This window comes from Dermacentor silvarum, chromosome 7 (genome assembly GCF_013339745.2).
Source record: "Dermacentor silvarum isolate Dsil-2018 chromosome 7, BIME_Dsil_1.4, whole genome shotgun sequence".
Taxonomy (NCBI): Eukaryota; Metazoa; Arthropoda; class Arachnida; order Ixodida; family Ixodidae; genus Dermacentor; species Dermacentor silvarum.
This window is the reverse complement of record NC_051160.1, coordinates 61,174,906-61,291,437: the sequence shown is the minus strand read 5'-3', so window position 1 is coordinate 61,291,437 and position 116,532 is coordinate 61,174,906. Positions and strand designations below refer to the sequence as shown.

At 46.0% G+C, this 116,532-nt stretch overlaps 3 protein-coding genes, 1 long non-coding RNA gene and 2 other non-coding genes across 6 annotated transcripts; 1 reads left to right on the top strand and 5 right to left on the bottom strand.

The window, feature by feature from the left end:
* Window positions 1-1,179: 1,179 nt before the first annotated feature.
* Window positions 1,180-36,593, bottom strand: LOC119458105 (protein phosphatase 1A-like). Its single transcript, XM_049670756.1, is given in 9 exon segments — window positions 1,180-1,719; window positions 5,008-5,068; window positions 8,032-8,134; window positions 9,156-9,273; window positions 13,420-13,641; window positions 14,026-14,184; window positions 14,186-14,374; window positions 15,444-15,774; window positions 35,892-36,593. Coding segments are annotated over 8 exon segments (1,197 nt in total). The 5' UTR covers window positions 15,735-15,774; window positions 35,892-36,593; the 3' UTR covers window positions 1,180-1,665.
* A 179-nt stretch (window positions 36,594-36,772) lies between these two features.
* LOC125946772 (uncharacterized) lies at window positions 36,773-50,674 on the top strand. Its single transcript, XR_007467861.1, has 3 exons — window positions 36,773-37,008; window positions 45,623-45,897; window positions 50,574-50,674. It is a non-coding gene; the product is annotated as an uncharacterized LOC125946772 (long non-coding RNA).
* Window positions 37,358-76,968, bottom strand: LOC119458104 (N-acetylgalactosaminyltransferase 7-like). The gene is given in 13 exon segments (XM_037719921.2): window positions 37,358-43,116; window positions 45,607-45,732; window positions 48,582-48,680; window positions 53,368-53,586; window positions 55,874-55,999; window positions 59,136-59,253; window positions 60,285-60,461; window positions 63,264-63,477; window positions 72,044-72,146; window positions 72,148-72,211; window positions 75,746-75,987; window positions 76,072-76,220; window positions 76,878-76,968. Coding segments are annotated over 13 exon segments (1,809 nt in total). The 5' UTR covers window positions 76,912-76,968; the 3' UTR covers window positions 37,358-42,978.
* A 7,735-nt stretch (window positions 76,969-84,703) lies between these two features.
* Window positions 84,704-89,411, bottom strand: LOC119458906 (uncharacterized). The gene is made up of 3 exons (XM_037720765.2): window positions 89,287-89,411; window positions 86,220-86,469; window positions 84,704-85,090 (listed from the first exon to the last, which is right to left on the bottom strand). The coding sequence occupies exons 1-3, from the start codon at window positions 89,376-89,378 to the stop codon at window positions 84,767-84,769; spliced, it is 666 nt and encodes a 221-aa protein (XP_037576693.2). The 5' UTR covers window positions 89,379-89,411; the 3' UTR covers window positions 84,704-84,766.
* Window positions 89,412-96,825: 7,414 nt separating this feature from the next.
* Trnaq-cug (transfer RNA glutamine (anticodon CUG)) lies at window positions 96,826-96,897 on the bottom strand. The gene has a single exon. It is a non-coding gene; the product is annotated as a tRNA-Gln (tRNA).
* An 11-nt stretch (window positions 96,898-96,908) lies between these two features.
* Window positions 96,909-96,980, bottom strand: Trnae-cuc (transfer RNA glutamic acid (anticodon CUC)). Its single transcript has one exon. It is a non-coding gene; the product is annotated as a tRNA-Glu (tRNA).
* Between the last annotated feature and the right edge of the window lie 19,552 nt (window positions 96,981-116,532).

Below are 116,532 nucleotides of genomic sequence, written 5' to 3'. Positions count from 1 at the left end.
AGAAACGGCCAGCGAGCGATTTCACGCAATTGTTCATTTTTTCAACCAACACAACCATTTGCAACAGACTTGGTCACGCAACCTCCGCCAGTTGCCTGTGTGAATGCCACTATCTATAGTGATACGTTAGTCAGGAACGTGTCAGTATAAAGTACCAGTTATTAGCGAGCGCTCCGTCCTGCCTCGCTCCTTTTTCTGTCTTAATCTGCTCGCACTGCATGTGCTTACAACAACGCTTTGCAGTTGTTCTTGAAAGCAGTGTCTGCTGTGAAAAGCCTGCTCCTGCTGCAGCAAACAAGTTCAGAGTAGAATGATGATTTCCTGAGGTGTGTCAAGTTTTGTTTCTTCCTAATGTGCATCTAAAAGAGAATAAGCAAAATAGGAAAGAACACTTTTTTTTTTCTTCTTTTATTATTGTCCTTGTGCTTGTCTCCTGCTGAGCCGTGGCGAAATACCCGTCAACGCTGAGAAAAACCTAACAACGCCGAGATATAATAAGGATAAAGAAAAAAAAAAACACGGGGGAGGAGAGAGATAAACACGAAAGAAAAGTGGTGTAGGCATAAAATCACTACTCGACGAAAGCCTTAAAAAAAAAACTTAAAACGAGAAAGACAGGATTCAGCCCTGACATTTGGTTGCTCTCTTGCCACCAATTACGTGCAGCATGTGCACACACAACCAACACACACACAGTCACGCACGCCATCCCTAATCTTTGCATCCCTGCTGCACGTTTCTAAAGGAAAATTCAAGGAAGAAAAAAAAAAAAAAGGTCACCACGGCCCTCGTTCACGATTCCGGCGACGACAATAATATAATAATCATTGTAATGGCAATTGTAACAACGGTCATTGTACAACACTGGGGATGATGTGAAAATCGTGGAGACGATGGTACGCTAGGGTAGACGAAAAGGCAGCGGAGGGGAACATGTGCGAGGGGAACTGACGACGACGTAATGTGAAAAGAAGAATAAGAAAAAAGAAAGTGGGATGTGTTGCGCTAAGACGAACCTACGCGGCCCTTCTCTTCACTTTTTTTCTTGTGTGAGTGCGCCTGCGTTAGTTGACGGCACGCGTTGCGTCGCCTGTGGAGGGTGATTGAGTGAGTGAGAATGAATGAGAGTGATGTGCAGTCTGCGTGTTTGCATCTTACGAAGGGCAAAAAAAAAAAAAAAAAAAAAAAAAGCTTCTTCGCTGAAAACAGAAATCAAGGAAAAAACCTAAGACAGTAGAAGACTATGCAAAGTAAGGAAGGGAAAGGGGGGGGATGCTGATGTGTCAACATCTGCCACACACACGCACACACTACGCAAGTTGACACCGGTCAGTCAGCCAGTCGGTCGGTCGGCTAGCCGCCATTTCTCTCCCGACGACCACTCTGTGAAGGTGGCTTCTAAGTGCCGCCGCCGTCATCGATGGCCATCAACGAGTACCAGTCCGCGGCCAGGGAAAATCTTCCGACGTCTCTCCTGCTTTCCTTCAATTTGTTGCTGGCAGCCGTTCATGAGCGGTTGTTTGGTTATGGTCGCCATTGCCACCGAGCAGTCCCTGACGGTCGTAATCGGCAGCCACATTTTCACGGGGAAACAAAAAAAGTGATGCGGTGGAGGACGCTTCATAGCGACGCTCCGTTTTGTGTCGACGAAAGCATCCGCTCCTCTCAATGATTCGCCGCTTCCTCCACTTGTTCACAATCCTGTGAGTGGCTTTTCACCTGCCGAAACAAAAGAAAGAAAAGTTTCTAAAATACAACTTTTACTGTAGAGTTGGTGTCAAAAGCTTGTGAACTGCTGGATATGAGAAAGAGCTGAATATTTTCGCAGCATGGGCATGCAGCCAGATATCCGTACTTCAAGCCTGTACTTGTACATGCGGACAAAATAGTGTGATGCAGTCTTACTGGCTATGGTTGCACACTGCTTGGAAGTTCAACATTTTCTCAGATAAACATTTAATGGTGACTGTACACAGTCTGTGTCAAAAGTTTAAAGGCCACTCCACATGATACAGCAACTGTTTTTCAACCTGGCTGAGGCTCTTCTGCAGCGTTGCTTGCACATTTAAGGGTGGGACTGCCCAAAGTCATTTAGAAGCAATTTTTGGAGCAGTTTGGAGCAGAGTAAATTTCATTTTGAAGCAGTTTGGAGCAGGCCAATCTGAATTTTGGTGGAATAATGGAATATGGCAGCACAGTTTGAAACCACGATGAAACAGAGAAAAAAACTAACAAAAGCGCGTAGTAGATGCAGGCTTTGTAGCTATAGCGTACTAGAATATGGAAAAGTGGGTCGAGCGGCGGTACGGCTGTTTGTTTTCCTGTAAAGCCGAAAACATCGGTGGAACTACAATCGAACTATATATTTCCGAGCCAACGCTCATCATGATAGCAGAAAAAGTTCTGAAGTTATGCGGTCCAATCGACGCATTAATATAACTTCTTGGTCACCATATGTCACCGCACACCCAGAGAGTGGCCGTCAACCCTGGGTTAGGTTAAAGCTACGTAAAGCTATTCGAATCTGTCTTTATTGCGATATCAATTATATGGACACTCCAGGCACATTTCTGCCATCGTAGTCACCGTGATGTTCTATATAAAGTCCGGGGGCGATAAAATCGTCGCTGCGCACCGTATGCTATATGTGCGATTGAAAGCGTGCGAAGATGAGCCGACGATGGCAGCTGAGTCTCGCGCGCGCAAGGCACCGTGGGGAGAGGAAAGGGAGGGGGGGGTTCTCCAGCGGCTGCTGCGTATGGCACGGCAGCGCGGGCCCTATCTTGGAAGCGATCTGCGGTGGAGACAGAGTGCGAGTGCTCATAGCTTTGTGCGCGCTGTTTTCGCCGCTTAGCTCGACTTGAAGCTTGAGGCAGCACGAAGTTCAATTTACTCGCTGCTGCTGCTGCCGCGCTTCATCACTCTAGCGTTCAGACAGCCAGTTTTCTCGGCCATCGAGTGAGACGTGTTCATGTTTGATTGCGTTCGCGTGGCACCATGCTTGTTAATTTAGTTATTAAGCGAATGTTTACAAGCTTATACGGCCGATAAAACAGCTATCCTTACTTCGTATAGCTGTCTACTAATTTGCTATCGCAATCGATGCTTTGCCCTTCAGGACGAAACTGCGACTTTTCATTCCAATTCCGCTATTACTGCTTCGCGAGATGTCAAAATGTCTTGGGCCTCGCCAATGTGGGCATAAAAACAGATTGGAATATTTTTACGGTATACTGGTCCTGGCGACAGAGACGGCCGCCCACTGAACCCGCGACAGCGTGCGCCACCCTAATATCTAGTTCGCTCGCAGTGCCCTAAGCCTGCTTTTCGTTATATTGCGCCTCGGCTAGGGCACCGCGCCCCTCGTATTCTAGTACACTCTAAATACAGCTGCCCTGGCCGTTCTGACAGCAGTGACAACAGCCGAGAGTGGCTGCTTTGAAGTCGAACTCCTTTAGGAAGTATCGCGCTCCATTATCCCATGGGAGTTCACGGGTGCTACTGTGACAAAGGTATTAATGTCCCAGTGCTATGCTTTGGCCATGGGAGGCACCACAGTGGAAGGCACTGACCTGAGGTTTTTTTACATGCACCTAATTAAAGTACATAACTGTTTCTCTATTCAACAATCATCAGAATGCAGCCACATTGACCGGGATTCGAACCAGCGACCTCGTGCTTGGTGAGGAGAGTGCTGCAGTGCACAACTGTACCATACACTCACATGCCTTAAAGCCGCACACGCTGTCCAATGTCAGATTCACATCTTCCAATACTATTACAGCAAACAAGATGCAATAAGATTGGCTATGCACCAACTAACGTGGCACACCACATCGTAATAAATGTAACTTGACAGCTGAACAAAACGAAATTACCTGCTCCAGTCAGTCTTTCGCATGAGTACTACGTTAAAAATCAGCAGATATACCTGTCACTAAAGCTGGATTCACATGACTGAGAAAATTGTGATGAGCTTGCAGATCGCGTATCACGGCGTCAGACGTCACCTGCTCCCACGACCTGGTCACTTGGTCCACATAAAGGATTTACGATACAGCTGAATGCCTAAATTATATTGGAGATTTTCATCTACAAATATCAAAATACTGACGGTGCAATGCCTTACCCTGGCAATGACCATCTTGAATTTAAGTTGTTTGTTGAATTGAAATGCGTGCGAACAAAAACACAGTTCGCAGCATTAGCTGGGTGGCCACGAGTGAAAAAGCGGAATATAACAACACATTTGCGCTATAGCCCATGTTTTGGGGAGCAAGTAGGGTTAGTTCATCTGCTTCTCTGTTGTGTGAATGCTGGCCGCGAAGTGATCAAACGTACATCATAGGCCGTGTGATTGATTCTTCTGCAATGTAAATTCATTATAACAGGATTTATATAAACTCTGCTAGGCTTTGTCATATAGACTTAAAGTAGAACGTCATTCTCACTCCTTACATGAAGGCACGAATGGTAGTACCAGTTGCACGTGATTAAACTTTAGTCGCCAACATGTCTGGTAACAGCGTAGCGGAGATCTCCAGATTTATTCTGACCAACTGTTGACCTTTAACATGTACATAAATCTAAGTGCATGAGTGTTTTTTGCAATTTGCCCCCATGAAAATCCAGCAGCTAAGGCCAAGAATCGACCCCGTGACCAGTAGCAGAATATCAGATAAATATAGACACACGCAGATTGTTTTTTTTTCCAGTGACCATTTTCTCCCAGCTAACCACGGTTACAGTTATCTATTCGCAACACACTTGACCCCCATAGACCAGATTTTGATGACCGACAATAGTGCTCACCACTGCTGTGCTTTGGGTGTTACTTGTCTTTTTGGGTACAAGTTCGCCCAATAAAGAGTTAGATTGGCGACTAAGTTTCTTGCACTTGCTGCTTATTCAACGTTACTACAATGTGACATTATTAAAGAACAACCAGAAGTGACTGCTGGTGAACTCACCAGGACTGGCCCAATATAAAACAGAGGAATCACTTACCGACTCTGATGACGTGGACGGGGGTTTTAACTTGCTGTACACTTCCTCGATGAAACTCCTCCTAGAAACAGAAAAGGCAGGGGCTTGACTGCATGTTTCAAACTTAACAAGCCATCCCAGACAGAAATGCGCACGTGGCAGAGTCAACGCTCAGATTACGAAGTGTTAAGTTGCTGAACATTGACGATGCGCGTGACCCGTTTATTGGCCTCTGCACCAGCCATGCTATTCTGTACCATTAACTGCTTTGTGACATATGAATGGAAGGGATCACAGCCAACACAGCCTTTGCATGCTACCAACTGCATGTGTGCTCAGAATCTATGCTCGCAAACAATGCATTATGGCTATGTACACCACAGTCCATTTTTGACCCAGATACCTAATATTCCAGTTGTCACTGTAGTTCAGAGTAGATATGAAGGACTGGAGAAATGTTTCTCATTAATAGGCCTTTTCCTAATGCATTTTACCAAGCACATTATTATTATAAGGCCCAGTGAAGTTGAGTAAATGTTAAAGTTATGCTAAGTCAAAATTTAATTCTGTATTCCCTTTATGAGTGACTAATATTGTAGATATATTACTATAATGTGTATTTTGTGCAAGTCTGGCACTTCTTTCCATTAAATTTTGCATGGCCTATTTACTTTCATGAAGGCAGCCAGTGGCTGCAATTAAAGCGGCATAAACACTTTGCCTTCGGCATTTGACGCGATTTGGCAGCCTTTTCTTTTTTGCAGAAAATCATTGTAACTCTCTAAGGCATACAAAGCATTGGACCGGCACACGACAAACTTACCACATGACACAAATACCACTTTGCTTTTGAGGTGCATTAAACATGGGACCACATGTGCCAAAACTAAAAAAGTTCAATGCTTACAATGACTCGCAAACATTAAGCATACAGTAAAACTCCATTAACTCGAACTTACAAAAACTGAAAATTTTTTTTAGATGAGCGAAATTTCTGCATAAGCGAATTCTTGAAAATATAAGCCCCTGGCCCACGCATAGACCACCGAGACTTTCACGATAGACACCAGTAGCCGCTAAAATTCTCGCAAATGCTCGACGTACCAGGAGCGGTATGTTCACTTTTGCGAGATATTAAGTGACTCAGCACTTGACACGTCGGTGGGCATCTACGGGCATAAGCGATCCTTGCCCAGAGCCAAGCAAACACTGTTGCGCGTAGGCACCGATGTGTCCAAAGCCTAGTCATGCAAAATCTCGCGAAAGTGCTCGTATCCCCCCCAAAAAGTAATTGACTGAGCGTACCACCTCGGGGCCACAATTTTGTAGCCAAGCCTTTTGCTCTATTATATGCCACTCTTTCATCCACCGTTCTTGCCTGGCTTATCCAACTGATAATGCGGATGGAGCATCGCTATGACCACTGACGAAGTGCGATAAGAAAGGGCATCGCTACAAAATTGCAGCTCTGAACTTGTTTACTTAAGAAAATGCAAAAAATATATCAAACATTTGGCACAGCTAGTATAGAACGTAGCATTGCATGGTATCCGTATGAGGATCACGTAGTGCGTGCATTCACAACCATAGAAATGCAGAGCACAGTTAATAAGCAAGCTGCTGATGCTCTGCGCACCTATGAGCACACATGTTGCAGAGGTCACGTGTAACTTTTCGCACTTAACGCGCTTCACCAGGGGTAAGAGCGACACTCCGCCCGCATTATCGCAGCCGGGTGTGAACGGTGGATGCTAAGAGCAGCATAGACTGAAGCGGAATTTGCTACAAACTTGCGGTCCAGTCTCTTTTTTGACGATTTCGCAGCTGTGCACAAAGTATGGAAACCTTTGGGCAATGACTTTTTCCCAACACTTTCACAGTTGAGATTTCGAGATATCCAGAGTACAGTGCAAAAGCATTTAGAGATAAAAGGTGAAAAATACATGAAGTTGACATAAAGCCAGGTAAAAATTTCGACTTCACTGATATTTTGAGATATCCAAGTTGGATTTAACAGGGGCCTACTGTATCCCTTTATACTGCATGCTATACAGTGAACATAAGAATTGTGTTTTCTATGTCTTGCAGAAGAAATGTGAAATACTGAAAAGATTGTTCTAACAGCAATGCCAGACACTCACGTCAATTCCTCAGCTATGCCTTCACAGTAAAAAAGTTTGCCCGCTAGTGTGAGGAAGCCAAGCTGCACAGTGGCATAAACAATGAAATTTGCCAGGCAAATGTGGAAGGCAGAGTTGGTTTATCGAGTTTTTCATGCCAAGGTGGAGTTTAAAGCACGACCAAGTAACTTTGGCACATGAGAGCAGAACTTCCAAAATACAAAGGCTACGTTTAGGCGAAGCCATCGTGAAAGCGATGAATCCATGTGAAGTGACTCCATACCAAGACTTTTCCAGAACCCCTCCGATATGCCCGGCTCCCAGAACTTTGGTCGCATCCCCATTTCGAAGGTTCAAGATTTGCTTTACGTGTGCAATTTAAAATTTTATACATTATCGCAGATTGTCAGACATTCCAGAATTGCCAGCTGCGCCACTAAACAGTCTGGCCCACTCTTGAAAGGTAACACATTATTAGTATTCAGATCAACATAACTTGAACATATCATGAGCCTCATATGAGAAAAGTGTGATTTGATGCATCAGGCATACCTCTATCACTCAAAACAGTATCGGAATCAGCCCCAAAATGTTAATTTGGTGTTCCCTTCAACAGTGAACCATACTGCAGATAATTTCGGCATTATGCGAACATCTGTAAAAATACATTTTTTTTCAGTCAAGTAGCCAAAAATGCGAAGAATTTGGCAGAGTCTCGCTTGCAGTCATGTTGCTTTTATTCTAGTCTTTCCAAAATTCAGTGCATGCATGCAAGGAGCCAATTTCAAGAGTGGCAATACTGGTTACATAGCGTGAAGAAGGCAAGAACTGCAGAGAACTTTTGACAGCTGTTTGCTGTAATGAATGGAAGCAGAGTGTGCAGTTCAGAGGAGTTCAATCGGCTCTGGAAACTGCTTCTCCTTACTTGGCGAGAATTCCTCCACCGGGTGGGAGGCCGGGCAGGTCTTCCTCAGCAAGTGCCTGGATGATGTTGTTCAGTTCTGCGTCAGAGCCCTCTGAAACTATCTCTGAAATACAAAGAAAACAGTCAGACAAAATCCAGGCTGGTTAGTTAACATATTAGCTAAACATAAAAAAATTTACCAAGAATTGATTCCTCGAACCCGACACCTAGGGGAGGGGGGGGGATAGCACACATTTCTCTAACACATTCACTGCGACGTGTGCCAGCATGATTGCTCTGCACTTTGAAGGAAGTTTCAAAGGAGCACAACCCCTAGGCAACTCACCAATATGTCACGGCGCATGAGAGGAATATGACAAGCGTCCCATCGATGGGTTACAACGCACATGAACAGACTTAAAAAGGTGCTGCCACAGTGAACATGTTCCAGTTTTTTTCTTCCAAGTGGGTGCTGCTGAAGCAGCACACAAGCAGCAGAAAACTTAGAACAGCAGGTACTGACAGCAACGCAATGCTTTTAGATCACGTTTGACTTTATTCACAAACTTTGCCGCTGCTGATTTGACTTGCTTCAGGAACTTGTCTGTATAAACTTGCTTGAAGCAGGCACCCCTCTGGCTTCCTTTCACCAGCAGATTTCCAATGGAAGAAGATCAACGAGTGAACCGTTTTCACGAACAGAATTTTTAAACTTCACTCCACATTTGCAAAGTAGTACAGTGGACCCAAATTCATAAATACGGAAAACTTGCCAAAGTTGGCAAATATGCATGTGGTACAGCCACTCTCATGAGATGTGAAGTTCGCAAGCAGGAAAGGACTGTCAATGCTCCAATTAGTGCCCCACTAAACTACAGCTGCACTCGTCCAAATTTGCTGAAGACCTGTACTGACAGAAAAAATAACAAATAGTGATAATGAAAGAAAGGCCTCCATGAACTTGTCCTGAAAGACGTGGTCAATTAATCGACCCGCATGTCACTGCAGTGTGCACTGTGGAATCAAGAGTGGGAATGTGTGAGTTGGCGCATCGCCAGCTATTACAATCCGTATCCGCAAGTGCAGCAATATTAACAAGAATAAGCGTATGTCAATTTTGGCCAACAGTTGCTGTTGTCACTTGCCTGTGATCCTCTTCTCAATGAGCTGATTTAGTTCGCGGTCATGTTGCAGTGCCTCGTCACTCACTGATGGAGCACCGGGAAACAGCACAAGGACAATGCTCATGTTGTCCTTGCTCCCCTGCATGTCAAAATAGGACAGGCAAGGACACAGTAACTACAAAGTATACATAGGTTTAAAAAAAGAAAGGCTTGCAAAGTAAATAGGCATACAGTCGACTTGTTAATTCGACCCTGGCGGGACCGACGAAATGCATAGAATTGTCCGGCGGGTCAAATTGAACAAGACGCAGAAAAAAACGCCACAACACACCGCCGATTCATTAGGCAGTATTTGACCGATTCTAACAAGCCCCCAAATCAAATGTGTGGTCACTTTTTATGTGTTCAAAGTAAAGAACTAATGTAGAAATGACATTAAAGCTTCTAAACAAAGTACAAATCTAACATACAACCAACTTTTACTAAGAAAAGTGAGCAACAACCCAATGGCAACCGATTACCTAAAGTCAGCTTCACCGCAATACAGCGGTGTTGTGCGGTAAAGCACGCATAAGCCATAGACGCGGTTTTGATTTCGTTTCTGACTGCACCGTACAGGCAATGTTCGGCCCATTTTTTTTAGATGCGAAGCAGCTTATGGTGGGGCTTTGTCCGTCCTGCGTCCCGTGGCGTCCCACACCCCCACAGCGCATGCGCTTCCCTCCCCCTCTCTCCTCTTCTACTACCCCCCCTTTCTCTACTCTAGGAATCCTCTACAGTACGGAGCGGCGCCCGCGTGCCACACCCCCACAGCGCATGCGCATCCCCCCCCTTTCTCTCCTCTAGGAATCCGGAGCGGCGCGCACGACAGGTGGTGCGGACAGCTGCATACTCCGCTGGGGGCGCCACGGTAGTTCCGCAGTATGAAAATGACGGAGCATGTGCGCCTCATTCTCTCTCCTGTGCAGCGTCGCGATGAGCGCTTGGGCCGCTGCCGCGCAACCATCTCCCGCTCAAGCTAACCATCTCCCCGCTGCTTCACATCCACACATGATTCCCTTTTGCAGGAGATGGAGTAATTTTTTTTAAAAGAGGAAAATGTCACATTTGAATCAAGTAAATATCGCAAACAGAAAATGTGAGCCACCATTATTACTTAACAACGTTCCTAGGGCAGGCAGAAAACAGGCATTTTCGACAGAAGATGACAAGTGTTCAATGCATTCACTGTCCCCTAAGCTCCACCGAGACATGCTGCCACTAAAGGGGTGGCTATTCGGGTCACCATACACCAGTGCACATGTGCCGACTAGTCAAGTTTGAATTATCCGGCAAAGGCCAATTTTAGGATCGAAATAACAGTTTGGGCCCGTAGACATGCATAAGTGCCGGCTAGGACCTTCAGTCGGGATCGAATTAACCGAAGTCGAATTAACTGAAGTCTGCTGTATTAGTGTATACCACCAATATCTCCTAGAATGGCTTTGTTTTCCTTTCTTTACTAAAATACTTCTGTCTGTATACATGCAATAAGCAGAGAACTCCGCGCTTATATGCACTGCCCGAAGCCTAAGCTGTTAAGATAGGAACGAAAGGCATTTGCACAGAATGTTACATTACTACAGCAGCTAGGTTAAAATGTCTCTACTGGCTAAACTGGTAGCTTGTTTGCACTTATCACATTCCCTTCCACGCCTATTCCCCTCGATAGCCCGTTATCGATGGTTGAAAATTTGTATTTTGCCGCTTTTGCCGGTTATTCAGGAACTATTCAGTTTAGCTTTTCTTTTTCCACCGTGCGGGATATTTAAAGTGCCTCCGGAGAAGGGGATGGTCGGCGCAATGAGCGCTCGTAGTTCTCAAAAGAGCATCAACGCCATGCACTGCTCATCCATGGCAACGTTACCTTTCTAACGATTCTGATGCAACTGCGCGCGAGTTTTTGGACTTTCGAAACAGCACTGACATGGAAGACAACTTCGGTTCGCCAGATTTCAGCACGGAGTTTCACTTTCCCTCCTAACCATTTCAAAGCTGCCGTGCACTGATATAAAGATATCCTATGTGTTCTAAAAACACATCCTTCGGTCTCATCAGTTTGCCGGTGGCCGCGCAGGTAGTAGAGTTTTGCGACAGATATATAGAAATTCCTTACATTGAAAATGCATATTCTGATTTTTTATTAAAGTTTTGTTTGTGCAAAGCAACAATGACATTTTTATATAACTTTTATTTTTTTCATGAAATTTGTGTTTACACATTTCTTTTCTAATTCTTTTTAATAAACACGGTGTTTGGGACTAGTGCCATCAGAAAGATAATTCCTTTCTCTACAATTTGATTCTATATACTTTGGTATGACGCATGCTCTTTTGATAGGAAAAATCATTTATTAGACTACCCAAGAACTGCTGCTCTTCCTGCGGGCAGGAAAGTTAAAATTTTCACAAAGGCAGACATTAATAATGCACTTCCATGCACGAATGGAATACTTGCTCTCTCTTTTTTCATGAAATAAACCAGAAGTGTCACATGCCACCTGTGGCGATGGTGGACCAAGACAGTTATTTTCCCATGAAAGGAATAGTAAGACCTGTACATGGCAAGGTATTAGTTTAGTCTTTCCTAATGTGCAATTTTCCACGCGCAGTCTTCTGAAGTCACAGTTAATTTGACATCGCACGGCCGCACTATACATGATGTGATGCCAGGGATGACAAAAAGCCTAGGAAATTGGCTTGACAAATGTCTGTGGCCCCCTAAGAAGCAACAAATAAAGTTTTAAACATTCACGATTACATAGATAATAAATACAAATCAATACACACCTTCCTTCTTTAGCAGAAGCGTTACACAATTTCTAACAACACAAAGAAAGACACTGTATAATACGTTGCACAATCGAAAGGCAAAGGCCAGAACAACCTGTGCAGCGCATACCCAGTAGATTTCAATCACATTACATTTTGACAAGAAACGAATACAGTAGATCCTTGTTCATATGTTCTAGAAAAAAATGTTGAGAAAGAACATACTAACTTGGAAAATGCACAAACCGAAGTCACAAAAAATTTGACAGACTGAACCTAGTTGAAATCTATGTAATGCGAAGTGTTGTGGAAGTCGTTGCGCCACGAGATGCTGACATGTGGTGCCGAGTGGCAAGTCCCGTATGGCCTGAGAAGCGCAGTGTCATTTTTGCGGCTTCTGCATGCTTACGTTTGCAATCCTCGAATTCGGCCTGGATCAGCAGCTGCTTTGGGTGAGGCATTTTGGCGAAAAGTTTTGACGTGCCCACTTGGCGAAGTTCGTTGCAGCACAAGATACCAACAGAGCTGGTAGGACCGGAATGGCACGCTGTATCGTTTTCCTATTGCGTAGTGTTTTAAGACGGTGACGAAAAACCAACACGAAATTAAGCTGGTGGGCTATGTGGAAATGAAATGTCGCCAGAGCGAAACATAACGCTCAGTTTGTGCCACTTGCAGCAGGGAACAGTGGCGCGTTCGGGTTATCGCCTATTAATACTATGCAGTACGCTTTGAACGGCAGTATGCCAGACGCGCGCCAGACGTGCTGTGAAACATAAGTGAAGATGCTTATCACAATATAGTTGATGGCGACAGTTGTCAATGCGACGTGTGACAACTTGCGAGGAGATTTGCTGGTATCAGAAGAGGAGCCAGTGCATGCTGCCATTTTCATGTGATACACTCGGGCAAGCACTGCAGGAAAGCCGCGGTGGCGGGTGCCTACTTTTATCGAGCGTGCCTTGTGTCTTTGTTCACACGAGATGTAGCGGTTGAAAAACGTACCATATGATCACAGTTTCGCGATGTACTGAACATTCCTGGGAATGTATTGACCGGTAAAAAAGCAGCATAACTGTATTGAATAATTTTTTGTGCTCTCTATCACATCGTTGGCGCTGGGAAGTCATGTGAAACGCGATCATATCAACAATGTTCCACTGTAAGCGAGTTCAGAAGTGATAGCAGTGTGTGTCGTAATATTTCAGTACTATAGTTAGAATAGTAAAGTATACTCATAGAGGTCCTTGAACATTCTGTAGACAAGTGAACGAGCCCTTGATGGTAATGTTCTGAGAAGCACTGACATAATGCCTGTCTAAGGTGTATCAAGGCTATTTATTATGGAATTTGATACTCCCAGGCTTGAATGCCTTTTCAGGAAATGGCTTTGACAACAAAAGCTGACATCCAGGCTATAAATGCCTTTTGAGGAAGAGAAGCCAGGACAAAAAGAGCCTCGGCACAAGACGTACCCGGTAGAGGCAGATGTCAATGACGGCAGCGCAGAGCTCTTCAAGGTTGTGAGAGATGCAGAGCTGGTGGTGAACAAAGTGGCAGAGCTCCTCATTGCTCATCACGTCCCAGATGCCGTCGCACGCAAGCACCAGGAACTCATCTGACGATGTGTCCCGTGCCTGCACCGTCACTTCGGGCTCGGGTGACACCAACTGTTCGCAGGGACCCCTTCCGGCCACCTGCGTGTTGCACAAGGTCTCTGGTTGTGACACGAGGGATATCAGAGTTACAGCTTGATTGCATACATTTGTCATTTGTGAAATAGCCGACGACAATGTGTTACAAGTGTTCTGCGTGGACGTGAGCAGAAAAGTGGCGCCTTTTCGTGACAGTGAGTTCGACCAGAGCATACAAAACTATGGCTATGTTGAACCCCGTGTGCTTGCCATAGCCGTGAGATGGCGCCACTGTTTCGTTGTAGCGGATCCGGAATTTTTTTATTGGAAATGCCTGCTTCAGTTTTATTGCAAACAACACTGCAAATAATGCCCACAAAAAACATGGCATGAAACTGAACCCAATGAAAAAATGCTACCTCAATGAGGATGAAAACGAGGACCCACCTGTTTGTACTCAAAGTCTCCCAAGGCTCGCGAGACCGCCAAGGAGCCGTTGACCCGCTGGATCATAACAGACCCGCCAGCCCGCTGGATGCGCTCCTTCTCCCCGGGATTGATTGGCTTGTGGTCGCGGGTCGTGAAGGCCGGCTGGCCAGCTCCGGCACAGGAGGGCGCGCGAGTCGCCGCAGTTGGCGAAGTAGACGTGGCTGGGCGAGATGAGGGCACAGACGGCCGTCGAGCCGCTCTTGTCCTCCCCCGAGGCCACCTCGGGCAAAGCGCGCATCTGGTCGTCGAGGCAGAGAAAGCCACGACGGATGCCCGTGGCCACCCGCTCCGCCAGCTCCTCCCCGCCCTCGGGGACCCACAGGAAAGCACAACGAAGATGACTTGGTAAGAAACTCGTCTAGTACCAACAAAATATTGCTCATCAGTCTAGCATGGCTGCCAAATTTAAATATTTTTTTTTTATATACTGTTGTGTTGGACAACAATAACTTTACTGCTTTCGTTTTTTTTTTTACATTTGCCCAGTTAACTGCAAGACTAACTTCAAGAGATACAAATACAAATGCTGGCCCGTTTTTCTAGAGGCCAGTTTTTCTAGCGCCAGACCTCTCACACAAGCTTGAATCTTTATTATATAATCAGCCTACAGCATGCAAATATGTTTCTTGTTTACCTTTAATTATGTGTGCAACTTTCAGGCACTGACTTATTCGTTAGTACTAATTGGCAATGAACCATCAGCTGAGGCCATTCTACAGGGCCCTTACACTTCCTGTCAAGGATGCCAAGCCCAATGGATGCCCCGTGAATTTCTGAGCAATGGGGGTTTGAATTCACAGCTGCGAGCAAAGTCTAGGAAGGAGAATTTGCCTATCCCCTTCATGTGCAGTGTGCACAACTGTGCCCGCCAAGACAGTGCACTAAGCGGCCTGATGTAGCAGCATGCCAGACAACCGAGTGAGCTGTAGTGAGTGCCAAAACGTCAAGATGTCTTCCTCTCGCGTGACCTTCTGCATCACGACATGTAAACCTCCTGAGAAACGAGACTGAAGCTGATTGTAGAAAACCTATCACTTCAAGGCTTGCAAGTATTTTTTTTTCTAGTGTTTCAAGGTTGAAGACCTTCATTTTAAGCAAATGGTGAAACATCAAAAATGTCATGTCAGCACTTCTTTTAATGGCACGCGTCAAGTGCAATGCAAGCTGCCTGTCTAATCATATTGAAAATCGCAGATTGTCAACATATCTGAAGCCAATAGGGATACTATTTTGCCATATCGTCAATTTACCATCTTTCCATCCCTGATTGTCTATCAGGGTGGCTAAGCCATCTCCGACTGGCTCAAGACATCAACATGGCTGAGTTTGATGACATGGCAGAGTTGAGCACTGACCCTGCTGCTGCTTACACTCACCTCGCCAATGTCTGAGGTGGAGGCCACGGTCTGGGCAAACTCATCCGTCTGGATGATGGCGTCCAGCAGGTTCTGGGCGCAGTGGGCTGACACGCGGGCACCTGCGTGCCCGTCGAAGACTGCGAAGAAGCTCCAGCGGTCGAGGCCACAGGGCAGGCCCACCATGGCGCAGTGGGCGTCCTCCATCTCGACGCGCCAGCCCTGCATGCTGGCCAGCGCGTATCGCAGCCCATTGCCTTGGCCACCCTCGGTGTGCTTCTCCACCTTGGGCTTGTCCAGGAAGGCACCCATCCTTCCGCTGGTGAAGAGCCGCCGCTTGGACGACGGGCCCCTGCACATGAGGGGAGGGCACGAGCGAGTTACTATTGTGACAGGCATGTTGTACTGGCTCACAGAATGGCAGCACATGTGCATACGAGATGCCTTCGACTGCCATCCAAAGCACTCTAGATGTGGCTCGCATTTCACAGCAATGCCTGTCATAAGGCAGAAACAATACCGGTCCACTTTTGATCGCGATCAAGCCCGATCTGCATTGAAATTCTCGACTGCGATTGGCTCCCTCGCGCAGCTTGCGCAAAGGAGCCAATCAGGACCGAGAAATTCAATCCAGATCGGGCTTGATCGCGAATCAAAAGTGTGTTGTGTGACACCCATTTTGCAAGTAGCATAACGTACAAAACGGTACAAACGGAAGCACATAATGCAGTGTTCGAGGGAGGATCACACTCGCCAAATAAAATAGAACATTGAATGTGACGCTTGAGAGCTGATGCGGGTCCCTTTCCACAACGTTTGAGGGCCAATACGGGTCCTATATAGGTACCTCTCACACAGGGGTACCTGTATGGGCTCTGTGATGGGAGAATCAATATCATATTTTATTTGGGGAGAGTATTCTTTAGTTCAATTAGACGGGAGCATTGCACTCTTGTAATTATTCAGAACATGGAGCGGTTAAAGGGGCACTGGGACACTTTTTGAACACAATGAGAAAACGCCTCTATCTGTTGACAATACTGCCGCAGACATGCGAGCCAAATATTTCACTGAATGCTAGAATGGAACCTACTGCCTTGCACAATAGATCACTTGCCCTCTCCTGTGGCTTTCAAAACTACGGCATTTTTTTCTTGCCCCATGCGACATCAGTGATGATGTTAGAACAGGCCTAACGGCTCATAAATGCCAGCCATTGAGTACACGCATACACATCTTTTGAGATTTCGCAGGAAAGAGGGATGCGGTGGTTGTTAAAGCAGCCTGCTCGTCCGGTAACCGCTTAACGTTGTCTATTCGGAGACATACCCAGTGGTCAAGTTGTATAGTCGGAAGGACAGTACCAGCCAGCACACGAAAAAGTGAATCCAAAAACAAAAAATGCTTTAAAGGGTACCAAATAGCATCACCGCTTCTTTATGTGTCTCCCATTTTATTGAGAAGCATTCTGTGCCTCATTCCAGGCACTTCGCGGGAGATAGGTTCCTCTCTTACATAGTTTTGAGCTTCGTCAATAGAGAGAAATGTGTGGCCGAGGGTGGCAAATCAGTTTGGTGGAATCCCGCAAGGTGGAGAATGGTTCATGAAAGGAAAACGTTGTCATCCATGGGATCAAGACCAATTCTTCCTCAACTGCGAAGCTTTCTTTCTTGTGTTTCCTTTATAGCTTTGCGCTACATTCGGGTGGATGACAATTTTTCCCTTTCGCGACCGAGGGTGGTATCGAACCTCTATCTTCCTGCACCGCAGCCCAATGTTCTAACCATTAGGTAACAATCACATGCATACTTCTCTTGTGCGACAAACCACCTAGCGTTCCAAGACAACTGGCGCGTCCGGCATGTGCCAACATCTCACTTTCTTTTCACGTGACAGCTATTGCTTTGAGAATATGTATTAGACAGCACCGATTTCGGGATCGGCCCACATCCCCAGTCTTTCCCTTGTAGCAGCTAACGCAACATAGAAGCTGTGCGACATTGTACCACCTTCATGACAGGCCCAGCTTAATAGGTTTTAACATTTCTTTGTCAGAATGCAAATGTCATCATTGTTCTAACATAAACCACATGACAGATGTAAGTACGTACAATTGTATCACATTTAGTCACCAGATGACGCCACAATCTGCATTTTCTTTTCCCACCTACGCCCGTCCAGTACATATGTAAAACTGAACTGGCATGTCAAACTAATCGAACGACTGGAGTCATACATACAATTATCATGCAATTAGCACCGTAATAATTATATGCTGTCGTCCCACACATGCTCATGTTATAGATGTAGCTGTTCGCCTTACACAAACATGTTGCCACATCTGGCAATGCTTTGTGGAACCGTAAGCAGTATTGAATGGCCAGCTACCAGCAAAATGCTTCGCATAACACCCAACCCAGACCGTTATTCACTTACGTTCATAGTAATCTTTCGTCATTCTCCACAAAATTGGGTGCCTTCAAAGACTTTATTGTTGCATACCTCCACTCCTGGCAAATGCATTGCAATGAATCGTGATGAGACAAATACTAATAAAAGAACACTTCAGTACATTGGAGGAGATCCTCTTGGCTTCAAGCCTTGCAAGCACATTAAAAAGCAACAGAGGTAACTATATAATTTGAAAAATAGGTTCACTGTACAACTTAATGTACTCAGCATTTATTACAATATATAAATTTTATACATATTGCCACGTTTTGGTGATGATGCAAGTTCAGAATCTAACTTTTTATTGTTTACTTGCGATATAAAGGGGAAAGAAGGGGGGAGGGGGTACTACAGCTGCTGGGTTCTTCCAACTTGTCCGTGTTTTGGAGGAACACAACTGCAGCACCCAAACCTGTTCCCTTTTTATAACTAAACACAACCTTACCCTCCTTCCCCGATTCTTTTCCATCTGTTTTTGAGCCCTTAGAACTTTGACTTCCCTTAGCTTATTCTATACACCAGCTTATCTCTTTCATTACCTCAAGAAATGTGCTCATTTTCGGTGCTTTTATGTTTTAACATTTTATTTCGCAACGTATACTGCAATACATAAAATTATAACCTATCACTATAGCTGTAATAATTGCTCTGACAGTTTCTGAGAATTCTTATGTGAAACTTCAAAGAAGCACCTCAAGGAACATGACAGAATTAATTTGCTAAATTTAGTTTAAGTACTGAAAGTAAAAAAAATCCTAAACGTACAAAATATGCACATGTTTCCTAGTTCCTAATTTTTCCAAGTCAGATAATGCAAAAAAATTATAAGGATTTCTTGGTGTGAATAGTAGCCATTGTTGCACTTGATATTACTTGATAAAGTTGCACTTGATATTATTGAAAAACAGTTGTTAAATATTGAAGAAGTGCTAGGAGCCCCATCAGAGGCTAACCTCGACGATACCTCCCAATCGAAGTTTTATTTTTCCAGACTTTCCAATCTGGAAAAAAAAGTTGTCAAATCTGACGAACAGCTAAAGTTTAGTCATCATTTCAGAGGGTGCATGATGTTGCTAGTATAAGAATTCCAAAAATTGGAGGACGCTTAAGCCTCGCCTTTAAGAGTAAATGCGATGGCGTTATCGGGACCCGTTCGCATCCCACCCGCGATCACACGCCGGTTGCCGATGCCGGATTTTCTACGACACGGGGCCCTAAACGCTATCACGTTATTAAATGTATAACAATGGATAGAAAAACTGTCGATCAAATTGGTCGATTTCTGTAGGCGCAGTAATGAAAATTATTCTCCTCTTCCTCCATCGGAAAGAGTGAAAGGTGTAGTGGTACGTTCTGCTGGCACTCACACGTGTTTCCAGTGTTTTTTTTTTCCTCTGATTTGCGGGGGATCTCTTTGCTTCAACACTTTCCAGTGTGCAGAAATAATGGCTCTGTCAAGTTCTTAGTGTAGCAATTTTCTGCTCGATTTCTCACGTATATGCGACTGAATATAAACTAACTTGCAGTAAATGAGAAACATGGGCCAGTTTGTGGATATTTATAATGAAAACTGCACAAAAGCAGACAAGCACAATGTAAAGTACATGCACAGGGGCTCACTGTGTCTATTTTTAATGCCTTGACTGCTTTCGCAGTGTTCATCCAACGTCAACTTAGCGTACTGATAAATCGTTTCAAAGTTGTACCAACTCGACCACACGTTCGTTGCATGTAAAAGGATGGCAACAATGATCAAGTGTGGAGCTTGGGAAACATTTTAATTTGATGCTAAAAGTTAGTCTCAAAATGCTGTACACGGACGGCGTCATCGGGATTATGACGTCATGACACAGAGCAACATGTCTCAATGTTTTGTAGCAATAAAGCTAGTTATCATCGAGCTGCAGATAATATGGGTGTGCAAATAACTTTTTAGACCAAATTGGATACAAATTGAAAAGTGCAAGAAGCAAATCAAATTAATTCGAATACTTTCCGAATAATGAACAGCTATTTACACCATTATTATAAAACGATGTTCGCATCCTAGTATTAATGTTACCAGCTTTCTGTCATTACATTGCGTGTAATGAAGCCTTGCTTATCAAAAGCCCTAATGGAGCATTAGGAACATATGTAGTTTGCTTGTATGCCCAGGACTCTTCAGGGAATGCAAATGATCATGGTTCAACCAGTAAAGTCTCGCTCCCTAAGCGACCCCCTCCCCCATAACCTGCTCGTAACTTTTCATTTTTGAGCGCAGCTCTTCAGTGCCCGTTCCTGCGGCGGGCGTCAGCATTGTCCCTCGGCGTAACCGAGCGAACGAGCACAGCGAAAGATGAAAGCAAAGGCGGAGCAGTGTGAGAAGCCTAGTGCCGCGCAATACAGGCGACGACCGCTACGAGATGGCGCCAGAGGAGCACGCCGCTGTTCACCAATGGCATGCAGCGAGCGCGTCCGATACCATATATGGAAACAAAGTGCTGCACGAGCGGAGGTCTGTCTGCGGCGGCTTTTGTGAATCGCGCCCATGCACCACCCATGTGCTGCCTGTCGTGATCTCCTGATTAGCGAGGCCGTCGCGTCGCACTTTGCTCCGTCTGCAATGTGCCGCACGAGACAGATTGCCTGGGCCAGCCAATATATCATGAAATTAAAACATCTATAGAGCTGCGCTCAAACTTTGCATTAGGGAGTATCATAATTGTCGGTGAATTATTTCATGCCTACTATGGCTGAGGGGATGAAATTTCATGTACGTTTGCACCAATTTCATGTTTGTTTGAGCACACTTGACGATTCTGAAATATTCAAGAACTACCTATTTGAAAAATATTTGTATTGACAGCGACTATCAATTGGAAGACTGAATCCAACAGGACCATATTTGATTTGTTATTCAAGAGTTTCGAATATTACCGCACCTCTAGCTATTAATGATATAAATGGGAGTGCTGCATGCTTCTGGTTGCACGTATGTGTGGTGCCTGCAGTAATCACAAGAATGAAGTGAGCCAATGTAGTGAGAGTATCGTAGCATCATGATGCATCGATCCCTGGGTACGAAACCAAAAGTGGTTTGTAGAAACAAGTGTTACAATAAATTATTTAGAGTTCTTTATCCCTTGCCAGTATTTTCTTTCTTCAAATTTTAGAGAGCACGAATGCTCATTTGACGCAAACAAATGGCAAGCCAAAATTGTTTTGAGACTTCTTTAGCCAATTTGATATGAAGATCGACGTCTTGAGCCGCCAGTTCATGACACCTAATTAGCACCATTGTTAGATCAATGCTGTCTATTGTACAGCCAACCCAATAATGAAAATATATCCCCTTCAGGAACTATGTGCACAATTATACGTGCCAAGATAAACTTGGACAAAATACGCTTAAAAAATCCTTAATCTGTTCTGCTGCAGTACACTTTTAACCCTTCTGCTGCTGTCGTCGTAAGGAAAGATACCGTGCAGAGTGAATTGATGACAAGTATGTGCCTCAGCTTGCTTCTAGTTTCAATTCTTGACACTAGATGACAACCATTGTCATAAAGGCATAGGTGGTGTCCAAATCTATGCCCCATAGGGTGGCGCCTTCTGGATTTAAAATGCGGATCTCAAAGGCTATGCTTTCGCTGATTGAATGCGGTGGAAGCGATTATGGGAGCCAGAAACACGTCACAGACGTTGGGCTTTGGACACCACCTGTTGTATGTAGCTTTTATTTCAAGCTGCTTCAAGACTTGCGCTCAAAATGTGGCTGCCTTCACGTTGCATTTCTGGAAAGTTTCTGGGAATCTTGGAACAATTAGTCATTTTCCTGCGATACAGAAAAGGCTCATCAATCCAAAGATACGAGAAATGTGGTCAAACCAAATTTCCAATTACCAGAATTAAGTGGCAACTGAAGGGGTTACCGGCGCTAGTTGCTGTGCTGCTAGAGCAGTGACATGAAGCAGATGACAATAACTGCATTTAGATGTATGCAGCTGGGGGCAACAAAGGCTACAACATTCCCACTCCGATCCCTACAAAAACTATCTCCGAGGAGCGCGGTCTTACTGGCTGAACCAGAGAAGCTGGTGCGAGTGCGGCGCGAAGCGTTGGTGCACCAGGGTGTCGATGCCAGCTACACATTCTAGGGACCCCAAGATCGGCTAGGGGGCTGCGGTCATGGCCATTGCACTTCTGCAACTCCTGCATGAAGTACTGCAACAGAATGCGCCATTGGAATGTGGGTTCACTGCATTTGTTCAGCAGTTACGGCCAGACAAATAACTTTGATGCTAGTCGAACCACAAAATAATGAATAATGATATAAAGGAGTAAATAAAGTTTTGTTGGTCATGCCCCATTTCAATCTGTGTTTTACTACCACATTGATGCCAAAAATGCGACTATATCACTTACAGCAGACTATATGTGTATGGCTTACAGCAAAGAGAACATTTGTTCGCTCGAACCTCAAAATGTGTATTCTGGCAGCAAAAATCTCAAATACTCACCAAAGCAACTTGAAGTAGCTCAGTTCTGGACATGTGTGCATATTTTAGCCAACAGCTTTGGCTTCACTGACCTCCCAGCTGGTAAGCCAACGTACTGGTATTGTGTGATGACACTGATTGCACAATTGCATATTAACGATGGTGCAAAGCACATTTGTAATTTAGCATTGTTTGTGTGCTGTGTACCAGCACAGCAAGCTGCTGACGGACCATAGGAATCAGCAAGAGACTCTTTGCCCGCCCATTGGAAGCATCAATGTTAACACTTCTCTAACATGGGCCTAACAATTTGTTCATTATAAAGAGGTTCGACAGTATTGTCTTGCTTGCCATCGCTCTTAAAACCTTTCTACTATGATATTTCACTCCCATTATGAAATGTTTCACAGATTTGTGGAAGGAAAAGCTTGTCAGCCACCTGGGAGTAACTACAAAGCCATGGGTTTCTCAAAAAGAAATCTTCACTAAAAACTCCTCTGGTCCAAGGATCAAACCCGGGATTAACACCTTTTCAAGCCAGTCACTACTATCTGAGTTAACCAGGAGGCTAACAGACGGCAGTGCAAGGCCGAACAGATCGAGAATTTAACCCTTTATGACTGTAGGCAACATGCCACAAAGAATGTTTCTCTAGCAGACTTTTTGGTATTGAGTACGGAGTATCTCGCTAAATGCCGTTGGCCAACACTGAGTCACAGGCAGCAAGTGTCATTTGTTGATTTAGAGCAGGAACACAGAAAGAAAAATAAGTTTGGCACGCGACTTGCTTTTTTTTTTTAAAGCACGGTCAGAGAAGACAGACCGATGCAACATCTCCGGCTGCAGTGGGATCACACACACACAATGTAAAGTGAATGCAATGTACACCTGCCATTCACAAACGACGAGGACTGTCTGTACAAGTTTCAAACAAAGGCACGGGTGGCTTGGGGTGAAGCTCACTCCCAGTGTTCTGCTGGTGTTGCCCCTCTATTACTGAAGCAAGTTTCCGTGAAATATATATTTTTTCTTTCTGTCGAATATGCAATAACTCTGTATTTTGCACATATAGATGACGAATAAACATTTCCTTCGGGCACTTGCATGTCTCATCATTTAAGGGTAAAAGTGCTAGGACGCTGTATAGAAAATCCGTTTGCAAGGACGAACCAGTTTTATGAAAGAGAAAGTTGTCGTTCACCTGTGTAGCTTGTTGCTATTTTCAGTATGCGTCCATATTTCCTCCTTCGGTTAAACTCACTGAACCTTGCAGATAGCCGGAGAACTGATTTGTTTCATGGCTTTGAAGGGGCTCTGAATAGACTTGAACATTCATTTTAACAAGCAAGCACAGAGTGCAGGACGGCAATTATGCCTGCCAAATATTGTCGGGCTTCGTGCCACGGCAGCATAAAATATGAGAATGTGCACCTTTTCGAGAATGCCACTTGCTTTCTCTACCAACTGAAAATTGATCAAGGTGGCAGCTGTCACTTGTGACAGCTGCCACCTTGTTCTCCCAGTGACAGCTGCCACAAACCATGTGATATATGTCCCTTTGTGACATCACATAGCTCCACACAGTGACTGGTCCCTGCACCGTGGTAGAGTAGCAGCTGAATGAACGAAAGCTGCTTTACCATGGCAGTAGAGGCCTTTCAGGAAGACGAAGTTAGGTACAGGATAGCGTTTGCATGGCATGTGTGAGTGCAGCTCTCACAAGTAGATACACAACTATAACCTCTTCACGAATGAAAAAAAAAAAAAAAATGTAGGCAAGCAGATGAGCAACTGTTTCTAAAAGTTCGATTCACACTATTTCAGGAGCTCAAAGAAAAAAATTGGTGACATAAAAAGCATTTTGAAGTCAAAAATCCGTGTCCACCAAATGTGGGGACACAAGTTGCGAAAATACCTCGTGAGCTTCTCTCAGTCATTTTCCTTTTTTTTTTTTAAACAGCCTCAGATGACATAGGCGCCCTCCTTTAGAATCCAAGTAAACCATGACAGAGGCTGAGAAATGTGCGCAATTTGAGTATTTCAGAGGCCTACTTGACTTTAAAGAGTTTCCACAAACGTGGACACTGGTAACGAACAGGAAGATTTTCAGGAATGCTCGCAGCCATTTTTTTTTTTTTTTTTCACGGCCATCTCAGCTGAGATATGGCATCCTTCTTTGACAGCTGAGTAAACCATGATCCAGGCTGAGAAAGATGCGTAATTTTAATGCAAGTTTTTGCTCGAGTACTTTAGAAAAAGTGTCCACAAATGTGGACACTGATAGCGAAGAGTATACAGTTTTTGTTGCCAATTATGCATCCACAGGACTTTGCCACAGCTTCTGTATTCATGACTATTAGCCAATGTGACACAAATACACTGCCTAATCTGTAAATATACCCCCCCCCCCCCCCCTCCCACATCTGTGTCTTCACGCTTTATTTTGCAAATGAAGGATCTGGACTGCAAAGTGACAGTGCTACCTGCCAAAGCAAGGTGTAAGTGATAAGCACTGCCAGACAAGCAAGTCCGACTACTATAGACATCACTAGCTTCCTTTCAGTACCACATCGCACGCACCTTTTGCCACACTTTACAATCTCAGCAATGCAAACGGAATTCATACAAGGCAGCCAAGAAAAAATGCACCAAAAAAGTCACTAGAACCAGTCTTGGTTAATTTGTATTCCCTCGAAGATTTCAATATCTCAATCATCCTTGTCTTTGGTTACAACCAAACAATATGAAATAGGAATGGTTATTTACTCCAACAATGACTAAAGGGCGTCGCAAAGTGTTTTGAAATGTCCCTTGTTAAACTCGATAGGGAATACTGAAAGGGTTTCAGTAGGATGATTCTCCTGTAGCCTTCACTTTTAGCGTGCTAATAATTAAATTCTGGAGTTTAACGACCAGAAACTGCACAGTGGTTCTTTAACACACACCTGAATCTAAGCAGACAAGCACTCTTGCATTTTGCTTTCACAGGAATGTGACCATCGTGGCCGGGAGTCGAATTCCTGACTTTGCGGCTCAGCTACTAACAATCAACCACTCGGCAACAAAGAAATTCCAGATGGAATTTCGAAGTAATAAGTCCACCGGACTATGCTAGAATACACCGGTTTAACGCTTCCCTTGGGTTTGCCGTGTTAAAGGAACTGTAGTGTGTGTGGGGGGGTGGAAGCAGCAGCACTTATTCTATCCAGCTTTAAGGGCTGGCTGCCAAGAGCCGACTCAATTGGCCGTGCCACTCTCAGTTTAACCTCCGGACCCTGTGTTGACACGAGCGCCGAGTCAGAAAGAGTGTTAACAAAGATAAGAAAGCACGCCCCACGGAGGGAACGCGCCAAAAAGGAAGTGTTCGAGAAGGGCGAAACTGCAAGTGTTTGAGCAGCACTGCACGAGGCATGACAACAACGAATCGCTAGGCTAAGAATAAGCCCACTGCACCGCGAAAATGGTTAGCAAGGCTGACTTTGTTAGAGGCGACACCAGATGCGAGAATGAACCCTTCTCATAATTTTAACGCTAGCTTTCGCACGATACCGTTCGCCAAGCTAATGTGGCGCAGTCGTTTTTGCAAACAGTGCGTACGTGCCCAGTTTGAGTGTCTTGTGGCGTGTGAAATGTCGATGTGGCTCTCGTGACAAAACCACATGGTGCCACCGTCAGTTGGGCAAATGTGCGATGCAAGGAAGCACACTTAAAAATTAGGAAAAGGGTTTACTGAAGCCAAGTTAAAGTGATTGATCAGTGGTCCAAGATGTCCCGAGCATCACTTTTACCAAGAACAAAGCTTTTGCAAGTGAGAAAATGATGCGAACGCAGGTCAGGATTGGACAGTGAAGACATGGTACCAGTTTCCTATCATGTATAACAACCCATTTGCAATGGGCAAAGTGTATTGTAGCAAGGCAGCAAATTGAGTGGGTTATGATTTATTATTATAAGATGGCAACTACGCAAATAACTAGGGATGAAAGAGAATGCGTACGCATGAGTCCTGTGTCTGCATTTTTTTCGTACGTTCTTCATTTCTGCGGTTACTGTTACTAATGGCAAACTGTTGTCAACTGTTGCTAATTTTGCACTACAAAGCTCAACATACCATTTTTATACCCAGAGCTTGATATGTCAGAATTCATAATTTAAGCCCGACAAACCAAACGCAAAGTATGTAGTAGCATTTCTGATACCCCAAAAAGAGATTTAAGTAGTGGACAGTCCAGTAAACCAATAATTAATTACTTCACTAATGTAGTTTCTGCTCAAAAAAAATTTCATCGCTTTTTTTGTGCAAATGTACTCTCTATGGCCAGAAATAAGAATTAAAAAATTGAAATAACAGTGCAAAATTAGACAAAGTACAACTGTCCAGTTCTACTTTCCAGCTGTTAGTGTTATGTCGAACCAAATAGCCTAAACCTGCGCCCTGGTCAATAAACTCTTATAATTTTCCTTTATGTAAAATGATGCTTAGGCTTTCTGTGGTTAAGTTAGTCACATTGTGTTTCAACACACAGTAAAATACAGGTGGGCCAATATTACTTGATTTTCCAGCAGAAAAATTACACTGATGCCAACTTTATTTGCAGGCTTGTGCCAGCAATTAAGATTTGCCTAGCCATTTCAGTCACAATAGACTAATGCCAGAGTGGTTTTCCCATAATGCACATTCATTGGTCAGAACAACACTGTGGCTTGCGCATTACCAAAATGGTGATCAAAGCACGGATAACGCTTCATTCATGCTTCTGTGCTGTCTGTATATTTAAGGCACAAGCAACTAGCAATCCCCATTTTAAAAATGTGCTCGCTGCCACCATATTTTGGGCAACTGTGTATCACAGGAAAGTCAGCTTCGCACTTTTCTATGGGGGTCTATTTTCCCCCAACCATAAAACCATTGTTGCAAGGCTCCTAGAAGGGTAATCTAACGTTCTAGATTAATTCAATGTACGGCTTCAGCTCCCCCTGTAAAGTTAGTGACTGTGAACTTGATCGCCTAACTTTGCTGGGTGACCACCCTGGAAATGCGCCCATTTTCCCAGGTGGTCGCAAAGCAAAGGTACGCAATAAAGCGCTAACAAGAACCACAGCTCCTATAAAGCACTACCACTTTGATGCGCGGCAGGCAGCGTCGTTAACTTTCGCATGCTTACTGTAAGCAGACACAACTGAAAATGCGCACTACATATAAAACCATGTGCAATATCATAGGAAACACTGTTTTCAGGCAATCATTACAATTACTCGAGGCATGCAGATTCAAGCCCAACGTGTGCCGAGTACCTCGCACCTTGACTGTTTAATCTTGCGAAGCACTTAGCAGAAAAACATTGTATGGCGAGCTGGCACTTAGATGCCAAAGTAGATCAAGCACGAAACTATACACATACAAACTCAAACGGGAGTCGCTTGTGCAGTGTGTATAGTTCCACGTACGATATACTGAGGGTTTTACGATCAGCCAAATGCCATTACTACGGCCTCTTGAATTGAAATAGAGCGGTTCCCTGTTCCCTTCCCACACTGCTTACAAGGGTACATTCCTCATGTTCTCAGGAACAAAAGAAAAAAAGTCTGAAGACAGTGTCAATCTCGAAACAGCATTCCATGCTGGCCTATTTACGAAAGTTAATCAACTTCAGTCATACCCAGCCAGCTACAACATTCTGCAGAACCAAGCTTGGGAAAAAAAAAGAAAGAAAAAAAAAGGAGAAAAATGCAAGTAATACAACCACTTCTACAGAATGTCAGCATAAACATGAATAATCGAGCGTCTGCGACCAGGAATGAACAATACAACTGCCTGAACATTGCCAAAAGCTAGGCAATCAAGTGAAACTGCACAACAGACAAACTACAGCACAAGAACGGCACGGATGCATGCCCATTGCATGAGCAATCCGGCAAAACAGGAAGTGCTTACGCAGCACCGTGTGCGCCCTGGTGACGCCACATGTAGCACCAAACCAGCTGTGGTAAATGCATGTGTGTGCCTCCCGCCTATTCGAGATGCAGTGTCAGAAATGGCTGTCTTGGTGAAACAAGGCCGACATATTAGTACTTGTGTTATCTGCCTTTTTTTTGCACACGTCCACGTCCTCTCTACACCACACTTTTTAGCATATTAGCATTTCTGTTATCTAACTTTTCTGCACATGTCCATGTCTTTTTCTTTTTTCACTGTGTTTTTTTCAATTGTGCAAGCATATCCGACGATGTTCTTTGACAACCACGGCTCTATCCCGCTGCTGTGAGTTAACTTAAGCAACGACTCCTTGCAAGCCATACAACAGATAAACTAGTGCAAGTGCATTGCTGTGCCCTTTGAATAATAGCTCCACTTGGCTAATAAAGCAGAAAGAACCTGGTATGCTCAACTGCTCCTTCCATACAGCTAGACGGTGAGCAGAAAGTTGGTGAAATTTCGACACTATCATCCGAGATTGATTGATTGATTGATCTTAACGTCCAAAAGCAACACTAGGGCTATGTGAAATTCCGTAGTGGAAGGTTGCAGATTAGTTTTGACCATCTGAGAAGTGACAGATTGGGAGGAAGGAATCGGGCCCTAGGATGTTACGCCAGGCACATGCAGGTTTCCAAAACTGACTCGTCGCAGAACTACTGTGATGTTTGCAGTGGGTCATCAAAATGCGTTTTGCTACCAGTCCTCCTAGCAACATGAGTTGCCCATTGTCCACTTATCCCCCTCCTTATATGCATGCGTGTGTGTGTGTGTGTGTATTTCATTTAAAAACCTAGCTATTTGAATGTCTTTAGATGATATGCATTTGTTATGAGAGTTGCGTTGTTGAATTGACTGTTTAAAGGGGACACTAAAGAGAAACAGTAAATCAGTTTATTCTGACGAAGCATGGTTTCAAAACCATATTTTTGTCAGCTTTATGTTAAGAGGATATTACCACAACAGAACATGAAGCTCAAAGTTTCATTTGTTTGAACTTTGCGTCGAAATCGCAGCGCCAGTATGTCGGTGCAGTGTCGCAGATGTCCAAGTGTTTTCTAATATTTGGATGATTGTGGTAGAGTAAAAGTTCTCAAACCTTGGCCCAAGTTCAGTCTTTCGCGTTTTTAGAACACACTGCAATCTATATTTACATATAAATCGTATGGCATCAAAATTCGCAACGTTACGGCAAGCTGGTGCGAGAACTTCGAGGCAGCATTGCCACCAGTCTTAGCTTTTATGCTTTTTATGGCTTACCAAGCCCCTCACGGTGAGAGTGGCTTCCTGATATTATAGCAGCGTAATTTACTCATACAGCTAAAATTCTTCTCTTTAGTGTCCTTACAAAGCGAAAGAAGCCTGTAACATGTACAGCGAAACTTGCATCCAGTACTACAACTCTGTTTAAACCAACAATTCATTTAGATCAACCCCCACCAAGTACCACAATAGTAGCATACTACCCAGCCCTCTACCGAACAGCTCCATCGCACTGCACAACTCGCCCAGACAGATGACGCGCCCCACGAATGATGGAGCAGGTGACAACAGCCACAGGAAAGCCGTCAATCATGAGCTTCCGCTGCTAAAGGTGCCAGCGTACGCGAGCCAGGAGGTCTGGCAAATTATTCACGACTAGAGCAGATGGTCTCGCCATAATGGCCCACTTACAGGCACGAAGATCGACCTGGCGGATAAGGGTGGTAAAGAGTCAACATCGCCGCTCAATTATTAACAAAATAGTCGAGTGTCTGGGTGTAGGACAAACGGGCAACAGTCAACACGACATTGGCCAAGGGATGCCGAGATGCCAGACCTCGTGCAATTACACACCTCGAAAGAGGTTCTAGTAACCAAATTAAAGAAACAAAAAGATATGAAAATGTTACATAGACACAGGCAAGGAATAGAATATGAGAATAATGTTTTCCTAAGCTCATTGGCTGCACACAGCGAGAAGGGTTTCTTTCCAGCAGAAAGCACCGACATGGAGAGAGGGGAAGACAACATGCCGCTGGACTGGCAACTGAATGTTTAAACTTTCTTATGCCTCACGAGACAAAAAGATTCAAAACGAATAAAAAACGTTAGTTGCTAGCCCAGCTGTGAATCATTTTTCCTTCTGTCAATGTCAGTGCTTTCTGCTGGAAACCCTTCGCGCGAAAAGACTACATACAGTTGTATTTACAGACACATACGTAGCCCTGCCCAGAACGAAAAGCTTGCTCTTGTGATCAGTAGCAGTCACTGTTCTGTAACAATATTGTTGTTTAGTGTTCCAAACTGACACACCAGCTATGAGGGACGCCGTAGTGGAAGGCTCCGGATTAATTTAGACCACCCGGGGTTCTTTAGACCTTTAATGGATCCCGACAAGCTCAGCTGCTTATGAGTGATCATTACATTCGCACTTACGACAAGCCTTCTTTGCAACTTAGATGGCAATTGACATTCTATCATCACTTTTATTCAAATTGATTTCCACAATATTTGCAAACATATTTCTCTGTTATTAACCGTGTTATAAAGGTGTACTACACCATGAATGAGCCACTATGATAGCTAGGGGAAAAAGAAAGCCGTTGAGGGCTAACATGCACCTGAATCTTCAGTATGCAAGTGCTCTCCCCCCCCCCCCCCCCTTCCCCATTGAGATGCGGCCATTTATTCCAGGAATCAAACCCTCAACCTTGTGCTTGGCAGCAAAACACTACAACCACAGAGCCACCGCGGCCGGTGCTGTTCTAGCAATAGCCACAACAATGCAAAAACGCGCGTGACATTTTACGTATGCGACAGCAAAACATGTTGAGGCAAGACCCCCCCCTACACTGCTCTTTAACTCCAGATTGATCTTTCATCTTACTGCAAAAAGACAACAATGCACACTGCATGACATTTGGGCCAGTAATGCTCCCCCCTGCTCGTTATCATTTCCAAGATTTTAAACCGTGAAGGCACTCTAGGCAACGCGCTGTCAGACATGCAGACAGTTTATGCATGACAATAGAGGAGCTAATTATACTATGGCTGGTTGGTTGCTTCAGCGAATGCAGCGATTACTTGAAAGAGCAAGAGCGATGACCAAGCTCTTTTCAAGCAAGCCATTCTACCGCACAAACACCATAGTTCTGAGAAACAGCATGGCACTTGGTCTGTAGCAACGGTCACCAATATTTACATGGCTGCTCTTTCACTATTGCCAGGTGAAACAGAGAAATACTTTGCTACAGAATACTGCCTGAATATTCCAATGAGAATTGCTTCCCTGCAGGTGAGAATTAGATAAGTGTAATGTAATACAAGTCATTACAAGCTGGCTTGGGAGGCTGATACCTTGATATTGCATCAGGTGTCGAGTGCTATTTTAAACAGACAGTAGCAATCTACTTGCACAATTAAAGAATCGTAGCATACATGCCTAGTGCAAAAAATGCACCCGTTAAAATGCACTGACCAATCATATTGTCGTGCTCACTGCACAAAAATTATGCAAATGGGAAGCAGAAATCATGCACTTTAGTCCTCCAAGCCCCAACATATCATTAGTGCTACACCGAGTCAAGATACTTCAAAATCCGGATTTAAGCGCAGGAAACAATAACAAATAGCAGTATTTTGGATACACTGGAGCAAATTTTCAGTTAATCATAGTTCAGCAAACTAATTACTAAACCAATTACCACACTAAGCTTTACTCAACTTCCATTTCACAGTTTTCTTTCGCACACATGTACTCATGGCCAGAAATAATGCTGAACAAGATGTTATTCTCCTTGATGCAGGAACATATTTAGGCTTTCACAGGGTACATAAAATGTGCATGTGCTTTACGTTTTACGCGCATTAATAAGCATAATGAAGATGGCAACTTATAGAAAACGCAACACCAAAATATTGTGAAGCTGCCACACAGTGCCTCGGCTTCAATTTCAAAGGCCTACTCAACATCACCAGCATCATTGGCTTTCTTTTTCAGTCCTCCAATTATGATCCGATAGTGAAGATCATGCCCCAAACTTAACGCACAACCTACAGTAGTGTTTTTGGCACACACACTTGAGTGAATTGTATCCCCCTCCCCAGCTGCGAATAGTTCAGCAAAACAATTACTAATCAATTAACATACAGCTGCAGTTTTCCAAATTTCTCGATCGTGACTGGCAAATTTGCGCAAAAGCTGCGGAAACGGAGCCAATCACAATCACGAATGCACCGTGTCACTGGGGAGGGGTGTCATGTTAGTAAACAAAACGAAGCTGTCGACTTACAGAAACGCAACAACAAAAAGATGTCTAATAGCTGCCGCACAGTGGCTTGGCTTCAATTTCAAAGGCCTCCTCAACGTCGTTGGCTTTCTTTTTCAGTCCTTCAATTATGATCCAATAGTGAAGATCAAGCCCATGCACAGACGCACAAAAAATGCACGACCTACAGTAGTGTCTTCTGGCACACACTGGAGCGAACTGTACCCCCCTCCCCAGCTGTGAATAGTTCAGCAAAACAATTACTAATCAATTAACACCCAGCTACAGTTTTCCAAATTTCTCGATCCGGATTGGCCAATTTGCGCAAAGCTGCGGAAGCGGAGCCAATCACAATCGCGAATGCACCGTGTCACTGGGGAGGGGAGTTATGTTAGTAAACAAAACGAAGCTGTCGACTTACAGAAACGCAACAACAAAAATGTAAAATCTGCCGCGCAGTGGGGCTCGGCTTCAATTTCAAAGGCCTCCGCGTGCTTCTGCCCGTTGCAGATTCTTCCTTTTTCCGTCATCCGAATGCCATCCGATAGCGAAGCGCACGCAACGCCCACAGAAACACACACACACACACACAAGACGATCGCACGGAACACGTCGCGCTAGACGATGGCTAGCTCGCTCGCCCGCACGACTCCGCGTCGTGATGCAAGCGCCAGACAGACAGCCTGAATGACTCACACGCTCTTGAAACGGCTCCTGTTGCTCGGAGCGTGCGAGCCTGCAGCGATCGCTTTTTGCAGCAGCAGCGGGGCACGAACCGCGCGGCTTCGAGCGCGAGTGTAAACAATCGCTCGCGTCCTTGTCGCGTCGGCACTTCTTTCCATGTGGGTTGCGCGCCTTTCTCCTTTCTTGGTATTTCTTTGCCGCTGAGCAAATCGGAACTACATCTGCCGCGATGGGAAGTTGCCTCGATGTTGCGACGCTCGGCCTGGCGGTTTCGCTTCGGTCAAAAGCAGGTATAATGTGCGCGCATTTTTTAAAAATTATTATTCGTGGCACTAGAGTCGCTAAATGTTGCACAAGAAGGCATGTAGGCAGCCGCCTTTGTACGAATTTAGCGGGAGACAGACTTGTCTCCCGCTAAACGCGTGCAAGCTCGTTAATTCGCTTACACCCATACTAGTGAAAAAAACCAAGCTGCTTGTAACGAGATCTCTGGAGCGCTACACAAGCAAGAGTGCGGAAGGAAATTTGCGAACGCAGCATCGAACTTTTTTTTTTTTTTTTTTTTTTTGCAACGCGTCTTTCGAACCAAGAGTGCAATGGTCGAGAACTTGCTGTTTTGCACCAGGGATGAAGGGTTGCTGTTGTGAAATGCATCTATGCATGTTCTGTTCACGTAATGCGAAACTATGCTGCGCGCCGTTTCACGGCTTCACCACATAACACCTATCTTCGGCGGTTCCCAAGTTGCCTCTCTGATGACCCACGGCATAGACGTGGACTTTACCGTTTCCAAGTAGACGTGTCTTTCTACACACTGACGCATAAACGATCGACAGTCATGGGCAGTTATTATTGGCGTGTCGAACAGGTTATTCCGGATCGTTAATAACGGAGTGGGATACCCCCTACCTCCGAGGCACATCATCCGACCGATACGTCATTGAAAAGCCGCAAGCTGCCGCTATCGCGCATGTGAGAAGGGAAAAAAAAAATGATAAAAACGCGAGAGGTTAGAAAGGGGAAAAGTCGGCTGGGTCACCTAGCCACGCGCTGGGCCGGAGAAACACCTGCCTAATAGAGTAAAAATACAAAGAGCAAAGCAGACAACGGGAGAGGGGGGGGGGGGGGGGTGTAACGTCCTTCAATGGAACGGAGAAGCGCTAAGTTCGCAACGGACGTCATGCGAGAGGAAAAACCGTAGCCGCAAGCCAGCTTTCGGCGCCGCAATGATTGCTGCACTAGAGACAGCACGCAGTGCCGAGACGGAAAGAAGAACGGTTCTTCAACACCGAGCTTCGTGAAAGGGGAGGGGGGAGTGAAACACGGTGGAAACAAACAGCACAGACGCGTGATGCGATACGTTAATAAGGACAGGGCGCCGCGGACATCTTGCGATCGAGTGCCGTTGCGTGAATGAAAGTTCGTTGGCGTGCGCGCGAGTGCTACAAGGACAACGCTCGTCCTTTCGCGTCGTGCCGTAAAACGGCACACTTCAGCACAGATCTCTCGCGGTCATTGGATAAAAAAACGTGCGTCTATTTAATGAACGCGCGATCACCGTTGATAGCGTGTACATGCTACAGTCGCTGCGAGCCTTAAAAAAACCGTCCAAGATAAGGAACGTGCAGCAAACGGGGGAGCGACTGTCGCGAGCCGCATATATCGAGCAGCAACAGGAGCGGCGCTTCCGAAAAGGAGACCGCTTGGCGCTGGCTCGCGCCGAGCAACGGCTGTTTGAAGTGGCAGGCAGCGGCAACGCGGTGGTGACTCACCGCGCGACCGGCAGAAAATACTCCCTCCCCCTCGCCGACACTTTTCCGTTCCTCCTTCCTTCCTTTCGCAAGTCCAATCAATACCGAGTCGCACACCGGCGGCGAGCTTGCCTACCCGCCTCGCGGCCCCCGGTACAAAAACACCTCGCTCCGGGTTTGAGGCCACCGCGGCCAGGGCCATCACACAAGCAGCAGTGCATTTGCAGCAGCACAACTGAGACAACCGCTCAGACGAACGTGCCGACCGGCGTGCTCCCTTAACGCGCTAGTCTGCAAGCCTTTTAGCTTTCCAGTGTCATTTTATTCATTAGCAGAATTAAAAAAAAAATAATAAGAGTCGCAGCAGCATCCAGGCCAGAGGGCAACGAGAAGGGAGGGTGCCGTTGTTTTATACCCTCCTCCTCAACACGCAATCCCCGCATCAGCCGTGCTCGCACTGCACAAGGTCGCTAGCTCTCATCGTTAACACCCCGCACCCCAGATCGCGGCACTACAACGCGACGCGTCGACCGGCGTCCCCGACGGCTTCGTACCTGCCCGTCAACGCGTGACGAACGCTTGCGTAGCGGCGTCGACCGTATGACGCATTAGGCCTAGCGAGAAGCCGTGGGGGAGGGAAAGCGGGGGTTGCCTCCGATCGTTGGTGCTGCTCTTGCCGTTGCTTTCTGCGTTTTGCTTTGCATATATTTTTTTTTTCTTCTAAAGCCCCGACTGCGCTATGGGTAACGTAGCGCGGCCGCTCGCGCAGCAGCGAGGGCGAGCAACAGACACAGGTAGAGATCTCTTGTCGGTGCAATAACACGCGGGGAGCAGGTAATAACGAGGAGAGGGAAGACTCGCGGTGGCTTCCTTACCTTCGCTCAAACCGGCGCGGCTTGGTGTGCCAGGGTACCGCGGCACCGGCGACTTGCTTCAGTATCCGTCTCGTCTTGTCATTCCGTCATCCTGCCACCGAAGGGAGAAAACGCCACCGACGGGAACGAGCGGGGGTTCGAGGAAGGCAGTAAGCACAAAAAGGAGGGTATCCCTCCTTCACACCGGCCAAGGCGACCGCGTAAGAAAAAAATAAAAATAAAACGCGCGGCAGCGAACGCTCGAGGTTGCTGCTTGGAACAGGCCCGAAGACGCGTCCGTCAAGTCGAACGCACCACACAACACAGGAGCGGGCACGACGCTTTTTAAACTCGCGAGTGAGCTACCAGTAGCAAGCACGCGAGACGTCACACTCGGGGAAGTTAACGACAGCCGAGGGTCAGTTGCAGGTCCCGGCGTAGTCCGCTGCTTGAGCGGACCAACTGCACTTGCACCGCGACGACCGTCCAGCGGCACCACCACACACAACACACACGCTCCTTCAACCGCCGCTCTCGCTCGTCACGCCCTACCGCTCACAAATGGTCCACGGTGGCGGCACGACATCGGCACTCGGCGCAACGACACGGCGACGAATTTCGACAGTCGCGGGGGCTGCTAACACCGCCGCTACGGCTACGGGGAGCATGCCAAGGGAAATACCCCCCTGCGTCTACGCTTGGCTCGGACCTCTCCCGTGCACCCAGCGAGCGCTGCTGCTGGCTGGCCTAGCGGGCGGCGCGATATGCGGCTTGCTTCCGCACAGGAGCATGACGTCATCCACCAGCCTGGCCGCTGGCTGGCTTCGCTGGCGGCACGAATGGAGTAGTATTCAGTTACGGCATCGCTCGAGCGCGGATCGGCTCGCGAAACAGCGGGCTCTGTTTGTGTGTGCGAGCTTGTGCTAATCTTAGCAACGGGGTCGGCCTTAATGCCCGTAAAAAGATAGATCGCGCTTTGCTCCCGATGACGGCCGGATTAAAGCTCGGAGGAAGATGACGATCGTGCCCGAGCGGGGGCTAGCAGACGACGCGAGGCCACATGCAGACGACACAGCGCAGCTTGCCCCAACAGCAGGATAAACGACTCTGCTCTTATTCCGATGTCGCCTCAAACACGGTAAGTAGGTCAGCAGTAACTTTTTGGGGACTTTGTTAGCGTTCACGTGCGGGAAGGAGTGTGAGCAAAAGGAGTGTGAACAAGTGGCATATGCTGAAAAGTCCCAAGATACATTGAAAAATGTGTATTATGGGCTTGACCTAAAACATCCTTTGATTGGTCACGCTAAACTCACTTTAAACAACATTGACAAGCGTATGGGTATTATGGGCTTGACCTGAAACATCCTACAACTGATTGTGCTGAAATTACTTCAACCAACGTTGAGGGATGTATATATGCTTGACCTAAAACGCCCAGCATGTGTGATGTGCCATAAAAAAAAAAAAAAAAAGAATGAGACACGTCATTCCATACGACACAGCCATCATAGTATTTTATTACTCAATGTGGCATGTAAAAATTGTCTTGCAGCGTCCACACCAAAGTCATGCGTTTCATGTATTGCACAACGATGCTAATGACAGTGGAATGTTTTCTTTGAAATTACCTTTGCTTCCAAAGCTTCGCATCACACACGTCAAATGAAAACTTGAAGTACCTGTGTCACCACACAAACACACAAAAGATGTGTCATATAATTGCATATGTCAACCACACCTGTATACATTAAAATTAGCTTTCTAGGATTTCCTTGTTGCATTTTTTTTTTTCTGAAAGAGTGTTAGAGTTGCAATCCTGCAGGTTCAAATGTGATAGTGGAAATTGCATGCAATAATGCGTTCCACTTGCATAGCGATAATTAAAAAGTAGTAAATCCACTGTTCCAACTGTATACTGTTATATTCGGGATTATTTTACATATGCGCATTACACAGTCTAGCACATGACACCAAGTATCATGAGCGGTAACCATATTAAGTGAACTACAGTGTACCATTCAGTTCATATAATTTTTCATCATGCATGCAACCAGCATTTAACTACTCTAGCAACATTATTAACTTTGTTAAAGCTGTCCACTGACAACTTCAATCAGCATACACATAGCAACTTTTAGAGACACGATGATCCCTTGTACACAATCTTTACCTTGAACTAAAACAGCGAAAATTGTTTACCTCTAAAGGTAATGCAATGTGTTACACAAATTCTTCCATTTTTCACAAAAACTGTGAAGCTTTTTTTTAACAGTCTTGAAAACACTGACTGTTACAAATGTACACCAGAAGCACAAAATGCGTACAATTTTTTTCAACTGCCCAATTGTTAACAAAGAATAACCATGTAATTTGTTAATTACTCATATTTATCTTAATGAAATGTGAAGACACGTCCTAAGCTATTAAAACGTTAGCATGCAGTCAGAACACTCCAGGAAATCCGGAAAAAGTGGAGAGATCACAGATAGCTTCAGATGACATTCAGTGAAAAGTCCACGGAATGCCTTAATGACTCCCTAACTGTGATACAATATTTAATTACGTCATGTGTGGCCTGTTATTGACACCGCATTCAACACACATTCATAATCTCAAGAAAAGAACCATGGCTACAGAAGTTCAATATCATGATATTTCTTCTGCGGGCTTGGGCGGGACAAAGCTGTTTCGCAAAAACTCTGACCTTTTAATTAAATCAGGCATTTGCCACAAGTCCCCGCTCCTCAACATTTCAATCTCCAAATAAAACATCCTATTCAGATGACAAATTTCATACTCCTGTCACACGTGTGCTTTCAAAGACAACTGAAGCCAAGCAGTATTGGCTTACACGAACCCTATTGGCTCATCTGCTCAAACTAGTGGAATGGAGCTAATGGTGCTCAGATTTCAGTTGTATTCGATTTGAATGTTCTTTGAAAACATTCATGTGGCAGGGGTATTAAGAGAGACATAAAATTGTGGGGTTTATGTCCCAAAGCAAGTTGCAGCCTACGAGAGACGACGCAGGGGATTCCAAATCAGTTTTGACTACCTAGAGTTCTTCAAAATGCACCTAAATCCAAGTACACCAACATTTTTGCATTCTGCTCCCATTGGAATGCAGCCAGGTCTCAAAACAGTGATTCCGTGCTTGGCAGCACAGTGGCATAGGCACTTGAGCCACCACCGCGAGTCAGAGAGGTGTGTTCTAGTTTAATACCACTGCCACATGAAGACTTTCAAGTGTTGTTGAGTCAATGCAGATTGATCACTGCTATGTGTTGCCTTCAAGCATGCTTGACTCCTAACTCACTCGAGCTTCTATGACACTGGGAAAGTTCAATGCAGACTGACTGAATGAGGATCAAAACTGTTCATGTGACAGAGGTATTACTTTGTAACTGTCATGTGCCAGCTAGCACATTATGTGGTTCAAAGCTGAACCACAGCGTCGTAGAGCTCCTACTTCTAAACTCTCCATAGCTTAGGAAAGAGAGCACCGTAGGATTTTCCTAAACCACTTGCGATATAGTACCATTGGCCCCAAATGTTCCTTTTTCAACCACTTAGAACAGCTATACCTGGGTACTTCAGGAAGGTTTGCTACGAAAAAGCGCATTCCTGACTGAAACATTCACGTAAAGTGTATATATCTTTTTTCACTTGTAAGATGCATATTTCAAGGCACATGACAACTGTCGCGGAACTAGCGACAAACGCTCACAACAGTGTAAAAAAGAAACAAGGGAAAAAATAAAAAATCTCTATGCATGCACACACACGCACACACTTGATGTTTTCGCATACATTGCCTTAGAGACCAAAAGTGGCACTTGGCATTGCACTTCCCAGTTTCAACATTTACTGAAAAACATAAAAAATAAACTGTCAGCAATTAAATGAGCAAATTCAAGCTATTCGCGTGATCATTCAATACCAAAAATCAAACATCAAAAAGAAAAGAGATGGGTATTGATTCCCGCTAGACACAATGCACACACAATACACGTACAGATGGCATATTCCACTAATTACTTAAACAAGAAGTAAAGAAAATGAGATGATAAATGTTTTTAAAAGGAAAAACAGTACTGATACTGAGAATCTTACCACATAAGTGCAAGCTCTTATCACACTGAGCTTACACAGCAATGTTTACAAGCAAGAAAGCAGAATAAAGCTCTGATGAAGGCATGAAGGAACCAAGCTTCGAGCATGCGGCGTTCAACACTCGAATCACACGTTATAAAGAGACACTAGAGGCATGAACATTGAATCAGTCGAGGTTGTTGAAATACCAAATTGTGTACTATGTCAGGAGACAACTTATGGCATGCTTGACTGGTTGCTTTATACCACTCTTAAAGCACCACGAAGTTTACACGAGATGCCGACTAAGAATTACTTCCACTGTAAGCAGGCTCCAGTGATGCTAACGAAGCCAGACGGATGCTATACCAGGCCACCTTATTATCATAATACAGCTTTTAAGAATTACAGACATGACAATTTTGACTAGCCAATTATTATTTTTTTTTATTTTTGCAATAAATGGCAATCCAAACCCTTCAAACCCAAGAAGCAAATTCTGGCAAGTGTCAGAGTGCCCGAAGTTATTTACTAGAAAACTTGTTTCTACGAACCAATTTCGGTTTCAGTACCCTAAATGTGGATACAATGGATGTGTCATGGCATCGCTGTACATTGGCTCGTTCCACTCCTGTAATTGCTGTAGCTGCCACAAGAAATGCGCGCAGCGCTCTCGTTTATTTCATTACGAGCAATGTCGTCATAACTATCCTTATTGCTACATGGCATTGGCAAATTTCTTTTTGTCATGATATCGCAATTAAGTTGATTACGCCATGCCTGCCATTTCGAGACCAACTTTAGTATCAGATTAAAATATCCCGTAAGTGTTTCCCAACCTTCATGTCTGGTAAGTGTCATCCGTTTGTGTGCGAGAAGCCGCGAGAGTTTCTGCAACTTAAAAAAATATGTGTCACCAAATGCCAATGTAATTTCGGACCTGGAAAAAACCTAGCTCCATGTAGGCATAAAACAGCCCCCGTGCAAAATTTTTCTTTTCATAATTTGGTTGCAAAAATTGCATCACTTTAACTTAACAATTGCCTCTAGTGCCACTTTTAGCATTGATAAGAAGCAGTGTGTAACCGAAAAAAAATAACAGCAGCAGCAGATGTGAAAGCAACATGATTTAATGAATGGTTTTGGGAATGTTCAGTTAAATGAAGTACAAACGACCCTCGAAACAAGTTAACGTTTCGAGAAAAGTTTTAGAGAAGCATACACAATCTGAGTAACAGTGCCAACATTGTCTGATCTAGAGCCAAAGCGGGCCAACATTGGCTTTGGTTCCGGTGCTGCTAGAGGCCATTCCCATAATATTGCTTAACTTTATCACGGGGATTAAAAGTTACCCTCAAAATAAAATTGTAAATTTGCGCAGAAACCGAACAACAAAGCCCATCTCAACAGCGCTTAACAGCTCCGATTAGAGATGGCGAGCAGGCAATAACCACAAAGAGAAATTAATGACGAGAGAAATCATGAGAATAAAGATAGGCAACTATTGCTGCTTCTGACCCAATGTCCCCCCATTTAAGTTTGCTTCGAGGCAGCTTGAAGCCAAGCTGAAACTCAATTCGTGCTAAACAGGGCAGTAGAAATGAGCTGGGATACTGATTCAAAACCATGAACACATGTACAGCTTTGGCCTGTGATAAGACAGTCAGACTGTAACACAGGATATAGTAGGAATGTCAGATAAGAGAGGTAGGTGCCGGTGCATTTGGCCAGTCTGCCAGTTTCTGCAAAGGGTTCAAGTTTCACTGACAGCCAAAAACTGAGAATTTCTGGAATCAGTGACTCTTTGATGTTTCAGAGATTAAAATGTGGTTTCTTTTTTTTTTTTTGTCTTCCCAGTCATTCAACAAAAATGCACACATTCATAAAAGTTCACTTTGTATCACTGTGAAATCGCTGATTTCACACAACTCTCAGAAGAGAACTTATATCAGATTTGGGCGTACCATCATCAAAGGAAAGTATTTCAGTGAATCCTGTCGGGCAGATAATGAGGCAAGGAAATAGAAACTACAATAGAAAATCAAGTTGTAGTCAACAGATGAAAACCACAGAATGAAGGAAAACAAGGAAAGAAAGAAAGCTTAACGCAACCAGCTCAGCTTAGTCGTAGAATGCAGAGTCTCTCGCTGCACTCACAGAAGAGTGAAGATCACTGCAAAGTTCCATGATTCACAGGCAAAGGTAGGGCAAAGACATGAATAGGACCAATCTAGAAATTAGTGTTCAAGAGAGTGAAAGAGAAAGGTCTGCCGGCTAGGCTGGGCAGCATAGTATATAAAAAAAAATAGAGTAAGAACATCAGCCTGCTTAAAATATATTAAAAAGCGATAACGTCGAACACGGCCCCACAAGAAAAAAAAAAGGAAGAAAAAAAAAAGACAATGAGCAAGACCAAACGTGCTGACTGCTGCTCCGTGTCATCTCACACTTGCGCCTGCAGCGGTACACCATCATACCTGGATAAGTCCACGCCGATTTCCTTCAACAGTCAACATCACATACATCATAGCATAACACACATGCACACATACGCACACAACACCTCGGCAGGGACCAGAGGCATCTGCAAGTCCGGATGTTGGACTTAAAAAAAACAAAAAAAAACAGGATACTGGAGAAGAGATGCCGATGGCAATTGCAGATGTCTGCAGATTCCAAAAGGAATGACGAAGTGGGTTGGGTTGACCGACTCACAAACGGCGAACAAGTCAGAAGTGCTCACTGGTCACTCACCAGAAGTTGCAGTACACACTGTGTCCACGTTGTGACAATGCCGTGCATTCAATGCCGTCCTTGAAACGTCGAAGTCTAGGTGCAATGGAAGAAGAAATATCCTCCAGCCACCAAAAAAAAAAAAAAAGATAATAACAACAAGAAGATGAAATGGCTAACAAGTCTCCATGCACCCTGTGTGGGGTGGCAAGCAGGTTCACAGAGAGAGCACCGTAATAACTGTTGGCAGGGGGGCTAGCCTGTGACCTCCAGGCAGAGGCCACTAAGAGTCCTGAATCTCGTGGAACGTCCACTGCTGGTTTAGGCTATTGTCGTCGCACTTTTCAAGGTGCACTTTGTAGTTGCGCTTGCTGTAGGACAGGCACTTCTTGTGCGTCTTGTGGTAGAGGTGCTGGGTGTCCTGCAAGCGTAGCGCCAATGATGCGAAAGCGTTATCGAAACACGCGGAGCTGAACGTCGTGGCTAATTCACGAACGGGAAAGAACCGTCATCCAACATAAAGGTAACATGAATCTAATGCCCGTGCCACGCAGGCATGAAAAATGTTATCAACTGCTGAATGTCTTAAATGAGAAACTAAAGAGAAGCACTAAATCAGTTTAAAGCGACAGACCAAAGTATTCTTTCACAACATTATTTTCATTACTTTGAGGTCATAGGTTGATTATAACGAGAGAAAATGAAGGTCGAAGCTGCAATTTGCGAGCTTCGCGCCAGGACTCCAGCACTGGCATGTCAGTGTGATGTCACGGATTTTTGTTTGTTTGGTTGTTTGTAATTGGGCAATTGCGGCTCAGTAAATTTTTTACTCTTTTAGAATATACACTGTCGTCCATTATTATGGATAAAAAATGAACTAAGCTCGAGCAGATACCGTCAAAAAATTTATGACGTCATGGTGAGATCGTGCAGGAACTTCCAGGTGATGTCATCTCCAGTCTTTAGATTTTTTTTTTTCTGGCTTACGTGAAGCCTATTCTCGTAGTAAGACTGGCTTCTTTGGCTTTGTTGAAAGGTACTTTACAAATACAGATAAAATTATTTCTATTTTTCTTAGTGCCCCTTTAAAGTTAAACGACATTCACACTATGCTTCAAGCACGTAGACGTACTTAAAGGCCAACTGCACCAAACTCCATTGAGTGAATTGGTTATAAATAAGTAGCAGATACTACTGAAGCAATCTTGGCAAAGCTGCAAGTCTGGTGACTGTCACATTTTCGAAGTAGCACCTAAGCAGACAACACGGGCAGCTGCTTGTTAGCGGATGCAACACAAATCCAGACCATAGCCTTCGAGATTTGTAGTCCACCACAGGGGCACTTTTCGATCCTGGAGGTCTCGTGCCCAGGTGCAGTGCTGGTTTGCAATGTTCCAGGCTCTGCTTAATTTCCGGCGAGCAGTAATAGCGGCACCTTATTCAGTTTCTGCACCAACACCTCTACTCTTGCTGGCTTTTTGTGATGCATCCACTCACATTCAAAACGTAAAATCTCCCACGGGAGTTGTTCTATATATTCATTAAAAAAAAAGAATTGGTGGATCCCACGCATATGTATGAATCAGCGATAAACGAAGCTTTGTTTAATGTTGACCGAAATCTCCTTCTTCACCTCTGTGTAGCTCCTCACTCAGTGCACGCTCAGCTACCATTTTGTTCCCTTCACTACCTTCTTCACGCTTGGCTGCTTCTGCTGCCTACTTCTGCACTTCTTGCCTCTTGCTCTGCTTGTCCACTCGGGTACCTACCCAGTGGTACCCACCCAGTGGTACCTACCCATTCTGGGGGATTGGCCAAGAATATTTGCAAACCCAGTCGCACACAGTGGCCTAAGTTGTTGGGTACAATCGGCAAGACATCAGCATCGAGCACCCACAAAGTGGGGAAAGAGGCAAGCAAACAAAAAAAGGTTCACTGTGAAACTAAGCTATTTACGCGGTCCTAAATTTTATTGCAGCTGGCCTTTAACGGACTTAGTTTCCAGCAAGGCTCACTTACACAACACTGTAGCAAAAACAACGCACCAGCCAGTCCCGTTACCACCGTGCCCCGTTCGAGCACCGAGCTCGTCGTCTCACTGGAATACCCTTTTCCCGCAACGGTGACGTGATGACACGAGAGATGACAGGTGAACAAAACCTCACTGGCCATAGAGTTTCATACAATATTGCCTAGAGGGAAACCTGGTGTCACCATCTAGCTAGTTTCCTAACGGCTGTCGTGCCACCATCGAAATGCCAGGTTGCGGCGTGCCAGTAAGTAAGAAAGCGGCAAATCAGTGCTGTTCATGTTTGTTGTAACTGTTCAATCCAGCAGAAATATTTGTGGGTGAATAAAAAGTGCTCTTCCATAATAATAATAAAAAAGAAAACAGCATTTTAAGTGCAGTTTTAGTAGAAACTTAACAATTGCAACAGATGGAATGCTGTTCACCAGACGCATTGCCTTTGGGAGGTCCTGTCTCACCGAGAAAGATGCCAACACCCCCCCACTCCAGAACCTCCATTTCCCAGAATTCTCATGCATACTGTCACGTTGCGGTGACGGCAAAGAACAAGGCAGTGCCAAATTGACAGTCACGAGTCCAACTCTTTATAGGGGGAACTTGTGCCCTGGAAAAACAAGTGACACTAAAAGCGCACGACAACTGCGGCGAGCATAGCATTCAGGAAAGTTATGAAGGCGCATCCTGCACCAAGCGATAACAATGTGACAGTGGTCAGCCGACGAAAAACGGCCTACTGAACAAGTTAAATTAAATGCGCACGTAGGTACAACAGCACCACAGCGCCAGTTCTCCCTCTAACAGTATGAAACTATGCTCACGACAGTAACGTCACAAGAACGATGACAGGAGCGTGGGCCAGGCCCTTCAGGCAAGCCTACTCACCACACTGTATTCCCAGGGCCCGTCCACGGTTCCGAGCGAGCAGTACACCACGTCCATGCTGTTGCTATTGGCATCCATGCACCGCTCACCCAGGCCCAGCTGGCCCTCCGCATTGAGCCGGAACACCTGCGAGCGTCGCCGCAAGACACGCTAGCGTGGTGGGACGACGAGACATGGGCCACGCAATCAGTTCGAGAGAGCGAAAACGCTCGGCTCGGGAAACCTTCACCGCCTTGGGAGGGTGGCGCATGCAGCTCAAAGGGAACGGCTGGGCGAGCAGCGATTGACCGTGTGAGTAGTGGGTGTTGGTTTCGACAGGCTGTGTTACATAGTTGCGACGTTACAGCGTTACAGAGTTGCGTGGTTAGTAACAGCTGCATGAAGCCAATGATAGCTTAGGGGAAAATAATTGTTCTTTCTTTTTATTGAGATCCGGAAACAGCAATGAAAAGGGGAAATGAAAGTGGAAGGCAACTTACTTCCAGTGCAAGCTGAACCTGCAACCTCGGCACGGCACATGTGATGCTCTACCAACTGAGCTACGGTGGCGGCTGTCTCACCGTCAACTTCCTCGAGTAATTAACTAATTACGTATGTGTACAGGATACGTAAAGTGTTGGGAACGCAGCTTCGATCGTCACGATGTTAACATTCTCATTCAGTCCTTCTAAGCACCAAATGTTGTCTTCACCAAACCCTCTGTCACCTATCTTAGTACATTTGTTCCAGTGTAGCAGCTTCCATTCTGACACAGGGGACATCTGTGTGCTTTCCTTGGCTTCATTTGTCTGTTGGCTTCATATGGATATTACTAACACAAAAAAAGGGTCCCTCAATTCGTTGACCCTTCTCACATAGTCCCACGGTTGCATTCTAAGAACTGACAAGTCGCCTTTTTTTTTTTTTGCATTGTATTTACAGCTATCTTCTATTGGTGCATTTTGTAAAAGCTTTGTATTTTTCATCTGTTGACGATGAGATTTGCACGCATGCGTAGGGCTGTGGTCGCTGTATATTGCGTAGCTGCAATAAAACCACTGTCATTAATTAGTGCTGTGTTGTCTCCTTTCCTCTTTGTCCACGTCTTGCTGCACTGTCCCTAACTGTGCGCTGTATCAGAAGCAGGCATCTGCAAATATTCGAAACTTGCAAATAATGAATCGAATATTGTCCTATTCGATTCAGTCCTCCAATCGAATATTCACTATTTCATTCGGTCTTCGAACAAGTAGTCGCGCTATTCGAAGGTCCGAATATTTTTCGAATAGTTTTTGAATGCTTCGCGTCATCGGCTAGCCTACTGTTTCAGCTGCCGTGAAGGATACATGGAAATCTAAGAATCCCCAGAGTTCGGAATATTAGTTCGTAGTACTGAAGCATTGTTAACATGACACGGAAACTGAATAACGATCGTTATTCTTAAAAGTTCAGTATTCTGAAGTTCGTAGTGCTGAAATATGTTTACACTGAAACCATAAGAAGTCAGCTGGGTATTTCTGAAAAGTTTGTTAATCTGAAAAGTTCGCTAATGTGGTGTTCATAGCAACGAGGTTTTACTGTACGACTATTTGGCAAGATGGCAGCAGCCATGGTCAGCAAAGGCCGGGAGGGTTTGCAAAGAAAACTTTTGCTTTAAAATTTGAGAGTGAATGTAGTTTTTGTGATTGACAGCACGCCAGGTTAAAAAAAAAATAATGTGTCCGTGTAACGAGAGCTGCACATCAAAGAGTTGTGCATCATATAAATTTTTTCACCTCTGTGATCAGTAAAAGCCTTTGAAATTAGCGCACTTTATCCTGTCTGTTTCTTCTTCTCTTGCACCTAAGTCTCAGGCTTGGAAAATGTCCCAATTAGCCCAACAGTCTTCATTAAGCCCAGCTTTTGTTGTACAGCGAGAGCTGTTACGGATTTGACCCCAGGCTCGAAAGGATATGGTGAGGGTGCTCATTATCAATATCGCAAAATACTTGCAAAAAAAGGCCTGCCCTGTTTTTTGGGAGAGGTCAGTGCAGGTAATGCACCTGTATACGACATCACATGGGCAGGTTAAAAAAATTATCAACCGCATTGCACGAAAATTTCCTTCCAAATTATTTTAACTGACGCACTACGGTGCTGCCATCTAAGACCACGTCATGAAATTGGGCGGGTGAGCCCTCTCCACCTCTGGCGCTGGAAAGCTGGAATAAGCATAATTAACAAGCTGTACTCATACAGAGCAGTTATCGGTAGTATTGTGCAGGTGAGACGAGTGCATCCAAAATACATTGTCTGCTGCTGTCTGACGTCTAAGGAAACAAGTACAGACGAGCCTTGATTCTGTAACGAACATGGATATAACGACATAAACGTAAAAGTTTTTTCACCAATATTAGAGTGCAATGAGTATACACTTACAATCAGTATTGGATATAATCAATGTATTTAATTACTCCTCTCCTCTCCCCTTCCTATTTCACATAATGGGCCTTTGAGCCATCCTACAATAAATACGTTTTTATCATCATCATCATGTGTCGCATGTGACTTTGTTATAATGTTATAATGAGCTTCAACTGCATACGTATGGTTTCCCCAGATCCCTTAAAAGCCTGCTTGCCATCACAAAAACCATTCTTCAGCATAAAACAACAGCGTTGCCAGGTGCTGTAGCATACCTTTCGACATTATAAAGCTTGGTAACCTATCCACAACATTGTTTTTTATGTTACAATAGAGTTAACGAGAAAATAAAAAAAGTGAACAGCCACAAATGAAAGCTACTTTACCTCATATTCAATTCTACATAAGGAGTTTATGATTAAGTGGTATTTGCTACGAAAACAGAGCAGCCAAGAAAAAAGGCGCAGGTCTAGAAAGTGGCGGGGAATGAAAGCAAGTTTGCCGGCGCAAGCATGCTATTGAAGCTAAAGGAAAACAGTTAGGTCGGCCCCCTGCGAAGAGAGGGAGAAGAATTGGTACAAGGGGACACGCACCTGATTTCCTCCGGTTCCGTGGCAGGCCGACAACGCTGCCGTTGATGGTGGATGGGCACCCATGGCATCAAGACACTGGCCGGTTGCATCATGCCTGATCTGCATAGGTGACGGGTGAGAACGTGAAACAATCTCGTATTCTGAGCAGATGGGAACATGAGCTACGACTGTGAACACCAAGCGAGCGAAGGTTGGAGGAATCAAAAACGCAATGTCACAACCACCACCTTGCTAAAGTGCCACATTAATGGCTTTTACACGCAGGTCTTTGGTACACAAGTTTGTTTAGCATACAGTTCAGGTTTGGTTGTGTAATGTAATGCAAATTCGTATTAACATACTCTACAAGCAATCCATGTTTACAGCCACTAATGCATTACGAGATTTAGCACACATGCAATGTTGGGTAAAATTGGAGGTGCATCTGGACTGAAACTGTAGGGATTAACATTGGACAATATCAGAATAACAAAAGACACATAGTAAACAGAAGGACAAGGTGTAACTAGCAGCTGTCTATTTCACTCAATGACGAGGTTATATACCTGCATGTCGGCAAATGACAAAAAAAAAAAAAAAAGTGTTTCGCCTGTAACACCAAGCAGTGGCTTCGTAGCTGGGAAAATATAATTTGCAGCAAGTGTTAGACTGTTTTGTGCGGCACTTGTTGAGTGAACATTCGCAGGTCAAAGCGAGCAACCTTCTTTCGAGGAGTAAAAGAAGTGTGAGTTGTATTCGTTTTTGAAAGTTGCGACCTCCCACTGGTGAAGTGGAACGACTCTGCTTTTTTTTCCCTCTTTTTACCCATCCAGACTTAGCCGCTGGCCTCTACTAAAACAACCCTTTAGCTTCTTACTGCTGGATTTGATTGGCTTTTCTCAGATTTGTATTTGGGCTACCCCATCAATAGGCCTCACGATATCCTTGAAGAAAACAGGATGATGTCAGTGCCATCCAATAAACATGAGAAGAAGCTGACTGCTAGAAGAAGAAGACTAATACAGACAAAGCAGACATGCTAAATCATTGTTATGGCATGTAGAAAAAGAAAACTTAATTTAGGACCGCCTCTGTAACTGGGGAGGCGACATGCTAGAACATGAAGGTGCAGACGCCAGCTTTATCCAGTACATGGATGCTAAGGAGCAGGTGTTAGCCAATCATGGCAGCTGTTGGGGCGATCACGCTCTCCATGATCAGTGCTCTTCACCGTGGCATCGGCAGAGTGGCTAAGAGATAGAGTCCTGGACTGCTAATTTGTTGGTAGTAGGTTCGAATCCTCGTGGCACAATGAGAATCTTTCTTTCTATGTAATTCTCTCGCAAAAGATTTTGGGATTCCAGAGGCGACACCGGCAGACATCAAAAAGACCAGGGGAGTAAGCCCATTACAGCTGTCGCTGTAAAAGGAAATTCCAAAGCTAAGATAAAAAAATTCTCAATCCACGCTGCTTCTCAACTTCAATAGCAGGCTTGATAATCAAATACAAGTGGCAACGTGGAGTGAACCTTTTCTCGTTGCTGCCCTTTTCTTTTGGCTTTGCCTGTTTTCCGTTTCTTCACGCTCCATGTTTTGACAAACTAATAACCACGCATATGCAATACCACAACTGAGTCAAACAAACAGTGGCTAACGATGCTTTGTCCCCCTCGTGCTTTGTGTGTGTCAAATGTTGTTGCGGCAGTGTCCTTTGTTGATTCTGTGGCACATTTTAGAAAACAAGCATACCTGCTGTGCCACACGAACGCGAAGAGAATACACATGCACCAAAGTCAGGTTGGTATCAAGAGAAGGAGCTTCATTATATGTCATTGTTCTTGTGTTCTCTCACTGTGATCTAACTAATGCAATCTTTTAAAATCTTGACTGTAGTTGCAAAATCTGTAGTTGCAAATGTTCTGATAATGTATACTTTTCCTGTTCATGAGTGGGTTTTTTTGCCCCTTTTTTGCTAATACAGTAGACTTCTGTTAATTCAATTTTTTTTTTTAGAATTCGATCCTGACTGAAGGTCCCGGCTGGTGCCCATACATTTCTTTGGCACCAAATTTTCGTTATTTTGATCCTGAAATTAGCCTTTGCTAGATAATTTGAACTGGCCTGGTCATGGCCTGGTCAATGGTGATCGCAGTGGGCGATTCCACTAGCAGCAGTGTCCGCTTGGCGGCACTTGGGATGGAATGAATGCGATGAACATGCGTCATATCCCGTCGAAAATGCCTATTTGCAGCCTGCCCTAGGAAGATTTTAAAGCAAAAATGGTAGGTCCACAATAATATATTACGACATTTACCAGATTCTAACGCGCACTTTTTAATTTTTTTTCTTAGAAAATTTGTCTGCAAATTGCTTGGGCAGTGCGATCAGATGCAAGAAAGTCGCAGTTTCACTCGAAAGGCAAAGCATCGATTGCGATAGCAAATTATTAGACAGGTATACGAAGTAAGAATAGCAGTTTTATCGGCCATATAAACTCGTAATCATTCACTTACTCAACTAAATTAACAAGCATGGTGTCACGTGCCCACAGGCAAACATGAACACATCTCACTCGAAGACCGAAGAGACTTGCTGGGAAAATGGTGGCATGAGGAAGTGCGGCAACAGCAACAAGCAAATTGACCTTCGAGCTGCCTCCCACTTCAACGCGAACCGAGTGGCACCGGAGCAGACCCCCCACCCCCTCAGTGCCTTGTGCACAATGGAAGACCGTGTGCTTCCTTCCCGCCTTCCTCCCTGACGTGCGTGAGATCGAGCCGCCATCCTTGGCTCACCCTCGCATGCTTTCATTCGCATACACAGCATGCGATGCGCAGCCACGATGCTATCGCACTTGAACTCTATACGAAAAGCATGCCGACGGCGATGGTGAAAAAACAATTGGAGTGTCCACATAACTGCTATTGCAATAAAACAAAACAAAAACGAATTCGTGCTGTTCAACCATGAGAGCTAGTCTAGCCAGTGTCATCGCCATTGCTACCACCAGATGGGGACCACGGATGGCGACAGAACGAGTTTTCTCACATTGATGCCCCGCTTTCAGTTTGATTACGAAAGCATATTCACATGTTGGCATTCCACAACATTGTATGTGTCGCAGGACAAACTAGCAAAGTGGTTAGTGGGCAGCAATTGCGTCTGCAATTGCAGTGAAGTCGTTTATTAAGGGGAGAGGCGGGTCAAAAAACGACAATTTTCATTAAAGGAATAGGTTTTGTGTTCTTAGTTGTTTCAGCAACATTGATCTCTCCTATTTCACATATGAGGAAATCAGAGCCAGAAATGATAGAGAAAAGTATAATAAACTCGATTAAAGCCCTCGAGGTGGCAAGAAAAGGCACAGATATGACACATTTTCAAGCGCACGATGCTTCAAACCGTGGTTTCATACGCCATTGGGCTCGTGCAAGGTGGTAGGCCTAAGCTTTTTCTCGCCAAGGTTAGCTTTGCCACATCACAATCTCCCTGGGAAGTAATAATAATAATTAACAGAAGTAAACAACTTTTAAAACTTTCAATCAGCATTTTTCTCAACTTCATGTTTTGGGCAAAAGAAGGCGTTTGTGGACAACATTTTATGTACTTATTGTGGTCCAATCAAGACCACACTTGATGGGCGTAATTTTTAGGATATGTAAATGCACTTATCTAAGATTTAGTGCAATCACTTTATTTTTTAAGGATGAAAATTTTTAATGTACTTGGGCACTAGCCATTGAATATGAAGCACCAGATACGAAATTCTCTTAAAATGTTGCCTGTAAAGGGAATCACATTATCTTGCTTATTAGCACTCAGTGGAGTGTTAGGGATAAGAAAAATAATTTTGCACTGCTCTATCTTGCTAACTGCTAAGTCCAGCAGCTGCACAAACATGCACTGCTTCTTACTTATGCATGGTACTTAGGACATGAAAGCATCGATATATTCTAAAACTAAAAGTAGATTTCGAATGAAGAGATCGATCTCTATAAGTGGTAAAATTTTCATTCGCCCAGCATCATTATTTAAAAAGAAATGTTGCTGAGGAGCATCTCCCCTTAAATGCAGACTATCAAATGTGCCATGGATAGTACAACGGACATGTTGCGGTTCTTAATAAACAACGAAAAAGTTCTGTCTGAGAGCCATGACTATGGACATTATGTAAATAAATTTCCATACTCTGTAGTAAAGTATTTCGGTTTTCCCTTTTCTTATTCAATTGGGGCATGCTACATTTTTCCTGCTAAAATATTGGGTGCGCGCTTAATTTCTACTTTGTTTAGGAGCTCTAATGTCATTTTATAAGTTGGTTTTCAACTCTGAACCCATAAAACTGGGTGTACGTACGATTCGGGGATGTGGGCAAATACTGCCAAATGAATCAGTGGTGTGGTTTGGTGTTTTTTCTGTCTCTTGTTTAATTCGACCCGCCAGATAATGTGACCAATTTCGTTGGTCCCTTCAGGTTCGAATTAACAGAAGTTGACTGTATTTTGTGTTGTTTTTTTTTACTACCGAGACCTGTATGAAGTGCTTACATTTACTATTCCATTTTTTGGACTTACACATATAGGTATTCTATGCAATAGATTAGTATTTTACTTGTGTCTGCCTGCTTGCAAATTCCTTTCACTGTTTACTGCAATTATGTATCTTTGTTACTATACTGCATCACAACTGCCATGTGGCAATGTGCCTAGGATCCCAGACCCAATCAACCTACTTACTGTAGCTTTTAGTCAGAGGTCCCTTCCAAATCTAGGGAGAATGAAAACTGATTCTGACAGTCAGCACTTGCCTCTCCCCAGTAGAGGTTCCTGGGTAGCAAGGGAAAGTTCTTGAGCACATCGTAGGCAACATTCTTCATGAACCAGCGGAAGCTCTTGCACTTGAGCTTCTCGCGGAGTGCCAACTGCTTGGTCAGGTCGCCGGCATCATAGTAGGTGGCCAAGGGCTCTCGGGTGTAAAAGTACTCCTTGTATTCGTCCATCCACACCTCCACCACCCGCTTGTAGTTCTGCAAGCATGATGCAATGAAATGGGGAGAGTGGGGAAATTTTCAAAGTTGGAGCCAGTGAGGAAGGAGCGTGCCTTGTGGTTTACAATAGTCCCTCCATTTCACAGCAATAGCCACTTTATCTTACGAAAGCCCCTCACTTTATCAGTGATAGTCCCTACATTTCCCAGAGATAGCCCTTCTCTTTACACAATAGCACCTCCATCTTACAATGATAGCCACTCACTTTAACAGTAACAATCCCTCCATTTAACAGTGATAGCCACTTCCTCTTACAGTGATACACCCTTATTACATAACTGCCCCTCCAACCCCTCCATTTCACAGCACTATCTGTTATAGACTTGTCCCTATCACTCAGAATGACACTGGTGACTGTTGTTGGTAATTTAAAGTACTTGAAAAAGATCAACACTGTAAACCACCCTAGGCATTGCATGGGTGAACTGCACCCAGTTAGTGCCCAGAAGCAGTGGTGTTACAAAGTCAACACAGATTATTCACACAGTCATTGCAGGTTTAGCCACGATATACTTAAGGACACGTAAGGGCCTAACAAAGAAGTCACAGCTATCACTGTTACTACACTGTGGATTAACCTGAAACACCATGGTCATTTCCAGCGGGGAAAAAAAACTGAATAGTACAACTCAGAATTTTCAGCAACAGGTTGTGTGGATTGTGGTGTTCCCCGCGGCCTTTCTGCGGGTGTTCGCCTATTCTGTCCCTGCTGCTCTTTCCTTTCCACCAATAGGGGGACAAGGTGATGGATGGGCTGTCGCTCGGCTGTCACTCTGCTCTGAAAGGCCCAGTGGGCCGCTTCCATTTGGCCAGTTTTAACAGGAATCGACCATCCACTTTCTGGCCATGCACAGTGCAGCCACAGATAAAAAAACACAACCTTACATTTAAATGTCAAATGCTACAAAGAATAACAAGAACTAAATTCGGCCACCTCACTGCGTGCTTCACTGCCAGTGATGGCCAAGCATGTAAGCATGGTGATGCTATGTCAGTATGCAGAATAGATATCAGTGACAGACTTGCAGCAATACCCTGGCTGTGTAGTTTTAGTTATGTACTGCAGACGAGCACATCAATAGCAAGACTTGAGGGACTGTTTCTGAACATCAGTGACTAAATTTTAAAACACTATAAATCCCTCGTGTGCTCTTACATAAATTAAAGTGTGGAAAAAGTTCCACGCATTTTATTTGACAGATTCGCTACATTGCTTCAATGCTGATCAGATAAACGTTGACATTCATCATGAGATGGGTTCTGCCGGAATTTCTTTGTAGGTAAATTTTCTGACATCAGAAGTTTACGCTTCAGCAACATGGCACGGACAGCAACAATGCACCTTCAGAAATTGTCAGGCACACGTTGGTAGAGGTTTGCCCAGAAGTGAGGCGCCAGTTCGTATAGATGACAGCACTTACAGCATTGTATCTAGAGAAGCCTATCCCATCAACGTGTGATGCAAGTGTGGTTGTGGCCAAGTGGTTGTCCCACTGTTGTTTGGGATCAGCTAATGCGTCGGTGGTGGGTCTTCAAATCCTATTATTACACCCACTTATTTTTATTCTTTACATTTTATTTAAGTTACTGCTTGAAAGGAAGAAATTGCATATCGTGGTAGCATCTATGCAGCAAATATATTAGATTTAGAAGCACTATGCACGACCTGAATTTCTGAGTGCAAGAAGCTTGCCTGGAAGTGTAGAGTCACCACATGTAACAAATGGTAACCAACACCTTAGATCTCGCGTACAAAAACAGGCAAAACTGCGGGCAGGGTATAGTTAACTGTTAGGACACCTAAAATAGAACACTATGTTACACCATAAAGCGCCTAAATGTGTCGTAGTACATTTATTTTACAGTAGCACCCCATTTAATTGCCAGCCTGCGTGGCAAGTGACCACGTGGCTAAAATGCATTTGTCCGCTCCTGCTTCTGAGCACATGACAAAGTGGACATTAGCAGAAAAAATTGATTGATTGATTCATTCATCCATTGATTCATTGATTCATAGGGCTTAACATTCAAAAGAAACACTCATGCTATGAGAGACACCGTAATGGGGGACTTCAGATTCATCTGGTCCACCTGGGATTCTTTAATGTGCACTTAAATCTAAGTACACGAGCGTTCTTGCATTCTGTCCCCATTGAAATCGGGCCGACAATCGAACCTGTGACGTCGTGCTTAGCAGCCGAATGCCATAGCCCCTAAGGTGGGTGTGACTAGAGAACAGGAAACAGTCTACTCCATCGATACACACCACAGTGATGAGAGGTCCCTTGCGCTTCTGGGCCAGCTTGCCAAAGCTGTAGGGCATGAAGCCACGGTAGACGTGCCCAACCCGTGAGCACGGCACCCAGTAGATCATGCCACCACACTGCCAGATCTGCACAGAGAACAGACACGGCAAATGGTGCGGCACGCAATGTCTTCGCGAATGCGTGTAAACATGGAAGTGGAAAGCACTGAAAAAGACTGAGGCATTTCGTTGGGCTAACCGGCTTTGTTACCAGGTGAACGGAGCCAGGCGAGGGTGTTGCAGAACAGTGAAACAACACAGCGTAAAAATGAGAGGAAAAAAATTCAAGTGCCGTGGGCCCCTTTACTGGCAGCATTTTACATATTTTTACCCTTTTCCATTTTCCTTGCCCACACAATCTGTGCAGTCAACACAGCTTGCCTTCTAGTACACGCCTTCTACCCTAACAAACACTGGCAGCAGTAAGGAGAAATTCAAGAAACCATTGGAGCACTAAGAAAGCAATGCTGTAACCCCTGAAAAGAGGCATTGGAAGCTCTGCCAATACTAAAACATGTGTTAGTTATATCAACAACTGCAACTTTTTTCTTTCGCTTTCCTTTCGTAATATCAGATTTTGTAAACTTGTGTCACAATGTTTAAAATTGTTCCAAATTTCAGCACTTACAGTTAAAAAAAAACTATGGGACCTACATAAAAATTTATCGCCCAGAAGTTACAAGAGCTCTACCTTTTCCTTTAAAGGGGCTTGAACCACCCTTGGGATTGAGCGAACAAACTCAATTTGCAGAGAAGAGTACAAAGCTGTGAGCATCAAAGCCACGTTATATAAAAAAAAATTCGTCCTGGGGTTTTACATGCCAAAACCACGACATGATTATGAGGCACGCTGTAGTAGGGGAATCTGGGTTAATATTTGGCCACCTGGGGTTCTTTAATACGCACTCAATGCATGGTACATGGGCGTTCTTGCATTTTGCCTCCATCGAAATGTGGCTGCCGTGGCCGGGATTTGATCCTGCGCCCTCGGGCTTAGCAGTGCAACACCAAAGCCACTACGCCACCAACGTTGCAAAATGTCCTGAATCGCCAGTATGACCCACAAGTGAAGTTTAAGCGGAAATTTTACTTCGGAAGCTCCCACCTAAATACATTAGAATTTGGTTTGGTCAAAATCCACTGCATCATATTAGATGTGCTTTATTGCATTTAAAAGGAAAAGATAAAGTCTACCGATTGTCGTCAGTAGATTTTTTACTTTGGGCCACCAAATTAATTATTTTCTAACAAAAATTGTAAAAAATTGCAAAGCCTAAATAGCTACCTTAGTAAAATACAGCACCCTCGTTACCATGTGTGACTGTGTTAAACTTATCTACACTCCATTTCGCACATAGCAGGCGATGCTACGAAGGCTAGAGAGAATTCCTTCACCACTCCCAAAAAATACAACCACATAATACTGCATCACAAAGGAAAGAAATACACACGTGTGTATCGTGCAATTTGACGTAACATTCAGTCTCATACTTTTTATATAGCAGAGGATGACATTATTATGTGGTGGGAATTACATATCTGGACCCATTTACCACCGAACTAGTGTGTAAGGCACGTTTCTGCGAAGAGTAGCTACAGTGCAATTCTTGGACTCGTGACCAAAACATGTTACAGTCGAAACTGGATATATCGAACCCACATGTAGCGAATTATTGTGTACAACGAACAGCAGCAAAATCCTCTTGAAACTTTTTTTATGAAATTTTAATTTTATATATCGAATCACCTATATATCAACTTTTTTTGTGATCCCCTTCAGATTCGACATATCCGGGTTCGACTGTACACCGCGTACTGGAAGCACAAAAGTCCACAAATAATACGTAATTTGACGTAACCTTATATCCGCAAGTTATAGTGGCGTTATATACAATGAAACGTGTATTCCTTTCTTTATGGTTACAAAAGAACGCAGACGCAAGAGAAAAAGCCACACGTAGCAGCTCGAAAGCCCCGTTGGATACTTATTCCGCAGAAAGTTAATCCGTAGAAAGCGTCACAGATCAAAAAATTGGCTGTCGTTCAGCTCTGGTTAAACCTAGTCAAGTAGCGATAGCTACAGACCCCCGGCTGCGCTTAGGCTTCACTTGTAGTTAGACATGTAGTTAGCGAGTTGCTAGAGAATCGAGGCCCATGGTGTGACGTCACACAGAGGGGGTGGCGAGCGCACCAGCTGTGGCGGTTGCCAGGCAACGGCGACCGCGCGCCTGTAGGAGTGGTGGCCGCGCGGCGACCGCGACGAGGCGAGTCATGGAGAATCGAGGCCCGTGGTGTGACGTCACACAGAGGGCGTGGCGAGAGCCCAACGGCAGGAGCGGTGGCCGCGCGGCAACTGCGACGAGCCAAGTTGCTGGAGAATCGAGGGCCGTGGTGTGACGTCACAGTGTGGCCACGGCTCAAAGTGTGGCGACGGCGAAGAGGCGAAAACCTGGCGTAATGTAGCTATTGCTACAAAAACGATTGCACTGCAAAATGCACTGACTGAGGTTTCTATGACTGCACTATCTATTTGCATAGCTTCTGCAGCATTGCCTGCCAAGTATGTAACAGAGTGTATCAGTGTAAAGGTTTTGGAAGCAGTGCATCCCTCATCCTTTTGTATTTACTTTTGTATTTCGCACGACACAAGAGCATTTAAAATTCGATGTAGTTGAACACATTGGCTCACGATGCTGCCCCTAGCAGCCCTGTAGCTGATGCGTGCCTGTGCTAACATCATTAGTGACATCACTAGAAGCAAAGCTCTGTGCTGACTGCCCCCCTACCCCCTACCATCGTTTCTTCTCTCAATGTTGTGCTTCTGCTTACCTGAAACTATTTGTGCTTTTTATGCAAACAAGCCTATCTCATGCAGAGCAAGAGGCTTAGAGAAAAGTAAAACGGCAACTTTTCTGACGCAAAATTGCCTCAATTGCTCTCTTAATGGTAATACTGGTGGGTGCAATGCAGATGCTAGTGCAGGGCTTCGTCTAGTAATCTTAGCATGAAGCTCTGCAGGAGAAGGCAGGGCTCAGTTAGAAAACTGAAGAGCTGCTCTCGACACGAACAGAAACGAAACAACATAATGGCTATTTTCTCTTCGAGTTTTGTCTCTCTGTGCCACTATTAGCCTTCTCAAATCTAAACTTTATACCATTCCTGTAACAGTCCTTTTCAAGCCTCTCTTCAGCTCAGATTTTAAAAAAAGAAAAAACGAGCATACCTTGAAAGATAGCTCAAAGTTCTCGCCGCCCCAGACCAGTAGGCCAGGATCGTAGCCACCGAGTTCGAGGAAGTATTTGCGATTGATGGCAAAAAGACCACCAGCATGTGTAGGTGACCTGCAAATATCAAAATGCATCTTCAAGGTGTCACATGCAGCTTCAGCGGCAACATACTTTGCCTCTTTTACAGCGATAGCTGTTATGCATCCTTTAAGCTCACGACATGCCTGTAAGCCAAACTGTAGGTCATGCCATGAAACCATCTATCTTATAACCTTTGCAGTTGATACATGTGTAAATGCTCTCTGAACGTTTCTTTAACACTCATAACAATCACAAAGCACTAACAGTTAATGATAAAAAATTCTAGTGCAAGCATATTTCTTTCAACCTGACATCTCTTAAGCAGTATCAACAGAGTAAATGTGGTCGAATGGGTGCACTAAGCAGCTCTAAGGTAACAGAACCTAAAAACAATTTTAAAGGTACTGAATGTACATGTCCATCATGTAAACAAAGCAACTATCTTACACTGAAGTAGGAGGGCACAATAACTACTATTATTACATACATACAGTTTAAAGCCACATTGAGGAAAAGAAATACAAATGGGCAACCGAAGCCAATTCTTGCAGTCACTGTTCATGGTGCAGGCTGTTTCCTGCCTGACTTCAAGCAAAGCATAAGGTTACTCACAACGACAAAGTAATTACAGCAAGTAGTCATAGCCATAAAAATGAGGCATTGATTGATTGAATAAGCGTTTACGGATCAAGATGGCCCACGACCAAATGAGAAACGAGCGGCCCAGCTACGCTCACCTAATCTGGGCCTGCAACACTCATTTGGCTGCCCGTATGAGTCGTCTGCAGTAATAACCCCACCACCTCTTAACTACGAGGCCTGCAATCAACCCAGCTAGCTCTAGCAACCGCATCAAAGAAGCGTTAGAATTGCGCTTAATATATGCTAAAGAGACGGGCCTCCCGAGTCCAGCTCTACCCTCACACCTTAATCCCCTTTTTCCTCGTTACCAAACTTGACGCATAACAACAAGCCGTCACGAAAGCCAAGCAGGGGAGAGCAGCTATCACTGTTGACAGTAGCACCAACATTCTGCTTCGGTGGCTTTCAGCACTGGGACTCACTTGTAGGGCTCGCTGTGGTATTTCCGCCTCTTTATTTCCTCGTCGGGAATCTCAATCTCCTTGTACAGCATGCCCCACTCGAAGATGCCACGGAAGTGCTGCCGGCCATGGTAGACGGGCCGGTACTCAAACGTGTCCTTGTCGATACCATCGATGACTGGCACTGTCATGGCGCGCCTGCAGTGGAGAAGAGGAGCCAGAATGTGTTGAAGAAGGTGCAAAAAGCTATATTTTGGGCCTGTGTGTAAATCAAGAATTTATTACCCCTCAAGTTTATTCCTTTCTTATCAGCCACCGCTCATGGCCAGCCGTTCCTGGTGGTATGTGTACACAGATGGAGCACAGCTCGGACCACTGACAAAGCCCAATATGTAAAAAAATTGGAAGGCAAAAATTTACATTATCCCAGTCTTGATTACACAAGTAACTACAGAGACCTCTCAGTAAAGTGTAAAGTTAGCTTTTCACTTCGCTGCTGGCACTTTCCAGCTCATTGTGCTTTGTGCTCTTCCCTGGCTCATCTAATGCTTCAAACAAAGAACAATGTGCTCCCCTGGGCAAAGGTATATGTAACAGGATACATACAATGTACTAGTCGCCGCACATTTTGGACAATTTTTCATTGCAGAAAAGCCAGCTCGACAAATTTTAAAAGGGCCAATTGCCATGTGCGCAAATGTAGCGGAATGCTACAGAGTGACCCATTTCAGTGTCCTCGGAAGGCAAACTTCCGAGTTGAAGAAAAACTTGTCATGGTCTCTGTGCTGAACTCGGAAAGAGGGCAATATTTTTTTTGCACAAAAAGTTTGCTTCCAAAGGACAGTGAAATTCACTTCTTTGTATTATTTCACTACAGTCAGCTCAATGCCATTTCATCTGTGCATAAAACTTCCTCGATCATGTAGGTTTCTGTAGAGGTTGCTTGGTTAACATGAAGCTTGGCTCTCATTTGCTCACTCAAAATATATTAACAAGTAAGGTTCAAATGTGGACATCCAAGCAGAAAATATTGAAAAGAACTGAAAACATCAGAGGATGTACTGGGCTAGTCTCTGTCAAGCAATGCAAAAGAAGCTACAGCTTTCTTTATTTATTGATTTATTTAAGACAATATTACAGATTCTCTTAGGGGACACGGCTAAAGGCATACGTACACCGCCCGACTGGGCTGTGCTACCCATACTAGCAGCAGTATGGCAAAACCACTTTGCTTCGACAAGTAACACTTTGCTTATAAATGCACAAACAGCTAGGATGAGTGCAGCTTAGACATGGTACAGTGGAATCTCATTGATATGATTCTGCATAATACGTTTTTCGGGATAATATGTTTTTTGTTCTTTTCCCAGCCAATGTCTTATAGGAGCAATGTATTTCAGGTAATACGATTTTTGGATGGTGCGTTTTATTTTCCGGTTCCCGTGAAGTTTGTATCAACGAGATTCTTGGGCCAAGGTCAACTGGCAAATTAGTGCTCCCGAGGTGCTTCCCATCACTTTTAACAAGAACAGCAACACTATGATACCAAGAACTTGTAACTGCGCTAGTTGGTAATTCATGTTAGTAAGTTGCTTCAGAGCGCAAAAGAACACACTCGCATGTACGCACGCGCTTGTGTGAAAAAAAAGGGGTGGGTGCATCATTTCCTAGGGCGTTTGCTGTGGTGCAAGTATGTGCGTACATGTGTTCTGTTGTGCCCCGAAGTAACTTACTAATATGTTACCAACTTTCACGAGATAAATGTCTGTTTATAGTTGGTGAATAGCAGCGAACCAATCATCGATAATAGAAAAATTATTCTTACATTTAACTTTAAAAGAAGAAAGGAAGTGTGGTGTGGCTGCTTTTATCTAATGTCCCCACAGAAATCACTCAATCTACATCTTCCCACCTGTTTGCCAGCACTTTTTACAGGAGGGTGGCGCCCTCTCTGTTAGAGCCTCTAACCATAACATTCTGCAATTTTTCAATGCCTGTCCAGTGATACTGAAACGAGGGGGCCACTGAAAGTTTGCCACTTTCCCAGTGGTTGAGCACATTGTATGGGGCATGGTTAGGGTCACATCAACTATCATTAGGCGTCATATGAAAGCATAGGAGTAAGCACAGAGCAGCAGCAGTACACAGCCCATGCTCTATAGCAACACCAGGTAGCAAATGCTTGGGAACGTGGTGCCACCACGGTGGACCACTGGCTCCCATGCATTGTGGAGTGGCTCATCAGACATAGTAAAAACACAGGAGGCTGTGCTCCGGCTCAAACCAAGCAGCAGTAGCAAGACAGAGCATCACCTCCATGATCACTGGCGCAGCTCCTAACCAAGCTCAGATTAGAGCAAGTACAGTTGTCTTTATACTTACTGTGTCAGAAATAAAGCCCCGAATTTTGTAAGCCAGCGCTGTGTGTCTTGCTTCTTCTTGCATTGTTCAATCATGCACTATTACGAATTAGCGTAACAAGTCACTATTGCTAGAACATGAAACATCTTTTTTATTTGCTAGAAAAGAAGCACAGCCAGGTAAGAGTTGATTAGATTCCTGAGCATTCCTGTCATTTTTTTCGCATCGTAACTAGACCAAGCCGTTCTGTCACTTGGTTGTTTGCGTGCATGTTAGCGTTAATTGAAACACGCCAGTTAGTATTCTGCCCTCAATTATTGCTTGGATCTGGCACGACAGTCAACAGACTAACTTTTTATGCATAAATACATGCCGATTGATTACATAAGCCACACCTTCCCGATAAAGGCAGAGAAATGTTCCACTTATATCGACTTTATTCATTATCATCGTCATTTATTCCTTGCCACTGTTGGGGCATTACATAAGGGGTTGCACATGCTGGTTAGGTGTTTTCTTTAATACTGGACAATACTGTTATATGTACTGGCTCATGCTGATTCAATAAAGATGAGTCATCACCAACCAGCCCAAATGTTGAAGAGAAGCCAAGTGGGAAAAAGAGCATTCTTTTCTCACCTGTTGGCCCGAATGGGCGCCAGCAGCGGTGGCAGCCAGTTGATGCCCACCTCGCAATGGGCATCCAGGAAGAGAACCACGTCGCCGTGCGACTGCTCCGCACCGTAGCTCCGCGATCGGATCAGGCCCTCGCGCTCGCTGTTGCGCAGCAGGCGCACCAGGCCTCGTGGGAAGTTGTGCGCGATGTACGTCTCCAGCTCGCCCTTCAGGTTCTCTACAGAAGCAGAAGTCAAAAAGAACCAACAAATAAAACATTTCACCACGGGTAAGTTGCTGGCAGCGAAAGCAGCGCTTAGTAGGGCACACCCTCGGCTCCCTCGCGTCCCTTGATATTCGTTTTCCCCGCATGACTTGGCAAGGCTTGTGACATTTGTCTTTCACACATAATGTTCCCGAGACCCCCCCAAACACTTGTCTCCTCCGCATGACGTGCACAATGGAGGGAACCGATATGCGGTAGTCGCGCGGCTACAACAGATGGCACTAGCGTTCTGCTCCCAGAGCCACCTGGTGGGCACCAGCAGAGCATGTGGCAACTTCGTAAACATTAAAGCAGCAAAGCTATGTGCAAATTAAAATGAAGACAATGCTTAGACCGGGGGTGCTATTCTGGACCGTGCCTAATTCCGCGATATTGTCAAATTCTGTAACGGCAGCGTTTTGGGCCAATCAGAGAGGCCATAGCAGCCTTCTGGGACAATCAGAGCTGACAAGATGGCGAATTGAACAATATGGCAAAATTTGACAATTTCTAGAGTAGCGCCTGCCTTGTCTTTTGTCTTAATTTGCGCTCGGCCTTTTTCCAACTTAGTTCTTGCTCTTTAGCTACATGTCATCAGCGTAAAGAATGCCCATCTGCTAGTTGGTAAGCTTCGCATGCCCATTTCATGTTAGGTTTGCCCATTTGGTTTTGAAGCATGATACTGGAAATGGGTGAACACTACCACTGGCTCATATGCCCTTAAGTACACGGGACAGCATGAGCGAACAGCAGCAGCAGGTTCTCTCACAGTGGACGCTGCCATTTTCTAGAGAACATTTTTTTTTTTTTGCGATGAACATGTCAGCCTTCTCGTCCACTACGGTTCTGCCTATTGTAGCCTCTGAAATGCATACACAGGAGCCGCGCCACTCTCGGAGTCTGTGTACACAGAACTCGACACAAATTACCAAGCACTAAAACTGCACGACAGCGCAGTGGTCAGTGTGGCCAGCTCCCAACTATGCATTTTACTGCAGGGACATGAGTTAAAATCTCAGTGGCGGTGATAAACAATGTTTTGTTTTTCGTTGCCTTGTGGCAAGGGTGAAGCTGAGGAAGAGAAGGTTGCCTGGTGATGATGAAAGTCATCAGTGTTAACAGAGTTACAGCAAACACCATTTTTAGCTTTTAACTGTTATCACAGAAACACAGGTGCCAGTAACTGCCAGATATAAGTATGATAACTGCCATCGTATGCCAAATTCAGGAAAAGAACAAGAAAAATTCAGAGCCCTTCCCCTGTCGAGAAAATGGGGGTAAGCGAAGCTTGTGGCAAGACGACACTGTCGCAGGCATTCCGCTTCATTTGCCTTAAACTCAAGGGCGGCGGCTCTTCGCTGACGTTTGGCCTAAACATCGCGCTCCCGCAACTCGGGGGTCCGCGGCTCTTCGCTGACGTTTCGCCTGGGCTTCGGAAGCCCTCACACTAGAATTGGACGACGAGCTTCGCTTACCCCCCAGTTTCCCGACAGGAGAAGGGCTGGTGATTTTGTCTGTTTGGGTCCCACATGTGACAAGGGTAGTTCAATGGTGCATTACAGGTTCCAAAGCCCACAGGGGTATGTCCCATTGAGCTTGGACCCTTTCTGCACTATCACCAGGATCGGCCCACATGACAGGGGTATGTGCCGTTGAGCTTGGACCCTTTTTGCACTATCACCAGGATCGGCCCACTTTTCAGCGTGACACCACCACCGTCCACAGTTGTGAGCCTATAAAGCTTCGCTTAAAAAAAATCAGACCACTAAGTATAGATCGTTTTTGTCCATGCCGTGGCAGCAGTGCATTCATGACCACAGAAAACTTCCGGTTATGTATTTTTTGACAGCCAAGTTAGCAAAGCAAAAAGAAGTGTTTTGTCCTCTAGTCTATAGGCACATGCTCGTCATGTGTTCAGGTATAAGGAACGTGCCCCATGCGTCGAGCTCATGCATGTAGCTTTTTTGTTGTACCTTAGCAGTAAAATTAACTTTTCAAACATTTTAACTCTGCAGCAAAAGTGGTGCCAGCTGGAGAGTTCTATATATTTATAGTCTATTGTAACTTGTGTTGTTTAGAGGGCTTAACTAGAAGCCTTTTGAGAGCTCTATTTCTAAACATAAAAAAGGGCCTATATGCACATCATGGCGTATCATAAAGGCTGTGTTACACTTGCTGACAGCTTTCTGTGGCAATGAAATGAACACTACGAAGGCAAACTGCGCACACGTGACAGCACGCCTAAAGATACCCCTAGCCTCATTTGCATTTGTTTAAGCTGGGGAACAGAAAACATGAATATAAAGCATCATATTAAACTAAGCCATAAAATACAACATGCAGCGTTAAATTTTAATTTCGGTGTCCCGCATTGGGCTTCTACGTTTTCGCAGATGCGAAGCCTTTGCACGTAGCGGTCACACTGATTCAATATCCGAGAAAGCGCTGACAAACTCTGCCGGACTACTTGGTGTAGTAAAGCACGTGCAGAAGCCGCCACAAAAAGTTTTCAGCGCGTACAGTGCTCTTCTCCGCTGATGTGTTACTGAGAAGACAGCACCCCCACAGCTGTTATAATACTTCCACATGTGAATATCTCAGGCCAATCTCGGATGTGCGTTACCTTAAGCAATATCACCAAAAATTGCAAAACAATAGCGATACAAGTATTAATGGAGAACTGTCTTCAATGTTATTGAACAATGCTGAAATCAAGGGGGGCAGCAGCTCTCAGATGTGCGCAGGTCGCAGTCAAAAGTTACAACACAATAGTGATAGTGGCAGGTCGAGTTTAACTGGAGAACTGGCTTGCACATAGTATGCAAACAATGCTAGTAAGAGCAACCATAAATCACGATGTCAAACAACAATGCCCCTTCATACATGCTAGTGCAAAGTCCAAGCTGAACCGCTGCAGCAGATGTGAATATGCAGGTGCTAAGCTGCTAACAGTGGCGGAGCCAGGAGGTGGCATACCAGGCACGTGCCCCAACCCCTCCCGAAATTTCTGTATTAGTATGTGGCTTGCTTAGCCCCCCTCTCCCTGCCCATACCCGGTCAAGTAGATGCCCCACCCATCAAAATAAATTTTTGGCTACGCCACTGGCTGCTAACACTCAATTTTTACATTCAAAATTTTACACTTAAGGGAATGGTGAACTGGGTAACCTTGTAGTGGCCCATAATTAAGATCATTAAAAATAAATAAAGGAAACCAAGGACAGTGATAGACACAGCAAGGACAGAAACAAGGTGCTGACTTTAGACTTAGGACTTAGTAAAGAAAGGTTCTTGCTTCATCGAAGCTCCGCTGGTCTTTTCTTGGAAAAGATCACGCCAAAGTCCACAATATAAGGTGAAGAAACTTTACGTGAGAAGAAAGCATACAGCGAAGGACGATATAAAATCCGCCTGGCAGCACGCAATCTAGAGTGACTCCCACAGATCTAGTCTGCGGTTACAGCGTTACAAGGCTTCCTCGCCTTGTTCTATGAGGAGAAGAACAGCTCGCTTAATACACAACCACTCAAGGTGTAATCTAGCAACCTGTGAGAGTGACATCATTTCTTTTGCTCTTCATTGGTCCTGTTCTGACATCACTCTCTTTATACTGAAGTCAGGCCTCAGCATCACCACTGGCTAGGTCTATTAATTATCGCACTGCTGCAAGAACAGCAAACAGACAATGCGTGCTCAGTTCCAAATCTTACACCTTTATTCATGCAGCCTTCCCTGTTTGTAGTTGATGTGTATCAACAAATAGAATGCATGTTGGCACAAGAAAGAGAACAAGAAGAAGAAAGAAAAGAAAAACAGCACAAGAACAATAACTACATGCTAGTTTTACGTAGATACAGCTCAGCACCAAGTGATTTGTACAAACATACAAACACAAACCACTAAGCAATCCATCTGCAGTCTCTACACCTTTAGTTCTTGCAAATACTTGGCACAGGTGCACCTGCTAAGGGTATGCACTCTCCTAGTAGTTCTCCAAGAATAAGAAGTTTGCAAGGCCTTACTGTACTTGGTACAGCACCATACTCAAATACAGGTTAATCTATCTTCACTAACCTTGATGAACGGTTAACATAGAATGCGGTGCTATGGCACAAGCCACTTGATTTGATGAAAGCGCACCAGCACGAGTGTCTGTTAACTTTAAATTTCTCTTTAAAACAGGAATTCAATCATCAAGCTGCACTTCATTCATTTTTTGAACCCTTACCTCTAAATATAATCGGTGTTGATGTACAAATTCAGTTGATCTACATTCAAGTAAGTACGGTACAAAGTCTTCGCAAGAAATGAAAAATAAAAAAAAGAAAACCATACTCCAAAACAACTAAGCAAAAGCATGCACTAAAGAGAAAACATTGACAGCATTATTTGAAGCACATGTTGAATTCATTATGCCTATGTTTGTTATAGTGAGGTTTCGCTGTACTCCCCAGAAATTATGCAGGTTCACCAAGAAAGACAAGACGAGAGAGAAGGTCAAGACATTTAAATGACGTTCTAAAAACTACGATGAATACTTATTCTAAAAAATAAACATGTAATGAAAGGGATGAATCACAGTGCCCATTCAAACAAACGTGCTCAGGCTAAACACTGCACAGAACAGCACAAGAACAGAGCACAGGATGAAGTGTAAGAAAGGAGGGGGACCCAAAACTACATAAAGGCAAAATTCCGAGCAGCACCGAGAATGATGGACAGCTGCACGGAAGCGTGACAGCTGGCGCACCCCTTTAAGCGTGTCTCGCACCTGCAGGTCTTGGAAGCGGATCAAAAAGCCATCTGCGCGCCTATTGCCTCGACACCTAACCTTTTTACTTGCTTGCTTCTGACTCGAGTACATGCTACGGGGAACAAGGAGAAAAGAAACACTAACGACTCTAGATGGCAAAGGTGTTACGCTTTTCATTGGCTCCCTCGACCTTTTTCAACACAAATGTGATTTCTAGCAGCGGGAAAGAGAAAGTAAAAGAAGAGAAAAGCTGTTTAGCTTGCATCTCTCGTACTACGCTATGCTTGAATCACATTTTCTTTTCTTTTTTTTTTTCGTCGTAAGTCTCTTTCACTTAGGAGCAATTTAATTAACTTAAGCAATTTTAGCAACTTCACAAGGAATTTAGTTACATTATAGCTATTTGGTTGATTAGTTATAGTAGTTGGCTAGCTACTGACTACTTGCCAACTAGCTACTATTATCAAGTTAGTAATTACCTGACAAGTTGGTTGGCTGGTTAGCTTTATTTGGATTCATAGTAGATATTTTTTAGTAATGGCTAGCTACTGACTAGTTTAACTTGCAAGTTAACTAAGTGACAAGTTGTTTCATAAAGTGGTATAGTTGTAGTTGAATCCACTGCAGGCCTAGTTCGTTAGCTAGCTACTGACTACCCGCCAAGTGGTAAGTGATTAATAGCTAGCAGGTCAACTACCCGACTAGTTGTTTGGTTGGTTAGTTTAGTTTACTTAGTTGGATCTGTTGCAGGTTTCTTCTGGACCCACATGCAGTGTACACAAAAACAGGTGAAAATGTGCTTAGTTTGCAAGTGAATAACAAAGGTGTTCATGGAAGAAGTAACTCAGAATGAACCAAATCTATTTAAAGACTTTAGATCACCGCATGCCACTTCTGATGCTTCAGAACACTGGAAGCACTCAATATTTCCCAATATGCAAACATACAACAATGACTAAGCTCTTTGCAGGGTGCAAAAAAAAAAAAAGTGCTTTTGCAAGTGTCAGGAGCTCCAATGGCCAGTTAAAAGAACCAAGGCTCACTGCACACAGAAATGCACTCACAGGCTCTCCTGACAACAGTGCGCTATTTCGAGTGAAAGGGTGTCACAGTCACGAGAAGAATAAGACTTTGAAGATTTGCAAATTGCATTTCGATTCCGAATAAGCAAAATGCACTAGATTCAAAATGGTCTGGAATTTCAAATGAAAAAAGTTTGGGTCCTTTTTTTGAAACGCCTAGATGGCAAAGCCACCACGAATCTGACGTCCCCCCTTCCCAACTTTACCAAGAACTGACATAGCACCTTTTTGATAGTTTTATATTTTTTTAATTACAGCTGCACATGCTAGTATTTGGAACGTAACTGAACTTCAGGCTTGCCATCTGAAACTGAGCGATCCATTATGTATGTAGCGTACAGCAAGTGTGCAAAAAAATAAAAACAAAATTAATTTTGCTGCGGTTTTTACATTCATAAGCCTTCTGCGAGCAACTGTGCATTTCTGTTGGCTACTTTCATAATTGTGCTGTTCGCTTGGTACAGAGAAAAATGCAAATTTTACAGCTGGTAATGAGAACAGAACTGGCCAAATATATATATTTTTAATGCATTTCATCTACCATCACTGACCAGACAGCCCAAGTCAACCACTCTGTGCTGCCTTTCTAGTAGCCAGATGACTAACCACACTACACTACTTACTACCTCTATAACGACAACACTCCATGCTGTATGCCATCATATTAAACGCTAAAACTTGCTAAAGGCAAAAGCAGAAGCCTGTTATGGCTCTGCGGTAGTGGCTCTGCTAGAAAACTAGAACTGCGAGTCACAGATTTCCAATACTATAACTGCACTGCTTCTGAAAATGTGTAAATCTACATGTTGAGCGATGAAAACTCAGCTAATAAAGTCTAAACCAATCATAAATGCGGAACGATTGAAAGCCCCCCTCCGCCATACTTGAGCATCGCAAACGGACAAGTGTGGTGCTTGCCTAAGCAGCGACGGCCGTGTCTGCAAAGTATCAAACCGCCAGACTGCACGAGGGAGCTGAAATTTCAAAGAAAAGTCTGTGCACCCTGCCTCTCGAGGGAGCCTCGCTATCTGCTGGGGAATCAAGGTCACACGCATAAATATCCCTTCGCAAGACGCACTGCCTGCAACACCACCGATTACGGCACGTGACTTTGACAAATAATTAAATGCAGCAGACACGAAACCGGCACTGGAAGTGCGCCACGCAGCAAGAAAGAATGAGAAGAAAAAAATTACCGTAGCTTGCACTAGTGGCGCAAGGCTAAAGAAACAGCGGAGCTGATCGGCACCTAGCTGGTCCTGGCCTCACGGGTTATGCTTTTCCGGAATTTATTGATTATTGATCGATTATCGATTACCTATTGATTGGCTATCGCAAGGTATTGGCCACGTATTTGGGCTAGGCTAAGCACTACCAAGTCATCCCCAGCATTTTCTGGAATTTCTTGATAATTGATCGATTATCGATTAGCTATTGATTGGCTATCGCAAGGTGAAGCTGAGGCGCAGCTGTGCGCAGCGACGTCATCGCTAGGCGAGTTTTTGCAAATGCTACACGGGAAACGAAAAGTTTAAACAGCTCCACTGTTAAAAAAATTGAGATGGAGTTGTTCGTGACGTAAGCATGAAGTGGTACCTCTGCTCCAGTATGGGAGAAGGCAGGGAACGAATGTCATTTCCACCCACTAGTAAAGGAAAAGGAAGGGAATGTCAATGTTGGCAGCGAAGCTTGTCATCTGGCAACATGAAGATGCAACATATCACTTTCTATCACCTCCTCTAATAACGAACCAATCTGAGAAATTAGTGTGGTAAGATGCTCCTAGAGGGTGCTTCCAGTGTGTAACAGGTCAAGAAAGTTGGCAACCAGGTAGACAGCCAGGAATCATCAAATAGTAAGAAACAGACACACTAAACTGGTTGGAAAGGATGGAAACAAAAAAGACCATGGAGACTTACAAGAATGACAAGAAGAAAAAAAGTTAGAAAGGAAAACAAGTATGATAACACAAAGGGCAGTGCCTTGCTATTTGAGTCCCGAGCTGGTTGCCTAAGGATAAAAAACATACAGGAGCTAATATTAGCGACATGATGAGGGATGTGTCTTCTGCAGCAAAAATTTGGAGACAACAGATCCTAACGGAATGCGAAGGTTATTCTACCAGCGAGACCCCCCCCCGTAGGTAATGTCCACCTTCCAGAATCACTGGGATTTAAAGCGGATGGAAGCATTATCCAGACAGCAGTCTAGATAAGCAAGAAGTGTTTATAGTATTGGAGAAAACGAAAAGCAGGAAACAGATTGATAGGACCAGATCCCGTTACAGACATAGTTAACCATACAACGTAGATGTAGAGGTTTTAAGGAAGAGAGGAAAGGTTGAGGAGATATAAACAACGTGCTAGACTGATAAACATGTATAGATTATCGGATTAGCTCAAGCAGGCTAGGTGACCATTTGTGAACAGCTTGTTTGGAAGGGGATGCCAATAAATCATCATCATCATCATCATCATAAATCTCCAAAGGGGCCTGGCGATGAACCTTTTAGGTCAGAAGCTTCACTATCCTCCATTTGTCCTCTCTCCTTCACATGTACTCGGCGATACACATTGTGCATGAACCTAAGAGAGCTGTCATTCAAAACATAAATAAAGCAAATGTGCACGTCAAACACGCACACATCCAAGCTACACATCCTGTTGTTCACAGGGAATGTGGCAGAGCACATGTAACATCTCACCTTTATCAGAGTAGTCGTCGACTAACACCACTTCCTTGAGAAACTGACGCGGAGAGCGGTTGATGACGCTGTGCACGGTCCGCATAAGCACTGACAGGCCCTCAGTTGTGGAAGACCACCACCACGCTTGTCGTTGGCAGGTCCTCGGGATAGTCCCAGTACTTGCACCTGCATCAGGCATGTTTACTACATTGAAGCATCACAATAACAGTCGCATCTGACATAACAATATGTTTGTTATGTCCAATATTCATTATAAGCATACCTGCTGATACTGCTGAAAAAGAAAAGTGATTGGTTCAAAGCAGAGGAAACACAAGCATATGCGATGCCTCCAACAGGCCAGCAGAGAATCTTCTAGTATGTTTTTTGTTGGCCTGTCAGTGGCTTGCCATGCTGATACCTCGCATGTGAAAAACGCTAAATTACAAAAATGCTTTGCACCGTCATTCATATGCAAGCATGTAAGTGGTTGCAAGTGGTGTGATCACATAGGATCAGCGCCCTGGCTTGCTGGCTGCGGGCCAGCCGTGCCAAGCATTTGGCCATAATGTGCATGCATGTCCAGATTGTTCGGTTTCGAGTTGCTCTTAATGAGTATCCAATATTTTTGTCATCAGAATGTCTACTTTGAGCTGCGAGCAAACGCATATTCGCTTTGCTATAATGAATTGTCTTGGACCTAGCGTTCTCGGTTTCATTGTAACAGAGGAATACCCATGAAAATAAACCATCTAAAATAAATTTTACATTTACTTTGTTATATGTGAAAGTTTGTTATATCTGAGCTTGTTATATCAAGGTTTGACTATTGTTGTGAAGGGCTGCCAAGCCCTCAGTCAAGGCCATACAACACCTGCTAGCCTTTCATAACGTATTTGTGCAGCACGACATGGACAAGGGACAAGGAAGCGCTCATGTCGTCCATTCCTTGTCCCTCGTCTGTGTCGCGCTGCACATATACATAAAAATGTTAACCTACCAACTCGCCAAACTTGCTGTGTTGACTTGCTAGCCATTTACAACTTAGATGAAGTTTGAAGTAGGCAGCCAGATCTACTTGAAACAGGGACAGTATGCAATGTAATGCTTCATGAAATAAAAGTTGTGCAACAGTTGTCAACAGGAGCTTTGAAAAACACAACTAGCATATTGTGTGATGTTGAATAACAAAACAACAAAAAAAAGGCAACTGCTGTCTCATTTTCGAAATTGCCATAAAGCATGCCTACTGTTTGCTCCCCCATTAGCTCAGTAGATAATAAATGGACGGCCAAAGAAACAAGGTGTCGCCAGTCAAGGCATTCAAAAGATTGTAAAATCATTTACTGCCTCGCAAAGGATTACGGTTCCTTCAGTGTGAATATTTCACTTAGCTGGCTCAACTGAGTCTGTATGTATCATCGCAATAAACCCTGCCTTGCAAAGAGCGCCAATGGGCATAGTTTGGCCCATTCAATGATGTCAAGTGCCACTGGCCATAAGGCCAAGCAATCTCCAAAATGAAACAATTTCCTGTGAGTGCTCAAATCATGTTCAAATCCCGTTGACAGCCAAAGAGCCAACAGCACATAAATAGCCAGATAACATAAACACTGAACAAATTCTTGTAAGTAAATATGTAACTTTACTGTGGTAGCTAGTGGCAATCTCCAATATAAAAAATCATGCTCTTCTTTTTTTTCTTGAGCTTTTTCTCTATGAAGCTAGATAAAGCACGTTTCAACTCTTTGACGGTGCCCAGAAACATCTGCAATGTTCCCCGCAGCATTGCAACACAATTGACGCAATAAAGAGCTAGCCCAGCACATGCTTCTTAGAATTCAGCCTAATGTAGAAGCACTTAGCAGGTGTGACTGTGGTATCAAAGCATGACCTTATGTGACATGCTAATGAGTAACCCTTGGAGACAGGCACATTGAAACAAAGAGTACGCAGTTAAGTATTAGGTTAATAACATTAGGCCCTCTCTATGTGTTACAATACTGCCACAAAGAAGCATTAGCCTTTATTGCCCCCAAGGCAGGCAATATTCAAGCAAGCAGTCACTATATTTAAAAGCAAGTGAATTAGCATTTAGGTGAAATGATGAAGAATAAGCTTTTTTTAGTTTCTTTTTTAACTAGCAAAGATAATATTTTTCCTGTACGTATGTGTTGTGTGTTTGGTCCAACAAACATTATACCGAGGCCAACAGAAGCAAATTATCAAAAGCAATTTACAAACCACTCTGCTCAAATCCAATGTTCAATGTAAGCACAACAGTGATCTCAAAAGAAAGCTGTCAACAAGGACACAATAGGTTGAAGCACTTACGCTGGCAACGAAATAGTACCAGACATGCTTATCACTAGACTTTTTTTTTGGCCACTGCTAGTGTGCTCAATAGGCATTTCTGCCTCGCATCAATTCCTTGAGTTCGAAGGTTTGTCGATGCGGTCTTTCAGAGCAGCGTTACTAATGGCACTTATGGGTCGATGCCAGCATCCAACTTTTCACCCAGACGACACTTGGGACTTGACGACGCGACAGCTTTACGAGCTGGGTGCCGCTATAGCTCTGTCGTCATTGTGCACAGCTGTGCTCGCAATAACCTATGTTGACACATTCAGCTATTCTCTTTTTGGGTGCAGCTACGGCTTCCACTTTTTTTGGCTTGTGCCACAGGTGCATCTCAGCAAGCTACTGTGCCGGCAGCAGCGGGGCTGGAGAGTGCGTTGAAAAGGAACACAACCTAGCTATAATATTTTATACAGGAACTGTTCAAGCAGAGTGCAACCAAAGCGCCTGCGCCTGAAATCAATTATGAGAAATCGACGCAGGCAAAATAATTTGAATGAAAGAAACTGAAAGCCACGAGTACATTTCTTACATGTACGAGTCATTACTTAACTTTACGAGAAGCATGCCTCTTGCACGTGTGACAAAATCAGCACAAGTACACTTGCAGATGACGTGATGCCTACAGTGCAACACTGTATGGAACACTGTACAACATTGAAGTGTACGGTGTTGTAACTGACCACCGCTGGAGTTAATACTGCCCTATTTGTCACGACTGTCGTAGGCCGTCAACATAACCGCCAAATATTGTCGATGAATGCAAACAGCACAGAAAGCCTTGCTTACATTGATTCCCACAGTGCGTATCTGTACACACGGTTCTCTTCGAAGTGAGCGACAATGACTAGTGTAGTGTGCCAAATTCTGGCTGCTGTAGGCAGCAGAGTTACCAAGATTGCTTACACAGCGGGAAGTTATTAACATGTAATGTCCATGTTAGACAACAGAACTGCATGTTGAGTAAGCACTATAGTAGTATAGTAACAGTATAGACTATACTATAGTCTAAAGTACAGTAATAGACCCAGAAACAATCGAAGCAACGACGGTCATGGCAAGCCAAGAAACGAATGCGACGTAATTTCCGACGGAGTCGGACCGTTACGTTGAGTAACTCGAACTCCTTGGCACGGCGACTGTAGCTGTTGCAGCGTCGTGCCAAAGATGATACACGGAGATGTCATCACTATAGTAGGAATTAAAGCCGTGATGCGCCCCGTTACACGAATAAACTCGCGACATAATCAACCGCTGCAGAACTGTTGCGATCTGACACGTGTCGCTTGCTGTCGGATAGAGCCAACAAGCCGCACTTGCAACCTCAGTAAAGGAAACGGGTCTGCGACAACGAGAACTCACTCTTCTAGTCGCATGTCCGGGACGCTCCGGTTGGGCGAAATGTGATCGCTGGCCACGATGTTCATGCCGTACTGCATGTTGGAGTCGGCCGCGCTGTTCCTGTCTCGCTCGGGTACGTGGTAGGCGACGCCGCCTTCGCCGGGTCCCTTAACCTTGCGCAGCTCGTGCCGCTTGGGCTCGAAGTTGCCCGGCGTACGGTCCTTCCTGAACACCGGCATCGGCGGCGACACTTCCTCCTGCTCCTTGAAGGGACCGCGTTGTTTCGGATGCACGAACGGATACGACAGGTTCGCGCGACCAGCGCCGATCGGCCAAAAGCGACTTACTCGGTCCCGATAGTACTCGTCGCCCGTCGGCTTGGGCATGAAGAAAGCGACCACGCATATGAGCAGGACGATGGCGCATACCAGCTTGATGATGCGGCTGCGCCTGAAGTTGACCAGCTTCATGGCCATCAGGTCGGCCAAGCCGAATGCTGCGACAAGATGAACAACAGGGAGGTAGGTCGCTTATATCGTGAAGAGACGCGCGGTACAAAACACACCCGAGGCTTGTCAGCAACGCGGGGACGTAGGAGAAATCACCATCGCGCCGTAGCACGCGCACAAACTTTTAGCATTCACACACACACGAGAACTCGCACACACACAGAAACTGACCGTCGCCCCCCTGAAGAGCGGTCAACGTTCTTTCGACACCCTCGCAGGGCCACGCATGCAGGCAGACGATCCGGGCCAACACGATGAAGAGCAGACGACGAAGACCGCAAGGCGGCGTTTCTTTAGGCGTGAGAAAGCGTCGCGACTGTCGAACGCGGAGGCTATAAACGACAGTTGGCGAGCGTAAAGCTGTCGGTGACTAATTAGCTTAGCACGAACCGCGACTAGCGAACACACATACACACACACCGCATGCCACTCGTAGTCCACGACAGCAGCTTTTTTGTCTGAAAAACCGGCAGCGCTGCCAGCGCTGTTGCCCCCGACGAAAACTTGATGTCGCTGGCGACGGCGCAGCGGTTAAACCTGCTGGTTGCCCCGGCTCGCTTTCGTTTCCAGAGCGCTTTCTCCGAATGCGATGCATTGATTAAACGAGTAGTTGTAAGTTGTTTACGCGGAAGAACAGAGATCACCTTTAGAGTCTGGCTTGGACTTTCTTCTTGCCATCCTTCTCTTCTTCTAGAATGCCAGCGTGGTTGGTTGGTTGTCCCTACGTGATATGGTTCAACCCACTACGGGGGGATATAGCTATAAATCGGGCGGTCGCAGAAAAAAAAAAAAAGAATTTCGTAAATTAAACAGAAGATATATCGGCTGGAAAGATACCTACTCTGAGGGTGATCTTGCAAGCATATGAAATAAGTTTTTTTTTTTTCGTCGGGAAGAGAGTGAGGTGAGCATGACATTTGGATTCTTTATCGGAGTTCTTCCTCATAAAGGAATTGGTATAATGAGCCAAATTACTACAAGACCACGAATAACTGTATTGTTTATTCTCCTAATGATAACAAAGACAGGAAGTGACGATTAAGAGCAGATGCTGGGGTCGTATTCTGAAACGTTCCACTTCGGCGATATTTATTTTTCCCTTTCAGGCGCGCGCTGATTGGCTGGTTGAGCGAACTTAAATGACGTCGGGCTCAACCATCCAATTAGCTCATCCAATTTTGCTAAAACAGCCAATCATCGCGCGCCTGAACGCGAAAAAGAAATAGCGCCGACGTGGAACGTTTCAGAATACGGCCCCTGGGCACTGGTGATCGTGAAATCCGACTGCCCCTAGCTGCTTGTCTGAGCATCCCTACATGCATATATATTGCATGCAGTGGCGGCTGCGTATATGTCTAATGCCAATTAATGGTACCGAAAATCCGATGCCTGAGCAACACGTGAAAACGGGCCCTCTCGATCGGGAACGTATACGCACAGTTCAGAAAAAAGTATACTCCAAAAGTATTTCTATACTTCGCGCGCCTTTTTCTACTGTCCTGTCATAAACACTATGCCACGCTGATTCGTGCTTTCCGTTGTTTACTTGAGAGTATCGGATGCGCAGCGATAAATGGACACTATAAAGAGCAACAGTAAATTCGTTTGGAGTGATGAAGTGATCTTTAAAAAATCTGTTTTCCTTAATTTTGCTGTAAGAGGTCAATTAATTACTAGATGAGAAAAATTAACGTCAAAGTTCAGTTTCTCGAATTTCGCGCCGCAACGTCTGCGCTGGTGCCTCAGCGTGACGTCACGGATTCCAAGGTATTTTCTTGTACGCGTATTTCGGCTGTTGGTGGCGCAGCAAAAGTTCTTGAAACTTGCTAAGTTCAGTCTTCGGTTCTTTTTTATAGAATGCAATATAGTCCATTGTTTACCGATAAGAAATTATACCTAGGCCCCGAGCAGATGCCGTGACAATCTTTGACGTCACCGCGAGCTGGTGCGGAAACTTGAAGGCGGCGTCGCCACCAGTATTTTGTTTTTGCGTTGTTTTCTGGCTTACCAAACCTGCTCTCCCGGCAACAGTGGCTTTTCCGGTATTGTGTGTGTGTGTGAGACAACTTTAACAAATATCCTGCAAATTGATGGTCTGGGTCTAGGCCGCGCCGGGGGCAGCAGAGAGACCCTGTCTCTCGGTAGCTTCCCGGGCTTGCTGGATGGCCCAAAGTTGGTCCTGAAGATCAGAGCTGGTCAGTGCAGCTCTCCACCGCGCCCTTAGTTCATCCGGGGGACTGCAATTCTCCTCTGAACTATTTCACAATCCCAGAGTATGTGCTCTAGGGTGGCTCCTCTATTATCACATAACTTACATTTGGCCTCAGGGTATAAATCCGGAAACATGCGGTTAAGATGTACCGGGCTCATGTAAGTTCTGGTTTGAAGTCGCCTCCAGTCAACCGCCTGAGACCTGTTTAATTTTGGGTTAGGAGGTGGATATATACACCTCGACTTTCTGTAGAATTGGGTAATGTCACTGAATGAGAAAAGTCTAGCCCTATCCATCCGTTCCATCTCCTCCTCGGCCAGAGCCCCCCCCCCCCCCCCCCTGGTCGGGCGCGGTTAATGAGTCCTCGCGCAACACGATGGGCAGACTCGTTAAGGTTTGGGTTGGCGGTGGATTCGCAGTCTCTATGGGCTGGGAACCAGATGATTTCCTTGTCGTAACATTCCTCAGATGATATAAGTTTGGTTTTACTGTTTAGTATTGTGGAAAGGTGATTTATTAAAACAGCTCAACTAATTCTTTCTTCTGCAATGTCTCTTCAATACTGCCCCTCGCGCTCATGCCACTGCTCGCGCGTTCGTCGCAGTAGCGCACCCAGGATCTCTGCCAGGGGGGGGGGGGGGGGGGGTTGACAGATTGCCAATATCATCTAAACAGCACTAATTTCGATTTCTTCACGGGAAATTGTCCATAAATGCGCTTTTTGCGAGTGTGCAGACGATTGTGCGTCTTACATCTCAGTTGCAGTACTCAAATGCGTAAGGAAAGAAAAGGGGTTAAACAAAAGGGGGAGTTAAGTCGGCGTCAGGGGGGGGGGGGGGTACAACCCCGGAATCCCCCCCCCCCCCCCCCGTCGGTGCGCCACTGGTTCGTCGTCGTGTTCTTCCACAGCTGGCAGGACAATCGCCAATCGTAAGAGAGGGGCGAAGGAAAAGGAATTCTGTAAGCTAGTACAGGCGTTTGTGCTCAGTAGGATAGCTTATGCGACGCCTTATATGAAGTTGGAGGCGACGGAAAATGGCAAGGTGGAGGCTATGGTTAGGCAGGCGTATTGACCTTTTCGCGGAGCAGTTTGCTCTACAGGAACGAGATGGCGCTTTCGGCGGCGCGCCATACGCTGCCTCAACGAATGCGCATGAATACGAAACCATTATTGCTTCTGCTACCCTGCTACTGTAAGCGCGATCAGCTGTCGAAAATGCAACTGGGTGTTCGCTAATGCACTATGCCCAATTCATGCTGCAAAATGTGCAACGATAAAGGGAAGACGTGTGCGGTAGTTAGCTGTTAGCTGCAAAAATAGTGATTCGCATATTAAGGAATGGAATCAACCTGTGTCGCCGCTGCTACATAAGGCCCGTCCTCTGTTGTCGGCCCTTCGCGATGCACGGCTTTCCTCGAGGATAAAAGAAAGAAGATAATTCATCCGCCAGAGCTGTATAGCTAGCCTCAAAAAAAAAAAAAAGGACTTCAACTCCGCAACGTCGGTACTTAAGAGTGAGTACCGCTCATTACAAAAGGAGTAGCGCCACTTACTAGAATAGCAAGTTTCTCGCACGTTATCTACACACATCCATCCCTACTCACACGCAAACTTACGCCCCCGCCATCTCCAACGTATCAATAATAAGTGAATGGGCGCACACTTGAATCAATGTGCTGAAGCATGAGTGATGGCGACTACACCAACAAGACACGAATCTTGGAAGCTGAACGTTTCGTGACCGTCCACAGAGCAAGAGAGGGACTAGCGATAATACGCCCTTTGATATACAAGCTACCACGAAGTACGGAACATTTACATTCCAAGCTTTGTGCGCAGCAAAGACAAATCTATCGCAGCAGAACACACCCGTGAGGCTGAAAATAAACAATCAGATAGGGTGGCCGCACCGAGGAACCGAGGAACTTTATACTGAGTCACAAACATGACAAGCCGTTGCCTCAAAATGTTTGCCAAATAAACAACGCATTCTGATCCTGATTTAATTCATAAGCGGAAAGTTTGTACAACTTGGAATTTATTTCTAGTCCCGCTTTTAAACACTTACGTGTGCTCTAAAGCTGTCGCCAAAGCTTCGTGTCGTCCACACAGTCACCGTCTACGATATGCGTCGAAACGGACCAGCGTCACGCGCCGCACCAGCGTCACGCGCTTGCATTGTAAACACGAAGGCAACGGAGGTAGTTGAGGCAAAAAGCAATGGACGCGTCACCACGTGATCAAATATGGCAGCGCCCACAGGAGCGCCGGGAAAAGGGTCAATAAGGCGGCCCTTGGGCTGCCTAACAATGCGTCTACCGAAAGGCTGCTGAGATTAGGAGTGCACAACACCCTGGAAGAACTATACGGGAGGCACAATTGGTGATGCAGCTCGCTATAGCTTTCGAAAACGAAAGCGGGCAGGGACATATTGGAGATGATCGGCATTGGGGTTGAGGCTCCTGCAGGGGACATGAAAACTCAGGTGCGGCGGGAACTCCACAAGGCCTTATACTCAAAGCCTTTGCCCAAAAATATGCATCCGATACATCATAAGGAACACAGGAAGGCAAGAGCCAAAGCTTTACATTCTAAGTACGGGAAGTACAACGGGGCTGTCTATGTAGACGTCGCGGAGTACAAGGACAAGGACGCATTTGTGATTGCCGTGGTGGACGAGCGGGTACGCTCGGTCGCCTCTGGATCGGTCAAAACTCGCTCTTCAGAAACTGCAGAGGAATCATCGATAGCTCTTTATAGCTATAACTAATACTGAATCTGACCTGATTCTCAGTGATTCAAAAACAGCCATCCTAAATTTAGCGAGGGGCAGAATATCTATCACGGTGGCACGATTGCTGAATCGGGCCACGAGGCGAGGGACTAGGGAGGTGGAAATTGTCAGGGTACCGGCACACTATGGGAATCCGGGGAACGAGGCGGCTCACATGAATGCTCGAGGTTTCGTCAGCCGAGCAGGTGAGCCGGTCGTTCCAGGGAGGTCCACGAGAGATGGGCTGGTGTCCTTTCACTACATTACAAACCATTATAAACTGGAGCGGAGGATTTATCCGCCCCCGGACAAGAAGTTGTCCAAGGCGCAGGAATGCATATGTAGAAGATTGCAGACTAGATCTTTTCCCAATCCATACGTGTTGAGCAAAATATACCCGGAGAAGATTACGCCGGAATGCAGATGGTGCTAGGAACTGCAGCAACCTATGACCACATCATATGGGAATGTAGCGTAGTGCCGCCACCGGCTGATATTATGCGTGATCCTTCTCTCGAGCAGTGGGAGGCCGTGTTGTGGCGCCAGCTCGGACCCGGTCATCTAGACCAGCGTCGTGGAGTGGGTGACCCAGGTCGCCGTCAACCATGGGTTGGTGACCATATAACACGGAATCGTACGCACATGCTTTTTGACGACACAAAGTTTTCTCCATCCATCCATCCATCCACAGCTGGCAGGCTTTCGCCTTCACGTTTTACGAATGTGTAACAGTTGCTTTTTCACCTACTTAATGAAAGGAAAACAGAGAAACTCTCCACCGCTAAGGTTCCTCCTTTCGAATTTATTTTGTTTTATACACATTTATTTCGTTACAGCGATTCGTCTTACGTGACACAAGGACGGGTTTCCTCTTTGGGTAGGCATAGAAATGCTTACGCATTTAAAAGGCTTCACTATATACCTTGTTCTCGGCGGTTCCGTGGGCATCGCCATGTTTGATCACGAGGCGAAGCGTCCATTGCTTGCCTCAGCTGCCTCCATTGCCTCCGTGTTTACAATGAATTTGAATGACGCCCGGTGCGACTAAGCAAAACTATCTTTCAGCGGATATCGTGGACGGTGACCGGGTGGACGCCACCAAGCTTTGGCCACAACTGCATGCTAACGCTTTCTGAGCTGATCACGCCTTGTCCAAACGGTACGAGTAGTGTATACGGTGCTTGTACTAAAAGCGGCGCTAGAAATGTAATTCCAAGTTGTCCAAACTTTCCGCTTATGAATTAAATCAGGATCAGCGTGTTTTGCTCTACACTCTTTATTTGGCAAACACTTTGAAGCAGCGACTTGCCATGTTTCTGGCTATGCAAAGTTCCTCGGTGCGGTCACTATCTGATTGTTTATTTTCTGCCTAATCGCTCGCGGGTGTGGTTAGTTGAGATATATTTGTTCTTGCATGCTGCGCACAAGGCTTGGAACGTAGATGTTCTGTACTTTGTAACAGCTTGTAGCAAATACGTATTATATCGCTAGTCACTGGCAAACTCTGAGCCGTCACGAAACGTTCAGCTTTGAGCATTCGTGTGCTGTCGGTGTATACAGACGCCGTCACCCATGCATGCTTCGGCACATTGATTCAAGTGTGCGCCCATTCACTTATTCTTGATTCGTTGGCGATATAGTGGGCGTAAGTTTACGTGTAAGTTGGGATGGATGCGTGTAGATAACGTGCGAGAAACTTACTATAGTCAGAAAGCGACGCTACTCCCGTTGTCATTGTTTAACGAGCAGTACTCACTCTTGCCAACGTTCTGGGGTTGAAGTCCTTTCTTTGGAGGTTAGGGATACAACGTTGGCGGATGAGTGAATTTTTTTTTTCATCCTCTGGGAAAGGCCGTGTATTGCGAAGGGCCGGCAACAAGGGCAGTCCTTATGTATAGCAGCGGTTCGGGAACTTGGTCAGACAGATTTATTCCATTTCTCAATATGCCAGTCACTATTTTTGCAGCCCACTGCAGCACGTGTCTTCCCTCTGCCGCTCCACATTTTGCAGTATGAATGAAACACTGGGCATTAACAAACACCCAATTGCATTTCCGACAGCGGATCGTACAGAAGCAGGGCATTTAGTAGTTGTAATGATTTCGTATTCGTGCGCTTTCGCTGAGGCAACGTGTGGCGCGCCGCCGGAAGCGCCATCTCGTTTCTCTGGATCAAACTGCGCCGAGAAAAGGGTCTATCGAGGAGCGTTTGCGAAGTCTCGGGTAGGTTTCGGGCAGTGGCAAAACAGACACATGCATGACTTTCGAGGATCGTGAGAACTCGCTTACCTTCGCCATCTTTGATGTATGAGTTACTTAGATTGGCCTTACACCTGGTATTTACTCAACGACTTTACTCAGTGACTTAAGTGACTTTACGCAGTGTATGCAGAATGTCGCGCAGAATGCCGCGCAGAATTTCGCGCACAAGGCGATGCCAACACAAGGTGTAGAATTATCGGGTATGAAAAGGATGGTATACCGTATATAATAGCGCGAAACCATCATATGTAGGTTACGGTCAAACAAGCATACCTCCGAGATCGGGCTGCTCGAGTCCTGCATCGCCCGACACCGAAGGATTTGGCAAAACGCAATGGTGCCTGCCTGTTTCGCCATGCATTAATGTGCCAGGTGAAGCCACGGTTCAGTTCCCTCAAAATTTGACTTTGGCATCGCCGTAGTGACGTGTACATTTGGTTTATTCGTGAAGGAAGAGGGCAAGTATATAACGCACCCAAACGTGCATAGTAAAATGCCTCCACCGAGACATGTTATATCTATATGCATGCGAAATTTCAGCGTGAACGAGACGGCTGTTATCTGACGCTCCTATATTCACGCAACATATACGGTATAGCAGTATAGGTACGTGATATATTTAGTTGCCCTTCTAGTTTTGCAAGATTTACGCGTGAGTGCGGCTCCGTCTAAATTGATTTAGGGATGCCTTTGGGTATCATTACCTTGGAGTCGCCAATTGGTTTCGCTGTGGGGCCACTTTTAATACAAAAAAAAAAGTGCACAATGCTGAACATTTAGAACATGCTCTTGCGGTAACGGCGATATGCCTATAGGCAAATACAAACACGCTCACACAAAATTTTTTTATTGATGCTGTTAGTTAACACTTTTACAAATGTTTAAAAAAGTGTATAAATGCACTATCTCTACGAGGATACACCAAGGAACCCAAAAGCGGCACTCCAAACGGGTGGGAATATTAGATTTCCCGTTGGGAGCCTCAAAGAATGCCTTACAATTATCCCCCTGAATCATATAAAACAAAGCTTGTTCTATTTATTTTTGCAACGTAGCAGTAACTAATGCTCGTTTCGCGAAGCATTTCGGTGCATAGCGACGCAAAAGAAACCTAATTGCAATGCGAAATTCGGATTCAAAAGAGAGAGAGAGAGAAAGATCACCTCATTTCCTTCATGTGCAATTATATCCCCAAGTTTGCCTACAGAAATGGAAGGAAAAAAACAACAACAAATAACTAGACAATTCTTAGAATCGTAACAGGGCCTTTCAGCCACTACATGTTCTCAGACTTCGCGAGCGGCTACAGGGGGCGCTGCGAAACGGTCGAGTGAGCGCCGCACGTGATTGGTCAGCCCGTGGGGCTGCCCGCAGCGGCCCCTGGCGTCGTCGGCGTGCATCGCGAACAGCACAGCACCGGCGAATCGGCGCGTGGCGGCGAACAGGCGCGTCGAGTTTGGTCCGAGGCCGGCCTGCCAGAAGCGGTCCTTGTGCACCACGTGACAGTCGCCGTGTGGCGAGTAGTGGCGGTCGTAGCCCAGCTTGGCGGCCATCTCGCACATCTGCCAGTAGCTGGAGCCGGTGGCGATCTTGACCGCGGGGTCCCCTTCCTGCAGCGGAGTGAACATGGACTTCATTAAGGCGAAAGCCTTAGGTGTCGATGTGGGTGGGGACCTTGGTGGTGACCTTGGCGAAACTGCGCCGTGACGCGCGTTCGTCGTTGTCTTCTTCCACAGCTGGCAGGCTTTCGCCTTCACGTTTTAGAAAAGTGTAACACCTGCTAACTTTTTTCCCACTGTCGCTGGGGGAATGGTAAGGGGAAAAAATGTCGGGTGTTTAGTTAGCGCAAAATGATTCATCCTTCTTACAAAGCTTGTTGCATGTTAGCTGGGACACCCTGTATATATACTGAGGGAGTTAAAGAACCGTCGGGATGTACGCGTGTTAGCCGTTTATCGACGAGTGTTGCCTGTAAGCAACATACCAGAATGTACCTTTTTCTTGTAAAGTTTCGGTATTGAGTAACGAAGTTTCCGGCTAAATGTCTTCGGCCAACACTGAATGACAGGCAGCAAGCGCCATTTGTTGGCTTAGAGCAGGAACACTGGACGAGGCAGAAGTTTGGCATGCGACTCGCTTTTTTTTTTTATCGCACGCGTCTGAGCTAGGAGGCAGACTGGTGCAAGAGCTCCGGCTGCAGTGGTGTCACACACATGATGTAAAGCAAATGAAATGTAAACCATAGTTCGCATATGACGAGAGCTGTAAAATGCCGCCATTGCGGAATTCGGCAATATGGCGGAATTTGACAATGCCCCGACTAGCAAACTCGATAAGAGTTCCAAATGGCCTTATATACGCGTACGGTAGCTTTGTGCGTGCGAATGCTGCGTATATCGGTATACGAATTAGGTCGACTCTGATGAGTGGTTGCGTCATCTTTCGTTCAAAAAAAAAAAGAAGAAAGAAAACAGCAGAAGCCAGAAATTCATGCGCAAGTAATGTCCGCCTCTTCGAGTAAACCAGCTCATGAACTACAATTGTGCTATCTGCCACAGGCAACCTTTAAAAAAAAATTGAAAGTGTTCGCTGAAACACCCGGTATATATATGTCAAGCTACTTATGAAGCTTTTAGCCCAAAATGGCCATCCGGCATGTATACTGGAAAAAATGATTTCACTTCATTCCATTACATTTGATTCGCACAGCGGTGTATACTATAGATGCTTGCAACGTACGTGGAAGGCGGCGGACGAGTTGAGGAAGTAGCTGGTCGCCTCGCAGGTGACGCTGAAGAGCAGCTGAGGTGCCAGTGACTGCTCAAAGTCCGGCAGCGCTTCGTTGATGTCGGCCAGCAGTCGAGACAGGCTCGGCGCCCTCGTCACGCCTCCGAGGGCGAACGGCATCGGGCAGGCGGCTGCGTCCGCCGGCGCCGGCGACAGGTCATGCGTGCGCAGAACCACGACGTCCTGCACCAGAGACAGCACGCTGCGCGCCCCCGCCCAGACGCTACAATGTCATAGCCTGGCTGCAGTGTCACCTCGCTCATTGGTTGGCACAATAAGCGGAACTCACATCAGACTCACTCGCAAAATGTATTTCTTGCTTAGGGCTCAATCGGGCGCCCAATTCACCAAAACTCCACTCAGCCGGGATCACTCGGACGACTCAGACTCACCAACATTCTATATACTCAGCAAGGACTCACTCGGATTCAGACTCGCCAAAATTTTACTCAGCAAGGGCTCACTCGGACTCACTTATCACTCGACCTCACTCGGATTCAGACTCAGGGGTCAATGTGAGTGAGTCGGCTCATGATCGAGTGAATTTGCCGACCCGAACCCCCAACCTCGGTCCCTATCTGCGACAATTAAGTTATCTTTCCTTCTATACTTTGACTTCCCATTTTCTTTATTATTCTCTACATTTCTGTTTCAACCACAGCTAATTACCCCGACGCTTACCTTGCCTTCATTGCCTGCTGGCTTTATGAGGTCGTATAAACTCGTGTAAGGGCCGCACTTAATTTTTTTCCCCCGCGATTTTGACTGAGATGAGTCCTTTACATGGGACCCGACCATTCGGTATAACTTTTTCCGACTACGAGTTCCGGGAACTTGCTTGTGCTTTCCTACGGAACTCCATCGGCTTGCGCGCTACCACGGAGGAATCGACCCTTTTCCCGGCGATTCCGTGGCCCTGCCATGTTTGATCACGTGGTGACGCGCCCATTGCTTGCCTCAGCTGCCTCTGTTGCCTCCGTGTTCACAATACAAGCGCAAGACGCCGGTGCGGCGCAGCAAACATCCGTTTCGACGCATATCGTAGACGGTGACTGTGTAGACGACACGAAACTTTGGCCACAGCTTTAGAGGACATGTAAGTGCTTTCAGAGCTCATTACGCCTTGTCTAAACGGCGCGAGCAGCGCATACGGTGCTTGCACCTGCTGGACTAGAAATGTATTCCAAGCTGTCCAAACTGTCCGCTTATGAATCAAATCAGGATCAGTGTGCTTTTCGTTCTTTATTTGGCAAACATTTTGAAGCAGCGGCTTGTCATGTTTCTGACTCAGGAGTCAGTAATGTTCCTCGGTGCGGCCACTATCTGATTGGTTATTTTCAGCCTAATCGCTCGCGGGTGTGCTCAGCTGCGATATATTTGTTCTTGCTGCGCACAAAGCTTGGAATGTAAATGTTCTGTACTTTGTGGTAGCTTGTATATCAAAGGGCGTATTATCGCTAGTCCCTCTCTTACTCTGTGGACCGTCACGAAACGTTCAGCTTCCAACATTCGTGTCTTGTCGGTGTAGTCGCCGTCACTCATGCTTCGGCACATTGATTCAAGTGTGTGCCCATTCACTTATTATTGATACGTTGGTGATATGGGTGGGCATAAGTTTGCGTGCGAGTAGGGGTGGATATGTGTAGATAACGTGCGAGAAACTTACCATGTCAGTATGTGGCGTTACTTCCTTTTGCAACGAGCGGACGTTGCGGAGTTGAAGTCCTTTCTTTGGTGGTTAGCTATACAGCACTGGCGGATGAATGATCTTTTTTTATCCTCGAGGAAAGCCGTGTATCGCGAAGGGCTGGCGACACGCAGTGCTCATGTAGCAGCGGCGACACAGGTTGATTGCATTCCTTAATATGCAATCACTATTTTTGCAGCTAACTATACCGCACACGTCTTCCCTTTATCGTAACACATTTAGCAGCATGAATTGGGCACAGTGCATTAGCGAACACCCAGTTGCATTTCCGACAGCTGATCGCACAGAAGCAGTAATGGTTTCGTACTATTCGTGTGCATTTGTTGAGGCAACGTATGGCGCGCCGCCGAAAGCGCCATCTCGTTCCTCTAGAGCAAAATACTCCGCGAAAAGGGTCAATAGGGTATACATAGCCGGTCGTGACTGCGCCCCGGACGGCAGAGGTCAGCAGTCTCGCCATCTATAGTAGCGGCGCGCAGAAGTACGCCGCGCGCGAAAATTCACTGACGCGCGCGCGCGGCAACGCACCGAGTGTAATGGCTTCTCGGTTGAAATTCTTTTTTATATTCTGGGATGCCAAGTTTGGGGTGTAGACCATAAATTCGGGTACGGGCCTTACTCGAGATTATAGGGTATACTTACTACCACCGACTTGTCTAAGCTATATTCTCGTGCGACCATTTTTCACATTATAAGGCACGTTAATTGCCTTCAATTCTTTTTCAAGTTACCTCGGAAGCGATTACGTAATCCAGAATATAAGGTCGGATGCATGCGGAATTGTAAAGGAAGTGGTTTAGGCCTAATCTTGCCGTCAGCGGTTTCGTGAAAATTGACTCTAACTTGATCACTAACTTACCAGGCGCCGCATGTTGCACCTGCGGCATCTCTATGTTTAGGCAAAGAGAGCTATGATAACCCTTATTTTAAAACCATGGTCCGGGTTCGCCCGCTGTGTTCTAGTTGTCGTCTGTCCGACACGCTCGGCTGTGTGATCAGCTCGCGGTTACGGCCTGTGCACAATTTGGGGCAGAGAAAAGCAGTTTTTACATTAACAAACCTGAGGGGACGGTCACATTGTCCACGTAGTACAAGGTAATGCTGCTTCTGGCGCCTAAACGCGGTTTTCCAAAGAAAGAACGAAAAAAAAGAAAAGAAAAAAAAGAAATCGAATGTGCCCCGTTCGTAACATAGAACTAGGTAATAAGAACTAACTTGAAAAACGATTATGTCCTTCATCTGCCCACGAATGTCGGGAAGATGTTCCACCGGCCCATAACGTGCAGGCGTACGTGACCGTCGCGTACGTACCTCTTGATCGACAGCGGCCCGTCGGGTTGGTCCTTGTGGAAGGAGACCACGGCCGACACGAACAGGCCGACCTGCCCGAGGTCATCGCGCATGCGCCGAAAATGCCCCAGGAACTCGTCGTCCGAGACGGTGGTCGTGGGGTGCGACCGGTAGAAGAACAGGAAACCGTCCAACTGCTTGGAGTGCAGCCACGTGGTCGTCAGTGCGCTCAGTTCGCTGGGAGTCGAACCCCGGACCTGCACTCGTGCGGCGCGCATTAGATCCTCTCACTGCTTAAGGACGGCTTCCGGTTTTGCCCACCAACACAGCCAGCTAATTTTACCGGCCAATAAATGCAAGGGCGAGAAGCAAGAGCGCGTCAAAACAGAAGCCCGCAGATTTTCATCACTTTTGTACGTAATCACAATTTTGGAAGTCGTTTGCCGTAAGTTATACAAAATTTATCAATAGAAGTGTTAACCTTGATGCATTATGCACCTTTCCTTTATCTGAAACCGTAAAAAGAGACTTTCCGTACATCGAAACGACTTGACGTAATAGTTCAGCGGAAGCCCGCTAGGTGGAGAGAAGTTACTGCGCCGCTAGACGTCGCCACCGTGCATGTACCGTTGCTGTTGTAGGGTACGCCTTACGGTAGTCAGATATATACGTCTAGACGCCAGAACTCTCTAACAGACGGCGCCCTTTGACATGTAACTATACGATGTCTGGATGCTTTCAAAGTCATCCTGGCACCCTGTGCAAGTTGACGAGCGTAGATGTTCGGCATTCTTAGTAAGACACAGTGAAGAATGTTCAAATGCTACAGAAGAGCGCTTCGCTTGAGCGTTCTGTTGCGCACTTCTACATTCTTCGCGGTTCAAGATGTTATACGCGCATAGAGTGTCTTACAAGAATTACTATAGAGGGAGATGCAACCAATGCAGTTCAGCCAGGATGCTATTCTGGCATTGTAAAATTCCGCCAACTTGTGAAATTCCTGTAATGTCGGCATTTTGAACCAGTCAGACAGGACCGCAGCAGCCGTCTGAGCCAATCGGAGCTTTCAAGATGGCGATTTTGACAATGTGCATGGCGCAATTCACTGATGTCCAGAATAGTACCGCAGCAGGGGAGGAAGGAAAGGTAGCATATGGACTTGCCTAAACTTCGTCCACCTGGCTGCAAACGGCTTTGCGATCGACTTTGCAAGTTGACGATTTCCAACTAAATGGTATCGCATTATAGTTTAGGCAATTCACGATGACTACGCACGTGCATCGGTACGTAATTATTGCCTTGTTCCTTTCAGAAAACTGCGCGATCGATTGCTTGGAAATTTATAAATACAAACGAGAACATCCGAAGCCACGAGCACAAAAATTACAGAAATCACCGTACGAACCACCATTCCCATGACATCGCTGGTATAACCAAATTATATCGCAGCGCCATAGGTCTCTCTGGTAAATTTAGTCGGAAACTCTATGCCATATGCAAATTGCCCAGCTAGCGTAGAGCGTAGAAGTTCAACCATGTTGAAAAAAAAATACCGAAGGGCGTTAAAACGCAACAAAATTAAGGCGTGACAATCGAGGCGCTTGTGAGCGCCTCTACATGCTTCGTATCATGTCTTCTGCTGAGCTTCACGTCCTTCACTGTGCAAGTTGCTAATCCATATACGGGTACACGTACATGAAAAAGAGAGATTGATCGACAGAGAAGAGGTATAAGGCCGCTGATCGCACATGGATAGCTAGAGTAACCATAGAGTAATTTCTGGTATGCACTCTGTATAACTGTCTGGCGCGCACTTTCTTCTTGCCTGGTTGCAGAAGACCGCCGTCGTCTGGACGCCGTCGCCGAAGAGAGCGTACAGCGGCAGGTTGGCGTGGCCTCGACGCAGCGTCGCGGCGAACGCGTCCACCCCGTCGGAGCCTTCGTCCTCGACTCGTCGGTAGCGCACACCTCGCGCCGTCGGCTCGACGCAGCAGTAGAGCACCACGGTGCACAGCGGCACCGGCACGTCACGAAGATGGTAGCCGCGCCGGCCGGGCTCGTACACGCACCACAGCTGGCGGCTGCCTACGGCGGCCGGGGTGGTGATGGCGGTGGTAGTGGAACCGCGATGGGCATGGACGTCGTCGCGAGGACGCCAGGAAGACCGCGAAAGTTCTCGGTGGTGGCGGGAAGACCCGGCGCTGACGCGTCCGCCCGCGTAGCGCTTCGCCACTCTGGCCTTCTGCAGAGAGCATTTAGGTTCACCGCGATGATGTAACACTGTGGACTCTACATGGGACACATTGGTTCTGACATATAACCTAAACTAATCAGCAAGGAACCTTGGGACTATGGCCAAGATCTTCCAAAGAAGACTCGTCGCTGACGCGAGCGGTCCGCCACTCTAGCCTTCTGCAGAGCGCATATAGCTAACCGCGATGATCGAATCTACATGAGACACATTTCTCCTGACATAACCTAACCTAATCAGCAAGAAACCGCGGTACTATGACCAAGATCTTCCAAAGAAGACCCGACCCAAAAAAATACTAGGCGCTGACGCGACCGCCCGCGTAGCAGTCCGCCGCTCCGGCCTTCTGCAGAGCGCATATATATACGAGTATGAGTTGACAGTGATGATTGACTAAGACTATGAGTTGACTGCGGATTCATTGAGACACATTGGTCCTGACATATAACCTAAACTAATCAGCAAGAAACCTTGGGACTATGGCCTAAAGGTGATCTACGAAGGTGTGCAGGCAAGGTCACTATGGCGATATTTTTTTTTTTTAAGGTACACGTGGACCTCAACGAAATTTGCGGCTTGCGTTATGCCGGCCACTGAGACTTGCGATGTTCTTTCGCTAATCAATTCGAAGCATTGTCGTCCTTACTCGAGATGCTTGCGCTTGAACGGATTATTTGTATACCTCATTCCCTGCGCTTGCATGCATGCTTGCCGTTTGTGACATCAGCGTAGGAGCAGCAGCGATAGTGTCAGTGCCTTTGGAAGTGTTAAAAAATTATTCAGGAAGCATTGAAGGCAATTGTCGAAGTATAGCAAAGGTTCTTGTTGTTCGGTTGTCTTGATCGCCTCTAGCCACCGTCGAGCTTCTCAGAAAAGCAGCGTCACGCACTAGGTCACACGCCAATGATCGATAGGCCACCCAGTGCGGTGCCATTTCTGTGGCGTTACGTAACGCGCAAACCCAATTGAGCGTCGGTGCAACATCGTGGCGATGGACCGTGGCGTGGCATCAGGCGGGGTTAGCCTCGATCGCATGCTTAGCCGGAAATGGTTCCGTCTGAGCATCTCATGCATTGTCATCATCGGTATGCCACTGGATCCTCTTCGATCATCCGTCCCTGACAGTCACGGGCAGCCCGAGGTGCTGCTTTCAGCCAATAAACGCTGCAAATGCAGCGTCCTGAACAATCCGGCAGGACAAACCGAAGAGGCCCACTAAAAGTGTATCAAATCAGTGTCTCGGAGGAAAGCAATCAGCAGCCTTGGAATTACGGGAACTTGACCCCGCCCTTCCCTTCCCATCTCGTAATTTCAGCGTAGCAAGATACTTGGAATGAAACGATGTGCTTCCCATGTTCATACATCTAAATAATAAAATAAAATTTGGAGGACGCTTAAGCTTCTCCTTTAAGAGTGGAACGCGATAGCATTCCAAGATTCCTGAATGGTTGTCAGGCTTCCCAGCAACTGAAGCTTCTTTTTTTCTCCACCTTCACCTCTGCGCGCCGCTGCCGTTTTACGCTGCCGAGGAGGCGAGCGCCATGCATCTGGATAGTGTTCGCGCAAGTAACCTGCCCGGGCGCGCTGCTGTTGGTATATGATAAAAAGGCTGGAAAGGGGGTTTGAGTTAGAGCACTGCACGGGCCGATTTTTTCAGCCCGGACCCGGCCCGGGCCCGTTTTTATGTTGGGCGGCCCGTCCAAGCCCGATCAAAACTTTTATGGCGAGACCCGGGCCCGGCCCGGGCCCGGAAATAATCTACGTTACCCGCCCGGCCCGGCCCGCCACCCCTTTACCTTAGGCCCGAGCCCGGCCCGAACCCGACTCGAAACCGGCCCGAACCCGGCCCGAGACCGAAAAATAATGTTTTTCAGAGTTGAGACACCCGAGAATAACTCGCTGCACGTTACATGCACACTACCCGAAAGCCCGAGCCCGGCCCGGGCCCGAGTCAAAAAGCACACGCCATGCCCGAGCCCGGCCCGAGCCCGTGAAAAAACTGTGCTACCCGGCCCGGCCCGGCCCGTGGGCCGGGCCGGGCTCGGGCTTTCGGGTAAGCCCGAGCCCGTGCAGTGCTCCAGTTTCCTCGTAACATAATTATGTTTTCTCGTACATTCAAATTACAATCCGACGCTATCATGTCAAGGTTGTAGTTAAGTCGTACTTTGCGATTTTTCTGGCGGATCTCACTTTGAGAAATTCAATTTTGTTCACGAACGCCTCGCGCCACGCGGAGGGCCTGCGTAGTCGAGGTGGTTCGGGATGATTTTCTCCGCCACGGACGCCGGCGCTTACGCCGACGCCGGATTTTTTTGCGACACGGGGCCCTTAACACTATCGCGCCAAAATGACGTGCGACAACAACCTCCTGTTTCTCTCCCGGCCCCCTGAAAAAAAAAAAAAAAAAGCTTTCTGGCTGCGCCACTGAATGTATGGCAATAACTTGCGCTTCTAGCACACTCTGTTGAGTCGAACCCGAATATTAATAACCCGGAAAAAGTGAGTAATTATGTATATTGAACAGGAGAAACTTGCTGCTAGCTACGTACGCAAGATAACTCGTTCACAACAGACTATAGGGCATTCGATATACAGTCAAACACCCTTATAACAGAGTGCTCGGGACGCCCAAAATCCTTCGTTGTACAGGTCACTTCGTTGTAAATGTTGCGTACCTTACCGCACACACAATAGAACAGGCTAAGCTCGTTCGAAAAAAAAGAAAAGAAAAACTTTATTTAACATAAATTAAAAAAAAAAGACAGTGAAGTAAGTTGCATTTTTTTTACACCACCTTAGGATGTCCGAGCGCAAACACTGAACCTTGCTTTCGCTGCCAATGTATAATTACAAATTAAAAAAAAATCGGTAATTAACTTTTCAGTTATTTGCTTGACGGCTCATATTGCAATTTACGGATTGCAGCCGGACAGTTCGGAAGGCGCGTATGTATACTTGAACGGATTTTCAGGATGAAACCAGTTTCGAGATATTCGATCATTTCCAAAGTGTGCTTTTCCAAAGCGTTACATTTCGCGCTTCAATGCATAAAACAGCTCCTTATTAGACAATTAAGTGAAGGAAACAGCGCATTTTTGCTGCACGTTTGAGGGCGCATATATTAAAATCAGAGAGCAAACGGGGATAGCCGATATTCTGGCTGACATTAAGAGAGAGAAATGGAGCTGGGCAGGCCATATAATGCGAAGGATAGATAACCGGTGGACCATAAGAGTTAAATTTAGGTGCACGTTAAGGAACCTCAGGTGGTTCAAATTTCCGGAGTCCCCCACTACGGCGTGCCTCATAATCAGATCGTGGTTTTGGCACGTAAAACCCCACAATTTAATTTTTTTTTAATTTTTAGAAAATCGATACCAAGAGAAGGGAAGCGCAGTTGAGGACGGCAGAAAATTAGGTGGGGTGATGAAGTTAAGAAATTTGCAGGTGCAAGTTGGAATCAACTAGCCCAATTAAGACAGGGGATACCGATAATTGTAGATGACAGGGAGAGACCATCGTCCGGCAGTTGACATAAATATAGGCTGCTGCTGATGATCTTAAAATCCGGGCCAGCGGCAAAATTCGTTGCAAGTAGATGTACCTTGCAAACTCACCGGCTAACATTCGTAAATTGCATTAGATATGCCATAAATGAATGGTTAACAACTTTTCATTCGTATATTTTTGTTCATCATCATCATCAGCCTATATTTATATCCACTGCAGGACGAAGGCCTCTCCCTGCGATTTTAGAGTACCCCTGTCTTGTGCTAGCTGATTCCAACTTGCACCATATTTTCGTTAATTACATCTTTATTTATTGTGCAAGTAATATCGGCCGCATCGAGTAAAATATAGCTCAAGCGATACAATTATATCTGCCACAGGCGATTTTTTTTCATTCTGCAAGTCTCACAAAAAGAAGGAGAAAACAAATAGCGTATGTCGTTGTCGTTCAAGCTTTCCGAGCATTGCACAATGTTAATTAATTTAATTTAATTACGGGCTTTTACGTGCCAAAACCACGATCTGATTATGAGGCTCGTCGTAGTGGGGGACTCCGGAAATTTCGATTACCTGGGGTTCTTTAACGTGCACCTAAATCTAAGTACACGGGTGTTTTCGCATTTCGTCCCCATCGAAATGCGGCCGCCGTGGCCGGGATTCGATCCCGCGACCTCGTGCTCAGCAGTTCAACACCATAGCCACTGAGCAAACACGGTGGGAATTGCACTATGTTAAACTGCACCGTGAGCGAATCCACAAGCTAGACGTATTAATGATTATTTATGCTAAGTAGGACCTTACAAACTTCTTGCACATCAAGGGTGGCAGTCCCATCTATAGTATGAGAGAAGGAAACTTCCGACAATCTTCACTTCGAAAATATAACACATTATGTTGACCACTTAACCGACAGCCCAAAACACGAAGCGAGCAGATTGACTGCTCACGGAGCCAAGTAAGAGTAGACGCTGCTAAAATGAGATCTTGAAAAGCCTCCTTGCTTGCACTGGTTAAACCGTAGATTTATTTTGCATATTTGATTACCACGATTGACAATCATAAAATAAAAAAGATGTATTTCTAGAAATGTTCAGGCATTCTTCAACTTCTTAAAGCTAATATCCAGTAATTCAGGGCAAATATACCATAGAAGTTGATATATTTGCACCTGATCGCTACCGAAAAAAAAAAATCAGTGGCAATTTAGCGGAAATAGCTAGAGAGAGAGAGAGAATAAACTTTATTGCATTATCTTGGAGACCAGTTGTGCCTCGAAGGTGGAGCCCTTAGTCAGGGGCACCATAGGTAACAGCCACCGCCTCGGCCGGGTCGACCAGCCATTGCTGGCCAGTCGCAGTCGTGTCGGTCAGCCGCTCCTAGAGCGCCCAGGAGGTGAGGGTAGGGTTTGGAACGGGAGGGACGTCGAGAATGTCTTGGCAAAGCCAGATCATAGATCATATGCTAGAGAACATCGCACCTCTTTGAGGTCCTATGATATAAGCTGTCTTCTCTGCATTGCAAAGTGTTGTGCAGTAGCGCCCACGTATTGCCTCTGACGGTGGTTCGGAGCAGGCCAACGGCAATATGTAACGTTTCGGCCAAAACGTCGACAACAAATTTGCGTTTCAAACGCGGGCTTCAAATGTTTTGACAATCACTAGGAACATTTACTTCAACATATGTATATATATAGGTACTTATATACCTCTACCACGTGATTGGCTTCCCACACATACTTTTTTACACTTTGACACTCCTAATGATAACGCGTAAAAAACAGAAGAAAAAAAAAGTGGGAAAGGTCTCACCGAGATTTGAACTCGGATCGCTGGATTCAGAGTCCAGAGTGCTAACCATTACACCATGAGACCCTAACCAAACATTCCGACGCCGGGAATCGAACCCGGGCCTCCTGGGTGAGAGCCAGGTATCCTAGCCACTAGACCACGCCGGAACGAAAGTCCACTTTCTAAACGCGCAGTTGCATCCTACTTCCAAGCAGACCCTCGGCAAAGCTGCGAAGAGATGCAGATGATGTTCCGTACTTATTTATCTGCAGATGTGGTTTCTAAGTCGTCAACGACGCTGCACTGCGACCAGAACTCAATCGTGGGCGTGCCTCCTTTGGTGGCATCCCATGCAAGACCTCCAAGATCGGGCGGTGCACGACTGTGCAGTTCTCTTATTCGTTGTCAGATGGCGCCACGTAAACTAAACCTCGCTCCATGAAGAACTGGAGGCGCGAAATTCGATTTCTTCAAGGACGCACAGCCCACATTTCATTCTTCCTATTCGTAGCTATCCAAACAAACAAACAAACAAACAAACAAACAAACAAACAAACAAACAAACAAACAAACAAACAAACAAACAAACAAACAAACAAACAAACAAACAAACAAACAAACAAACAAACAAACAAACAAACAAACAAACAAACAAACAAACAAACAAAAATCTGAGGGAGTGTTCCTTGTTGCAGTTTCTGAGTACCACGAGCGGCGAAGGTGAGAAAACACCAATTCTAAGTTCAGACGATGAAAAAATATTCTTGCTCGCAACGTTGTTCGTTTGTTTGTTTTATTGTCCCGTTTTGACATTTTTTTTTTTTTTTTTTTGACACCGGTTACGCAACGCAGTTTGAAGATGAAACAGCCGGTCACGGCTTGCACGTGTTCGGGCCATAATGAAATATAGTGATAATTTGTGGCCAATTAAATTGAACCCGTCACCTTCGAGTGTAACAGAATATCCGGTGAAGCTCTTCATTTCAGGTATACCGCGTTCCAGTGTGAGTGGATATAGAAACGTAAGCACCGCGTTTTACTACTAAGTGGTTCATTTGGAAAAGGAAAGGTTGGCGCTATCTTCTGCAGACGGCAAGAAGGAACACGCCGTCGCCCCCTCTCCACGTCGCGATGTGGCCACCCTTGCCACATGGTGTACGACGCAGTCGGTAGCTAGCAAAAAAGGTGGATGAGAGGGAAACACATTCTTTGACGGGTGCTGGAGATGTTTGCCTGACCATACGCCAGGTACGTGACACAAGTGTTGCGAGAAATGACCCACCGCGTGGGTTTACTCTAGACTTTGTAGAATGTTACTTATCCAAGCGTTCCAAGGTTTCATACTGCCTAGTATTCAAAATATTTCTCAGACTACTAAAGCAACTGCGCGAGGTACGAACTTCAAATTCCGGGAAAATAGAGATTCTAGTGTAATACGTTGCGAAACTTTCGCGCACTTGCTTTAAATGTAACGTTGTAAATAATTACTGCACCCTCGTCTTTTTCCTTATTTTTTGTTCGTCATGCGAGGCTCACAGTTTGTTTCTCCGGTGAACTCAACAGGGCGCCTTGTTCATATTTGGAGAAAATTAGGGGTATGGTATGGTTAATGTGTAGGTGAGGTTCCAAATAGGTGGGTTATAAAATGCACCTTTCTACAACAAATTACGTATGCGAGTGGTCAGGAGCGGTATTAGTGGGTGTCACGAGTGGCGTAAAACTTTACCGCGGCCCTGGCATAACTACAATTACAACCGAGGCCAATTTTGCGAACATAGGGAAACGCTACGCCAAGTTTGTGTATGATGCGAAATGCGCGTTGCTTAAGTACGGCTTCGCAAAAAAGAAAAAAAAAATCTTAAGCAAGATTCAGCTACATTTCCGAAATTCCCAAGAGAACTATGACTTTCACAAACTTTAAGCTTAAAAGGAATGGGAGCAGCTGAAATGCATGTGCCGCGAAGATTTAACGTCTCTGGCTTATCTAGATGTTACAAATGAATATTAAATGCTTGCCTCTATTTTTTTTTTTTCGGGAGGGGAGTGGGGTGTATGCGTGGTACGTATATTGGTTTCGCCTGGTGTCCTCACTGAACTAAACAAGACAGCTTCTTTATGTTTGGTAACAGTAAGGACGATAGGTAATGGGTGATGTGTAGGTAACGTTCAGATTGGGTGGGTAATTGGGGCTGTGGAAATAAATTACGCATGCAAGTGCTCTATAGAGCGTTATGAGCTTGTCTAACAAACGGGGCAGAATTTAGTCTGTGGTCCTGACAGAACTACATACGCGACCTAGATGAAATTTAGCGAAAATGCGCGGAACGCTATGAAAAATATCTGTGCGAAGTTAACAGAGCTAGACCAAACAAGTTTTTTTTTTTAAATCCCAGCCCAAGCACTCCGTACAGATGGTTAAACAGTGAAGCTGAAACGTGCGGCCCCGGTGTTTATCACTGAGTTAATCCCGACGGTTCATTAAAATATTTCTAAATTATTGGTTACGTATTTGTGTTCTTAACGCGGTTACACACGCTTTCGATCGGCTGCGACGAAGAGAACGACGTCACTGACGTCACTGACCGCAGTCCGCCGCTGTCGCTTGCGTTCGATGTCACGAGTTTGCTCGTCGGCGGGGTTAGCAGCATTGGCCTGCCATTGTCGCTTGCGATTCTCCGAAATTAGATTGCTTCAAAATTTAAACTGTCCGTTACGTAAGACAAGGAATGGCTCATACCCCCGTAAGTGCAGCCTCTCCATTACGACGACACAAGAGAAGTGAAATTATATGCTGGAATGATGATCGGCAACGCAGCCAGCTGTGGAAGAAGACGACGACGACGAACGCCGGAGCAGTGGCACGAGCGCGTGCCGAGCACGGGCGCAAGTCGAGGGCCGCCAACGAGCCAGCTGCGGAAGAAGACGACGACGCTCGAGCCAATGCTGATGACGATAGTTTTCTGTGGACAGGACACGCTTTTTCGTTTCGCCTAGACATATAAAGCTTCGCTTTAAAAATGTCTTATTGAAGTTTTTAGAACGCGTGATACGGCCGCTATTACCTATGCTTCCCATTGTCCTGACATAGCTGTAGGTTACGACTTGTTTATATTTCGTCGAAATGGGAGGAGTGGTCAGGATAAGAGTCATGTCAGACAAATATTTTGCAATCGGCTTCCCCAAGCTGCTCGGCGAACTAACCAAGGCGCCTTAGTTATATTTGGCGAAAACAAGGGGCGCGTTATGGGCAATGTGTAGGCTAAGTTCAAAGTCAGGGGACAAATTACGATATTTGGAGTAATTTGGATGCATGCAAGTGGTCTGGAGCTTTATCGTTGATGTGTTTTACGAACAAAGCAGAATTTATCCGGCTGCTCTGGGAGAACTGAAAATGAAACCGAGATCAATCAATCTAGCGAAAATAGGAGGGGAAGCTATGGTTAATACTCTGGCAAAGTAAAATGTGTGTTGATGAATTACTGGCTTTTAAAAATTCCCGACCATAAGTGCTCGAAAGCGTTACACGCGGGCAAGGTTTCAAACGGAACCGCCATCACTGCGGCTACTGGGGAGCGTCCCCATTAGATTCTATGGCAGTCGGTCAAGGTAGCATCACGTAACGGATCGAAGTGCACCGGCCTTGTGCTATCTATTGGAGGCGTTGGCCAAGCGTCTCAACGCGCTCGCTTGCCCGCCAAGCGTTCATAACTCGAAGGACCGATCAGTGTCGTTCAATTGGACATTAACGCTTTCACATTCACAACATGTAAAAAGTGCTTAGGTGTTCTCGATTTTTTTTTTTTTGAAGCCAATCATATAAAATGAACGCGGCTACTACTGAACCGCTGAACGTGATACTGCTCGATGGAGATTTTTAGGTGTGAAGCATCTTATGCGCCCGGGCTGTCGGCGTCTGCTGTCGTAATCGTCGTCGTAGTCTTCGTCGTCGTAAGTAAGCAAGCGGTTCGTGCTCGAGCTCGGCACGCGCTCGTGCCACTGCTCCCACGTTCGCCGGCCTCGTCGCCGTCGTCTTCCACAGCTGGCGGCGTTGCCGTTCATCATTCCAGCGTAGAATTTCACTTTTCTGTCGTCGTAATGGGGAGGCTGCACTTACGGGGGTATGAGCCATTGCTTAAGGCAGTAGGAGCCCATTAGCGGTGCATAACTGCATGTTTCGCACATCCCCACGTTTCATGTTAGTGTGGCTGCATTTCACTCAATGGGTCAGGAGAGAGAAAGAGAAAATGAGAGCGAGAGAGAGTGCGCGCGTCGCGCGCAATGCCAACACCACCTAGGTGGTGTTAGCTTCGCCGAGCTGTGAGCGAGAGAGCTGAGAGAGAGTGAAAGCAGAGTATAAAAATAGCATCGCGCATCATAGCGGAAGCGAGGTGGAGAGGAGGAGTGAGGCGTGTGGTAGTGGGGCGCGTAGATCTGCTGCCGACGCCGATCGCGTTTCGCCGCGTTCGCGCCTGGTGTCCGTGACTGCAGCTAGGGTGCCTACATGCAACGCCGTTTTAAAACGGCGTTGCATGTAGGCACGCTAACTGCAGCCGATGCCTCTGGCCCTCTGGCGGCGGCTCGGCAGGTTTAGACCACACAACTGGACACTAGTTGCTTCCGACAGACTGAAGCGAGAGCTAGGGAAGCTGAAACCAAGATTCGAAGAAGAGAACATCCCGAGTTTAGATTGAGGGAAGCCGAGAGTTCGCCTAGACGAAGAAATGAAGATCCGGAGGCTTGTGAACGTGGCCGGTTGAATTCATCGTGATACTACGCAGAACATCACAAAGAAATTCTGAGCGCCAGCAAACTAGTGTGTGGTTTGTCACTACTTTACTAGGCTTTCCCCAGCTCAGCTGGTATCTGGTGTTTGCGGTAGCAGACCCATGCACAATTTTAGGGGCGAAGCTCCTTAGGGTGTGGGTCTGTCCCTCCTCTGTAGTAGTAGTCGTCGTAGTAGGTAGCCACGTCTACTTTTATGAGAAAAAAAAATTCCGAGAGTTGTGGCCGTAGCGGAATCGAACCAGGGACCCCTCGCTTCTGAACGCGTGGCGCTAACCACTACGACACGAAGCGCACATGGATAGACGCACCCCGATGGCAATAAATACCCAACATTAACCCGCCGAGAGGAGGTTACGTTACGGAGGCTGCGTGTCGGGGTCGCACTCACCCCGTCTGTGACCACTCTCTGGGCACAACAGTACCACGGTTCCTATGGTACATCGTGCCCATTTTGTGACACTACGATTCAAAATATGACAGTGACACACCTATTATGGACGTGCTCAGGACTTCACCTAAGCCGTCTCCGCCACCTACGGGCAACAGGCCTTCGGCCTGGCCGCCCACCCGACCTTGAACGTTGGATCCATGGACCGTATCATCGTTCACTTCTGGATTTTTTACATGAATCAAGTCTGTTCGTGTATTTTTGATATGCTTTGTATTATGCCTAAGGGCAAGCTTTCGAATTAAAAAAAAATACCCAACATTAACGAAAGACTGCGCGTTTCTAACGCGTTTGTGCTAGCGCGTTACGGCCCGTGCAAGAAGCTGGTGTAAGACGCTGTGGGCCTCCGCCTTACCCCCGTATTCATAAACGCTGATGGCGTCGGCAAACGCGGTGCACGTTCCGGCATGTGTAAACGGCTGCGTAAGACGCTGTGGCCTCTTCCCCTTAGAGTACTGCACGTTTCTAACGCGTTTGTGCTAGCGTCCCCTTAAGCGGGAGATGGTGCAATTATAATGAAGGGCGCTGTTATAAAATAGGAATGACGTCACATATGGCGCGTGTCATTGGTGGAAGTCAATCGTTCGATTTAGTGCGGCGAGACTGGGCGAATTAGACGGAAGATTCACGGTTTACCGATGATTCCCTCCGGAGCTTCGCCCACTCATCATCATTCACCCCGTGGATATGCGGTGTTTTTTTAAATGATATAGCTTATAGCGTATAACGACGGTATATTTCGTGACGCTAGATTAAATGATAATATGCAAACTTGAAGTCTACGGTCCTCACTTCTATAAGTTATGATTGTCCTTAATAATAAATAGATATTGAGACGAAAGTAAGCATGGTATGCAGAACAAATGTGGAAGCTTTCCGAGATCACTTATGTAGGAAGCGCTTTGCTTAGTTGGCTCCATGAGCAATGACGTTCAGCGGTTGCCTGACGTTGGTGTCGAAGGGTGCTGTACTGACGGCGCCTGCCATTTGGAAATGTAGGATATTATTGAGCTGAAGCACTACTTCACTTAAATTATATTAAAAAAATGTTAGTAAGGCTGAGGTTCCCGGCCGTCTCTTTTTTAGCGTTAGATCGGCGGCACAGGCTAGCGTATACAAGCTTCGCTTGAAAGAAGCCACAGGCCTGCGCGGCACACGCAGCACAGTCACAGCGTAAGCTGGTGGAGAGGCTCAAGAGTAGCTCCAGTTTCGGCACCACGCACAACAGGGTCTTTGCGGCAAAGTCTCTTCGCCTCGTTTTGACGAGAACGACCTGAACAGTCCCCCCCGGCGTAGACGGCGAGCTGCGGCTTGTAGTGCTCTCTGTACAGCAGTCTGCTGAGCCCGATAATGCCTGGTTGTAGCCGCGAACGTAGCTCTATGATTCGCTTCTTCAGCAGCGGTTCGTACCTTGCGAGGAGACGCCGTAACGTGTACCGAAGAGGTATCCAAATACGTGGCGCACATCTCACATCCCTTGACCCGTGGCACGGATACGTTGTTGTTGCTGTTGATGATGCTCCTTTATTGTAATCTTCAAAAAGACTGGTGACAAATAGTCACCTAGCCTGCTTGAGTTAACCAGGTCCAGTTACATGCAGCATGCAACTGCTATACGCAACTTACATGTCGGGCACGCTGCGTTTGCAGGCACCTTGACTAGATGGCGCCACCACACTGGCGGACGCTCGGGATCGCGTTGATTGCGCGCCTCGTCTAGATCGAATCTCGTCGTGTGCACCTGCGCGCCTGCCTAGGGCGCGTTTATAGGGAATTTTTCCGCTGCCTGATAGCAAGCGCTTGCGTGGCTCAGTGGTAAAGTATATACGACTCCCGCGTACCGGGTCTGGGCTCGATCCCGGCGGTGACCGGGCACTTTATTTTGCATTTCCGGCGATAGCGGTTACGGTCACCAGCGGCGGCGGCGGCGGACAACATCACGAACCGAAACGGCTATTGGAATGAGCCCATAACAGCTTACGCTGTAAAAAATCCCCCGGCCTTTCCCCTACCGGAAAATGGGGGGGTAAGCGAAGCTTGTCCTGGGTGCACCTTGTGCTTGACGGTTATGTTTCTTGTAAGTAACTTGCCCGCGACCAAGGGAAGGTCAGATGATCTGCTCGGCGTTGGCGGAGTGCGGCAGCTTCAGCAGCTCGCACCGTAGGATCGGCCCGTCAATGACGCGCCCTTTCGCGGGCGATCTCGCGTCGGCACTCGGCGAGAGCTGCCTGTTGTTCGGGGGTACGCACAATGCTCGGCCGTCCCATCGGTTTTCCGAGGCTGACTGAACTGAACGGAAAAGAAACGGGCGCAGCGCGCGGCGAGACCCTATCCTGCGTTTTCCCTCCCCGGCGGAATGCGAAACGCCTCTGATTGGCTGCGCACGTGGCTTGAGCGCGCTCCTACGCAGCTGGCACCGTGCCTACTGACACATGCCCCGGCGACGGCGAGCCGCCGCTAGAGCCGCAGATTTAGCGTTACATCGTCGGCGCAGGATAGTGTATAAAGCTTCGCCTGAGTCGCACCAGCAGGCTTATTTAGAGCGTTTACGTTTGTTTATCTCGGGATATTTTGCGAAAACATTCGGCAGTACGTCATATCGGGCGTTTACTGTAGTCGTACCATAGGTGCTTAATACAACAATAACGCTTCAACTGGCTGAAACAATAAGCGCGCGTATTGATTCTTCCGGGGCGTCCGGCGGCCACTGGCATGAAAAGCGTGCCGTGCGCAGCTGCGTCGGTCTATGGGAGAGAGAAATCCGAGAATGGAGCAGGTAAGCGCGCGCCCGGAGAAGAGTGTCGCTACTTTCCTGCATAAAGGGGTTTTACTTGAAGTGAGTGGGTGGTGCGTTGTGACGTTTATTGTGACGATGCGCGTGCGGCGTTACATAGAGATGTGAAATTCCGGAAATTTTGAAGGCCGTAAAAAAGGCCTTGAAATTTTTTTGACATTTTAGAAACACTGGAGAATTATTCTAGCCTTTCTTAGCATACTGAAGTAAAAATAACAGCAGACAAGGGTACATGCAAGTACATGTTAATAAATGTTCGGGAAGATATTCGCATTCTATGACAAATAATCAATTACTTCCTTTATTCACTCAGATATTCTTAGTATATAGCTTTAGAAATTCTCGTATACCGACCACGAAAGCTGTGTACTTCTATTCTATTTGGGAGGTGAGGTTAGTGGACTGTCTGCTCACCTCCAGAAGCTCTCTCTCTCTCTCTTTTTCAGGTTGCGGACGGAGTTTGTTTTCCACGTGGTCAATTGCATAACCGGCATTGATATGAACTCGGTCAAATATCTTAATGCATTTAGACGTATACGGAACGGTGGGAAAGGAGCAGTCATAAGTATAATCTACTGCGACCCGCTTGAAACCAGTGCACGATAGTGAATTATTCTTTCGAGATTGTTTTTATTTATTCTGCGGGGAAAAAATGTTGGTAAAAAGATGTTGGTTAAAAATTCAGATGGAACTACGGCAGGATGGTGAGCATGGCCTTGACGGCCAAGAAACGCAACCTGAAAAATGCTGCATAAAACTGCCAGCCTCTCGGCTCACGTGTACTTTATACGCAAGGTTAAAGAAGTGCTGAGGTACTGTCACGAAATTTGTGTGTCCCAATTTCTCCAACGTTTCAGGTAGCTGTCGACTCCATAACTATACTGCACGAAGCCTCAATTAGTCGAAAGCAACAAAATGGTATTTAATTGCAGCACCTTTTATGCGACCAGTTAACAACACGTCCCAAGTGCAGCGCAGCTTTGGACGCGAAAACGGAAACTATATATTCTTGTCACCGAAAGTGGAGGTGGCGGTCACGCGGCATCACAAACAACTAAATGGCATGCCAGTTAGCCCGGTGCGATGGTTGAAGGCCATACAATGGACCACGTATACAGCGAAAGCTGCCACATTTCCCATTCCTATTGTGCGCTTCTCTTGGAAAAACACAGGGGAAACCCGCTTTTCCCTGTTGTCCCTTTTCGTCCCGTCGAGTACTGGTGAGCGCACCTTTTCGTAACACGGTCATAGGTTCAGGTGACGTGAATAGTTTGCACGTCCGAAGCGCTGGCGCGCGTTTTGAACTGGTAGCATTCGAGTGCAACGTATAACCATTTATTTGCTGTATTCTCGAGCAGCTGAGGCTACAGACCGTAATTACTGGGTTAACAGCTATCCGATTAAGAAATAAGACAACGCTTTTATGTCAGTATACTCGTTAAAAAAAACTGGGAGGAAGGTGGGGCGTTCTACTCCGGCGGCTGCTGCTTACGGATCGACCGCGCGGCCACGCGCGCCTCATCTTCTACTACCGTGATATTCGACGTGGACAAGCTGCGCGCCCGCGCGGGCCTTATATTCAAAGCGACCTGCGATGTGGACAAAGTACGCCCAGTGACGGTAGCTTCGTATGCGCTGTGCTTTCGACGTTTAGTTTGCGTTGAAGCGAGAGAAAGCACGAAGGTCAATTCGCTCGTTGCTGCTGCCGCACTTCCTCACTCCAGCGTTTTGACAGCGAGTTTCCGCGGTCATCGAGCGAGGTGTGTTCACGTTTACCTGTGCGTGCTGACACCACGCTTGTTAATTTACATGGTTAGCGAATGTTTGTAAGTATATACAGCCTATAAAACTATTATCCTTACTTCGAGTAGCTGTGTACGCATTTGCTATCACAATCGATGGTCGCCTTTCGGGCGAAACTGAGACTTTTTCTTGATGTATGTTCCAGATGGGTGAGGCTTACATATTCTATAGTTTCTATATAGTCAAGTTACTGCTTCAATAGTCAAAAACACACAGACGCACGACACTGCAGCTGGAGCGCGCTTGAATGTATTCGTCGCTTCGCACACGGCACACGTGCTTGACTCCATCTTGTACGCGTGTTGTGCGCTGGATCTCTCTCCGTTGCCGGCACAAAGCGGGACGCAGATCCACGGCCGCCGGCGTCTTCGAGAGCACCGTGCCGCCGAGGGTCTGAAGCGTGAGCGCCGCTTTGTCAGTTCAACGTATCGAGATCCTGCGCACAACCGAGTGAAGGCGATCAGTATGACGTAAGCATATAGTAGTGGTTTAAGTTGAGAGGAAATCCAAAAAATGTAAGGAACTAAGTACTACTTATTACAAGTACGTGCTAATGCGCAATATTCATGATATATATAAAGGTTTCTGCATTCTGCTCAGTAATTGTAACGTTATACATATTTCGAACTTTTTGCCTGTACTGCCTTACGCTTCTCACTTTATAAAATTGTTTTGTATTTGCTGTCCTTAAAGGTTCCCACTGGAATCTTTACGGGCAGCAAGTTTACCCTTACCCTTTTACCTTTAAAAGTTCCTACTGGAACCTTTAAGGGTAAAATAAGTGATGCTGATGATGTCGACGACGCGCTGAGCTTAGGCACTCAGCCATTGACGGACGCTTGATAAAAGCACGCACATGCACATTGTTGAAGTGAGAGATATGGAGATGAATCTTTTGATGTACCGGTATCGTACACGGAGGTTTTTTTTTCTCTCTTCCTCTTTCTTCCTATCGTTTGACTGTCATCAAAGGTAAGCTATAGATTGGATAGATTGCATATACATTGTGGATTATATATTTATTGTATTTACAAAGAGGTAGCCTGTATCAAAAGGGGGCCTTCATACGCGGAGAGTGATGTATGCAGCGTAGGCCTTGAAGGCAGCGACAACCACATTACTTGCGCCTTTTTCTATGTTAACTACTACAATTACTGCGGCGACTTCTACTATTACTTCTACTACTGCATGTAGCCACTACGACAACTGCTACTAGTATTACTAGACCGTATATTACTTCCACTACCTCTGTTACTACCTACTACTAATATTACTACTAATGTTACTACTGCTGTTGCCTCAATCACTATTATATACTCGTACTGCTTCTGTATCCTTTAAGTACCAGTACTGCTTCTGCTAGCTACTATTATCACTAATACTGACTGCTACTACTACTACTACTATACCGTATTCATCATCATCATCATCAGCCTATTCATGTCCACTGCAGGACGAAGGCCTCTCCCTGTGATTTGCAATTACCCCTGCCTTGCGCTAGCTGATTCCAACTTGCGCCTGCAAATTTCCTAACTTCATCAACCCACCTAGTTTTCTGCCGTCCTCGACTCCGATTTCCTACTTTGGTATCCATTCTGTAACTCTAATGGTCCACCGGTTAACTATCCTACGCATTACATGGCCTGCCCAGCTCCATTTCTTTCGCTTATTGTCAACCACAATATCAGCTATCCTCGTTTGTTCTCTGATCCACACCGCTTTCTTACTGTTGTTATGATCGGCTTGGAACTGCACCTCTCAAATGTGGGAAACAAGCCCGAGCGCCTTTCCCGTGACGAGATAATCCTCTTTCATCCCCGAGAAAGCGTCACACCTCTACGACCTGAGTAGACGGAAAGGGCGAGCTACCAAAGAAGAGGACCCGAGGGGGAGGAGGTCGTCAACTTGACTGACACTTCCACAAGTTCCCCGAAGGAGACATCGGCAAGGTTATGATCTTCCTGGAAACTGTACCTCTCAAATGTGGGAAGCAAGCCCGAGCGCTTTTCCAGTGACGAGATAATCATCCCCGAGAAAGCGTATCACCCCCTTCATCCCCGAGAAAGCGTCTCACCTCTACGACCGGAGCAGACGAAAACGGCGAGCTACCAAGAAGGAGGACCCGAGGGAGAGGAGGTCGTCAACTTGACCACCGGAGAGAGGACTTCCCCGAAGGAGACATCGACCACCACGAGGGGATTTAAGGCCGTCCTGGCCCCCGTGTTAATCAGAACCGCTCGAGACTCGGATAGAGTCAAAACCATGTACCAATGAAGTGAATACAATTTTTTCAATTATTCGTCATCACGATGCCCGCCTTCATCATCGTCTCCTGATTCCTGCGGTGACGACCCACCTCACCCGGTAGAGATAATATCACTGTCTCTTAACGTTAGGCCTAACATATTTCGTTCTATCGCTCTTTGAGCGGTCCTTAACTTGTACTCGAGCTTCTTTGTTAAGGCTTTGTTATACTCCGACGTTCTCGGCGCGCGGGCGGGCGGCGGTAGCGGTCGGATACGTCACGTCGGCGAACCGCGCCAGGCGCAAGTCCGGCTCTCTACAGTGCAACCACTTCCGACGCGGCGCAGCGGCCGCAGCTGGAGAAGCGCACGCGCAGTTAGTGCGCAGAATGTCGCGCCATCTGTCGTGAACCCGCGAAACAATTCCATTCGCCACTCGAACCTGTGCCTGTGGTACAGTGCCTAGAATATTAGTAAGTATATTCTAGGCACTGTACCTGTGGAGTGTCTCCCTCGTTTCGTGCGGATTTCGCGCGTGTTTTCGTGTGAAGCGGCCATTTTGTACTGGCTATGAGTAGCTACAGCGACGAGAGAGGGCGCTCGGTGCTGACGTGTTCTAAAACCCCTATATTTATAAAAGTAGCGCCATCCACTTCCCTCCTCCTCCGTTCCACTATCGCGCTCGGCGCGACCAGCGCGATCGAGGCGCGATATCGACAGTGGCGCCGCCTGCGTCGGGCCTGCCGTGGCAGACGACAGCTAACGCGCTACCAGAGGAAATCCGAGGAAAACTTCGATCGCGCCCTGCAAAGACGTTTTTGAGGCGCGATTTTGCTTCGTCAGTCAGTAACTGGTCTTAATAATGCCGTTTGGAAGTAGCAACGCGACGATGCGAGACGGCGCAAATATCAAGTGTGCAACAAGCGTTTGCGCACGCCGGATGGTAAACAAAAAAAGCCTTTTGCCCTCGCCTTGTCAGTTGTGGCAACTTAAGGCGCAGCAGCATGCCATCACAACGAAGTTCTTGTCCCTAACACGTTTGATCCGTTTGTGCGTACAGCACTTTCGTCGCACAGGCCCGAGAATGGCAGTCGGAGCGCGCTGGAAAGAAAAAAAAAATATACAAAAGCGCGACGCGAACTTCCACGTGACACGGATTGGCCAATGGGGGAGCGGAGGAGGCTGGGGCGACAGGAGGCGGCTAAGAGAGGGCGAGGAGGAAGCGCTGGGGTGAGCGCGGTGGCGGCAAGATCTAAGAATGGCGCTACTTTTAAATGGCGCTGAGCCGTGCTCCCTCAAGGGCTGCAGAAGATAGCGCCAACCTTTCCCTTTCCCTCAAGAACCACTTATCTATCTACTTTTATAAATATAGGGGCTTTAACGTGTTCTAGGGTGCCTCGATGCCCAGCGCCGCCGTCGGCGCTGGCATCGAGGCACCCTAACGTGTTCGGCGCGGTCGGCGCGAGCGGCTCTATTCGGAGCCGGACGACGTCCAAGCGCGTCAGGAGCCGCCGGTCACGTCGGCGGTTGGGAGCCGTCGGACTGAAGAGGGTGGCGCTTCAGCCGACGTAACGTCGCCGTGCCGCGCGCGCGCGCACGCTACGTCGGAGTATATCTGCCCCTTTAACCTCCAAGTTTCCGCATTACCCTACCACAACTACTACCTGTTACTACAGCTTTTACTACCACCACTGATGTTCTACACCACTGCTGGCGCTGGCGCTGCTGCTGCTTTCATCACGCACAACCACCATCACAATGTGACACGGGTTATAACACCGACGCAGAACTTGCTCCTCGCGACGTGTACACACGTTTTTCTGGCCTTGATTTAACAGTTGCCCACCACGTACCACGATGTGGCGCTGTTAGTTTTATTGCTCATGTATATAGAATACTTCGTTAATGTAATGTTTATTTTGGGCAAATAAGAAACTAAAGGAGGAGCGCAGACAGTGCTGCGCATAAGCTGAAATGAATGTCATCCCAGTCACCTCGCAATCCAAAAGTATAACCAAACCACGGTTTACAGAGTGTCACTGCTACAAGCCTTCTCATTCTTTTCGACAATATAGACTCCTTTGATTAATTCCCGGGCTCGCTGAAGCCTGCAAACACGAGCCAACTAGCCAAGCAAGTCGTGGTTTTAATCTATTAACATCAGAATGTAAAACCATGAGGCCACAGGCTGTCTAACAGACTCCACAGAAAAACGTCTATTGATTCTCTATAGCCCAGAAGTCCAGTTCGCAGGGTGAACATGGTGAACTCGGTGAACATGAACAGATCGTTTCACGTTTAAGCGAGGACGTCATAGAGGGACGTCTAGCACTCCCGGCTCAAGTTCGCGACCAAAAAATATATATGTGCGTCATGTATGAAAGAAATACATAAAAATGCGTCATATACTTCTATGTATCATGAAGTATAATAAATTCATGTCGCAAAGTGTGGCACACGTTTTTTTTTATATGGAAGACATCGCAGGTCTAAGCCTATTTACCACCGCAAAAGGGCGGAGTGACACGTATCTGTAGCCAGCAGCTACAGCGCATCGCATGCGCTCGCTATAAAAAAAATAGTGCTTCACATTCATCATCATCATCATAATCATCATCATCATCATCATCATCATCATCATCATCATCATCATCAGCCTATATTTATGTCCACTGCAGGACGAAGGCCTCTCCCTGCGATCTCCAATTACCCCTGTCTTGTGCTAGCGTATTCCAACTTGCGCCTGCGAATTTCCTAACCTCATCATCCCACCTGACTTTCTGCCGTCCTCGACTGCGCTTCCCTTCTCTTGGTATCCATTCTGTAACCCTAATGGTCCACTGGTTATCCATCCTACGCATTACATGGCCTGCCCAGCTCCATTTCTTCCGCTTAATGTCAACTAGAATATCGGCTATCCCCGTTAGTTCTCTGATCCACACCGCTCTCTTCCTGTCTGTTAACGTTAGTCCTAAGATTTTTCGTTCCATCGCTCTTTGTGCGGTCCTTAACTTGTTCTCGAGCTTCTTTGTTAACCTCCAAGTTTCTGCCCCATATGTTAGCACCGGTAGAATGCAATGATTGTACACTTTTCTTTTCAACAACAGTGGTAAGCTCCCAGTCTGGATTTGGCAATGCCTGCCGTATGCACTCCAACCCAATTTTATTCTTCTGTAAATTTCTTTCTCATGATCAGGGTCCCCTGTGAGTAATTGACCTAGATAAACATATTCCTTTACAGACTCTAGAGGCTGACTGGCGATCCTGAATTCTTGTTCCCTTGCCAGGCTATTGAACATTATCTTTGTCTTCTGCATATTCATCTTCAACCCAATTCTTGCACTTTCTCGATGAAGGTCCTCAATCATTTGTTGTAATTCCTCTCCATTGTTGCTCAATAGGACAATGTCATCTGCAAACCGAAGGTTGCTGAGATATTCGCCGTCGATCCTCACTCCTAATCCTTCCCAGTCTAAGAGCTTGAATACTTCTTCTAAGCATGCAGTGAATAGCATTGGAGAGATTGTGCCTCGTTGCCTGACCCCTTTCTTGATAGGTATCTTTCTACTTTTCTTGTGGAGAACCAAGGTAGCTGTGGAATCCTTGTAGATATTTGCTAAGATATTCACGTATGCCGCCTCTACTCCTTGATTACGCAATGCCTCTATGACTGCTGGTATCTCTACTGAATCGAATGCCTTTTCATAATCTATGAAAGCCATATAGAGAGGTTGATTGTACTCCGCCGATTTCTACCTGATTGATGGCATGGATATGACCCTTCGTAGAATATCCCTTCCTGAAGCCAGCCTGTTCTCTTGGTTGACTGAAGTCAAGTGTTGTCCTGATTCTGTTGGAAATTATCTTGGGGAATATTTTATACAATACTGAAAGCAAGCTAATGGGTCTGTAATTCTTCAATTCTTTAACGTCTCCCTTCTTATGGATAAGTATAATGTTGGCGTTCTTCCAGCTCTCCGGTACACTTGAAGTTGTGAGGCATTGCGTATAAAGGGCCGCAAGCTTTTCAAACATGATATCTCCTCCATCTTTGATTAAATCTACTGTTATTCCATCTTCTCCAGGCGCTTTTCCCCTGGTCATGTCTTTCAAGGCCCTTCTAACTTTATCGCTAGTTATAGAAGGAGCTTCTGTATCCGGTTCATCCCTATTTCGAATGAAAGTAGCTTGGCTGTTTTGGCTACTGTACAGGTCAGTATAGAATTCTTCTGCTGCTTTTACTATGTCATCGAAATTGCTGATGATATTAGCATGCTTATCTTTCAGTGCATACATCTTGCCTTGTCCTATACCTAGTTTTCTTCTTACTGATTTCATGCTGCGTCCATATTTTACGGCTTCCTCAATTTTTCCCACGTTATAATTTCGAATATCCCTTACTTTCTTCTTGTTGATCAGTTTTGACAGTTCAGCGAATTCTATCTGATCTCTTGAGTTGGACACTTTCATGTTTTGTCGTTTCTTTATTAGGTCCTTTGTTTCTTGGGAGAGCTTCCCTACAGGTTGCTTTGGTGCCTTACCTCCCACTTCAATTGCTGCTTCTGAGATCAGCCTAGTTACGGTTTCATTCATTAGCTCTATGTTATCTTCATCTTCCTGTTCTAAAGCTGCATATTTGTTTGCGAGCACCAGCCTGAATTGGTGTGCTTTCACCCTTACTGCGTCTAGGTTGGCCTGTTTCACATTAGGGCGTGCTTCACATTATGGCTGCACAAAGGTGCACGTGACATAATACACGTGATTTGGCGTAACCTGAAGTCCACAAAGTTGTAATTGTTATATATATATATATATATATATATATATATATATATATATATATATATATATATATAATGTAGAGAGGCACTCTAGTTTAATTAATTAGAGCGTAGAGCACTGCAGCGAGAGGTTACACAGCGCAGGCAACACAGGCACACGACTTCGACCAACTCGTCGTCGTCGTCTTTCTTGAAGCAGTGCATACTGCTCGTTCTTCTTCAGTACAATTATCTCTCCGGAGAAAAGGAGCCGTCCCGGCGACCTACGGGCAGGAGAGCACAGGGGGGTCGAAATAAGGCTTGAGCCGCTGAACGTGCACGATTTCGCGCCCTCGGCGGCGCTTATCCGAAGGTGGCTCAAGGGGTTCTACCATGTAGTTCACAGGAGACGTTTGACTGACCACACGGAAACGAGTTTCGCTGAAAGTCCAGGGCTGGTGGCGGGAACCCAAAGCCAGACTAGTGAGTCAGGAGCATAGGGTGCAGGAGAGGCGGAAGTATCCCAACGGTGCTTCTGTCGCTGCTGGTCTTCCGTAGTAAATGTGCGGGCGAGCTGTCGGCACTCTTCCGCGTGTGCAGAAGCTTCGGACAGGGCAGTAGACTCCGTTGTGTCAGGGCGATACGGGAGGATGGTATCCATTGTGCAGGAAGGCTCGCGTCCGTAAAGAAGAAAGAACGGGGAAAATCCCGTAGTGGTCTGTGTGGCGGTGTTGTAAGCATACGTCACGAAGGGTAGAACGCGGTCCCAATTGGTCTGGTCAGATGCGACGTACATGGATAACATGTCGCCAAGAGTACGGTTAAAGCGCTCAGTCATCCCATTAGTCTGCGGGTGGTATGCAGTAGTGGTGCGGTGAATTACGTGGCATTCCTTGAGTAGGGCTTCTATAACCTCAGAGAGAAACACACGGCCTCTGTCGCTGAGCAATTCTCTGGGGGCTCCATGGCGAAGTATGATGTTACGCAGAAGGAACCATGCAACATCACGCGCAGATGCGCTGGGCAGAGGCGAAGTTTCCGCGTAACGCGTTAGATGGTCTATTGCCACAATCACCCAGCGGTTGCCGTCTGAAGTACTCGGCAGGGGCCCGTAAAGATCAACTCCGACGCGGTCAAAGGCGCGTCCTGGGCAAGGCAAGGGTTGCAATGGGGCAGCTGAGGAACAAGGGGTATTCTTGAGGCGTTGGCAAGCGAGGCAGGAGCGCACATATCGGCGGACGAATCGGTACATTCCGCGCCAGTAATAACGGAGTCGCAGGCGCGCGTACGTTTTTAGTACTCCTGCATGGGCGCATTGCGGGTCATCGTGAAACGCTGCACATATGTCCGAACGTAGATGCCGTGGGACCACGAGTAACCATTTGCGGCCGTCCGAGAGGTAGTTACGGCGGTAAAGGAGTCCGTCACGAACAGCGAAGTGGTGTGCTTGGCGACGCAACGTACGGTCAGAAGAAGGCGCTGATGGGTTGGACAGAAAAGCCAGCATAGAGACAATCCATCGATCCTTTTGCTGCTCCGAAAGCATGTCCGTGGCGGTGAGGGAGGACTCGCATATCGGTACCTTCGAATAATTGGGCTGGCCTGGCACAGGGGAGCGGGACAGGGCATCCGCGTCCGTATGTTTACGGCCAGAGCGGTACAGCACTCGAATGTCGTACTCTTGGAGGCGGAGCGCCCATCGAGCGAGTCGACCTGAAGGGTCTTTCAAGGACGACAGCCAGCAGAGGGCATGATGGTCAGTTATTACGTCGAATGGGCGGCCGTAGAGGTAAGGGCGGAATTTAGTTATGGCCCAAATGATAGCCAAGCATTCTTTTTCTGTAACGGAATAGTTGGCTTCCGCTTTCGTCAGAGCGCGGCTGGCGTAAGCAACGACGTATTCATCGAAGCCAGTCTTTCGTTGCGCAAGAACAGCGCCAATGCCGACACCACTAGCATCCGTGTGAATTTCTGTCGGTGCGCTGGGGTCGAAATGACGGAGAATCGGGGGTGAGGTTAGAAGACGACGCAGCGTCGTGAATGCGGCATCGCAAAGTGGCGACCAGGCCGAGAGGTCGTGGTTACCCGCGAGAAGCTGCGTCAAAGGCGCTATTATGGTGGCGAAGTTGCGGATGAAACGGCGAAAGTATGAGCACAATCCGATGAAGCTGCGGAGTTCTTTGGTGGTCTTTGGTCGTGCGAATTCGGCGACTGCTTGGAGTTTGGTAGGATCTGGAAGCACACCATCTTTCGAAACAACGTAGCCAAGGATGACTAGCTGTCGGGCGGCGAAGCGGCACTTCTTGATGTTGAGCTGGAGCCCAGCATCGGCGAGGCAAGTGAGAACGCGTTCGAGTCGGAGCAGGTGAGAAGAAAAGTCCGGGGAAAAGATGACAATGTCATCGAGGTAACAAAGGCATGTCTGCCATTTGAGGCCGCGGAGGATGTTATCCATCATTCTTTCAAATGTGGCAGGCGCATTGCACAGGCCAAAGGGCATCACGGTAAATTCATATAAGCCGTCAGGCGTAACGAATGCCGTTTTCGGGCGATCTGACTCAGCCACCGGGACTTGCCAGTAACCAGATCGTAAGTCTAAGGACGAAAAGAATTCAGCGCCTTGGAGGCAGTCTAGTGCGTCGTCGATACGGGGGAGAGGATAGACATCTTTCCGGGTTATTTTGTTCAGGCGTCGATAGTCCACACAAAAACGAATTGTCCCATCTTTCTTTTTCACCAGCACTACTGGAGAGGCCCAAGGACAGTGGGAAGGCTGTATCACGCCGCGTTGAAGCATGTCGCCTACGTGCTCGTCGATGACACGGCGCTCCGTCGCGGACACACGGTATGGACGCTGTCGTAGTGGGACATGGCTACCGGTGTCGA

Excerpts from the sequence above, each read along its gene's own strand:
- LOC119458906 (XM_037720765.2), bottom strand. The coding sequence starts at position 89,378 with ATGCGCGATGACCTCGGGCAGGTCGGCCTGTTCGTGTCGGCCGTGGTC. Across the intron at positions 86,470-89,286 it reads GGGCCGCTGTCGATCAAGAG|CGTGCTGTCTCTGGTGCAGG; the intron begins GTACGTACGCGA and ends GGGGGCGCGCAG. Across the intron at positions 85,091-86,219 it reads ACTCGTCCGCCGCCTTCCAC|GAAGGGGACCCCGCGGTCAA; the intron begins GTACGTTGCAAG and ends ACTCCGCTGCAG.